The sequence below is a fragment of the Benincasa hispida genome, chromosome 3, assembly GCF_027475165.1.
Source record: "Benincasa hispida cultivar pf3 chromosome 3, pf3_genome.v1.1, whole genome shotgun sequence".
NCBI classification, from domain to species: Eukaryota; Viridiplantae; Streptophyta; class Magnoliopsida; order Cucurbitales; family Cucurbitaceae; genus Benincasa; species Benincasa hispida.
Window position 1 is genome coordinate 1,076,796 of NC_143480.1, and position 144,179 is coordinate 1,220,974.

General features: G+C 37.1%; 6 protein-coding genes and 1 pseudogene across 16 annotated transcripts; 4 read left to right on the plus strand and 3 right to left on the minus strand.

The window, feature by feature from the left end:
- The first annotated feature begins 486 nt into the window (after nucleotides 1-486).
- On the plus strand, nucleotides 487-22,353 carry HAG1 (histone acetyltransferase of the GNAT family 1). Of its 4 annotated transcripts, none has more exons than XM_039025931.2 (13): nucleotides 487-1,234; nucleotides 3,432-3,496; nucleotides 3,705-3,785; nucleotides 3,980-4,051; nucleotides 4,758-4,926; nucleotides 5,249-5,292; nucleotides 7,525-7,624; nucleotides 7,784-7,852; nucleotides 8,288-8,342; nucleotides 19,882-19,997; nucleotides 20,917-21,010; nucleotides 21,767-21,908; nucleotides 22,002-22,353. In XM_039025931.2, exons 1-13 carry the CDS (start codon nucleotides 623-625, stop codon nucleotides 22,066-22,068), a joined length of 1,686 nt encoding a protein of 561 aa, XP_038881859.1. In that variant the 5' UTR covers nucleotides 487-622; the 3' UTR covers nucleotides 22,069-22,353. The 4 variants fall into 4 exon arrangements, with proteins under 4 accessions (XP_038881859.1, XP_038881860.1, XP_090167696.1 ...); XM_039025932.2 differs by having other exon boundaries at nucleotides 549-1,234; nucleotides 8,264-8,342; nucleotides 21,836-21,908; XM_090311570.1 differs by having other exon boundaries at nucleotides 557-1,234; nucleotides 21,836-21,908.
- A 1,509-nt stretch (nucleotides 22,354-23,862) lies between these two features.
- Nucleotides 23,863-28,031, minus strand: LOC120074398 (ferredoxin--NADP reductase, root isozyme, chloroplastic-like). Its single transcript, XM_039027512.2, has 5 exons — nucleotides 27,800-28,031; nucleotides 27,485-27,541; nucleotides 26,534-26,866; nucleotides 25,954-26,173; nucleotides 23,863-24,638 (listed from the first exon to the last, which is right to left on the minus strand). The coding sequence occupies exons 1-5, from the start codon at nucleotides 27,821-27,823 to the stop codon at nucleotides 24,139-24,141; spliced, it is 1,134 nt and encodes a 377-aa protein (XP_038883440.1). The 5' UTR covers nucleotides 27,824-28,031; the 3' UTR covers nucleotides 23,863-24,138.
- Nucleotides 28,032-39,266: 11,235 nt separating this feature from the next.
- On the minus strand, nucleotides 39,267-43,097 carry LOC150036937 (uncharacterized). Its single transcript, XM_090311680.1, has 7 exons — nucleotides 42,858-43,097; nucleotides 42,550-42,743; nucleotides 42,399-42,486; nucleotides 41,841-42,092; nucleotides 41,644-41,727; nucleotides 39,923-40,018; nucleotides 39,267-39,851 (listed from the first exon to the last, which is right to left on the minus strand). The coding sequence occupies exons 1-7, from the start codon at nucleotides 43,095-43,097 to the stop codon at nucleotides 39,267-39,269; spliced, it is 1,539 nt and encodes a 512-aa protein (XP_090167806.1).
- A 28,940-nt stretch (nucleotides 43,098-72,037) lies between these two features.
- LOC150036938 (uncharacterized) lies at nucleotides 72,038-73,496 on the minus strand. The gene is made up of 4 exons (XM_090311681.1): nucleotides 73,290-73,496; nucleotides 72,673-72,768; nucleotides 72,553-72,601; nucleotides 72,038-72,441 (listed from the first exon to the last, which is right to left on the minus strand). The coding sequence occupies exons 1-4, from the start codon at nucleotides 73,494-73,496 to the stop codon at nucleotides 72,038-72,040; spliced, it is 756 nt and encodes a 251-aa protein (XP_090167807.1).
- Nucleotides 73,497-73,585: 89 nt separating this feature from the next.
- Nucleotides 73,586-103,433, plus strand: VPS54. Of its 3 annotated transcripts, XM_090311773.1 has the most exons (20): nucleotides 73,590-74,590; nucleotides 75,546-75,608; nucleotides 76,130-76,209; nucleotides 80,209-80,323; nucleotides 81,161-81,235; nucleotides 81,718-81,874; nucleotides 82,315-82,403; nucleotides 89,905-90,161; nucleotides 91,096-91,267; nucleotides 91,364-91,447; nucleotides 91,546-91,964; nucleotides 92,300-92,453; nucleotides 92,791-92,872; nucleotides 93,771-93,864; nucleotides 100,121-100,200; nucleotides 100,881-101,042; nucleotides 101,367-101,434; nucleotides 101,966-102,046; nucleotides 102,159-102,430; nucleotides 103,080-103,433. In XM_090311773.1, exons 1-14 carry the CDS (start codon nucleotides 73,781-73,783, stop codon nucleotides 93,851-93,853), a joined length of 2,640 nt encoding a protein of 879 aa, XP_090167899.1. In that variant the 5' UTR covers nucleotides 73,590-73,780; the 3' UTR covers nucleotides 93,854-93,864; nucleotides 100,121-100,200; nucleotides 100,881-101,042; nucleotides 101,367-101,434; nucleotides 101,966-102,046; nucleotides 102,159-102,430; nucleotides 103,080-103,433. The 3 variants fall into 3 exon arrangements, with proteins under 3 accessions (XP_038882115.1, XP_090167899.1, XP_090167900.1); XM_039026187.2 differs by lacking the exon at nucleotides 93,771-93,864 and having other exon boundaries at nucleotides 73,586-74,590; XM_090311774.1 differs by lacking the exons at nucleotides 93,771-93,864; nucleotides 100,121-100,200.
- Nucleotides 77,892-77,976, plus strand: LOC120074851 (U6 spliceosomal RNA; annotated as a pseudogene).
- A 1,576-nt stretch (nucleotides 103,434-105,009) lies between the features above and the next one.
- Nucleotides 105,010-107,572, plus strand: TT16 (K-box region and MADS-box transcription factor family protein). Of its 6 annotated transcripts, none has more exons than XM_039027356.2 (7): nucleotides 105,010-105,667; nucleotides 105,774-106,011; nucleotides 106,121-106,162; nucleotides 106,252-106,293; nucleotides 106,382-106,534; nucleotides 106,619-106,784; nucleotides 107,299-107,572. In XM_039027356.2, the coding sequence occupies exons 1-7, from the start codon at nucleotides 105,480-105,482 to the stop codon at nucleotides 107,301-107,303; spliced, it is 834 nt and encodes a 277-aa protein (XP_038883284.1). In that variant the 5' UTR covers nucleotides 105,010-105,479; the 3' UTR covers nucleotides 107,304-107,572. The 6 variants fall into 6 exon arrangements, with proteins under 6 accessions (XP_038883284.1, XP_090167708.1, XP_090167709.1 ...); XM_090311582.1 differs by having other exon boundaries at nucleotides 105,017-105,254; nucleotides 105,351-105,667; nucleotides 106,382-106,784; XM_090311583.1 differs by having other exon boundaries at nucleotides 105,017-105,200; nucleotides 105,351-105,667; nucleotides 106,382-106,784.
- Nucleotides 107,573-144,179: the final 36,607 nt, after the last annotated feature.

Sequence of the window (144,179 nt, forward strand, 5' to 3'; positions counted from 1 at the left end):
TTGTTAATGAACATGTTTTAGATATGTTAAAAGTAATAAACAAAGATGTCATAAATGAGGAAGCTAAGAAAACACAACAAATTAAATATGATTTATTGGTTGTTGAAACATGTTTACAGAAAAATGACAAATTAACCTGGATATTGGATTCAGGTGCCGCTGATCATATTAGTGCTTTTGCTCGGGAAACTAGTTCCTGGAGGCAGCTTACAGAAGACGAAACACCTTTCAAGGTTGGAATCGGGGAGGTTGTCTTAGCTAAAATATGAAGTTGTTTGTTGAAAATAGATTCATTTTGCTTGAAAATATATTTTATGTTTCTGCTATAATTTTTTTTTTAATATTTATCTAATATTTGATAGAACAAAAGTATAAAATTTCTTTTGAAGTTAACGAAGTGTTCATTACTTTAAAAGGAATTAAAATGTGTTCTACAAAACTACAAAACAACTTAAAACCAACGGGGCATTTATGTCCATTTACATTTTGCGACAGCACAGCACAGCAGTCACCGCCGTTACCGAAGGAGGATCGCAGCCGTTGTCAACCAGTATAAAGCCCCACCCAGCTTCGTCAAGCTTCTGTCTCACACTGAGTCGCTTCTTCCACGCAATTTTCTCTAATGGATACGCACTCCGCTCACCTCACTGGTACGAATCGTTCCCGTAGTTCTCAATCCCCTTCCCCCTCCCACTCCGCTTCCGCCTCTGCCACCTCCTCCATCCACAAACGCAAATTGGCCTCCGAGGATCACGTCCCTCCTTTCCCTCCATCCTTTTCCGCCGAAACACGCGACGGGGCTCTAACATCCAATGACGACCTTGAAAGCATCTCAGCTCGCGGTGGCGGCGCTGACTCCGACTCCGATGACGACTCCGACGATGCCGTGGTCGAGGACGACGAGGATGAATTCGATAATGATTCTTCCATGCGTAACTTCACTGCTGCTCGACTTGAGAACAGCGGTGCTGGAGGTTCTGCTTCGGCCTCTGCCTCGGCCTCTGCTGCGCGTACTACCAAGATCAAGCCGAATGCAACGGTGAAGATCGAGAATGCGGATATCAACAAGGACGGAGGCACGGGCGGTGGAACCAATGCGGCGGGTTCAGCAGCGGGGACAACTGGAAACTCTGTGTCGGGGATTGCCGTGAAGGAAGATGCTTCAAAAATTTTTGCCGACAGTGTACAGACTAGTGGTGCCTATATTTCCAGAGAAGAGAACCTGAAGAGAGAGGTGTGTCTCCTGTGCAAAACTGTGATCATATTTTTTTTTTGGTCAAGTTCCTGTTGTACGCTGTTTAGAACATGTAATTTCTCTATCTGGGGTCGGGGAGGACGGGTGCGAATTTGAACCTACCACAACCTTGACCAATTAAGTGCCGGATTATCGAAGTGGCATCTAAAACGCTTCTCAACTCATTTGATGAGAGGTTTAGGGGAGGTAGAGTTGAAGTAGTGGAAAGAGGGAGAGTAGTGGCTTTAATCTCCATCATACTGGGTTATGAACTTCTAAGTTGGGTTGTGCATACAGAGCCTTCCAGAAAGCCGTAGAAACAACAGATTCTTTAGGGAACCGAGATATGTTTATCCTCCTCCCTTTGTGCTTCTGGTCGAGAGTGTTTGATGTTTGTTAGATTTGGAGGAGAGATGGCAAAGTTCAGCCAGAGTAGGAGCTTCTGAGTTCTCCATTGTGGGAGATGGGTAAAGTTCGGTGGCATGCAAATTCTCTGCAGTTTTGCAGGACATTTGGATTGAGATGAATAATATAACTTTTAAATAGGCGGAGAGATCGGGTTACTTGTGAGGTGGCTAGATTTAACGCCTCCTTATGTGCATCAGTTACTAGGCCATTTTGTGATGATGAACTTTTGATCTTGTTCTTTTGGATTAGGTCCTTTTTAATAGTTAGGGTTGGACTCCCTCTTTGGTTGGTATTTTTGTATGCCCTTATATATTATTTCATTTCTCACAATAAGTGCAGTTTCGTGAAAAAAAAGGAGAAAAGATGATTACATGTTATGGATGGAGAAATCCTTTAACTAGATGGGTGTTAGAAATTTGTTTGATAAATCCCACAGAAGGAAAGTTGAGTATCTTTATTGGAGGCAACTTAAAACGGTGGCTTCATTTTATGCTGTCTTCTTTAGAACTTCCCAAGAATACCACCCCTAATCAAACAGAAAGAGAGGCTAGAAATCTCAAGGGGCAGTGACTTGCAGTCCCCTGCCAGTGTTAGTAAACGAAAAGATGAGGAAGAAAGAAAATAAGGCGTATGACTTTAGAGATTGGGGGATGGTTTCAAATTTAATGAAATTAGGTTGGTGGAGGTGGGGACTATTTGAATCCATCTCGCTGCTCTCTTTGTTTGGTAGCAAGTGAAGGGAGGAACCACCTTTTATTCCGCTGCCCCTTTAGCAAAAAGGTTGGGAGTTCTCTAGATTCTTTAGCTCGTGCAATTTCCCTACTGTTTTTAAAATAATATACTTCAATTGCTATGTGGCCATCCATTCAAGAGTAAAGCATGGAAGCTTTGGGTTAATGCAATCAAATTGATATTTAAAGTATTTGGCTGAAAAAAAATATTCGCTAGCTCAATGAAAAGGAAAAAGATTGGATAAATGTATATGACTTGGCAAAATTTTATGTCTCTCTGTTCTTTTTTATTATTTTTAAAATTTAGTACAACAAGTTGGAGCAGGGAGGATTTGAACCTCCGAGTACATGCAACATGCCAACTACTTCTTATTGACCTTTTGTAATACCATCAATGAAATTATACTGACTGTTTCTCATAAAAAAAACTGTTTCTGAGCTGTGCTATGAAAATTTTGGGGTTGTTTGGGAGGTTGGAATGTAATTAGAATTGTTGGGAATCAGAGGAGTGTTGGAATGAGTGTGGAATTGAGGGCGGGATGGGGAAAAGATGGTTTTGGGTTGAAAATTGTAGGAACAGAATGAGTTTGGTATTACAAATTGGGCTCAAAATGCTCAATCCAAACATGGATTTTGAATTACATTACATTACAAACCCATTCCTTACAGGTCCCCAAACAGCCCTTATATGTCTCAATAATGATTTTAGTAACTACACTACCTTTGTAATTAATACTAACTGGAGTTGTTTTTATGAGCTCCGGTGTGTAGTTTGACTTTGTAACATGTGGTCTATCGGACCTTACTTGTAACTTTTTACCAACTGATGATTTTTTTAAAATTTTTTAATTTAATTTTTAAAATCTTTTAGGCATCACATGACCAATGACAAACAGATAAATATGGGTGCCAGCTGCATTATGTCCATTTGGCTGAAGTTAATTAAGGATCTGAGCTTGTTTTAAGCTATTTATTCTATGCATTACAAGAGAATATTTTAAGGGGGACTTCGACTTACTCTGTATTACTGATGGTTTCCTCAATTCATAATGTTTTAGGAGGAAGCTGCGTTACTCAAATTTGTATGCCTTTCAAACGACGGTGTTGATGAGCATATGGTTTGGTATTTTTTTTTTCTTTGCCTAAGTTTTCTGCTGCATGTAATTTCTTTATATTTTTTTGTAACATTCTTGCCGTGTTTTTCACGCCTCTGATGTTATTGTGTTATGTTCACCTCTAGTATAGCCTACACAATGGGCTGTATGTTTTCCAATAAATTTTACGTAATAGTGGCTTTGATGCAATATTGCATTTTACATGGAACTTTTCAGGTTAATTGGATTGAAGAATATTTTCGCCCGACAACTACCTAACATGCCCAAGGAATACATTGTCCGTCTTGTTATGGACAGGTACTTTCACTTACAACATGATATCTTCTTGGGAAGTGAGAAAATGAGGCCTGAAACGAACATTTCAGTTTTAATTTGGAGGCTTTTTATTTGACCTCTCCTTTTAGGCATAGGACACTTGTCACTAAGGTCGTTTGTCTTTTTCCTTTTGTTTTGGATTGATGCATATTGTTACTCTAAATTTTAACTTGCAGAAACCACAAGTCCGTGATGGTTATAAGACGAAATCAAGTTGTTGGTGGCATCACATATCGCCCATATGTCAGGTGCTTTTTATTATGTTGAATGCATATTTGTCAATTACTGGGTTGAAAAAATAAAAAAGAAAACACACACAAATAGCCTCTCGCTATCCATCGTGAGGCTACTTATTTCAAATTGTCCGTTTACTTTGAAAACATGGTTCAGTTTACATCCCTATTACAATTATTTCCCTCATTTTATTTATATTTGAAAATTTGAATCTTTATGTTGTTTATGGTCACTTGTATTGGATTACTTGTTCCTTTGTTATTGATATATTTCTTATCCAAAAAGAAGGGAAAAAAAAAAAATTAAAGAACAATAATGGGATTATGGTTGTGTTATTTGTTTCTATGCAATGGCATCGCTTCTTCCTACAATGTAAACCAGCCCCAAGGAAAAATTGAAGTCTTGGATGTATGGCATGCTATGTGTAAAATAAATTTGCTTCTCTTGTTTTTTATGTTTTGTTTTTCTTAATGAATAGAAAAAGAAAGGTTCTCCATTTCTAATTATTGATATTGAAGTTAAAAATATTTTAACAATGAACAATCAACTAGAATCTCTATCATTTTAGATATATTTTATATGTTGGAACCCTCAGAATATTAAAGCCAACACTGGTTTTTGTTGGGGTGCTTGGATCTTATTAAGTTGGGAGCCAATCTTGACTTCTTTTGCTTTTTCCCCCCTCCTCTCTTCCTTCCTTTCTGGTGACCTCTGTTGCAGTCAAAAATTTGGCGAGATAGCCTTTTGTGCCATTACAGCTGATGAGCAAGTAAAAGGATACGGTACCAGATTGATGAATCACTTAAAACAGCATGCACGTGATGTTGATGGCCTAACTCATTTTCTCACATATGCAGACAATAATGCTGTTGGCTACTTTACCAAGCAGGTCTAGCGGTGTATTTTTGAAATATTTTTCTTGATGGTTCTTAGCTTATTTCTTATTCTCGTATTAACTCACGTATTTCTATATTGTTTCTCCATCCATTCACATAATCCTGTTTTGTTTTCTGACCGAAAGCTAATTCTGTTTCTATTGAAAAGGACACAATGCAGTAAATTCATGGTTGATTTGCTTTCATGGTCTTTTAGAAAATTGCACTTAGATATTATCCAATTTTGTTCAAATATATTTTTCACTGATTTGTAATATTCTTCTTGAATGTCGGATGTTGATGAATAATTGATTGACCTGGGCTTGAAACATGTAGGGATTCACAAAAGAAATACACCTCGAGAAGGACCGGTGGCAGGGGTATGTCACAGATATCCACATTGTTTTGAAGATTGCCAAAATTTTCTATTCATATCTTTTGGAGACAAATAATGACCAGATACTTCTCCTTATTCATTCTCGCATTTTGCTAGTATTCAGAATTAATTTCTCTTTACACAATATTTTAAAATGCTAAAGGTGGCCACATGACCTTTTTCTTTGTCTTGACTTGCATGAAAAAAATTAAAAAGTCCAGAACTCTGTATTACTAAATAGTATAGTTATATGGCAGTTTCAAATATACTAAAGAGTCAAGGCTAACAATAAAAATCAATAATAATAATAATAGAAAGAATTTTGGTCATACCGGCTTAGAGGTCCCAACAAGTTCAAACCTTGGTTGAGCATAATATAAAATATTTGATGTCTTCCGGATCCAAGGCTTGTGGCAGGCAGAGTTATCCCCCCAAGAACGTGATCACCTCTTAAACTTACTGTTGTCTGCTAATCGTTGTTCTACCTTTATTTAATCTTTTTGATGTTCTTTTTTGTGTGTTTCTCAAGCAATAGTGGTAAAACTTACTTTCGTTTTAATTTTTCTCATTTCACTTTTTTCTAAGAGTTTGTTTCTTTTGAGCATTAGTTGCTTTCATCTCTTATTGTTCCCAAAAAAAACCCTTAGGAGTGGTAATAGGTTAAATAAAACATTCATGTTGTATTAGAAGAATTATACAAAACCAGTTAACGTTTATTTATTTTATATTCATTGATTGATTAGATGATATGTACAAAAGAAAATTAGAAGCAGGAAGAAGGTTACAAGCAGGCCTCCAGCTCATCGAAAGATTGCTTAGACTATAACAAGAAAAAGATGGAAAATAAGTATATCAGCTTAGAGCCATAACCAAAACACCCTCAAGAGAATAAGGTTGATATTTGGCCTTGAAGATCCTGTTGGTCTTCTCCTTCCTAAACTCCCAAAGGAAAGCCTTAATAACACATGTCAATAGAATCTCTTTACCCCTACCAGAAAGACCAAATAGAGTGTCTTGGTGGATATCCTTACACAAGGATTTCTTTTGTAATCAGAGTCTCTTGATGATTATTAGTGATTGGAAAGTTCTAATTGTATAGATTTGCTTAGGGGTTCCCTCTATTTCTTCTCTGTTGGAACATTTCTTTTGATTGTCTCTTATTAAAAATATATATTACGGCAAAAAGCTAAAGGTTAACAATGTCTCTCTCCCAAAGCAGTTTCTTCTCAACTAGATGCCTTCATGTCCATTTTGATTGGAGGGCTTTGTTTCTTGCCCTAATATTTGCAATCCTGAGGCCTCGTCTGGGTAATAGAAGTTGGACTTCTTGTCCATTAACGTTTATGCTGTCTAGAATGATCTGTTGGGCAATTATCCCTACTATGTGTGTTGTGCCTTTAGGACTTGATGTTTCTGGTGGAGGCATGTGCTGCTTAGGAATCAAAGATTGTGCAAACCTCTGGAATCTGGGCTGATATATTTCATTCTTTTGGTTGGCAAATTGTTGCTCAATTGGACACTATTGCGTGGATCAGAATGTTGTTCATTGATCACCCTTTAGTTAGTGGCAACAAGAGGCATTTTTTGGAAGATAGTGGAAGGATTTTTCAAGGAAAATAAAGATCATCTGGAGATGTTCTTGAATCATCTATTTTCAATGCTCTTTTTGGGTGTAAAATATACAACCTCTGAATAGTTACAACTTAAATTTCTTTGTATCTAATTGGAAGAATCTTTAGTAATTCCATTTATGGGTCCTTTTGTACACTTTGAATATTCCATTCATCAATGGAAAGGTTTCTTATAAAAATAAATAAAAAAAAATTGTGACTTGTTTTCCTTAAGATGGACGCATTCACTATCTTTGCTTTGACGTGGCTTGGTGAATTTCCATTGTTTTCCAAGTCATTGTTTGCATGGAAAAGCAGCTAAAAAGTAATATCCTGTTAGATGCTATTTCTTGTATCTGTAAATGCATATGTATTGTATTCTACGCTTTACACTTCTTTTTGTTACTCCTTGTTCTTTTGGATTGGAGCTTTCTTGTACGTTAGATTCTGGTTTATCTCATTTTATTAAGCTGCCATGTTTTTGTTATTCGTCTTTGTTGAGCTTTCACATTTCTAAATTTTCTCTATCAAATGTCAGTGATTAAATAATAATAATAATAAGAATGAATTTTCTCTACCAAAGGTCAGCAATTAAATAATAATGATAAAAATGTAGTTCTTTCCAGGTACATAAAAGACTACGATGGAGGAATCCTTATGGAATGCATAATCGATCCAAAACTTCCATACACTGATCTGTCTTCTATGATTCGCCGTCAGAGGCAGGCAAGATGCCTTTTGCTTGATCATCTTGGATTCAAATATGTAGTTTGAATAGAAATTTATGTTCATGCAACTATTGATGATTGAAGTCTAAGAGATGAATGAAGCTTTAATTCTTTTAGTGGGATTTATCTCATAATTAATTCGTTCTGTTTACTGTAGGCAATTGATGAGAAAATAAGAGAGCTTTCAAACTGCCACATTGTTTATCCTGGCCTGGATCTTCAAAAGGTATGACTTCATGCCTAAAATCATGACGTTTTATTTTTGTCAATGTCATTTTCTTTTACCCCTTTCCTTTTAATATTACCTTTTTTAAGATTACAACCTCTCAAAGACCACAGTACAGATTTTCTTATTGCAAATTGGACTGATCTTTTGCATTCCCTTTGATAGGGATCTTTTGTACTTCCTTTGAATTATTTTATACGTCAATGAAATTGTTTCTTATAGAAAAAAATATTTCTTTTAAATCACTATATAGTAGTGTTTTTCTGCAAAAGAGGTAGTTTTGGTATGGCTGCACCTACAACTTGTGAATTTGTTATTCTACATAACATAATAACACTTGGCTGTTCAGAACTTTTAATCTTTACTTTTTTCTAATTGTAATGAGTGATGAATTGCTATTTTCACATGGAGTCTAATCAAGACTTGGCTGTTCAGAAGGAGGCAGGAGTTCCGAAAAGACCCATCAAAGTTGAGGAGATCCCGGGTTTGAGTAAGATTCTCAGTCTACCTTTGGTCTTTGGTTTTGATTGTGATTATCATTCACTTCTTTGGTTTGGTTTTCCTGCAGCAAAAATACTTGTGAAACATTTTAGAATTAGACAATTGTTTTTGTAATTCTCAAAGTTACTTTTTGACATGGTACCAATGAAATTATTCTTAAGGTCAAGATAGTGCCAGTGGATACATGACTTTGTTTCCATCCCTTACATTTATCTGATGATTAAGGAAGCAAAGGATAAAATACAAGATCTTGCTGGGAGACTATCACCAAAACCAATCAACACTGTTTTCTGCATTTGTTTTCGAAACATTTTTTTTAATAACTATTTTCAGGGAATTAATAAAGAAGGTTTCTTTATATGTTCCTCGAAAATAAACCATCTGATGAAAAACAGAGTAGAGAAAGAAAGATAGCACACCGAGATTTTACGTGGAAAACCCTAATCAGGGAGAAAAACTACGGGATAAAAGGATTCTTATTAGAAGACTGATACACAAAATACACAGTGACTGCTAGTTTAAATAGAAAAAAGGAAAATCCTAGGTACACGTATAAAGACAAAAATGCCCCTAGAGTAAAAAAACCCTAATTTCAACACTCCCCCTCAAGTTGGGGCGTAGATGTCAATAAGACCCAACTTGCTCACACATGCGTCAAACAATTGCCTGGGCAGTCCCTTTGTTAGGACATCTGCAATCTGTTGATTGGAAGTATAAGGAACACAAATGTTGCCACTATCAAGTCTTTCCTTGATGAAATGTCGATCAATCTCCACATGTTTTGTTCTGTCATGTTGAACTAGGTTATTTGCTATGCTTATTGCAACTTTGTTATCACAATAGAGTTTTATTGGACCAGTATGATCTTGATCAAGGTCTCTTAAAACTTTTTAAAGCCAAATTTCTTCACAGATTCCCAGACTCATGGCCCTGTACTCAGCTTCGGCACTACTTCTGGCAACAACACCTTGCTTTTTGCTTCTCCATGTAACAAGGTTACCCCACACAAAGGTACAATACCCTGATGTCGATTTTCTGTCTACTACAGATCTTGTTCAATCAGCATCGGTGTAAGCTTCGATGCATTGCCTTTCAGTTTTCCTGAACATCAAGTCTTTCCCTGGAGAGGTTTTCAGATATCTCAAAATGCACTCCACTACCTTCATATGTTCTTCGTATGGAGATTGCATAAACTGACTTACCATACTCACTGCATATGAGATGTCGGGCCTAGTATGAGAGAGATATATTAATTTTCCAACAAGTCGCTGATATCTTTCTTTGCTAACTGGAACATCTTCACTCATATTACTTAACTTTGCATTTGCTTCTATAGGAGTGTCAACTGGTTTGCAATCTGTCATACCTGTTTCCTTAAGCAAGTCCAGAGTATATTTCCGTTGGGAAACTGAAATTCCTTCTTTCGATCGAGCTACTTCCATTCCAAGGAAGTATTTTAGTTTTCCAAGGTCCTTGATTTCGAATTCCTCAACCATCTTTGCCTTCAATCGGTCATTCTCTGAGGTATCATCGCTTGAAATAACAATGTCATCAACATAAACAATCAAAACTGCAATTTTCCCGGATACTGACCTTTTAGTGAAAAGAGTATGATTAGAGTGACCCTGTTTATACCCTTGTGACTTTACAAACATAGCAAACCTGCCAAACCATGCCCTTGGGGACTGTTTTAACCCATATAAGGACTTCCATAATCTGCAAACTTGGTGATTAAACTGTTTCTCGAATCCTAAAGGAGGACTTATGTAGACTTCTTCCTCCAACTCGCCGTTGAGAAAGGCATTCTTCACGTCAAACTGGTGAAGTGGCCTTATTAACTGCAATAGAAAGGAGGACCTGAAATGTATTTAGCTTTGCGATCGGCGAAAAAGTCTCAGAATAATCAACCCCGAAAGTCTGAGTAAATCCCTTGGCAACTAATTTGGCTTTGTATCTATCAACTGTTCCATCGGGCCTATACTTTATTGTGAACACCCATTTACATCCGACTGCTTTATGACCACTCGGAAGAGTGACTTGGTCCCACGTATGATTTTTCTTGAGAGCCCCCATTTCTTCCATGATTGCGGCTTTCCATTTAAGGCTTTCCAATGTTGTGTGTATACTGTTTGGTATCACCACTGTGTCTAGATTTGTAGCGAGGGCCTTAAACTCGGGAGACAGATTGCTATAGGACAAGTAACTCTGCAGCAGATATTTCGTACATGATCTGATATCTTTCCTTAGGGCAATTGGAAGATCAAGAGATTCATATCTGTCTTTACTTCCTTCTGGCATACTGCACTTACCTTCCTGTTCTGTCATTTTCTCACTTTCAACGATTTTTTCAGCGAGAGTAAGAGACGCTTCTTTTCCAGGTTCAACAATGTTCTCAAGTGTCTCACAATCATCTGTCTCGACACAATCATCGACCTTGATTTCATCTTTGCTGTCGTTATCTTCCCTGCTTTTGCTCTCAACATTTTCAACACAAGCATCAGTTTTATCACATTTATTATCATGATCAGGGATAGGACTATTAGTCTCTGGAACTGATCTCTGTTCTGACTCATGGACTGGAGTCGGAGAGATAACATGCGACACCATTTCCTTTTTGAGATTCTTCCTATAGTATGTGATCCAAGGGACTTGTTTGGTCGCGAGAATAAGTTCATTGATACTGACACTGATGTCAAGGATGGGTTCAGGCAACAAATAGACTCGGACCCCAATTGGTTTCTTCACTAGTATGCTCCCCTGAAGAGAACCATTGGGAAAGAATGGATGATCTTCAAAGAATGTCACATCCATAGAGACAGTATTTTCTGGAAGAGGGATGATAACACTTGTACCCACGCTGATGTAGTGGGTACCCCACAATTTGAGCCCGAGGGGTAGACTTGGTACGGTTAGGGCCATGAGTATGGACAAACACCACATAGTCAAAGACACGAAGGGGTACATTAGAAAGAAGTCTGGTATTTGGGTAGGACTCTTTGAAGAAATCTAAGGGGGTTTTGAACTTTAGAACCCAGGATGACATGCGATTTATTAAATGGGCTGCTGTCAAGATTTCATCACCCCACAAATAAGAAGGAAGGGAAGTTGATAACGAGTAACTTCGACTAGGTGATGGTTTTTAAGTTCGGCCACTTCATTTTGTTGAGTGGTGTACGCACAGGAACTATGATGGACAATTTCTTTTGAGTTTAGGAATTCTCGTAAGGAGTTATTAAGGTATTCTCGACCATTATCACTCTGGAGAATAACGATTTTGGCATTGAATTGAGTTTCTATAGAATTGTAGAATTATTGGAAGACCGAAGTAACTTCGGATTTGTCTGTTAGAAGAAAAACCCAAGTTAGTCTAGTATGATCGTCAATAAAGGTTACAAACCAACGCTTTCCAGTTATGGTAGTAACAGGTGACGGACCCTAGACATCACTATGGAACAGGGTGAATGGTTTAGAGGGCTTATAAGGCTGAGACGTGAAAGAAACACGAGGCTGTTTGGCTTGGACACACGCATCGCATTTTAACTTAGAAATATTAATATTTTGAAAAAGATGAGGAAACAAATAATTCATATACTGGAAATTAGGATGGCCTAGGTGATAGTGCCATAACATATTGTTGAAATTAGGGTTTTGTACTCTAGGGGCATTTTTGTCTTTTTCATTGTACCCTAGGGTTTCCCTTTTCTCTATTTAAGCTGGTGGCCTGTTGTATTTCTTTGTATCAGTTTTTTAATAAGAATTCCTTTATCCCGTGGTTTTTCTCCCTAATTAGGGTTTTCCACGTAAAATCTTGGTGTGCTATTTTTCTTTCCCTACTCTATTTTTCATCATGGTATCAGAGCATGGAAACGAAACCTTGGCCACCATTGAGGAAAATCAATATGAGAATCCCAAACCAATAATCCAGATATAACCAGTATTATCCAAAAAGCCATTGACAGGTACTTCCAATCTCATCTTCCCCACTTTCGTGAAGACCAACCGTCGCCGCCCTACCAACCGTCGGCCGACTCCTTTGCAGACGGAACGACTAGTCGCCAAACCCAACAATCGGCGACCAGCGACCCAGCAGCTACCCATGTGGTTCGGTCGCGCTCAGACGAAGACGACCAACGACCGGCAAATAGAGGTGTTCAAAAAACCCGGTAACCCGACCAACCCGGACTACCCAACCCAAACCGCAAGGGCTGAGTTGGGTTGGGTTAAAAATGTTAAAAAATATTAAATTCGGGTTGGGTCTCGGGTTGCCCCATTTCAGGGTCGGATCGACCCGACCCGACCCGAATATATATATAAAAATAAAAGGAAAAAAAAAAAAAACAGTCAAATTAAAAAAAAAAAAAAAACCAGTGACCCAACCCGGAAATTTTGGGTTGGGTTGGGTTGACCCTCCAAAAAAGAACTAATAGAGTTCATTATTAGCCAACCCAAATTTTTGGGTTAGTCCACAAAAATCTTCCAACCCGGCCCAACCCGGACTATGTACACCCCTACCGGCCAAACGAAGCTGAGATCTGTCCGGTCACTCTCAAACACAGCCGAACGACGCCAACCAATCCAGATCTGCGATGCCCAGCGCCGACCGGTCCAGATCAACCGTGCCCAGCAGTTGCCGTTGCTGCCGGTTTTCTCCTCTCAGATCGGCGTCTCATCTCAGCCATTGCCGCACCAAAAGACAGATTGAAGAAGTGTGGGTGTTTTCCAGCCGAGTATGAGCAACCGAATGGGGCAGTTTTCGCCGATCATGGATGAGTTCGGAGGGGGAGATTCTTTATCATACCACTAGGACCAAGGAAATATATTCCAAGATCAAGTTATCCAGTTGCAGTTGCAGATTAAACGACAGAACGAGATGTTTCAGCAGCAGCTAGCTGCTATTGGGGAAGCCCTGGGATCGACATCCAAGATCCAACCACATCTAAACCCATATCCTGAAAACTCGGTAACTTCGTTCCCTACTTACCCCTCAAATTTATGTTCTGGAGCTATAGGCAATTCTTCTAGCTTTATTATAGGAGAAAAGTTGAATGGTGATAATTACTTTTCTTGGTCCCAATCTATTAAAATGACCCTTGAAGGCCGTCACAAATTTGGATACCTGGCAGGTGAAATACCAAAACCAAGGATCGGTGATCCCCAAGAGCGAATGTGGAAAGGAGAGAATTCTTTGTTGAGATCGATTTTGATTGGAAGTATGGAACCTCAGGTTGGAAAACCTTTATTGTATGCAGCTATAGCCCGTGATATTTGGGAGGCAACCCAAAAACTCTACTCCATGAGACAGAATGCCTCTCGTTTATATACCCTACGTAAGCAGGTCCATGAATGCAAACAGGGAACAATGGACGTTACTGCTTACTTTAACAAGCTGTCTCTCTTGTGGCAAGAGATGGATTTGTGCCGTGAAATGATTTGGAACTGTCCTTGTGGAGGAGTGTTACATTATCAGTCTGAAGAAACGGATCCCGTGTATGACTTTCTTGCAGGACTCAACTCTAAATTTGATACAGTGCGAAGTCGTATATTGGGGACCAGACCTATACCATCCTAATTTCCAGTATATGAATTATTTGTTTTCTCATCTTTTTCGCAACGTTAATATTTCTAAATTGAAATGTGATGTATGTGTCCAGGCCAAACAACCTCGTGTTTCTTTCTCTTCTCAGCCCGATAAGCCCTCTAAACCGTTTACTCTGTTCTATAGCGATGTCTGGGGTCCGTCACCAGCCACTACCATAACTGGGAAGCGTTGGTTCGTAACCTTTATTGACGATCATACTCGACTAACCTGGGTTTTCCTTCTAACAGATAAATCAGAAGTTACTTCAGTTTTCCAACAATTTAACAATTCTATAGAAACCCAGTTCAACGCCAAAATCGCTATTCTCCGGAGTGATAATGGTCAAGAGTACCTTAGTAACGCCTCACACGAATTCCTAGTCTCCAAAGGTGTTGTCCATCAGAGTTCCTGTGCGTACACTCCTCAACAAAATGGAGTGGCCGAACGGAAAAACCGTCACCTTGTTGAAGTTGCCCGATCACTTATGTTGTCAACTTCCCTTCCTTCTTATTTGTGGGGTGATGCTATCTTGACAGCAGCCCATCTAATAAACTGCATGCCATCCCGGGTCCTAAAATTCCAAACCCCCATAGATTTCTTCAAAGAGTCTTACCTAAACTCCAGACTTCTTTCTGATGTACCCCTTTGTGTCTTTGGCTGTGTGGTGTTCGTCCATACACACGGACCTAACCGTACCAAGTTTACCCCTCGGGCACAAAAATGCGTTTTTGTAGGGTACCCTCTTCATCAGCGTGGGTACAAGTGTTATCATCCCTCTTCCAGAAAATACTTTGTCTCTATGGATGTGATATTCTTTGAAGATCATCCATTCTTTCCCAATGGTTCTCTTCAGGGGGAGCATTCTAGTGAAGAAACCAATTGGAGTCCCAGCCTTTCTGCCTTACCTGAACCTGAATCCATCCTTGATGTCAGTATGAGTACCAATGCACCTATCCTCCCAACCAAACAAGTCCCTTGGATCACATACTATAGGAAGAATCTCAGGAAGGAAATAGCGCCGCCTGTTATCTCTCCGGCTCCAGTTCATGAGTCTGAACAGAGATCAGTTCCAAGTACTAGTAGTCCTATCCCTGATCATGATAATAAATGTGATAAAACTGATGTTTGTGTTGAAAATGTTGAGAGCAAAAGCAGCGAAGATTATGACAGCAAAGATGTGATTGAGGTTGATGATGGTGCAGAGACAGATGATTGTGTGATTCTTGAGAATATGGTGGAACTAGAACCTGGAAAAGAAGTCTCTTATTCCCGCTGAAAAAATTGTTGAGAGTGGGAAAGTAACAGAACTGGAGGGTGAGTGCAGTATGTCAAAAGAAAGTAAAGACAGATGAATCCCTTGATCTTCCGATTGCCCTAAGGAAAGGTACTTGATCATGTACTAAATATCCGTTGCAGAGTTACTTGTCTCCTGAGTTCAAGGCCCTCACTACAAACCTAGATACAGTGGTGATACCAAACAGTATACACACAGCGTTAGAAAGTCTTAAGTGAAAAGCCGCAATTATGGAAGAAATGAGAGCTCTCGAGAAAAACCATACGTGGGATCAAGTCAATCTTCCAAGTGGTCATAAAACAGTCGGATGTAAATGGGTGTTCACAATAAAGTATAGGCCCGATGGAACTGTTGACAAATACAAAGTCAGATTAGTTGCCAGGGGTTTTACTCAGACTTTTGGGGTTGATTATTCTGAGACTTTTTCGCCGGTTGCAAAGCTAAACACAGTTCGGGTCCTCCTTTCTGTTGCAGTTAATAAGGATTGGCCCCTTCACCAGCTTGATGTGAAGAATGTCTTTCTTAACAGAGAGTTGGAGGAAGAAGTCTATATGAGTCCTCCCTCAGGATTCGAGAAACAGTTTAATCACCGAGTTTGCAGATTAAGAAAGTCCTTATATGGGCTAAAATAGACACCAAGGGCTTGGTTTGACAGGTTTACTATGTTTGTAAGGTTGCAAGCATATAAACAGGGTCATTCTGATCATGCTCTGTTTGCTAAAAGGTCAGTATTCGGGAAAATTGCAGTTTTGATTGTTTATGTTGATGACATTGTTATTTCAGGCGATGATTCCTCAGAGATTGACCGATTGAAGGCAAAGATGGCTGAGGAATTCGAAATCAAGGACCTTGGAAAACTAAGATACTTCCTTGGAATGGAAGTAGCTTGATCGAAAGAAGGAATTTTAGTTTCCCAACGAAAGTATACTCTGGACTTGCTTAAGGAAACAGGTATGACGGGGTTGCAAATCAGTTGGTGCCCCTATAGAAGTAAATGCAAAGTTAAGTAACATGAGTAAAGGCGTTCCAGTGAGGAAAGAAAGATATCAGCGACTTGTTGGGAAATTAATATACCTCTCTCATACTAGACCCGACATCTCTTATGCAGTAAGTATGGTAAGTCAGTTCATGTAGTCTCCATACGAAGAACACATAAGGGTAGTAGAGCGCATTTTGAGATATCTGAAAACCTCTTCAGGGAAAGGCTTGATGTTCAGGAAAACTGAAAGGCGATGCATCGAAGCTTACACCGATGCTGATTGGGCAGGATCTGTAGTAGACAGAAAATCAACATCAGGGTATTGTACCTTTGTGTGGGGCTACCTTGTTACACAGAGAAGCAAAAAACAAGGTGTCGTTGCCAGAAGTAGTGTCGAGACAGAATACAGGGCCATGAGTCTGGGAATCTGTGAAGAAATTTAGCTTGAAAAAGTTGTGAAAGACTTTGATCAAGAGCATACCGGTCCAATGAAACTCTACTGTGATAATAAAGCAACCATAAACATAGCAAATAACCCAGTTCAACATGACAGAACAAAGCATGTGGAGATTGATCGGCATTTTATAAGGAAAGACTTGATAGTGGCAACATTTGTGTTCCTTATATTCCTTCCAATCAACAGATTACAGATGTCCTAACAAAGGGACTACCCAGACAGCTGTTTGACGCATGTGTGAGCAAGTTAGGTCTTATTGATATCTACGCCCCAACTTGAGGGGGAGTGTTGAAATTAGGGTTTTGCACTCTAGGGGTTTTTTTGTCTTTTTCATTGTACTCTAGGGTTTCCCTTTTTTCTATTTAAGCTGGTGATCTGTTGTATTTCTTTGTATCAGTTTTCTAATAAGAATTTCTTTATCCCGTGGTTTTTCTCCCTAATTAGGGTTTTCCCCGTAAAATTTTGGTGTGCTATTTTTCTTTTCCTACTCTATTTTTCATCACATATAATCAGTTTCAGCAATAGAAAAATGAGAAGAAAACAAACTAGCCCTATCACATATCCTAAAGGAGGCTTCTTCAGTGAGGAAATAGAGTCCCCTATCATGTCGGGTAGTGCCAATCGTCATTCCCGATTTCAGATCCTGAAAAACAACAGCATCAGATGAGAAGATAACATGACATTTCAAATCCCTTGTAATTTTACTAATAGATAATAGATTGTAAGAAACTTTTGGCACATGCAACATATCTTGGAGGATTAAGCCTGCAAAGGGCGACACCCGTCCTTTTCCAGCAACGGGGGCAAAGGACCCATCTGCAATCCTGATCCTTTCATTTCCAGCACCAGGTTGATAAGACAAAAATTGATCAGAGGAACCAGTTAAGTGGTCTGTGGCTCCTGAATCTAATATCCATGGTTTAGTACCAGTTATACTCACAAGGCCAAAGGAGTGAAAAGTACCTGATTGGGCGATTGCACTTACTCCAACTGTAGTAGTAGTGCTCTGAGTGGTTTCCTGATTCTGAGGCTAAGTATCTCCAGTAATAGATTCACCTACAAGAGCCCGACTTGGTTGCCATTTCTTACCATTCGGCGGTCAGCCGTGAAACTTCCAGCACTGAACTTTCGTGTGCCAAGGTTTCTTGCAATGTTCACACATTGGGGGCGGCTTAGTGTTCTGTTTATCTTGGACAAGGCCTGATGTTTTGAAAGTAGCGGAATCTGTTGGTGTTACAGGTATATTGTTCATGGCCCTCGATCTATCTTCCTCCAGGCGAACTTCAAAACAGATTTCCATTAGGGATGGTATAGGTTTGTTCCCCAATATACGACTTCGCACAGTATCAAATTTAGAGTTGAGTCCGGCAAGAAAGTGATACACGCTGTCAGTTTCCTTAGACTGATAATGTAAAACTTCTCCACATGGACAGTTCCAAATCATTTCACGGCACAAATCCATATCTTGCCATAAGAGAGACAGTTTGTTAAAGTAAGCTGTAACGTCCATTGTCCCCTATTTACGCTCATAGACCTGCTTACGTAGGGTATATAAACGAGAGGCATTTTGTCTCCTAGAGTGGAGTTTTTGGGCTGCCTCCCAAATATCACGGGCTGTGGCTGCATATAATAAGGGTTTTCCAACCTGAGGTTCCATACTTCTAATTAGAATCGATCTCAACAAAGAATCTTCTCCTTTCCAAATTCGCTATTGAGGATCACCTGTCCTTGGTTTTGGTATTTCACCTGTCAGATATCCAAATTTGTGACGACCCTCAAGGGCCATTTTAATGGATTGGGACCAAGAGAAGTAATTATCACCATTCAACTTTTCTCCTATAATAAAGCTAGAAGAGTTACCTATAGCTCCAGAACATAAATTTGAGTAAGTGGGGAACGAAGTTACCGAATTTTCAGGATATTAGTTTAGATCTGGTTGGACATTGGATGTCGATCCTAGGGCTTCCCCAATAGCAGCTATCTGCTGCTGGAACATCTTGTTCTGTTGTTTAATTTGCAGCTGCAACTGAGTAACTTGATCTTGGATTATACTCCCTTGGTCCTGGTGGTATGATAAGAATCTCCTCCTCCAAACTCACCCATGACCGGCGAAAACTTGCCCCAACCTATTGCTCATATTCGGCTGAGAGAAACCCACAGATCTTCTGTCGGTTTTCTGGTTCGGCTGAGAGATAAACTGGGCATGGTTCGGCTGTGGCTGAGGAGTGAAGGCCGACTGCGACTGCGACAGGCGCAATGAAGTGTGCAACGCCGATCGTGAGTCTGATTGCAACTGGCGGCTGTGCAACGCCGATCGCGATTGGCGGCTGGATTTGGTCGTCGATCGGTAGGTCACGTCGGCTGGTCGTCCCTTCTTCGAACGAACCAGTTGGCAGGTCGATGGGCTGTGGCGGTTGGTCTGCTGGCTGGTCGGAATGGGTTGGGTAATCGTCACGCTTAAAATGGGGAAGAAGAGACTGAAAATATCTGTCAATGGCTTTTTGGATAATACTGGTTATATCTAGGTTATTGGCTTGAGATTCTCCTATTGGTTTTCCTCAATGGTGGCCAGGGTTTTCGTCTCCATGCTCTGATACCATGATGAAAAACAGAGTAGAGAAAGAAAGATAGCACACCAAGATTTTACGTGGAAAATCCTAATTAGGGAGAAAAATCACGAGATAAAAGGATTCTTATTAGAAGACTGATATGCTGTATGTATAAAGACAAAAATGCTCTAGTGTAAAAAATCCTAATTTCAACACCATCAATGAAATTCTTTGTACTCTTTGGATATTTCATTTGTCGATGAAATTCTTTCTTATTCAAAAAAGAACTATTTTCAGGGAATTCATAATGAAGGTTTCTGGCTACTTGGAATTATTTGCTTATATATATGCCTATGCTTTTTATTGAAGAACAACTTAAATAGTTTTGAAATGTCAATCATCCGTATACTTAAACGAAAAGGAAAGAGAGGATTTTCAAGATATATAATCTTTTTTTTTACTGATTTTTTATTTTGCACAACAAACAATTGTTTTCTGCAGATCATTCTTCAAATATCATTTTATAGCCTTTTCATTCACACCAAAAAACCACTTACTATATCCTCAAGATCCCCTTTCTCTGCGCCCTTGAATGGAGATTTTTTACTCCCCTCACTACCAAAAAAGTGTCACTTGGCAATAATTTTGATGGCAACCACTTTTGATAATAGAGGAGGCTGGATGGACACCTGATCAATGGGGCTTCTCACGTTACAGAGCCTTAAACTCTGCTGACGGGATCTCAAATCAGAAACATTTGATTGCATTCATGCGCTCACTTCTCAAGGTAAGTTTCTTGTTTAAGTTCGCTTCTTTTTTTTCTGATTAGAAACATATACCTATATGAAAGTAGGTGAAGGAATAACCTAGAGGCCAGGGGTATTTCACCCTTTTTTGGGTGGATATTTATTGTGATTTTAGTTTAATTTTAACTAGATTAAGTATGGACACACGATATACTATATAGTATACTAGCTATATCATGCCCTTGCAGGGCACCCTATATCATGATCCTGAGACTCTTCTTTCCTATGTCCTTGGAGGGCATCCTTTCCAAAAGGAAAAGAAGCTTCTTTGGGAAAATTTTATTAGAGCATTCTGCTAGAACATTGACAAGGAATAGAAGGATCTTTCAATAAAAATAAATAACCCTCTTATTATAGATTTTTTTGTGCTAGTTAACTTGGTCGTGACATGGTGCAAGTGTTCTTCCTTATTCCACTAGGACCACCTCTATAGCTTTTCAACTCTCCCTTTCCAATTGGAAAGGCCTTTTGTAATCTCTCTTTTGGGGCTTCTTTTGTAATTTCACACCATCAATGAAGTCGTTTATTAAAAAAGAAGAAGAAAGAAAGAAAGGAAGGAAGAAGAAAGGAAGAAAAAGGAAAAAAGATCTGCTGGAAATGCCCGTGTTTTAAGTTCCATTTTAAAAAGAGGAGAGTGAGAGACTGGTGCTGCCTGCCACGCTTAATTTACTCAAGTATCATAGTTTGACCCGAACATTATTATGAAAAAGGTAGGCTGGCGGTGCTTCCGTCCTTGATCTACTCTCAATTGTGCCCTGGCCAAAACCTTTTGAACATTTTAGAATTTTTCTGTGTTTACTTGCATATTTGTACTGTAACTTCTATTTGCACTTAAGTTTGGCAGCTATGTTGATCTTGTCTCAATTAATTGTTCTTACTGCTATTTTTCCATGCTAGCAGTCAATGCATGACCATGTTGATGCGTGGCCATTCAAGGAACCGGTTGATTCTCGTGATGTGCCCGATTATTATGAAATTATTAAGGATCCAGTGGGTAAGAACTCTCAAGTTAACAAATTAGTCTCATGGATCTTTGCTGCATTCATAGGATATTAGTATGATAGAATTGCTTTTGCATTTTGTTGAAGCTCTGTTCATTGACAATACTTAAAATAGGGCAGTTATGTTATTTGGAGCAGTTCCTTGGCTTTGAATGGTTGATAGTTTTTCTTTTTCCCTTCTCATGTATTTTTTTTTTCTACTTATCAATGAAATTTCCCCTTTGGGAAAAAATTAATCATGACGGATGATGAGAAATTGTAGGTTAGAATCTAGAATATGATGTATCATATTAGTTATAACTCTCTCATGGGTCACATCTCGTGTACAAGTTTGTTTGAATCGTAAAGCAGTTTTGTTTTGCATGGACAGTCCATGGATATTAGATAGATGTTAGATGGCCTTCGATGGTTTGTCTTGTGTATTTCAACAACCCCCTTCCCTGCGGCCTTCATTCCTTCAGTTAGAACCATACATATATAAATTTGTCACTCTGGTGTTTTCAGCATTAGAATTTTTGTACGCATTCTATTTTTTAATCATTTTTAGTTTTCAACTTAGCATGGTTTCGAACTACAGTATCTTTTAGAAGAGTACCTGCACCCAAGTGGAGTTCCAATTGTTTCTTGTCACACGATGAAACTCCTTATGTTGATTAATGATTAGTGCATCCCTGTTATATGATAGATCGATTCATAATGACTGATGATATGTAACAAAATATCACTCATTGTTTGACAATATTCTGTAGATTTAAAGACAATGTCCAAAAGGGTGGAGTCAGAACAATATTACGTTACTTTTGAGATGTTTGTTGCAGATGTGAGAAGAATGTTTGTTAATGCACGCACCTATAATGCTCCCGAGACTATTTATTATAAGTGTGCAACAAGGTACAATGCGATGGATGTTGTAGTGCATCATAATAATCATCCTGTTATTTTCAGTCCCCCCCCTTTATGTTGGGTTACCCATGTTCTTTGCAGGCTGGAAGCACATTTTCAAAGTAGGCTTCAATCAGTTCTACAATCTGCTAACAAAATTCAACCATGACCTCTGCAATGAAGATGCCAGCTTAGTTGTACAGAATTTTTCTTTCACAAGTAACTTTATTATATTCGGTTATATCATTTCCCTCTATCCCTGATTCTTAACTCCTCCAATCTCCACCTTATATAAATCAAGTGATTGAATAATATATTTATTAGTATAATTTATTTGTGAGATAGTGTAGTGCACATCTTAGATTCTAGATTTGTTTGATGTAAGGATTCACTTTGTTGTCAGATCACCCCCATCATAAAACAGACTTCAATCTTTGTATTTCCAAGACAAAAAGGTTGAGATCTCCCTGTTAATTTCTTCCTAATCATTCAAAATAAATATAATTTTTTATTTTATACTTTTAAACATACATGTTTCACATATGAAAAAATTGTGATTTTAATCCTTTTGAAATTACTTTTAACAAGTCCACAAGTCCTAAGCTAAGTCTATGACAGGTTTCATATTTATTGTCATTATATTTCAACCTTTTGTGTTAGCTAAGTTCAATTAGCAAGTTAATTGTCCGGTCACTTTTAGATAAGCTTATGGATAACTTCCTTAACAAATTTTTAATTAAGGAGCTAAATGAAAATTTTGAAAACATAGAAGTTTAAGGAATAAGAACTTATTGAGAATATATCAAAAGACATAGTGTATTTAGGATGTGTTTGGGAGTGATACTTGGAGTTGATTTTAGAAAAAGAGATTTTGGTATAATTGATTTTGTAAAATTGATTTTTAAAGAATTAAATTTATGTTTGGTTCTAAAGTTTGTTAAGTGATTTTGAATTATTAAGTTTGGTTCTAAAAATGATTTTAGAATTACCAAATTACTAAAAAAAAACATATTTTATATTTGGACATCTATTTTGAAAAATAATTATATAAATATCTAATTTTATTAATTTATGTTTTCATTTGTGTTTGTTAAATTATTGTATGCATGGTTGATGTGTGACAAGAAATTTATATAATGTAACAATGATAGACTTTCATGCTTCTCTTACATCTCCCTTTCAAGACAAGAAATTTCACTTTCATTAGTAATACTCAAGTCGTTTTGGATATTACTTGAGGGGGGTAAATCTTCATCATCATAAAACTTGGACTTAAAGTCAGTTGTAGAATGAATTCTTATAAAGTTATGAAGGGTTATTGATGCAACAATGATTTCACTTGTTTTTCGAAAGAAAAACAATGCATATAACATAACATTCGCCTATCTATTTTTTCAAATATCAAATGTTCTCTCAATTGTACACTTTAATGATAAATATCTATGATTAAATATTTTTTTCTTACCTCTTGATTGACTCCCATGACGAGAATCAACTAGATGATATCTTTTGCGTTCGACTTTTAAATCCACAAAAAAAAAAAAAAAAAACAATTCAAAATAAAACAAGACACTTTTTTTTAAAAAAAAAATAATTAAAAAAACAAAACAAAAGAATTGACGGAATTAAAATCCCAAAGTAAAATTAAGCCAAGATTCGATGCACCTAACTTCAGACATCTTACAAATAAAAGTCAATATATTAAAAGAACATCAAAGAAGAATATCTGTTTGAGAAACAAATTTTACCATTTTTAAACTAAGAAATTCGATAAATTGATTTGATTTTCAATATTCTCAAGAACTGAACTATCTAACCGATTCCAATTGAAAGGTAAATTGCCAAAAGTTCCTGAATTTCTAAGAACCTGCAAAGGCTAGTACTTGACAAGAATATACTACGTATGAAGATCAATGATTAAAGATAAAAGGCATAGATTAAAGTTGGAAGGCTTGCTCTAACGTTTGGATTCTAAAGTGAAGTTTATTCCATTTCCAAGCATCATACTCACAGATTAAGGTGCTGATCCTTGATCTATTAATCAAGAGAAAAAAAATCTCAGTGCATTCCTGTAGTTCAATAAAGATGAGTCGAATATTAATGGCGGTAACCACTTAATTCGTCATCTTAACCTATGAAATTGAAAGATGAGCAATGCCAAGAGTAACACAGAAGATGAGATGTGCTGCTACATCTTTTGACACAGACATCAATGCAGACATTTCTATGCAACTTCACTTCAATAAACTTCAACATGCCACTGTTTGTTCTTTTTAAGCTGCGAAAGTTTCTCTTCCCATTTCTCACCTCTTTGCTCTGCAACCTTTTTCAGCGTGTCCTGAATTCCAGGCATCATCCCTTTCAGTCCGCAAAAGTATATGTGAGCCCCGCCATCCAAGAGTTTAAAGATTTCATCGCTGTACTCTTCAATCTTGTCCTGGACATACATTTTCCCTCCACTCTTGTTCTTTTGCTCCCTGCTAAGAGCTCGATCATAGCGGAAGTTATCTGGATAGTCCTTCAGATATTTGCTGAATTCATCATCATATAAAAGACTATCGGTGTTTGCCACTCCCAGAAACAGCCAAGCAAGGCCACCGAATTTGAATGTTGGTACGGACTCCATGAACATTCGACGGAGATAACCTCTAAATGGAGCAACACCAGTACCAGTAGCAATCATTATGTGGGTGGCATTTGGATCGTCTTCAGGAAGAAGCATTATCTTGCCAGATGGGCCTGGAAAAATAGATGCTATTCTTTTAGTAAACGGCAAAAAAACATTATTTCATTTTAATCAACCTAAAGAAAGAGAACAAAATGGATCGATATCATAGTTTATAACTAAATCAACAAACTTCCAGACAAAAGCAAAGAAATGAACAATCTGCACATCTGAGGAACATGAATGCAGGTCCATTAGCATGGTCTCTTTGATTCTTCTTGTTTTTCTTTTAGGTTATATTACAAGTTCAGCCCCTAAGGCTACGTAGGACAACAATTTTGTTTTTAGTTTTCTGTATTTGAAATTTATGCTTGTTTCCTCCTAAGTACCATATCACGATCTTCTTAAGAAACACTTGAATTCTTAATCAAATTCAAAAAAAAAAAAAAAAAAAAAAAAACAAAAAAAAAAAAAAAAAAAAAAAACAGAAAACAGAAATAACAAACAAAAAAACATAGATAGAAAGTAGATAATAAAACAAAGAAACTTATGGGCAAATAAGTTGATTTCCAAAACCCAAAAAGCTAAAAACCAAATGATTATAAAACGGAACCTAAACTTACCTAAAATAAGTCCCTGAAATTTAAAAAATATCTAAAAGTTCCTAAACTTTTGACTGTGTCAAACAAGTCCCTAAAATTTTAAAAGTAACTCCTTTCATTTGGGCTCTGCCTTGCATTGCTAAATTTCATGCATCAATGAAATTTGTTTCTTATCCAAAAAAGAAAAAAAAATACCTTTAAGCTTTCAATTGTGTCTTATGGTCCTTCACCTATTTGATATTTGTTTTAATTCACAAAATGAAAGTTCAATTAAACAAACTTAACCTTTCTTTTATTTCCCTAGACACAATCATCCAAAAAGAAGGGAAAAGACAGCAAACTTTTACTAGATAGCCACGATTCTCCTCTTACTCACTTGTTTGTTATACCCCTGGCTTTCCTTCATACTCTCTGTCAGTAAACTATCAATACATATAAAGACGTTAAATAAAAGAAGATTTGGCCAGTTGTTGTAAACCACTGGTTCATTGACAAGAAAAATTCCGATCAATTACCATTGACAACCTGCTAGCACCAGACAACGTAGACTGATGTACTATGCTGAATGATCAAAACTTCAATGTATATTCCTAAAGAAAAGACGAATCATGATATGAATATTTATCTATTATGTTGATCCAAACAATTCCTCCTGATCTTAAAGCCTTAATAGCACAAAATCAATTACTAAACATACAGATGTACTAGTTTGTCTTGGTCCTGGGGCCGGGAATTACAAAGAGCTCACAATTAGATCTTATTTTCTGGACAATATGCAATGAGTTACCTGTGATCTGAACTTTATCTCCGGGCTTTGAGTTGCATAAAAAATTGCTGCATACTCCGTTCTTTGAAGGATCCTCCTTTCCAGTTTCAGGGTCATAATAAACAGCACGGCGGACACATAAACTAGCAGTCTTGCCATCAAAAGAATCTCCAAACCTAGTTGATGCAATTGAGTAGAGGCGAACATTGTGTGGACTCCCAGGTTTCTTTGGATTTTCACCCTTCGATACAGATGAAAAATTATTAGATTCTAGCCGAAGCTTATCATTGATCAAAAAGAAGTCCACAAACAAAGATATGTCTGAGGTCACAGAGGAAGGTAAAGATATCTTATTAATTTTAGCAATCTAAAAAGACGATACGAAAAAGTGTGGTTAAATTCATAAAAGCTAAAACCCAAACATATTGCATTACAAATAGAAATCCATTATAAAAATAAATATAATTGAAATAAAACTTACATCTCAAAATACCAATATGGAAATCTTATAAAATGCACAAACACCAAACATCTTAGCATGACCAACAATATCAAAACTCAATGCAGTAACAGGGGAGTGACCAGGGCATGAGTGACTTACCGGAGGAATAACACCATAGCTCTGACCTTCCCAATAGGGAACATTGCCGCCGTGATCAATTACAATATGACAAGTCTCTCCCGGTGCTTTTGGACCAACAAGTCTTTCAACCGAAACAATAGTTGCGGTGTAAGGTTCTTTTGGTTTGTATAAATTCAATGGAGGCTCTTTGGCATCCTCAAGGTCTAAAGGTGCAATGGATACCTTTGGTGCACTTGCTTGTTGCACTGACATGCATACTGTTTGCCAACCTATTGCTCGATTGCCCCTTAGCTTCAAGTTCAGGGCTGTGACAGGTGACCATGATTTATCATGGAAGTTTAGGCTGTTTATCTGTCACAATGTCACGGGAAATTGTAATGAGATTTATAACACATTAAACAGAGTGTAAAATGCGGGCAAGATAATTTAACCATCCCATGTGTGCTTTTAGAACCAGCAGAACCAATAGTAAATATAGACCGTTGATTTATGATGTGGCTCAAGCATATCCAGTTTTTCATTTAGTTGGCCTGTTTCTCCACTCTCTTCTATTTTGATTTAGTTTATGGAATGTTTACCTATGTGTAAAAGACTGATTTTGGTTTACTGTAAAACAGTGAATTTTGTGATATTTTTCACAATATAGACAATCCCACAATACCTCATATTAAGTAAAAATTCCACAAAACTCGTATGATTCACTGTTTTGAACGTCTGTACTTTATGAGAGTTGATCTATGCTCACTTCGACGAAACTGATATGATTGTGATCTTGCAGTTTTGTGTAGGTTACTCTAATTTGTTTATTGCTATCATTATCAGAAGTTATATCTACAAGCATAAAAGCTAATAATTGTAAGTCCTGAAATGCCAGAGATCATTGGTGTTCCTTTCCTAAGTACTCGCATGTATAATAGGGACTAGGGAGATTGGGGGAAAAAAAAGGAAAAAGCATTCAGAATTTAGAACCTTGAATACTGATCTCTTCAAAGACAAATCACTTCCAACTGGAACAGCAACAGCAACCTGCGAGAATTACACAACGGCGGGTGAGGGTTTTACATATAAAACGACGAAATCAAAAGGAACCCTAAAACCCCACGAAACTTATTCACCGGACAACGACCCCACTGAGCTCTGGGGAGGGGAGATTTGAAAACTTAATCCAATACCCATAAAAGAAAAACAAAAACAGAAGAGAACCCATAAAAATATAACAGCACCATTTCCCACAATTTAAACGCAAGGAAGAAGAAGAGTGAAGAAGAGATTCTGTAAATCAACCTGAGAAAAGGTAGACTGGGCCATTTCTGAATTGCACAGGCCGTTTATGAGTAAGAAAGCGATTGTATAATGGTCGAAGATGGGAGCTTCTTATAGGAAATGGCGGATCATACCCAGAAGAAAAGCAAGTCAGCAAAGGAAGGTAATTAGATCGAATTCGCGTCTTGTTGTGACCCTTTGGACACTGCCAAGGGACGTATGGCCGCATTTGGGAAAATTACCCCGAGTTTTTAAACGGATTGTAGATTTGAAAACTTATTAAAAAAAATATTGTTGTTTTAAAACTAATTAGGGAGAAATATAGTTGTTTTATCTGTTCGACAAGCTGAGTCGTCCCATCTTTATCGTTGTCAACCTGTACTGTTGATCGAATCTGGGCAGTTTTAATAAGTCTACCGTGTTATCAGTACTGCCGTACCTCCTTCCCAACCACCGCTTTTAATTTCAACTCCCGATCATTCTCATATCACAGTCTTTGCCTTTACTCATTTTCGAAATCCTCTTCCTTCTTCTTCTACTAAATCCCTCTCCTCCCATTTTTCTCACTACTTTCCATTTCCATTTCTCTTATTCTATTAATCTCTCTTCACATTTTTTAACTCACCGTTTTCAATTTCCATTTCTCTTCTATTTGTTTGATACAAATTGTTCCCACACTTCTCCTTTTATCACAAATTATACTGGTTCGTTACTCTACTAAATTTTTATTTTTTAAGAATAATTATAAATTTTACTTTTGTTCTTATATTATTATTTTTTTTATAGATTCTTTTTTTAGTTGTTGCCATATAACAAATAACAAGAAAAATGGTGAACATTGTCACTTTGAAGGAAAAAAAAGAACTACCGTCGAATTTGTGAGTTGAACTTTAACTTTTATTTATTAGTAGTTTTTTTGTTTTTAATATTTGTTTATGCTAAATATATCATTTTTATTCCATATATTGATGTCTACCATGATAGTGTTAATTTTTTAATATTATTTTTTAATTGAAGATCAATAAGTAATTTAATTTATTTGTCATTTTTTTTAATGATATTCTATATTTTAGTATTGTTTTTTAGTTAACAAGTTAGTATAGTTTAAAAGGTTTAGTTTATATTTCTTTATTATTAACTTTGATGTTTATAGTGTTAAAATGTTTAGTTTATTGTTATGTTTAAAAAGTTGATATTTATAGTTTAAACGCTTTAGTATTTTTAGTTTAATATAAAATTATTGTGATTTTTTTAATATATTTCTTATGATATTTGATTTTTCTAGTATTAATTTTGAAAATATAGTTTAAAATAGTTTGAAGAAGTTTAATTTAATTTAATTTTTTATTTTGTATTAAATTTGAAAAAATAGTTTAAAAAAAATTACCTCATTGTAATTTGAAATGTTTAATTTGTTGTTATGTTTAAAAATAGTTATAAAAGGTTTAATTTATTGTTATGTTTAAAAAGTTGATGTTCATAAAACTTAAAAAGTTGATGTTTATAAATTAAAAAGTTTAATATTTTTAGTTTAATACAAAATTATTGTGATTTTTGAATATATGGAATAAATAAGGGATACATTGGAGCGTTAAGATAAATACACTCGGTAATATTATATATATATATATATTATTAACAATTTATTTCAAGCATATTTTACAATACTAATTGGAGTAAAAATCCAGGTACGCATACGAGAAAATAAATAAATGGGTTGCAAGATCTAGTAAACATGAAGTACAATCATACTATCGGTATGAAGGTGTGTTTCATGTGAAGACCGGATGTCATAGTCTCAATGTCAAAGGAGGAAACGTTCAAATATTGAGGTTAAACAGGTCCAATCGGTACTGTTCATGTAACAAGTGACAAGCATTCGACATTCCATGCTCGCATTTTATGGTCGTTTGTGCACATTTTAACATGAACTACGAAGACTTTCTTGAGGACTACTATAAATTGTCAATATATGCTGAATGTTACTCTCCTCAATTTCAATTTGTACCGCATGAAGATTACTGAATCACGCACCCTAATATGCCCGTTTTACATCCCGATCCATCGTTGTTGAGAAAACCGGGTAGACCGAAAAGTTCACGTTATCACAACGAGATGGATTGGATAGAACCAACCACTCAACAATGATGTGGATTTTGTAATCAGTTAGGCCATAATCGAAGGAAGTGTCATTTGTTACTAAGACGGGCTTCATATAGTTAGGGATTGAAAAATAAATATATTTTTTATTATATATTCATTTTATTGTATATTCAATTTTTGTATTATAATTTATTGTATATTCAATGTTTTTATAATAATTTACTGTATATTCAATTTTTTTTATTGTAATCTATAAAGTTATACAGTATTCTTTTAATTAATAAATAAATATTTCTTTTTTTCATGTATATTTAATTAAGTGTAGATGTTTTTATTGTATATTCAATTTTTTTATTATAATTTATAAAGTTGTAGATTATTCTTTTAATTAAGTTGTACATTATTTAATTAAGTTAATTAAGTTGTACATTATTCTTCTAATTGAGAAATAAATATTTTTTTAATTGAGAAATAAATATTTTTTTCTTTCAAATCATGGCTTTAAACCCAGGACCGGTTGATCCCGGTGTTTTGTACGACCAGTTCATTCATCGATCATCTGTTGTATGGCGAGATCGTACTACTGGAGAAATATCTTGCAGGCGTCGAGAGGCAGTTCTCCAGCGCACTATCCCACTCCACCCTCGAATACTACCGCTACTGCGCACATCTGAATTCTATGGGTTGCCAGATTGGGATTTATTCAGTTGGACTAGCATCTGATCACAGTCTTGGTCAAAATATGGAGGTCTGAGACGCATACATTTCATATGTCTATTGGAGAGTGCACTATCACTCTACAAGGCATAGGAGTGTTGTTGAGTTACCTATTAACGGTGAATCTATCACCGGAGTGATGTACGATGACTGGTCACAAGTTTGTCAACTGTATCTCAGTGTGACCCCCACCTACAGACAAAATTAAAGGATCGAGGTTAAGTTTGATATGGTTAAGAACACAATTCCGTGAGCTCACAGATGATACAGACGAGGAAACCGTCATAAGATATGTGCGAGTATATATACTACAAATGATGGGTGGAAGTCTGTTTTTCGACAAATCAAGTCATTTTGTTTACTTGATGTTCCTGCCACTATTAGCTAACCTATATGATGCGGAACGGTATTCGTGGAGTGCAACATGTTTGGCATGGTTGTATAGACAACTATGCAAAGCAACAAGACCTGAGTTGGGCCTCTCATACTTTTGCAACTATGGGCTTGAGAGCGATTTCTAACAATGGCTCCACAGCTACATGTTAATGACGCTCAGTTAGCTGGACAAGCCTATGGTTCTCAGTATGTTGTTTTAATTCAATTTAATTTTTATATTACTGATCTAGTTAATTTAGATTCTAAATTATCAATTTAAAAATTTAGGTGGAGAGACAAATTTTGTGTGACTAGGACAGCCACACATGTAGTCAGCCAGTACAGATACATGTTTGATCTGCTTCAACCTGATCAGGTACATTACACTGAACCTAATTGATTGTTTTATACACATTTTTATTGTATTTGTCTTTAATGTTCTCCAATATAATATTTTGTGATTCAGGTTATTTGGGAGCCGTACAAAATTATTATGCATACTTTGCCCATTTTTGTATGAATGGTCAAAACATATGGCGGACAATGAGTCCTTTCATATGTTTTCACATTGATGAGTGGCATCTTTCTGACAGAGTGATGAGACAATTCGGTTTTCAGCAGGATGTCCCATCGCCTTATAATATTGAACCCCTACTGCATAATATTGACTCAAGGACTGAAGATTGGTCCGAAAAAGTTGCACATTTGGTAGTGTGATGGCACTATCGTGCAAGGTTTATTGCAGTGGGGGTTTCTATTGAACAGTTTGACAGGGATGTCACTCAAGAATATATTCATTGGTATAATAATATCACAAGGTGCTACATCACTCGTCCGGGAGCAGCTGTGGGTCATCTGGCAAATGAATGAATATTATCTAATTATTTTAAATTTAAATTTATTTTAAATATTATCTAATTGTTGATACATTACATGTAAGATATACCTATTGTTCCTCCACCAGCTCCTAGACGTATAGGACCTATTCGGGAAGAGGATGAGTTTGTGAGGTTGCCCATAATGTGGAAGAGTTGCCCTCTGTGATGCAGACGCAGAGTCAAACTGATTATGTTAGTCCGATGATGATGATGCCAGCATTTGGTTCAGGACATTATGACTCAGAGGCTGGTCCTTCGTCTTCACACGTGCATGGACATGGTCAGGGTCGTGGAAAACATAATGAATATTTATATTATGAAGCGCCTGCAGAGGTACCAAAGCAACATCAAGAAGAACCCAAGCAACCTCAAGTTCGAAGTCGACGACGACAACCAGCTCGAAATCGATGTCGTTCGCCTTGTGGGACACATTGATTTTTGTAATTATTTTTTATATAAATGAGATATTTTTGTCACCCCCGCACCAGATTACCCTCTTAACCTAGATGGAATGGTGACTGCAGCAGTTACCAACCTTTTTGCTGGGTTTACTGCCTATCTTACCTGTTAAATTTTGCTCAAACCCTGAATACATACATATTAACTCATAACTTAACACATTTACATTACAAGGTTTCGCAGCATTATTTATACATGGATATTACAACTTAGTGAGCCCCATCAAGAATACTAGTCTCTAGACAGACACATGTGTACTAACTAATACAGGTCTTCAAATACGTTTCTTTCAACCTATTCCTTTGAGTGGTAGAGCAGAAGCAGAAAAGTATTTTGGGAACTGACCGCTACCTGAAAGGAAAACATTTGAAAACATGAGCTAGAAGCCCACTGAGTGACTTAATAAAACATAAATCTCATGCTTAAACTGAAAGCTCGAAAACATAATACTGGAACTAAAATATACCAAGCAAATGTGTACATAAAACCTTTAAAACAATTGTATCTGAAACCTGAATCTTAGCTGAGAATGAACATTCATCGCTTTAATTCCCAGTGCCAAGCTATGACCAGATGAGACCTCTACTTCGATCTCTTCATACTGAATTATGGCTAGGAGAGATCCCTATGTCGATTTCTTTAAATATATCGATGGGCATCTCAAGCAACTTTATCTAAACATTAACATTGATAACTATTCTTAAACACCATTAAACATCATTATTCCCTAATTGAGAACGAGCATACATCGCTCTAGCTCCCAACGTCTGTTATCGGCCATGAGACCCATGATTCGGCCTCTCTTTGCTGGTTTATGGCCTAGGAGACCCATACTTTAGCCTCTCCTTTAGAACTACCTACGTGCACGTGGAGGTTTCTATGTATCGTCAACACCTTAGGTACATTTATTCAAATACCTTTCTTACCTTCAGTATTCCTTTTCATTATGTTTAGGAATACCAACGAATGTACTTTGGTAATCTTAGGTATTTAAACATAGTACATCAAGCTTCATTCAACCTCAGTTTTAACCCTAACGCATGCTTCATACTTTGTAAAATAAGTTAGCTTAAATCGTGTTGAACTAGCTTGTAAAAACCATTAGCATGCGTTAGACATGGAATACATACTTGGAAAACTCACAATTAGTAACATCATGCGTTGATCATGATTTCAATCATAGAAATAAGTTGCTTGGAATCACATAAAATTTAGCATGAGAATAACCTTGCTCAATCCCTCGACATCGTATTACTTACATGCACGTGCTCATAACTGAGTATCATCATACCTTAGGTACTTATCTAGGATACTTTCTCATTGTCCTTCAGTATCCTTAGGATACCTTCTCATTTCCTTCAGTATCCGTTGTATAACTAGTTATAAGTATTTAGCTGAAAACTAAGGCTTGGTGCTCAAATCATCATACTAGTTCATCCATCATACTAGTTCTTCAGAAAAATTGAGTTACTAAAACATGCTAAAAGTATTTGGACAGGATAACATATTTAAATCATGTCAATTTCCATGGAAATCATGCTTTACTTAGCATGAGAAATAACTTCAAACATATGTTGCTTGGCACTTCATTTAAACACTTAGTATGAGAAATAACTTCAAAGAAAACATAGTTTCTAAATCATTAAAACATTAAATCATCAAATAGTCACTCACAGCTCGTCGGGGCTCTTAACGGGATATACGTATCTTCTAACTTTTCTTGGCTTGAAAGGACATAATTCCCGGTTAAATTCCTTAGAATTCTTAGCAGAATACCTCAAATAGTTCATTTACTAATGAACTTTCCTCAACAAAACCACATTGCTAGCGAGACAACCATTATGAGTGAATTCATCTTCATGAGCGAGATCAAGCATGTCTTTAACAAACTTCAACCTAGCAATACTCACCATACCAACGAGATTCAGCCCAAATTTCTAGCGAGATTTCCTTCTTGAGCGAGATCCTCATCACAAAATTAGTGAGATTATCATCCTGAACGAGATCCTCATCCTTCTCATCTCGCTCTCGCTCTTCACATTGAGTTGTTTGCTCGTTCTTCCCAAGCAGCTATCTGCTTCTACACAGATTATCTATTTCAACTTAAAAAATTCATAACTCAAAATCTTGTACTCTTTTCAAGAAACTTCCTTCTACAAACGTGTTTAAAATTGAGTAACTTTCTTATCTCAAAATTTCAGCTGAAAATTTCTTATGGTTTGGCCTAGAGCTTCCAATCTTCTCCTCGGGCCCTGATTAATCCGAGATTCTGCCTCTTCTGCAAAATTCCTCACTTTTCGTTCTTCTTCTCCTGCAATCTTTCTCTGGCAAGACAACCTCGAAAACTAGATTCTCCCAGCTTTCAAATGACATCAATTTCACTAAATTTGCTCATGTAGATTGTCGAAACCAAGCTTTCGAAGTTCCACTTCCTTTTAATCTTCCTGCCGCCTCACGAGTTTAATGATTAACTGCCACGTCACCCCATATTTAGTGCCTTCAGCCAAACCAATAAGTGAGCTTCCCTATTTAATATGTTTTTATTTTCTTTTCTCCACAACTTCTATAAATAACATGGATTTTCACTTATTAGATATTTAATATATCATTCCTTTGGCTAAACATACTTGTCTAGGAAATTTAGAATTCAAGGTTTACATTCACCTCCCCCGTAAAAGAAATTTCGTCCTCAAAATTTGCTCGGACTTATTTATAACTAGAGTTTCATAATATTCTTTGGTCGTAAACTTTACAACCTTCTTCTTTTCTTTCTTCTTTTCTCCTTTTTTTTACTACGCTTTCGCTGCGCCACTCTGATATTAACTTTGTTCATGGTAAATAATACTAGTACGTATGAACAACTTGGTCATCATAGTTCACTGTATTTGTCACATCCTCTGGTGATTCTTCCATTTTCACTGAGTCATAATACTCATTTATTACTAGGGTGGTCCTTTTCCATTTCCCAGCAATACCACTGGAGCATTCTTTTCCAGTTGTCACTCCTTTGAATTAATTGCTAGTTGTGAAATCAATATTTATGTAAACTAGACTTCTCGACCTAACCGAGGGTACTCTCCTTAGAATCCTTTCTATGCATACTTGGGAGAAAACATTCTTTCTACTATAACATTTCCCAACTATGGCTTACCATATTGTATATATAAGGTTTTCTTAACTGTACTAGTCCCTAGCTCAGTCACAATTCAAACTTCGAGCTATTACTTGGAACATCAGCAGATCTGGGCCTTTTCTTTTTTGTCTTCTGCTGACCATTTTGTTCCTTATTTTTATACTCAACATACCCTGGTACATTTCAATCTCACTTTTTCTCATCTTTTCCCTCCTCTTAGGATTAATCTTACTGGAACTTCCTCTAGATTACACTATTTCCTCTAAATTCACTAGAATAGACTTCACGTTTGCCACTAACCTCTAAGCAAACCTGCTATACATTCTATTTCTAGTGAAAAGTCTATGTTTACCTGCGTGGCTCTCGACTTCCAATCAGGTACCAGTAGTGGATTGAGTAATCCTGTCGGCCTCTGCCCTTCAGGTTTCACTTGTTGACAAATCAAACATCACATAGTACTTTTCTTATTTTGCTAGACTATGCCTTAGTCTATTAGTCTAGAGTGGTCATTTTGCTCACTCCTTATCATTCTTTACTGCATTACTACTTAACCAGGAAGGAACCCTTTTGTTCACTTCCTAAAACATAATTTGCATCCTTAGTTGAGAGAGAACCTTTACTCAATTCCTCAACATCAATCCATAGTTAGTGTGGAGTGATCTCAACACTACCAATAACAACTTTTCTTTCATCATGTGATTCTATTTTAAGTACCGTCATACCTTAGGTACTATCTTCAGATACCTTCCTTGTGTACTTTAGTATCAAGCTGCTCGGATACCTTCTCCATGTCCTTCATTATCGAGCTATTCAATTTCTAAAACTGAGCTTCAGTACCTTCTCCGCGTACTTCAGTACTGAGCCACTTATACTCAACTTGCATATTCTCATCTCTCAACGACTTAGTTGCCCAAAAGCATTCTATACTAATGCATCCTCGTGGCCATTGAAAAGCATAGCATAAATATAACATTAATGTGAGATGCGTTGCTTGGTAACTATTTGAAAATAGTTGTCATAAATAGCTTTCAGTAAACATGCATTGTTAAACATTCATAAACTTTAGCAATTTACTTAAAAACATTTAAAGCATCTAGAGTCACTCACTCCTACTGCTGGAACCATATAACCAGGAACTACAACCTGGTCTAACCAGAAATTACATTTGCTGAATGTGGCATACAACTGCTTCTCTCGCAGCGTCTGCAAAACTATCCTCAAATGGTTCCCGTGATCTTCCCTACTGCTTGAATACACCAATATGTCATCGATGAAGATTATCATGAACTAATCCGAGTAGGGATGAAATATCCTATTCATAAGATCCATGAATACCGTAGGGGCATTTGTCAGTCCGAATGGCATTACTAGAAATTCATAGTGTCCATATCTTGTTCTAAATGCGGTTTTAGGAATGTCAACTCCCTTCACCTTCAGTTGATGATACCCCGATCTCAGGTCTATTTTTTAAAACACCGTAGCTCCTCTTAGCTGATCAAACAAATCATCAATGCGTGGTAACAAATATTTATTCTTAATCGTTACCTTATTCAGCTGCCTATAGTCGATACACAATCTAAGTGTACCGTCTTTCTTCCTTACAAATAGCACCGGAGCTCCCTAAGGCGATACACTAGGTCGAATGTATCCCTTGTCAATTAACTTCTGCAGCTGAACTTTTAATTCTTTTAACTCAGTTGACACCATTCTATACGGTACTTGCGATATAGAAGTTGTTCCTAGAATTAAATCAATAGTGAACTCCACCTCTCTGTCGGGTGGCAATCTCGATAATTCCTGAGGAAATACATCCTGAAACTCATTTACCACGGGGACATCTTATGGGTTCAGCTCTTTCCCTTGAGCAACCACTACGTGAGCCAGATAGGCTTTACATCCCTTGCTCAGCAACTTCCTAGTTTTTACTGCTGATATCATATTCCTCGCAGTTAACCTTTTAATTCATGCTAATATTGCATCCTGGCCATTTGATTTTTTGAGCACTACCTTCTTCTTGTAACAGTCCACCGAAGCAAGATACTTACTTAGAAAATCCATCCCTATTTAATATGTTTTTCTTTTCCTTTCTCCACAACTCCTATAAATAACATGGATTTTCACTTATTAGATATTTAATATATAATTCCTTTGGCTAAACATACTTGTCTAGGAAATTTAGAATTCGGGGTTTAGAATTTTAATTTATACTTTTTTATTTTTATGAGATATTATTTTTTTAATTTATTCTTTTTAGAGTTTAAATAAAATAATAAAATAATAAACTAGTTTTTATAAAATGGAAAATTTAAAAAAAAAAAAAAAAAAAAAGAAAGAAGAAGGTCGAACGTCTAAATTATTAAAAAGAAAAAAAAATCTAAAGGTCAAGGGTTTAAAATTCGACCTACCTAAGTCGAAGTTTGAACCCTTGAGCTATTAAAAAAAATAATAATATTTTTCTAAATAGTTTAAACAGTACAATATTTTTCGAAATAATTTTTATAACTACCAATATTTTTAATTTTCCCGTTTTTAAACTCCTCAAACCCTAAATATCAAAATTACCCCCAATTTTTAACTCCTCAAACCCTAAATTCCAAAATTACCCCCAGTTTCTAAAACTCCTCAAACCGCACCACATTTCTTCGATATTCTACGATTTCGTCCAAGATCGCTTTCATAATAAGTGTCGTTTAGCATTAAATGAACGATCGAATAGTAATACTAACACAATCGTTCATAACAACATAAACAATCGTTCATAAATTACTATGATCGTTCATTAAAATATAGGCGATCGTTCATAAATTACAATACGATCGTATAGTATGGTAAAAACGATCATATAGTGAGTTATGCACGATGGTTTAGTAAATTATAAACGATCGTGTAGTAATTTATCAACAATCGTATAATAATTTATAAACGCTCGTGTGAACATTTATAAACGATTGCTTAGCTAATTATTCGCGATCGTTTAGATAGTATAAACGATCGTATAGAAAACCTAAGCGATCATTTAGAATATTCTAAACGATCGTTTAGAAAATCTATACGATCATTTACATGTTCTTTACTTAGTTAGTGAATTAGTTATTTTTGTACGATTAGTTAGTTATTTGTACGCGATCGCTTAGTAATTTGTGCGCAATCGCTCAGTTGATTATGTACAATAGCTTAGCTACTTATGCGCGATCATAGTATTAAACCATCGTATAGAGTTTCTAAACAATCGGCCAGAATTTTCTAAACAATCGTTCGATTTTCTAGATAGTCCTTTATATATTCTATACTTAGTCAGTGAATTAGTTATTTTTGTACGATCACTTAGTTATTTGTACGCGATAGCTTAGTTAAATATGTAAGATCGCTTAGCTAATTATGCACGATCGTTTAAATAGTGTAAAACGATCGTATAGAAAATCTAAACGATTGTTTAGAAAATGTAGAGTTTTCTAAACGATCGTTTACTCAGTCAGAGAATTAGTTATTTCCTTATGATCGTCTAGTAATTTGTACGCTACCGCTTAGTTATTTTTGCGACATCTAAACGATCTTAGAAAATCTAAATGATCGTTTAGCCAAGATCGTTTAGAAGAATTCTATACGATCGTTTAGCCAATCTATACGATCGTTTAGAGAATTTATATGATCGTTTAGATAGTCAATACGATCGTTTAGAAAATCAATATGATCATTTACTTGCACGTAATCTTAAATGTTTTTTACTTAGTTTTGGGCGATTGCTTAGTTATTTATTTTCTTAGTTAAATGTACAACACCAATTATATTATACAAATTTAGCACAAATTTATCACAAAAAATATTACCATAAATATTTATTTGCCCACAACTGGGCAACATATTGTTTCCTATACAATCCAATATTCACATGTGTTAACTCAGCCCAATAAGCCCCAGTTACAAAATATTCTATAAATTTAGCACAAAATATTCCACAATCCAGAGACTTGCCCTCTTGGAGGGTCGCATTAGATCTCCTAACTTCCCATTCCCCGTACTTGAACTTCTTATGTTGTTTGTCGAATCTGACAGAAATCAACATGGACAATATTGCACTGGCCACAAACATCAAATGACCCTTAACTATGTCGCCACCGATGTAGTTCAACATGGAGTCGAATACAAAGATTGCACACCCCTGTAGATCGATGGCAAGCATAAGCCAGTGTTGTTTGATGTTGATTGGCCCAAATACGAAGTCAACGTCTTTCCATGTTGGCTCGTATTCTTTGTACTGTCCAAGCACGTAGTCAAGGAAGAAGCGAGAGTCCACCCAAAACCTCATGATTGATTCTTCATCCAACCAGCATGCCACTTTTCCATCATCAATTTCAATACCGTCTGGTCGGATCTTAGAAGCAACACCCTCTGGCTCGATCAAAGCATCCTAGGAAAGGCAAGATGTAAATACTTGCTTGAGTTAACAGTAGTTTCAACAGATATGTGAAATTTCCATACCGTGAAGCTCAAATCAATGACCGTGAATCGAGTCGTATAGAGGTCAGGTTTTGAGTGCAACTTCTGATGCACGTGCATCAAAAAGAGATCTATAGTCTGGTACAACGAAGAATAGTATAACTTGAGCTTAAAAATTACTAAAAAAAATTTAAAATAATCATTTAGAAATTTCTAAGTGATCGTTTAGAAATTCTAATCTATCATTTATTAGAAATCTAATTGTAATCGATCGTTTGGAAAATTCTAAGCGATTGTTTCGAGAATTCTAAGCGATCGTTACGAGAATTCTAAACGATCGTTAGGAGATTTCTAAGCGATCCTTTGGACACTTTAAGCGATCCTTTGGAAATCTCTAAGGGATCGTTTGTAAAACTCTAAGCAATCGTTTGGAAAACTCTAAGCAATCGTTTAGAAAATTCTAAGCAATCGTTTATTAGAATTCTAATTCTAAGCGATCGCTTTTTGTGATTGATCGTGTAGAATTTTTTGAACGATCAATCTTGGTTAATGAATTAACAGAAATACTCATGTCTCCATACACCCATGTGTCTTCTCAAGCGTTCTGAAGAAATCCTTGGTCCTAAATGTATATACTACCATCCACTCCTCGTTTTTTTATTTTAGGATTTCTTTTTCATTTATTGTATGCATTCCAAAAAACATCAGGGACTGGGAAGCATGGGTCATAGTAACGAACGGTCCTTATGGGGAAATCAGGTACAGGGACCAAGGGGTTGAGATTGATAACACTAGTGGCCGACTTCATTGCCACTATAGGTGGTTCAGCTTCTTCAGATTAGAGCTGAGGAGATCTTGGAAGTGATTGAGGTTGAATTGTTTCTGAATGTGGCTGAGAATGGGGTTGAGAATCTTGGGGCCGAGTTTTAAACTTTTTCCCCCTTTTGAAACACTTAGGTGTGAACTTGGCTAGTTTTTTCCTTTTCCGACGCTCTCGACCATTTATTTCCTATATTTAAATTATAAATCAGTGGCAGTACAATTTTAAGAATTAAATTCCTGCAATAGTCGTACCTCGACTTCAATGGCATCCTTTGGATCCTGATCCTTGACAGTTTTGGACTACTCACTGATCGTCCCAGTTGTTTATTCACTGTGGGTTTCTTGGTGGGTCTGAGGGGGATCTTGTGCGTCGGTCTGTGCGGGATCATCATCGTTATAAGGTTCCTGATTATTGCTACCATCACTATTATTATCATATCGAGGTCCTCATCATGATGAGTCCTTGTATTATTACTATCCTGAACAAATCAAATGATTATGTCAAGGGAGGTAATCGATCGTCTAAGAATATGTAAACGATTGTTTAGAAACTCTATATGATCGTCTTTGAAATCCAAATAATCGCATAGAAAATCTAAACGATCGTCTAGAAAAAGTAAACGATCTTCTAGACAATATGAATGATCGTCTAGAAAAAGTAAACGATCTTCTAGACAATATGAATGATCGTCTAGGAAATATAATCGATTGTTTAGACAATCTATGCGATCATATATACGATCGTATAGAAATTCTAAACGATTGGTTAGAATTCCTAAACGATCGTCCTTTTGAGAATGTCTAAATGACTGTCGTTCAAGAAGATATAATCAATCGTTTAGACAACCTACATGATTGTTTAGATAATCTATACGATCGTATAAAAAATCTAAACGATCGTCCATTTGAAAATATCTAAACAACTATACAGAAATACATACCTCACACAGACGATGAACCATCATCTTTATCTCGTTCAGTTGTTGGTCCATCAGATGATGTTGGACAGTAAATGTATCTCCCATCTGATGGACCATGGTAGTCAAGTTCGCCAAATCTTTGCGAACTTCTTTTATTTCCTCCCTCAGAATCTTGTATGATCTGTAATGACTATGTCTGCAGGACTTTTTTTGCTTACGTGATTCCGCTCTGTTTGGTTAGTCTGAACCGGCATACATGGTTCTGGCTCTATACATTGCACATTTACAGAGCTTTCTACATGGGGTTCATGCTCTTCGTGCCCCCCAGAGGACTCGCGAGTGTTGATGGAGTGTTCAACCCCTTGAATCCTCCTTTCTCCAACAACAGGAACCACATTAAGTCCTTCAAGTCGGTCCTCCTTATACCTTAACTCCTCTGTGCTAGGTACAAGTCTCGACCCAACAATAGTCTGTACATAAACAAATGAGCAAGTCAGAATGCATGAAACTATAAACAAATGAGCAAGTCATTAAGTGATCGGTTACTTACCATTTTTGGCTGGAAAACTTTATTGCTCAATGATTTAGAAGATGGAGCACGAGAACAAGTCCATCTAAGAATTCTAGGGATTGCAACCTTGTTGACTTTGGTGGCTATGAACTTACTCGAGGTGGATAAAATTTTGTAAGCCCAAACCTACGATATGTAAACTTCTTAGACCAACATAACACACGTTCAATGTATATTAAAGTGGATCAGAAATAAAAGTACATACCTGGAATGCAAGTACGAATCCCTTTATACAGTAATGTGAGGTGTGGTGATCACCTTCTTCTTTCTTGGAATCATATGCCTCATTCTTCCTGCACATGATAGTCTTTAAGCTATTCAATGTACGTCCATAGAAGAGGGAAGATCAGTCATACTGTACGAAGACGTCGTGGTCATCGACAATCCCAAATATATTGCTATCGAATTGGGTTTTCTTGTCTTTTCCAATCATCACTGTTTCAATGAACAGTGCCAATGCAACCTTGACAGCATCTTTTTCGTTAGTAAAATTGAAATTTTCGAAGGCGATCTCCACATCCTTGCAAGAACTGTCATTTCCATTTGGGTCCTTGGGTCCAAGAATGAGTTATCGCAGCCTTTCACCATTTGTTTCTCTTTCCACAGTTTCCTTGGTCGGCCACAACCCAGTTATCAAGTTAAAATCCTCTTAGGAGAATGTTACCTTCTTCCCTAGAATGTTGAATAAAATAACGTCTGGGTTCGCATCTGCTACCTCCCTTAACAGAAAGTGGTGCAAAAGTTGTCCATTGAAAACAAAATCTATATCCAATAGAGGACCAAAGGCTGTTTGCCTATACAGTCTCATATGTTCTTCTATCAATTTTTTCTTAATGACAAGGGCAATTTTGTGGACTTGGCAAGTGACTGTAGCAAGAAAATATTTCTCAGCAGGGACGACCATCTTACCAATCTGACAATTGTGTACATTACAAGAATTAGTAAGCAATCACATAACAGAAACTAAGCAATCGCATAACAAAAACTAAATAATCGCATAACAAAACCTAAACGATCATATAACAAAAATTAAACGATCGCATAACATAAACTAAATGATCGCATAACAAAAACTAAACAATCAAATAACAAAAACCGACTCACTTATCAGTTAGCTAAACGATCGCATGATATAAACCTAAACGAACTGATTGCTTAGTATTCTCTATATGATCGATTAGTAATCTCTATCCGATCACTTAGAAATATCTAAATGCTCGCTTAGTATTTTCTAACCGATCGGTAAGTATTCTCTCAATGATCGATTACGAACGAACACACGATTAAACCCTAAAACATAGTCAAACCTCAAATATTAACATGCATTCTTTAAGAAAAAGAGTCCTATACCTTTCAAATCACGACGACTGTGGCAAGTGCGTAGAGACGAACGACGAGAAACCTGCGAGGAGTGCTCGGCTTCGGAGAGAAATCGGGAGAAAAGTCGAGAGAAAACGGTTCGAAAAGAAATGCTTTGAGTAGGAAATGAACAAAATGGAGGGAGACCCTATCGTTGTAAAGTATTTGTAGAGACTCGCGATTCACCTAACGGTCAGAAGGTTTTATTTTATTTTATTTTATTTTTTAATTTGGGAATAATTTTGGAATTGCGATTAGATTAGAATTCTAATAAACGATCGATTAGAATTTTCTAAACGATCGCTTAGGGAATTCTAAACGATCGATTATAATTTTTTAAACGATCGCTTAGGGAATTCTAAACGATCGTTTAGGTATTTCTAAGCGATCGTTTAGAAAATTCTAATCGATCGAATTCTACTAAACGATCGATTGGAATTTTATAAACGATCGCTTAGAAAATTCCAAATGATCTTAATCAATTGAGATCGTTTAGAAGTTTCTAAGCGAACGTTTAAAAATTCTAATCAATCAAATTCTACTAAACGATCGCTAAGACAATTCTAAACGATCTTTAAGATGTATCTAAGCGATCGTTTAGAAAATTCTAATCGATTTATATCGTTTTGAAGTTTCTAAGAGATCGTTCAGTAAATTCGATCGATTATAATTTTCTAAACGATCGCATAGACAATTCTAAACGATCTTTTAGATGTTTCTAAGCGATCGTTTAGAAAATTCTAATCGATCGATATCATTTAGAAGTCTCTAAGCGATCGTTTACAAAGTTTTCCTCGATCGATTATATTTTTTTAAACGATTGCTTAGAAACATCTAAACGGTTGTTTAGAAGACTCTAACGATTGATTAGAAGTTTCCAACCGATCGTTTTATAATTTTCTTTTAGTAACTTTTAAGCTCAACTTACACTTTTCTTTGTTGTACCAGACTATGGATCTCCTTTTGATGCACGTGCATAAGAAGTTGAACTCGAAACTTTACCTCTGTACGATTCGATTCAAATTCGAGCTTCACGGTATGGAAATTTCACATATATGTTGAAACTACTGTTAACTCGAACATGTATTTACATTTTGCCTTTCCCAAGATTCTTTGATGGAGCCAGAGGGTGTTGCTTCTAAGATCTGGCCAGATGGCATTGAAATAAAGGATGGCAAAGTGGCAGGCTAGTTGGATCAAGAAGCACACATGAGGTTTTTGGGCGGACTCTTACTTCTTCCTTGACTACGTGCTTAGAGAATACAAAGAATAGAAGCCAGCATGGACGGTTGTTGACTTCTTATTTGGGCCAATCAACATCAAACAACACTGGCTTATGCCATCGATCTACCGGGGTGCACAATCTTTGTATTTGACTCCATGCTGAACTACATCGGTGGCAACATAGTTGAGGATCATCTGATGCTCGTGGCCAGAGCAATACCATCCATGTCAATTTATGTCAAAAAACGTAAGAAGTTCAAGTGCAGGCAATGGGAAGTTAGGAAATAGAATGCGACCCTCCAAGAGGGCAAGTCTCTTGATTGTGGAATATTTTGTGCTAAATATATAGAATATTGTGTAACTGGAGCTGATAGGGCTGATTTGTCACTATTGAATATGGGATTGCATAGGAAATGGTTGGGAATGTCCTAGAACTTATAGTTCGTAAAATTCGTGTTAAACAATCTATTTATAAATAAAATATTATTGAGTATTTTATTTGATAAAGTTGTTGATATTGAATTCAATTTTTAAAATCCAATAAACATATCCATGACTATAGTATGAATACTTTAACTATATGTAGTGACATAAGTAGGATCAAGTTAATAGTATAAAGCCTAAATGGTCTATAAGTATATGGATGAAGTTAGGTACCCTATGCAATGAGTTTGCATAAAGACTGGACCACGAAATAGTCACTTTTCTTTATAACAACCATTTACTGTTAAAACTAACTCTTTCATACTAAAGTAATTCATGATAACTCAATCTTAATCCTGAGCTAGCTATGAACTGTTTATTTGGGATTGTTCTTTGATCTGCACGGGTGAGAGTAGTCCAACAACACTGCTCAATAAGCCTTCCATTTTAGGGATAAGACCGGATAGATATTTAGGGACATAACCCTGCGAGATAGAATTCACTCCTACCCATTTTAGGGTTAGCAGATAGGTTGTTCTCTTACGTGCTGATTCCAAGTCTTGAACAATCGGGGCCCCACCTTTTCATGATAGAGAGGGGCATGATTCATAAGCGGTATTATGAATCGGTTTTTCATTAGAGGGTCAGTGGGAGCTTAAGGAACAAGATGTATTTACAGGAGTAAAATGGTAATTTTGACACAGCTGTAAATACGAACGACTTGTGAAGGATCAACTTATGATTATGGTTTACATGGACAGAAATACATCTACAGCAAGGAGATTGCAACTATCGAGCTATAGTGGTATGTTTGATGGTTAACGAAAAGTAATTAATTCAGTTTAAAGAGTTTAACCAATTGATTACAAATTGTTGGAGCTCATGATTTGTAGGTCCATTAGGTCCCTCTATTAGCTCATAAATTGGAATAATAAATATAGTAATTGATTGGATGGATTTTGAATTTAGGGTTATGAATTTGAAATGTTCAAATTCAATTTTAGCAATTTTCAATTGCTTATATATGATGAAATTAAAACGTCTAATTTAATCGAAATTAAAATGAGATTGGATAATCAATTAATATTTAAATTATGATTTAAATATTGATTATATGAATTTGATTCACATTGTTGGAATTGATGTTTTATTAATTTAATATTGAGATATTAAGTTAGTTTAATTAGTTTTATTTAAATTAATTATATAAAACTAAATTTTAAATTAAATAGTTTTATGCATCTGCCTACCACCCTATATTGTGATAATAGTGGTGCAGTTGCAAATTCAAAAGAACCAAGAAGCCACAAGTGCGACAAGCATATTGAGTGCAAATACCATCTGATCCGGGAGATTGTACATCATGGAGACGTTGTAGTGACCCAGATATGTTATGAGCAAAACATTGTTCATCCTTTTACAAAAACCTTAACGGCTAAAGTGTTTGAAGGTCACCTACAGAGTCTAGGTCTACGAAGTTTGTAAACTAGGACAAGTGGGAGAACTTTTGGGTATATGCCCTAGTTTATTGTATTCATATGTTTATTGTACTCATATGTTTCTCACTTAAATTCAACATTGTGATACTCCACTAGGAGTTTTAGTCCAAGTGGAGTTTGTTGGATTTTATGTCCTAAAACTTGTAGTTTGTAAATTAAAAACATATTTTGTTTTGTTTTTCGATAAAATTGTTATTGAAATTGTAATCTTGAATCCAATAAACTAAGGTCCTGAGTCTATTTAATGTAGTTTGAACTTTATATAGTGACATAAAGGTGGATCAAGTTCAAATATATAGCCAAAATGGGGACATTATTCAAATATGGTATATGAATAAGTTCAAATATAGTTTATGAATAAGGTTGGGCGCCTTATTATGGGGACACTATGGATGCAGCCCACTTTGTAGTTAGTATAAACGATGTGATCCTGAATCATTCATATAGAGATATGAAAATGGGGGCATCCTATGTAAAGAGTTTACATAAGACTGAACCATGAAATAGTCACTTTTTACGTTCTAAATACCGTTTTATGTATAAAACTGACTATTTCGTTAATTGATTACCTAGGTAACTTAATCTTAACCCTGAGCTAACTATGAACTCTTGTTCACTCGAAATTATCCTTAGATCTACATAGGTGAGGGCAACTCATTATCGTTGGCCCAATAAGCCTCCCATTTCAGAGGTAAGATCAGGTGGATAGCTGGGAACATAGGGTGCAAGATGGAATTCACTCCTTCCCGTTATAGGGATAGTAGATAGGTTATTTCCTTTAGTACTAAAACGAGGTATTGAACAAGGGGCCCTATCTTCTTCTTGGTCCGAGAGGGGTTCGGTTTATAGGTTGGACCTTAAACCAATTATTCATTAGAAGATCAGTCAAACTTAAGGAACAAGATGTAGTCTTGGGGGGTAAAACGGTTTTTATGACCCAGCCGAGATTACGAACAACTTGTGAAGGATTAGCTTACTAATTATGGTTATATTAGATGGACAGAAATATATCTACAGTGAGGGGAGTGCAACTACGGGACTTTAGTGGAATGACTCGTTAGTTACAAATATTGATTAATTAGGTCAAAGAATTTTACCGGTTAATCTGGATTGTTGGAGCCCATGATCTATAGGTCCATTAGGTTCCTCTACTAGCTCATATGGAATAAACTTATAACAGTATGATAGAATGATTCGAATTGTTCGAATTAGGTGAAGAGAGAGAAACCGACAAGTATATGTGATATAGTGGTCGGTTTTCAGATTAGAGATACAACTTTAATGATTAAATGTGATTTAAATATAAAAAACATGAATACGTTCATATTCGGAAGCTCAGAAATAATGAAAATCGTCAAAGATGTAAAAAGTCAAAGAGTTGACTTTTGACTTTGAAAAGTCAAACTTTGACCGACCTTATATTTCAAATGTGATTTGAATTTTGAGAAAATGAATGCGGATTCATGCTCGGGAGGTTAAAGTTAGTCAACATTGGAAAAATCACAAAAAGTCAAAATGTTGACTTTTAGGTCAAAGTTTGACTTTGGCAAAATGACTATTTTGCCCTTTGACTAAAGTTAGTGGGAAAATCCAAACTTTTGTTGGATAATTCCACTAACAAAATAGTGGGCTAAGTGTTGGCTTATAGTGGAGACATTAAGCTTACTTAGATAGTGGATTCTAGCTGTTGTGTTTTTATGAATTTGTTTCATGCAAATTTACATGGCATTTTTCTATAAATATGGGCTTTTTAATTTGGATTAAAAACTGTTGTCACTTTTGCCAAAATAGTTTTCAAAATTGGGTTGTAAAATAAAAACTAAAACCCAACCCAAAATTTATCTTCTAATTCCATCTCTTTCTCTCTCTCGGGTTCTTCATCCATCATGTCCCACAACCCGGTTCTGAGTCCAGAGGATAGTAGGTCAGCTCTAGTAGTGGTAAAAAAGAGTTCGGGTTGAGATTCGGCGAGGAAAATCATTTCGGGAGCTACAAAAGTTGTATTACATCCCTTTTAATTTACTATTTTCCCTACCTTTTGCATGCTTTTTTTCCTTTAAATTAAAAGCAATTAGAGTGTAATTAGATCCTTATTCCGCTGCGTATGTCTCTGTTCCGACAGTTGATGAATAGAAAGTGAGAACAAATAAGGAAAGCGTGTCAATGTCTTAACACGGTCCCGATCGGAGACGATTTGTTTGTCGGCGTGTAGGAGGAATGTGGTGGAAAACTTCCTTTTTAGGCTAGTTTTCTAGGTAGAAGTGATCTTTGGATAGAGCTTCCCTTCGGGCTTATGGATGAATTTGTGGCTCCCAGACTTTCCTTTCGGTCTTGTCTCGTCTTTCTCCCATATTTTCTCTAAGCGTCTATTCAGACCAACCTACTTTCTTTGGAATTGATATAGCCATTGATAGACCTTAGAACCTCCTTCATCAGTCGTCCCGCTCTGAAAAGCTGCTTTCTCTACAATGGCTTGGTGGAAACGTCTGCTCTGTTCCACATTCAATTTGTCAGATCGTACAACGGAAAAGCTGTACAATTTTAGAAATCCCCGCGAATGCGTCGCTCTTTTCATCTACGATCGATCGTCGCATGCGGTGAAATGTGTTGATCTTTTTCTCCATGATCGATCGCCGCATGCGGTACAAATGCATTGCTCTTTCTTTGTCCTCGAGCAGTTGTCGCATGCGGTGACCTGTTTCCTGGAAAACAAAGACTTGGACATCCCTTTTTGCCATCGCAATGGGGTTAGCGGGTGTGTTCCAACACTTTACAAAAGCCAATTTCTATATGTACGACGCGAGTTTTTCCTTCTTTTTGCCGCATAATCTAAATATAATGGTATAAATAACTTGTATTTCTACAAGTTATCAAGGCCCCTCCTAAAGTCTTGCATCGAGTACTTGAGCAACATCTTGTCAATGTACGATGCCTGAGACAGTGCTAGCACTTTGTTCTTACGATCCTGAAATATTTGTATACCTAGAACAAACTAATCCTCTCCTAAATCTTTCATTTAGAATTGGGTCGCTAGCCAGTTCTTAACTGCAAGAAGTAGACCTACATCATTCCCAATGATTAGGATATCGTCTGCATACAACATCATTCCCCACGACTTGATCGCAGTATCAAATCGTATGTTCCAAAATCGAGACGCCTGTTTCAGTCCATAAATGGATCGATTCAGTTTGCAAGCCTTTTGCTCTTGACCTTGTGCTATGAATTCCTCAGGTTACACCATATAAATGGTCTCCTCAAGATTGCCATTCAAAAAGGTCGTCTTGACGTCCATTTACCAAATCTCATAATTTTAATAAGCTGCAATGGACAGGAGGATGCAGATTGACTTTAACATGGCAACAGGCGAAAAAGTCTCCTCATAGTCGACTCCCTCTACCTGGGTATAATCCTTTGTCATAAGTCGAGCCTTAAAGGTCTGTACCTTCCCATCAGCACCCCGTTTGCGCTTGTAGATCCATTTACAACCTTTAGGGTGAACCCCATCAGGCTGATCTACAAGATCCCATACTGAGTTGAAGTACACCGATTCCATATCTAGATCCATGGCCTTGACCCATTCATCCCGGTTAATATCCTTCATTGCCTTTTTATAAAACAACGGATCCTTAACATCGTCATCTGCTACCATAGCAAGGATTTCCGTGAAACCCAGATAGCGAACGGGTGAGTTCATATCCCTCCCACTACGTCGAGGTCCCCTCAACTCTTGAGGTGGAACTGACCTACTGGATGAACTCCCATCAACAATTCTTGTTGATGTAGCAGGCTCTTCAACAACTCTTGTTGAAGTTTCAGTAGTTTCATTAAAAAACTCACGTAACACGACTTTGCTTCGTAGACTGTGCTCCCTTATATGATCCTCCTCCAGGAAAGTTGCATTTGTTGAAACAAACACCCTATTTTCCGTCGGATCATAAAAATAACTCCCTCGTGTACCTTTGGGGTAGCCTACAAAGAGGCATAACCTCGACCGTGGTTCCAACTTCTTAGGATAGCTTCAAGCACATGTGCAAGGCAACCCCAAATGCATAAGTGACGTAAACTAGCTTTACGCCCATTCCATAACTCCAGAGGTGTTCTTGCAACACTCTTGGAGGGAACACAGTTGAGTATGTATACCGCAGTCTCCACTGCGAAACCCTAAAACGAGTCACGTAAGGAAGCGTAACTCATCATCAAGCGAACCATGTCTAACAAGGTCCCATTTCTCCTCTCCGCTACACAATTATGCTAAGGTGTACCCGATGCTGATAGTTGGGAAACAATTCCATGTTCTATCAAATAGTCTTGGAATGCCGAGTCCAAAAACTCTCTGCCTTGATCCGACCGAAGTGTTTTAATCCGTCTATCTAATGCGTTTTCAACTTCAACCTTGAACTCTTTGAAATTTTCAAAGGATTCAAACTTTCGTTGCATAAGATAAACATACCCGTACCTTGAGTAATCATCAGTGAAACTGATAAAATACTCATAGCCACCTCAGACTCGCACATTCATACGACCACAAAGGTCAGAATGTACTAACTCAAAAGGCTCCTTGGCTCTATAACCTTTTCCAGTAAAAGGTCGTTTAGTCATCTTACCCTCAAGGCAAGATTCGCACACAGGTAAAGAATTTTCTTTTAACTCACTAAGAAGTCCATTTTTCACCAATCTCTCAATCCTATCAAGATTGATGTGCCCTAAACGTAGATGCCAAAGTTGGGCATTTTCTTTTGGAGAAATTCGTCGACGTTTTGATTGAGTTACGACAGTTCTGAACATTTCAGTATTATGGAGGGAATTTATGGCTAACGACCTTAGCACATATAAATTCAATTCCAGATTTGCTGTGCAAATAAAAACACCATCTTTATTAATAAATGTTTTATTCACATTAAAAGAGACAGTATATTTACATTGCAATAAACACTTTTCAGAAATAAGGTTCCTTTTTAGTTTAGGAACAATATATAAATCATTTAAACGAGAAACCTATTCTGTAAAGCTAACTGTAGTCCTCCCACTGCCACAACTAAGACGACGTGCCCGGTGCCTACTCGCATCGTCATCTCACCAGCCTCCAGTTGTCGCGAAGATCTAATCCCCTGAAAAGAAGAACAAACATGGTTAGTGGTGCCTGAATTAATTATCCAGGCAGAATCCTCATTCTCCACTAAACAAGTTTCAAGCACAAGTAAATCACATTTACCTTTATCCGCCTTGGCCTTAGCCTTGGCTGATTTTTTCTCTTTCAGATACCGAGAACAGTTCCTTTTCCAGTGTCCATCTTAGTTGCAGTGGAAACACTTTCCCTTAGCAACTTGTGGACGCCTCCTTAGTGCGACAGGCGGTGGTTCAGCAAGTGCCTTCCCTTTACCCTCACCACCCTTCTACTTCTTCCCCTTTGCAGAGTTAGAAGTAGAAGGTACAAACTTTGTTCCTGAGATTAAACCTCTATGGAACGTCCAGGAGGATGAAGCAACATTTGCCTCACCCTTTTGCCTCTCCTTACTTTTAAGTAAAGATTGGTATGTCTGCAACTCATTGAGGAGAGTTGTAAGGTCATACTTCACTTTGTTAAGAATCACATTATTAACAAAGTGCAGGAAGCTCTCCAGCAAAGAATGCAGGATTATGCTAACCTGATTGCCCTCATCGATGGTAAACCCATTCAACTCTGCCACATTAAAGTGGACCATCATGTTTAGCACATGTTCACGAACAGAGGTGCCTTTTTGCATTTTGGAGTTGAATATGTTTTTAAAAGCCTCATGCATAAGCTGTTCAGACGGTTTTCTAAACATCCCCCGCAGGGACTCCATGATTTCACGCGCTTAGACCATAGGCTCATGTTTCTTGACCAAGGCTTCAGAAAGACTTGCTAAGATGTAGGCTCGGGCCTTTTCATTCACCCTTGTCCATCGCTCGTATGCCTCCCAAACATTTCGAGCGGCATTCAGAGTTGAAATAGGAGGACAAGTCTCCGTGAGAGCGAACATGAGATGCTCGATGATCAAGATCGTTGTGATTATATGTTTCCATGTTGCGAAATTATCGCCGGTAAGTTTTTCGGCACTTAGCAATGCTAACGTGGCTCTCGGCAATTCATCCGGTGACTTCACGGTCGCCAAAGAAGCCCCAAAAAAGTTGCTGAAAATACGAATAAAACTTTATTAGATTTTGCTAAACCACTTTTTATCCAATCAGTTTTTCAAAACAGTTTCAAGTACCCTAAGTTATAGACTTCGATTTTGCAATGATGCTCAGTGAGACAGGACAAATGCCACTGGTAGGGTGATCAATTACCCCTTCGCTGGGATGAGACATTCTCAAGCATTAGGCAGAACCAACTCATGGAACTGAACCTAACAGCCACCATTTTTCGGTCTAGAATCATTAACGTTTAACTATTCTGCATAAATGTAACACCTCATTTCGCTGTCAGAGTCTCGCCCTAATAAGCTCACCGTAGGGAAGAAGTAGATTAGAACGAGAGACTAAGTTACCTTATTCTCTTACAGGAGATCGAATAAAGAAACGCGCAAAACTGCCATTCTTTAGGGGGATACTCCCAGGGTACCTCGAGGCGATGCGCAGTAACTTTATTCAACCTAACGAGGGAGACCGAGGGATATGTTGTCACACTTCCCACTCCCACTTACTATAAACACTCTTTCCATCCATCTTGATATTGACCTACCCAAACACCATCCGTTAGGGGGACACACCAAAGGTGGCACGAGGCCCAGATAGATCTCACGGTGTGGACTATTTAGGAGAAATGTGAAGGTTTAAGTGAAGCATCTTATGCCCAAGTATCTCCCACTGAATGTTCTACCTAGGGGTTCATTAACCTAGACAATCCGGCTACTGATTTTTGTCTAAGTCATCTTTTTTAACTCTACTCATAAACAACGTTTGTCTATGAAATCTGAACAAGTTCAAGTAGTCACATTTAAACACTTTAATGGACTGTCATTAACTTGCATGCATGCATTAAGTCTATTAATTCACCTTTCCAGGTAAGTTCCCAAGTAGGGGTGTTACGTTTTTGTCAACTTAAATACCCAACCTAGACAGAACCCACCTTAAACAAAAGGTCCCTTACAGATAGATTTGCTACACTTTAACCTTTTATTGGCCAGTTTAATCCCATTAAACTAATTAAAATATTAAAGCCTTAGGTTGCTAATCGTATTAGAACCGTGATCTTAGGTCTATGTGATCCAAGTTTTAAACACTTTAAAACCATGAATTAAACTTAAGTGAGCATGAATGTCTTTCTTATTTCTTTTAGTTCTAATTTCTCTCTAACTTTTAAAAAGAAACAACTAAAACCATTGCGTACAACGAGGCGTTTATAACATTTATAAAATAACCTATGTGTCATGTTTCATGCAATGTCCGGTCATTACTATATATAAATTTTGTATAACGCATAACAACCAAGCAAACATGCTATTATTCACCCCTATACTATAACAATTATAATATAAAGATGATGCATGTCAATGTCTTTTATGCATTTCTAAATATAACTCTTATATTATATGATGCATAAGCATGCTCTTACATAATTAAAATCATGCTTCTCTAAATTATAACAATTACAATAAAGAGATGATGCATGACCATTGCATAACCTAAGATGCGATTTACTATATGTGCATACCATATGACATATAAAAAACATACATTGCTTGTAATAAACAAAGGATTAATGGACCGGGATGAGCCTTTACAAAAACCGGAATGAAATAACCCTATCTATTAAATTTTTCATCGAGCAAACCGGTTCACAGGTGAACCAGGTCTTGAACCATCAGGAGGTCTTCATCGTATAGCAAACTCCAGTAGGTAGATGATCGTTTAGCACGCACTAGAAGATAGGAGCAAAGGTAAACGATCGCGTAGACGACGACGAGGCTGCGAAGCCTGATCGTGTAGCGCGATGACAGAGAAATGATTTACCTTGTGTTACTAAACGATCATTTAGTCAATTACTAAGCCATGAAGCTTGCTGACGTAAACGATCGTTTAGCGCGCACGCTCTAAACGATACGCGAGCGTCTCATCGTATAAACGATGCGTGCAACCAGGTAAATGATTTACCCGATACTAAGTGATCGTTTAGTCAGTTACTAAGCGATGAAGCTTGCTGACCTAAACGATCGTCTAACACGCTTATGCATTAAGCGATCTGCAAGCATCTCATCGTCTACAAGACACGGTACTCAGCGATCCCGTACTCGATCGTCAACCCGATGCGACCAACTATTGATCGCTGATAACTTGTATAAATAAAAGTTATTTATACCGTTTTATTTAGATTATGTGGTAAAAAGAAGTAAAAGTTGCATCGACCGTTTAGAAATTGACTTAGAAACGCGAAAATTGTAAAATGTCACAAGCACACCCGCTAACCCCATTGCGATGGCAAAATGGAATGTCCAAGTCCTTTTTTTTTTGTAGGAAACAGGTCATCGCATGCAATAATCGCTCGAGGACAAAAATGAACAACGCATCCACATTGCACGTGACAATCGATCAACAACGAAAAAGAATAATGCAAATGCAACGCATGTGACAATCGATCATAGACTCAAATGATCAACACATTTCCACCACATGCGGCAATCGATAAAAGATCAAAACAATTACACCACATGCGGCGATCGATCAAAGATGTAAAGAGCAATGCATTAGTAAGGACTTCTAACATCGTACAGCTTTTCTGTTGTACGATTCTGACAAATTGAACGTGGAGTAGAACAGATGTTTCCCCTATGCCATGGCAGGAATTAACAGTTTTTCAGAGCGGGACCACTAATACAGAAGAAAACCAAGGTCTATAAATAACTTCGTCAAATTTGAAGAGAGGAGGCTGGTCTGAAGAGACAATTCATAGAAATCCAGGGAGAAAGACGAGACAAGACCGAGAGGTAAGTCTCTAGAGCAAGCAATTATTTCCATTCCCAAAGAAGAAGCTCTATGCAAAAGGTCATTTCTACCTGGAAATCAAGCCTGAAAGGGAAGCTTTCCACTCCATTTCTACCACACGCTGGCAAACAAATCGTCTCCGATAGGGATCCACATTGACACTCTTTCTGTATTTGTTCTTATTTTCTATTCATCTACTGTGTTCATCTTTAATCTTTCATTCACTATCCGTAACAATCACTTATCCTTAGATTTTAATATCATATCGTAATCATTGTCATTTCTCTATTCTTCTCCACACATTCATCATCCATTTTGTTCATCATGTGTAACTAATCCCTAGGGTAAGGGGAAGGATTAAGTAAGTAAATTAATATTTGTTGAAGAAATCGGCTGAGTTTAGCTAAAGCATGCTCAACGACATCTTCACTTGTAAGAGCAGAAGTGAAGATGTTATTCTGCCTTTTGAAAAAAGGTTGGAATAATGTGTTAACTAAAGCGAGAAGTATTTCCAGAGATGGAAATAACCTTGCGTTCATCACGTTCATCCCCGTTTCATCATAGACATATGGGAACGCGGTCGATCACTAAAAGGTGTAAGCCATGGGAAAGCAGAACCTTAGTTGCATTCTCAACAAGATTGACGAACTTGCGATGTCCTTTCCCTCAACCCATTCTCTTTTTGACTCCTTTCACAAGACTTGCCACCGCATTCATTAGACACTTTTGCACATCTTCACAGCCCATCCTCAACTTGTATATTTAATTGTTTATTCATTTACTTTATCACCGCAATTTATTTTACTGCAATTCATTTATCATCGTTTTACTTTTATTATCGCAATTTACTCTTTGCCGCAATTTACATTCAAAACCAATTCATTATTCTTTATGTTTAACCGGTCGCATATACCACATTAGTATCACATTAATCACAACAATCCCCGTGTTTGACCTCAGCTCACTCTGAGAAACTTGCGTTGGAATTATACTTGGTTCCCGCGTAAGAAAACTTGTGACACGTACTACACGAACGCATACTACGAAAGCTTCTAAGCATCACCGAACAATTTAGAACGTAGTATCGCATTATCATTATCACAAAACGCCCATACATATACATATACGTACGTCATCAGCAACCTAATAAGTTGTTGGCGATACACGATTAAGGATATAAATTTCAGTCATCAATTGCATTCCCCATCGTTTAACCGATGCGTTCGTCATTGATCGCGTACTCTTCATCTTTACGCTGCGATCCACAACGATCGCGTAGAATATCTTTTACACGATGTGATCAACCCTAGATCGCCTCCCTCTTCAAAGAACTGCAATGCTTGCCCAGATCCCGTACCACTTTTATGCAACGCTTACACAGATCTGCTTCATCAACGAACGACTCAAAACTTCAAACAAACTTTGAATACAGACTCGATAACGATTATTAATGCCAAAAAACGCAGAGGCCTTTACAAAAACAGCAAATGTAAAAGGTTCTAAATCAAACCGAGGCTAATCATCCCAAAAACATCCATTGATCCGCACATCCACAGCAAAATTTAACTATTAAGCCAGCGTAGAAATGCACCCACCAGGAATGTATATGTCATTTCGTTGCAACAGATGAAATCAAAGTATCAGAACCTGGCTCTGATACCAATTGAAGGATCTCATATCAATGAGTTCCATGAGCATGTTCGGATCGCTCCGATCTCACCGTGACCGAAATACAATAACATACATTTAATACATACAATTATGCAAACAAACTCTAATTAACGGCATGCTACGAACAACAAAATAACAAAGGGATAGAGTTCCATACCAGTTGAAGATAATCTTCACATTCTGGAACTCCAATGCAGTGGAAACCCTCAATGCGATCTACCTATGCCCAGTGGAAACGTCGACTGTAGCAGTTGTGTCGAAAAATTAGCCGTCAAATATTTGATGACTAAAATTAAGTGAACGCAATATGCGATGCATCTCTTAGGTTATGCGTTGATTATCATGCGTCGGTGGTCATGCGTTGGAATGAACTATGCATTAACGAATGTATGTGATGACAATGCATTCCTGTCACAAGTTTTTTTGCGCTCACGTCAAGTATAACGCGAAGACAAGTTTCTCGGGTGATTCGAGGTCAAACTCAGAAACTTGTAGCTAGATGCTATGCAGTAATGTGTATGCGGCGGTTGAATAAAAGAATGATGGGGGGTTTTAAGCTAACACTACTCCTACTTCTAACTAATAGACAACGCAATGAGAATATGAATGAGAGGTAGAGACACGACAACTATTGGCGCGTAATAAATGGATGGCAAATAAATAAAATGTGAGGATGTCTTCATCGCAACCCTTAAGATTGACCGCAAGGGCAACCTCAGCCAATGCAAGCTATGCAATCATGCCATACACGCCCGCCGCAAATGCACGTGATTTGTATTAGCAAACGAAACTTATTCCTAAGTCTCCATTCTTGCTTATGCAATCTTAATCTAGCTCTCCCGAGTATCGATTCTAACCTAGCTCTCCCTAGTCTTAGGTTCTTTCTTTAGACTCTCTCCCGAGCTCTACAGGTGTGATGGACGCATACGTAAGACAAGGTAACCATAAAAGCCTGGTTGACATAAGATTATTCCTATCTCTAGTGAATATAGCGACCAACCACTTACCCTCTCGGGCAGTTGATTGTTGTTGACTTTACTCATAGAAAAGCATTGCGTCCGTCTATAGACAGGCGTTGCTATAGCTTCACACTAAGAAAATACGGTTTTCTCACACACTCGCACAACGCACACCTTCCGATGGTTTGCTACATGCTTCATATCTCTAATCCGCATGACTAAGTATGCGATACTCTAGCAATCTCACTAAGTGATGCAATGAAAGTTAAGGATGCTAAGCAAAGAAAGATGGAGATGGAATTGAAGGAAATATAGAAATGCATTGAACACACATTGTATTAATTTCTTAATCTAAAATGTGATACAATACAATATAAGAAAAGAAGAGAAAATGAAAGGACCAGCTGGAAGCAATGTCTTGCTTCTAGCAGATGTCTGTCAACGCTGCCGGTGGTGCCATGGATGAGTGGTGGAGCTGACTTTCTCGAGATCTAACTCTGGCGAAGGCTCCGGTCGTCACTCGGAATGGATGAGAGAGATGAAGAACTCTCAAGCTTTCTTCTAGCGCATTTATCTGGATCACATGGATCCGCCCGAAGGCCGAAACTTGAATGATTTGCAATTCTGCTCAACGACCTCTATTTATAGAGTTTGATCGCCGACAACTTTAATGGACTGCTCTGATTCTGGCATTCGCAGCGCCTTAGTCCTTTTCTGAATCTCTGCTGCTAACGACGTGGTAGGTGAAATGTCGACATCATCTTTTGATTTTCACAAGATATGCGTTGATGCGTTCATTCCACTAACCTTGCGGTCATCCCAATATTATGCGTTATCGTGTAGCTGCAATCTTGAAATAACTGCATTCGCTTGATTACCGCAACTTCTACACGATGACCACAATCACTTGACGATCGCAACTCCTATGCGATGGACGCATGCGGTTGATTACCGCAATATCCATGCGTTGATCATATGCGTTCGCATTTGCGATGGAGAATTTCTCTGCATGCGGTCGCGGAAGTCTGACTCCCGCGTCTGCGTCTACTTTCTACATTTGCTACAAAAATAGACAATTGAACGCATAATAACGCATAATAATGGGTTAGCCGAGATTCGCAATGTTGAACGTCGCAAACTCATTTTCTCATGAATTCTCAATATAATTGCCGCATATTCTGATTAACAGCCCTCATAATTCTAAATAAAAGGCCTAAGATGACGTGCATTTCTGCATGTCTTCAAGCAGCATGAACAACACGAACTCACGACCTCAACGGGGACGACACCACCACTAAAGAGACCCAAGTATTCTCGGAGTGAAAACCTAAAGGGTGGGCTTTGGTGAATTTTGTAGAGGAAGGAGGAAACATAAATCGTGTAGGCAATAAGCAAGTGGGAGGGAAAACAATGTTATCGCATAGCATAAGTGCTTATCATTTGGGAGGAGCTACACGATCGTGTAGGATTTACTGAACGATAGTTTAGAAAAAGCTATACGATCGTTTAGTTAAATCGACACACTATACGATCGTTTAGAGAAGTTATCTGATCATGTAGGCGAGAGTGTGCGATCTTTTAGGCGCGCGAAGGACGATCGTTAGTCTCTCGAGCGATCGTTTTCTATCATCAACGTGCGCTTCCGAAAAAACTTTTTGGGCGAATGACGGATCATGCAAAAATGAAAACAATTTTCATTTTAACTCATTGCTTACAATAACCGACGCTGCCCACTAACCCACGTTCGAATGTGAAATTTGGCATAATTATCTTATAATTAACCAATTAATTAATTAATTAATATAATCATATTATATTGTTATCCTATAGTTTGATATCACATATCTACTATAATATTTTCCCCTTTACTTGATATAAATCATATTTATATCTAATTTCCTCCAAGATAATGTATCTTATACATTTGCCAATTATATCATATATAATTAACCAGTCCAATTATATCATATCTAATCGAATTTTCTCTTGTCAATTTGAACATTTCAAATTAACTCAAATACTCGTTCTCGACTTTATCCAAGCTACCCAGGGGACCTAATGGACCTGTGGCTTGAAGCTTCAATGGTACGTGAATAGCTGACTAAACTTTTTAGCCACGAGATCCACCATCCGTCAACTATCAGGTATTCCACTAAAGACCAACAGTTGAACTCTTCTTACCATAGATATATTTCTGTGTCCATCGGATATAACCAATCATGAGTACGATGACCCTTCACAGATGCTTGTAAGTATAGCTGGGCGAAATTACCGTTATGCCCCTGTAGTTACATCTCACTCTTTAAGTACCACTGATTCCTCTAATGAACAATACAACATAGTCCTACTATGTGTGAATACCTCTCGGGCCAAGAGAAGGTGTGTGGCACCACATCGTTCAAGCCCCGGAATCAGCCCTTAAGGGAGCTATCTATCTATTTACCCTGCCTCGGGGAAGGAGTGAATTTCATCTTATGTAGCTGAGTTCCCAATTCCCAAATTAGACGAATCCCCAAAATGGTAGGTTTGAATCGGCGACCTGGCCACTCGCACCCATATAAATCAAAGGACCGCCCTCAATGGCAGGAGTTTCCAACTCACTCAGGATTGAGGTCATGTTACCTATGGTCATCCTAGTGAAGTGAAGTCTCTGTCATGAACGGTGTTATATAACGAGACGTTAACACTTCGTGGTCAGGTCTTATACAAACTCTTTGTATAGAATGCCCCTGCTCGCATGTCCCCAACACGAATGATCAGGATCAGACCATCTTTGACAAGTCACAACACTTGTGACCATTCCACAAAATGGGCTACATCCGTAGCGTTACAAGGATAAAGTTTCCCTCATATATCCATATACTACAGACCATTTTGGTTATCACTCACAACATGATCCATTTGTATGTCACCACATACATGCTTGAGTCACATATAGATAACCAGAGATTTTATGTTTTATTGGTTTGTGGTAAAGAAAATAAAACAAGTAAATGAGCAAAATACAAGATGTGAAGTAAATATCATATATTAACAACACAAGCGTTCGTACAAACTGTTTACAAACCACAGGACACGAGACTTTAGGGCATAAACCTCAACAGATCATGCCTTAAGTGATAATCTAAATAGGTCTGTAGTATAAGGGTTAAGGTGGGATACCTGATCCTGGTGACACTACGGATACGACCCGCTTTGTAGTGGTTTGCAAGTGTTGTAAACTACTACAGACGGTAGATCCTGACCATTCATGTGGAGACATGCGAGTGAAGGTATCCTATACGAAGAGTTTATATAAGACCGGACCACGAGATGACTAGTCTCTGTATATAACATCATTGATACTGGAGACTTACATCTCACCTAAACGACCATAGGTGACATGACCTCAATCCCGAGTGTTTTGAGAACTCCTGCCTTTGAGGGCGGTCCTTTTATTAGTATGGGTGAGAGTGGCCAGATTGCCAACTCAACATGCCTACCTTCTTGAGGACTTGTTTAGTTTGGGAGTTGGAAACTCAGTTATACAAGATGGAATTCACTCCTTCTTTGAGGCAGGGATAAGTAGATAGATTGCTCCCTTGAGGGCTGATTCCAGAGTTGAACATAGTGGCCACAACTTCTCTTTGGAAGAGAGGACTTAGTCATAGTAGGACTTGTTGGGAATGATGCCCTAAACTCTCGTGTCCTGTAGTTTGTAAACAAAGTTTTGAATGAACGCTCGTGATGTATAATATATGACATTTTCTTCACTTATTGTCTTTGAACATTGGATGTTTTATTTGCTTTACACCACAAACCAATAAACTAAAATCTCTAGTTGTCATTATGTAACTTAAGCATGTATGTGGAGACATACAATTGGATCATGTCTTAAGTGATAACCAAAATGGTTTGTAGTATATGGATATATGAGGGAAACCTTATCTTGGTAACGCTACGGATGCGGCCCGCCTTATAGATAGTTATAAGTATTGTAACTTGCTACAGATGGTCTGATTCTAATCATTCATGTGAGGATATACAAGCAGGGGCGTTCTATACAAAGAGTTTGTATAAGACCTAACCACAGAGTGTTAAAGTCTCGTTGTATAACGTCGTTCATGACAGAGATTTCACTTCACTAGGATGACCTAGGTAACATGACCTTAATCCTGAATGAGTTGGGAACTCTGTCTTTGAGGGCGGTCCTTTGATTTGCATGGATGTGAGTGGCCTAATCGCCGACTCAAACCTACCACTTTAGGGATTCGTCTGATCTGGAAGCTGAGAACTCAGCTACACAAGATGGAATTCACTCCTTCCCCGAAGTAGAGGTAAGTAGATAGATTACTCCCTTAAGGGTTGATCCCTGGGCTTGAACGATGTGGCGTCACACACCTTCTCGAGGTAAAACGGTAAATTGACCCAGTTGTACTTATGAGCATCTGTGAAGGGTTATCATACTGTTGATTGGTTATATCTAATGAACATAGAAATATATCTGTGGTAAGAAGAGTTCAGTTGTTGGCCTTTAGTGGAATGCCTAACAGTTAACAGATGGTGGAACTCGTGGCTAAAAAGTTTAGTCAGTTATTCAAGTACTATTGGAGCTTCGAGCCATATGTTCATAAGGTCCTCTTGGTAACTCAGTGGATTAAAGTTGAGAAACAGTTTTTGGGTCAGTTTGAAATGTTCAAATTGACAAGAGGGAGTTCGATTATCTATGATATGACTGAATTGGTTAATTATATATAATATGATTGACTTTATGTCTGAGATACATTAATTGGAGGAAAATGGATATAAATATGATTTATATATAGTGGAGGAGAAAACACTATGGTTTATATGTGATATTAAACTATAGGTTAATGAATATAATATGATTATATTTATTATTTTTAATTGGACAATTATAGGATATTTGTGTCACGTTTTCTCTGTAACCGTGTGTTAGTGAGAGGTTTTGTTCAGTTTTTTTGTAACTGAAGAATAAAATGAAAATCGTTTTCATTTTGCAAAGAGATCGGTCATTCGCTCATAGCTAACCGAGAGACTATATGATAACTCAAAGTTGCTTCATGATCGTATACATGTGCGTCGCTTTTTAAATGATCACTTAAGTTTTCTAAACGATCATCTAGCGCTCGAGAAATTACTAAACGATCGTCTATACGATCGTAGCCTATTTACTACACGATCGTGTACTTCCTTCTAGACGATCAAGCATTATCTACATGACAGACACTGTCTTCTCCCACTTGCTTGGTCGTTGTATACGATCTTTCTCTCCTCCTACCCTCTACCAAATTCCAACAGAGCCCATTCTTTGGATTCTTACATCGAGAATACCGAGGGTTCTAAGTGGTGGTGTCGTCCCCATTATTTCTATTTGTGTGGAAGCCGTTCATGAGTAGGCAACCAAATTTTTGGTGAATGATTGCTTGGACGTTCCAACAAGAGCGAGAGAAGCAGTCCCTTTGGAGAAAGCGAGTTTTCAGTGAAAAAAGGCTCTTCAACTGGTACGTATCTCTTGTTCTCTTGTTTTAGTTTGAAAGCATGTCGGTACTTTGTAGTATATTGCATATCTTGTCTGTTAGATTGTAAATGTGAAAATTCTGTCACAATGTATTTGGAACGATCTGCTTCCACTCAGAGGTACTCTTGTATAAAAGGTTCTTCAATTGGTATGACTTATGTTCATTAGAGGGATCAATGGTACTTAAGGAGATAGATGTAACTACAAAAGCATAACGGTTATTGGCCGAGTTGTACTTACGAGCGATCTGTGAAGGGTTATCGCACTGTTGATTGGTTAAGATGGACATAATATATTTTTGGTAAGAAGAGTTCAACTGTCGGTCTTTAGTGGAGTGTCTGGCAATTAACGGATGGTGGATCCCATGACTAAAAAGTTTAGTCAGTTATTCACGTATCGTTGGAGCTTCGAGCTACAAGTCCATAAGGTCCCCTAGGTAGCTCAATGGGTTCAAGATGAAGATCAGTTCTTGGTGTTGATTTGAAATGTTCAAATTGACAAGAGGTAATTCGATTATTATAATATGATCGGTATGGTGTATGAGATATATCAAGTGGAAGGTTAATGTATGTGAAACCCGGATTTCCATTTTTCCTACTTAAGCAGGTGGTTAAGGAAATTAACTAAGTGAAAGTTAAACCCTATGTTGAAGTAAAGGAAATTTCTAAGTATTGAATAGATTTTCCTTAAGTAGCTTTGAGTTAAGCTTTAACTGGTGAAAATTGACTAAGTGTTGGACTAGGCATTGCTATGCATTGGCCATAAGGTCTTGGAAAGATTACTTGGGCAAAAGGGGAATTTGAAGTAGAAGTCACGCATGCCTTGGAGGTTAGACCAACGCATTAGACTCAAGAGATGCATTGGAAGAGTTGTGATGGATGCGTTGGTGGTGGTATGCGTTGGTGACAGAAGAAAATTGAAGGGATGCGTTGGAGGGTGGTATGTGGTTGAAGGGAGGCAACCTAGAGTGATGCATTGGGATGGCATGCGGGCATGCAAGGATGCACGGGGTAGGCGAAGACACGGGCAAGGCATGCGGCATGCGTCGAGCGCCCATGCACAGCGCACAGCTCATGCGTTGAGCATTGTCGAGCGCCGCCGAATGTTGCCAAGCGCTGCCGAGCGGCCATGAATTGAGCACCTCAGCCATGCGTTGACCAGGCCAAGCACTGTCATGCCAAGCGATGCGTCGAGCAGCCTCGGCGAAATGCCCAGCCATGCGTCGAAGAAGGCTAAGCTGTCGTGCCAAGCGATGCATCTAGCGGCCGAGCGAATGATGCATTGATGGCAGCGCCCATGCGTCGAGCGGACGATAAAACTCTGCCGAACGATGGTCGATGCCAAGCTGCCGGCCAAGCGCCCATGCCATGCGTTGATGCTAAGCCAATACATTGAAGCCGTGCGACCTTGTGATGCATTGAAGGTTGGTTATGGCTTGCATGAGGGATGTGTTGGACATAGGCCATGCGATAGACTAGATTGGACGCATGGTGTTGGCTCTTGCGATGGTTAAGGGTTGCGATGGTGCTATGTTGGAAATTAAGGGAAACTAAGGGTTGCTATGCATTGGAATCATACTATACATTGAGGACCTACTATGAGTTCTGAGTACATTATGCGTTGATACCTTAGGCTAGTTGTATGCATTGAGAATCACCCTAGTGAACGCATATTGAAGGGAATGAATGCTTCAGAAGGTTGAGCTCATAAGGAAGACGTCATCCTAACATGTGGCTTGTTGAGAAGAAACCTTCGAACTTAAGGATTTGAGGTGGAGGCTTGAGGAGACATGCAAATTTGGTCTCATGCATTGGCAATGTAAAAGAAATACATCCAACACTTGCATGGATCAAACCTTGCATTGGTAGACATCTCAAGCAAGAGGTGGAAGGGGCTGAAGGTTGGCAATTTTTAAGAGTAACACATGGAGGAAGAGGTATCGACCTTGGAGAGCCTTTGAACGCCTATAAATAAGGCTAGGGACTTTAGATGAGAACTCAATTCTTTTCAAAGGACATAAAGAAGAGTGTTTTGGGAAGAGGCTATGCATTGATGGTAAGACCATGCGTTGGTCAAGAGATTCCAAGAGGGGAGATGCTGTCGGACAGAAAGGTCAGAAAGTAGCATCAAATTGGGACGAGGAGTTCTCCTAGAATACTTATGCGTTTAATGTGATTCTAAAGACATCCAAAAGCTAAAAGAGTATAATTTTCATGGTGGGGCTGCCGGAGAAGAAGCTCCAAGGAATCGGGCTGGAGACTGAGGAAAATATAGAAGGGTCGAGCTGTCGGGTAAGCTGGGCCAGTCTTGATGTTTTGATGTTTTCGGCCAAACCATGGAAATTTATGAGCTATGATTTTTAGGTAAGCTTTTTGCGACATTTTAAAGAATATTTGTAGAAGGAAGCAACTCGAGATAAAGCCTAGAACTATGAGTAGTTTGAGCTTTAATTTGAATATGGAATTTAGGGTTCAAAAGAGGAGCCCGAGAAGACTAAGGAACTTCTAGAGAGAAAAGTTCCTAAACGACCAAGGTGAGTGGTACTTTACTTTAAGTCTTAAAGCATATCTTTTAGAGTAATTTGTATATGCTTAGGTTATTAATGAGTATCTATTGTGAGAATGAGATTATGTGATCGAGATAGTCAGAGGGTCAATGGACCTAGTGCCTGAGCCTGTAAGCAAAACCTCACAGGATGGTCAAGGGACACGAGAAGTCTAGTTCCTGAGCTTGTGGGAGGATCCTCGTATGGGATAGTCAGAGGGTCGACGGGCCTAGCTTCTGAGCCTATGAGCAAGGAGTTATGTGCACATAGGAGACAGAGGGAACGTAAAAGTAAGCGTTGTAGCTAGTAACAATTATCTATCTACCGTGTGTGTAGGTAGACAACATACTCATTCTAGTTAGTTATCAGTTTGGCTATCTACCGTGCGCGTAGATAAAGTTGTGGTTAGACTCACTCAAGGCGGAGGTTTGAATGTAACCTCGTATTCGTGATATGCTTGTTAATTACGAGTTGAAATAGACTCTAAAAGTTGCTTACCACTCACTGAGCTTTGTAAAAACTCATTATGTTATTTCATGTTTTTCTTCCCAGGTAGCGGAAGGTGAAGAGTTCCAGGGTTCTGCTAAGGTCAAGGTCTGCCACATGCCACAGTTACACTTTCGGAGGGTTTTACAGTTGTTGTAAATTTTGTAGATAAGTCTTGAAGTTGTATAAACGTTATATCGTTGTAATATAAGATGGGCCTACTTAATCCGTTGTAGTTTTCCTCCTTGACTTAATCAGTTGGTTGTTGAATTTGTTCATTGGTATCAGAGTTATTTCCGCAAGAGTTATTAGGCAGTAAGTGTCAACCAAAGGGTTGATAACTGTTGTCAGTCACGCCCTTTCCTAGGCTCAGAAGGTAGTCAGGGGTGAGCTGTGACAATGTAAATGAGATTGACATTAAGTGTCATGGAATAGAAAAAAAGCTATGGTTTATATGTTTCATAAGATGAAATATTAAAATTCTAGGTTATAAATATAGTATGGTATGTTGATTATCATTTTTATTTCTAATAATATTAATTATTGGATAATTATCTCTTGTTCTCTAATAACCAGTTGAGTGGGAGGTTATTGGTGGTTTCATGGTAACCGTGAGATAAAAAGAAAAGATGTTTTCCCTAATTTTAGAGATATTGATTTGAGATTTTCAATCTCGGAAAGTTCTCACAGAAAAGTTGTTAAGTAAATAAGATTTACTAAACGACAGCTTGGAGAGACTAGACGATCGTGGAGTGTTTCTATACGATAGACACTTAGCTGGCCGATGAGCTAAACAATTGCATAACTTTAGCTAGACGATCACATAGCTTTTGTTAAACGATCGAGCATCATCCTATACGACAGGCTTTGACATCTCCTACTTGCTCAATCGTTTACACGATTGTTCTTCTCCGGTCTCTACCTCTAACCAAGTCCATACAGAACCCACATTATGGATTCTTATACTGAGAATACCAAGATAACCCTTTAGTGGTATCATACTCAACTTGACATAGTCGAGGTTATGTGGAGGCCGTTCATGGTGTTTGGGGTGTTCGTGACTTGGAGATCACGGTGTTCGAGTCCTTTGTTGATCGTGTTGTGTAGCGATCGTGGTGGACGAGCATTCGCGTGTTGCAGTGTTGCTGTGAATGAGTGTTCATGATCAAGGGAGTTGAAGATGAGTCTTCAAAGATATGTGAATTCTTCCCTTAATCGTCTAGTAAAGTATGTTGTAATTTATATTTATGCATCGCCCGTTGTTTCCGTTTGTGATTGTAATTGTAATGTTCATATACGATTGAAATTTGGAACGATTCTTCCGCTGCTCGTGGAAAACCTCACGTCCGATTTTCTTCATAAAACTAAAATTAAATGTAGTTTAAGTTCTTATTGATTTTGAATTCTTCCACTGCATGTTACATTACTCCTTCAGAAACAATATGTTGTCTAGTTGTGGGCAAATAAATATTTATGGTACTATTTTTTGTGATAAATTTGTACTAAATTTGTAGAATATAATTGGTGTTGTACATTTAACTAAGCAAATAAATAACCAAGCAATCACCCAAAACTAAGTAAAAGATCATTTAAGATTATGTGCAAGTAAACGATTCAACTTGATCAGAGTGTTTCCACCATACATTCCTTGAGCATAGTTGAGAATATCTTGTTGGTGGTCTATCTGAAGAATCCAACTCAAACTCGTGGAGATTCTGCTGAAATCATGAAGAGAAATACAAAGGTATTTTCATGTTCAAACCCTCTTTTGAAAACTTCATGAGTAGCATGTTTAAAACTCAAATTAAATGTAGTTTAAGTGCTTATTAATTATGAGTTCTTCCGTTGTATGTTATATTACTCCTTCAAAAATAATATGTTGCCCAGTTGTGGGCAAATAAATATTTATGGTACTGATTTTTTGTGACAAATTCGTGCTAAATTTGTAGAATGTAACTGGTGTTGTACATTTAACTAAGCAGATAAATTACAAGCAATCGCATTGGGCAACTAAGTAAAGGTCAATTAAGATTATGTGCAAGATCGTTTAAGAATATATAAACGATCGTTTAGAAAATCTATACGATCATTTAATATTATCTAAACGATCGCGCATAATTAGCTAAACGATCGTACATAATTAATTAAGCAATCGGGCACAAATATCTAAGAGAACACGTACAACTAACTAAGCGATCGTATAGAAATAACTAAGCGATCGCTCAAAAAAATTACATATCGTTTAGTCTAGATGGGCCAGTACCAGGTGTAATCAATGTTCTCTGCACGTTTTCTTGTTATGTCCTCTCTGACCACATCGTGTACACCTATGTATTTGTCGTGGCTCTCCAATTGAAGGTATCCTGACGGTTTAACGTCAACCTACACTTAATACCTTTTGCAGTGGTAGAATTGGTTTAAAATCTTCAAAATCTGTATTCGTTAGCCAACATAGTTCCTGTCCCGAAAAAGGACGACAGACGCCATTTTTGTCTGTGTCCAACTGGGAAGATTGGTTCGGCGTAAGCAGCAAGCAAACACTCAACTGTAAATCATTTTGCACATAATGTTTGAACATTAATATTTCTCAGGGTCATTGCAGATATTGCATGGGAGCACCGAATCTCGATGCAATTAAACTCCATACAAGTACATGTCTGTGAACGAAGATCAAGCCCCCTCCATATCCATTGTCCACATAAATTATATGCATATCCACCGGGGAAACACGATATGTTCTAGACATCAATTCCGATTCCTTATGAATACTCATTGCATAATTAGTTACAATGTTTGTGCATGCCATTGCATGTGTACATCGGATATAGAACCAACCTTGTAGCCACTATGGATATACTCTAATAGCTTCGTGATTGGTAGTTCTCGTGCATCTTTCAACACTCCATCGAGGCATTCTACTATATTTGTCGTCATCTTGTCATAACTACAATAGACTTGATCAACCCTTGCCCACCGTTGTAATCCAACCTTCTCAAGATAGGCCGTTACATCAGGATATTGATGGAGCTTAGCCTAATACATCTGAAAATCATACATTCTATAAGCTTTCGCCGTTAGGTAGAAGTGTGGGATTATGTCTTTGTTCTTGAATTTGTCATCCAAATTGTTCCGAATATGGTATATACATAGGGCATGAAATGTATTAGGGAATATACTTGCAACAACCTTTGTAATTAAGATGTGACGATATGATATAATCACTAAATTGGGAACGTCTCCTATCAAATCCTTCAAATGAGTCATAAACCAAGTCCATGATGTATCGTTCTCACCATCTACAATACCGAAGGTGATAGGATATATATTATTATTTCCATCGATACATGTTGCTATTAACAACACACCTTTGTATTTCTCGTGCAAATGAGTCCCATCAATAGCGATTACTGGGCAGATGCAGTTCAGAAAACCCCTGATACATGGACCAAGTGTCATGAAGACGTATTTAAAGTATTGTGCGTCCTCTACTTCAACCTCAAATATCGTACTTGGATTTGCAAACTTAAGTGCCTTGCCATATGCCCTAACAATAGCATATGATCCTTCTGGCGACCCTCGTGCGAACACCAATCCGTACTCTCTAGCGCGATAAGCCCGCTCGTAACTTATGTTCACTTCATTATCTCATCGGATGTCCTCAATTATATCCCTTGGGCGGTATGTTCGACCAACTTATTCGTATTTGGACTTTATTAAGTGTCCAATAACCCAACTGTTTGCTTGTCAATGATTACCAATTCTCATTTCAGGAGAACATGTATGTTTGCTTGGATATTTCATCACTTTGAAGGAATCACTTTTTTTTTTTTTGCATGGACCCTCCACTTGCATTCCTCCATCGAACACCAGATAGTTAACAAGCTCTTTGTTGACTTTTTTATACAGTAGTCAAAGTTCTATCTTATTGCAAGCATCGATAATTTAACTAACAGACCTTATTTCGAAAAGAAAATTTGACCGACTTTTATATCTTCGTCATTCAAACAGTCATTAGGTATTGTGATGAGGTCGTCATACAATGGGTCCTCTGGTGGTCTGGGTATACCAACAAATGGTTCAGTAGGAACGATGGAATGCATTAGAACCGAAGGCATCACAACTGGTGGGATGGGAGCAAGTGGGGTTGAAACATGGATGTTAGGTGTTGGAGAAGCTTGTGGTCCTGAAGATTGTCCATATCCATGTTCAGTATCGAATTATGAAGTACATCTGGGTTCACTGTTGTGACCGAACCAAGCTTCACTTCGATCATCCCCCAAGTTACATGGCTCAATATGATCATCAAGTGAAGACATGGTATGAATATTTGCGTGTCAGAATGGTTGCAGACTCATAATTTTGACTGGTTGAAATGGGTTGATTGATTGGATTGCAATGCTGGAACATATTGTCTGTGTGTAGTTATTTATGTACGATCGTTGATTGCAATGCTGGAACATATTGTATGCGTGTAGTTATTTATGTATGATCGCTTAGTTATTTATACTTGATCGCTTAGTAATTTGTGCATGATCGCTCAGTTCATTATGTACGATCGCTTAGCCAATTGTGCGCATTAGTTTAGATAGTATTAAACGATAGTCTAGAAAATCTATACGATCATTTACAAATTCTTTACTTAGTTAGTGAATTAATTACTTCTGTACGATCACTTAGTTATTTGTACGCGATCGCTTAGTTATTTATGGGCGATCACTCAGTTAAATGTGTACGATCGCTTAGCTAATTATGCGCGATCCTTTAGATATGATCGTATAGAACATTTAAACAATCGTTTAGAAAACTCTAGCCGATCATTTAGAAAATCTGTATGATCGTTTACATATTCTTTACTTAGTCAGAGAACTAATTATTTATGTACGATCGCTTAGTAATTTGCACGCCATCGTTTAGTTATTTGTGGGCGATCGTTTAGATAGTATTAAGTGATCGTATAGAAAATCTAAACGATCGTTTAGAAAAATTAGAAAAATTCTATACAATAGCCAATTTAACGATCGTTTAGACAATCTATACAATCGTTTAGAAAATCTATGCCATCGTTTACTTGCACATAATCTTAAATGATCTTTTACTTAGTTTTGGACGATTGCTTAGCTATTTATTTGCTTAGTTAAATGTACAACACCAATTATATTCTACAATTTTAGCACAAATTTATCACAAAAAATATTAACATAAATATTTATTTGCTCACAATTGGGCAACATATTGTTTCCTATACAATCCCATATTCACCTGTGTTAACTCAGCCCAATCAGTCCCAGTTACAAAATATTCTATAAATTTAGTACAAATTATTCCACAATCCAGAGACTTGCCCCCTTGGAGGGTCGCATTCAATCTCCTAACTTCCCATTCCCCATACTCGAACTTCTTATGTTGTTTGTCGAATCTGACAGAAATCAATATGGACGATATTGCTCTGGCCACATTCATCAGATGACCCTCAACTATGTCGCCACCGATGTAGTTTGGCATGGAGACGAATACAAAGATTGTGCACTCTTGTAGATCGATGGCAAGCATAAGCCAGTGTTGTTTGATGTTGATTGGCCCAAATACGAAGTCAACGTCTTTCCATGCTGGCTCGTATTCTTTGTAATGTCCAAGCACGTAGTCAAGGAAGAAGCGAGAGTCCACCCAAAACCTCACGTGTGCTTCATCATCCAATCAGCCTGGCACTTTGCCATCCTCTATTTCAATACCGTTTGACCGGATCTTAAAAGCAACACCCTCTGGCTTGATCAAAGCATCCTGGGAAAGGCAAGATGTAAATACTTGCTTGAGTTAATAGTAGTTTCAACAGATATGTGAAATTTCCATACCATGAAGCTCGAATCAATGACCGTGAATCGAGTCGTACAGAGATCAGGTTTTGAATGCAACTTCTGATGTACGTGCATTAAAAGGAGATCCATAGTCTGGTATAACAAAGAAAAGTATAAGTTGAGCTTAAAAGATACTAAAGAAAATTATAAACAATCGTTTAGAAATACTAAGCGATCGCTTATAACTTTCAATGCGATTGTTTATTAGAATTCTAATTCTAATCGATCATTTAGAAACTTCTAATTGATCGCTTAGAATTTTGTAGTTTAGAAAATTCTAATAGATCATTTATTAGAATTATAATTCTAATCGATCGTTTGGAAAATTCTAAGCAATCGTTCGAGAACTCTAAGCGATCGTTTCAAAAACTCTAAGCGATCGTTTGGACAACTCTAAGCGATCGTTTGGAAAACTCTAAGCGATCGTTTGGAAAACTCTACGAGATCGTTTAGAAAATTCTAAGCGATCGTTTATTAGAATTCTAATTGTAAGCGATTGCTTTTTGTGAACGATCGTGTGGAATTTTCTGAACGATCGATTGGAATTTTCTGAACAATCGTGTAGAATTTTCTGAATGATCGATCTTAGTTAATGAATTAACAGAAATACTCACGTCTCCATACACCCATGTATTATTCTCAAGCGTTCTGAAGAAATCCTTGGTCCTGAATGTATATACTACCGTCCGCTCCTTGTTTTTTGTATTAGGACTTCTTTTCCATTTATTGTATGCATTCCACATAACATCAGGGACTGGGAAGCATGGGTCATAGGAACGAACGGTCCTTATGGGGAACTCAGGTATAGGATCAAGGGGCATAATCCTTCTACTATCGACCTCAAAGACAAGAAAAAAGAAATGTGGTGCTTGAGGAGTTTTAAAAACTAGAAATAATTTTGGTATTTCGCATGAAAAAATAGAAAAAATTTTAAATGAGGTAATTGGTTGAAAAGTTTTTGGGTATTGGGCCCTTTGGTGAAATTTTCCGCTGAGATCTGTCTGAAACACTTCATCTCGATCTCTATCTCGTTTTGCTTTCGATTTCGACTACTGAATGTGATCTTTACAGTCCGCCATTAGTTCATGATTCTAAGATCTTGAGCATGGAGTCCCAGCCTTCCCAATCGGGAAGGTCCCCGACTGACTATTCCACCCTCGTTAGTAGACAAACGAGTCTTGGTCGAACTACTTCCTCCTCCTCCGCTAAATCCAACTCCGATGCCAGCAGCCAGAGCTTGTCTTCGATTCTCAACAACCCGCACGCTGGAAAATCCGATGCGTCCTGGGTTGGCTGGTGGTCGTCTTCGTCCACCATCAGCCCACCTGAGTTCATGCCCCTGGCTTCCACCATAGCCACATCCGAAGTTACTCGATTCGATTTTAACAACTACACGGCCCTGATCTCGGATTCTTTTAATCGATTCGAGGACATACGGAACCATTCCAGCAAGGAGAACGGTGGCTTGGATAGCATTGGTGGCCAGGGAGAGGCCCTTGTGGCTTGTTTGAGAGAGGTTCCCGCGCTTTACTTCAAAGAAGATTTCGCATTGGAGGACGGGGCGACATTCCGTGCAGCGTGCCCCTTCTTGAACGTATCGCAGAATTTGGTGCTGCAAGAGAAGCTTTCGCATTATTTAGATGTGGTGGAATTGCATTTAGTCAAGGAAATTTCACTGCGTTCCAATTCTTTCTTCGAGGCTCAGGGGCAGCTACAAGACTTAAATGTCAAGATAGTGGAGGGGTGTAGCCGGATACGGCAATTAAAGGAGACCATACGGCTCTTGGATGCTGATTTGGTGGATTCTGCCAGGGAAATTCAGGAGCAGAATGCGACCAGGAACAATTTGTTGGCTCTTCAGCAGAAATTGAAGCTTATTTTATATGTTAATCAGGCCATTTCCGCTCTTAAATTGGTACTTTAATTAGTTCATTTCATCATACGTATGGCACAATTTACTTGCTATGTTTTTCTTTTCTTTTGCTTCTCGGATGTGCCTTTCGTTCCTAAGTTCTTACCTCGTGTACTTGGTTGTTTTCGGTGCACTAAGTCGTAGCAAATCGCAATTGTTGTCAGAGTGCTTGCTTTTACGTTTCAATCCGAAGGCTTGAAAGCTTATAATTGAATCTTTTAGCCCATGATCCTATGACCATGTTCAATCTCGAAGCTGTTACTAATTCATAAAGAATGAAATTTGCAAGTACTTCTACATTTGGGAAGCTAACGTATTCAGGACTTGTGCAGTAGTTTTTAGATTAAAGGTCTTGAGATCACCAAGGCAATCCAGATACATCGTTATCCTATGAAAATAAAGCTTGTATGGTTCTTCTGTTAAGAGGTCTTAACATCCAAGATAAAGTTCAAATGAAAAATTTGTGCTCGTCTTTCTCCAAGTTGGTGTGTCAGGTGAACAGATTTAGAATAGCCGGATCACCTTGTCGTTTAGTCCCTTTTTAGCATGAGATTATGGACAAACCGTGTTGAATTCCTGCCGAGAGAGACTGTACACATTATTCTGCTTTCTGCTTTTGTCATGACTTCTAAAAGAAAGCCAAAATTTTGTGGCTCAATGCCATTAGAGATATTTTGTGGGAGGTTTGGTTAGAAAGAAATATGAGTCTTTCCTGAAGAATAACGCTGATGGCTTCATAATGAATCATAAGTTTTTGCTTCCTTCAATTGTAATATTTACCCCCCTTTCTCTTTTTCTTTTGAAGATTAATATAATTTTTATTTAACAAACTGTGAACCAGACTTGTGAGTGCGAAAGAGGAAGCATATAATGTGTAACTTCTCTTTCCTCTTTATAAAGGTATGATATTGGCCATGGATTCATATCTAGTAGTGATGGTCGATCTTTTGTCATACAGCTAGTAGCATCAGCAGATTGTGCTGGAGCTTTGGATGTGACTGATGATTTACTACATCTTCTGGTATTTTCTCATCCTATGAATTAGATAGTTTTATTTTTTAGATCTATAATGTTAATCTGTCCTGTACAAGTTGAGTTCCATTCATATTTTTGGGTGATGATAGTGTAGTGCTGATATGCTCTATACTGTCTCGACTTTTGAAGTAAGAAATACCTAAAATTTAATGACAATGGAGGAATAAATACATGAATCTAGGAGGATATCAGCCTTGTAAGAAAGCAAAAATGAGATGATCGGGATGCCAAATTATTCACATTATGGTTAAGAAATTTAATTAGTAATTCCTGTTCCTATTAGTACTGATTCCATACAAATCTAAGTAATCTGTTAATGGTACTCATCAAGATATGGTTTCTAACTCTGCCCTGAAACAACAAACTTGGTTTACGTTTTTGTTTGATAAATTTATTTCCATTCCAAAAAGGTACTATATTGGTTCAGACTTCAGATCACTCAAATTTTTCTTGGTTGATCTGAAAACTGAGTAAATCCTTCTTAGTTCAGTTTCTTATGTGCTTTAGGAGGGTGATGAACTTGCTGGTCTACATTGCTTTCGCCACTTACGTGATCATGTAGCAGCATCAATTGAATCCATAACCAGGTAATATTTCTAACTTATTGTTGTACAAGTGAGAAACAATTAGGAAAGAAGAATTAGACGTTTATAAACATCCAATTACTTTTTTTTTCCTTCAATCGGGAACAAGACTTTTTCATCGGAATAATGAAATGAGTCCAAAATACAAAATACAAGATACAAAAATAGAAAATACAAGATCAAAACCAAAACAATACAATGAGAGAACTGAAAGACTACTCCATCTAAAATAAAAGAGGCTTTGCTAATCAAAGAAACCACAATTAATAAAATATGCAACTGAGACGACATCTAGCAGAGTATTGAACTTGAATCTTCAAATGAAACTTTGGGAATTAAAAGGTGTTGAGTGTGAATTCGAAACATGAACACGAAGTATGAAAAGCTGGCCTGCGACGCTTACTTCAGCCTTACTAGAAGCCAAAACTGCAGAGGAAAAAAGATCTTCTGAATTAACAAACCCAAAACTTCAAAAATCTGTTGAGAAGACTCGCATATTCCAAAACAAAGGCCATACGTGGAATTAAAGCAGCAAAATGGTTGTAAAAATAGATACTAAAACTTCAAGCTGAGCGAAGAACATCCAGTTACTTCTTTAGTACAGAATTGGGGGAATTCCATCTGTCACTATAGCTATCAGCTTTCCATTTTGAACCATGCCATATACAGAGAGCATTAACCGTCAGCATGTTAAACTTAGTCCCATGCCTGTACCAAATGACGTAAATCATGAGCCGTAGGTTGGTAGAAATGGCTGTCCATTTCATTTCCTTCTTTTTTTCTGTTTTATTGATGGAAAAAGCTCTATTATTTTGTTATGTTTCTAGGATGTCAACAGGTTCTAATGCATACGTATAATTTTGCTTCACTCATTGAACAATTAGTATTCATTTCTTGATTCTTGAAGCCATTTTGTTTTTTAAGCTAAATCTTAAGATTTATCACAATTTATTTATTTTTATATAAAATAAACTAAGTCCTAGATAATTAGTTCGAATCTGAGACATTTTTAAATAAGAAAATGAGCTTTCATTGAGAAATATGAAAGAATATACAAGGACAAGAAAAGAACCCGCACAAAAGGAGACCAAACCTACTGAAAGGGCCAATCCAAAAGGGTAACGTCTAACTGATAATCCAAAGAACACCCCACAAATCCTCCACCTCTCTGAAAATCATATTACTTTTTAAAGCCAAATTCATACACCATAAAACTGCAAAAAGCAAGCCTACCAAAAAAAACTCTCCCTTTATTCTTAGGAGGGTACAACACAACCTCCTCCATCATGGACGTAGAGTTTCTATTACGCTCAAAAGAAACCCAAACGACCGTAAATCTAGCAACCCAAGAACAAATGATCAATATCTTCCAACTCTATTTTGCATAAAATGCACCATTGAGGACCAAACACAAAGAAGAATGCCTCTGAATATGAACCAAAGTGTTGACTTTGCTATACAAAACTTGTGAGGTGAAAACTTTAACCTTCTTAGGAATTTCAACATTTCAAAGAGAGGAGAACACAGAGGCTTCTGAGGAAGGATGGAAAGTACCCAAAGACTAAGCCCTTCGAAGGATTTGAGAGCCAAAACCGAGAATCCCTTCTTCCTTGGCTGATCTGAGTATCATTTTTCTTTTTAATAAAAAACTTATTTTCATTATCAAAAGGAAGATACAAAAGAGGGGAAGAAATGGAACCATACAAAGACAATTAGCATGGCCCATGTGCAAGGATGACATGCACAAATCGAGAAATGGTCTATAGTTTGATGTGAATATCCTTAATCAACTCTAGAAGGGATATGGCCTCTTGTGTTTTAAACTAGTATGATACACAAGTTGTATCGTACAAGTGAAATTTCCAATAATGCCCTGCGGCGCTCCCCCCCCCACCCAAAAAAAAAAAAAAAAAAAAAAAATCAATCGTGAACTTGAATAGTCCAGTTCAATATATGAATTGTGAGGAATGAAACAAAATGGACTATCCCAATTCTAAGAAACGTAGAGAAAATAAGATTCAATTAAATATTTTATTAAACATCCCTTTAATACTCTTTTAAACTCATTGAAAGAAAACTGGAAACTTCAAAGAAATTGAAAAAAAATAGCCCGTCACAAAAGTAAAGCAGAGCGTGTAACAAGCATAGGTATAGGGTTTTTGGAAGAAGAGTAGCATAGGCATGTAGTGGGACAAGGCTAAATGGGAAGGAAGAAAGTTGGGATTTTTTAAGTTGAAATGTTGAATAAATGGTTGGAGTCTTTGGGTGATTGGGGTTTGCAACCTAAAGTTAGAGTGTTAATGATCAAATTCAACAAAGGCTATTCAGTGTCTTATTTAGAAGGAAAGAATAGCTAGAATTTTCTCAGATAAGTACAATTCTTTTGATTATTTTTGTGTACAGTTCAAGGCTTCCAATTAGGCTGCCAAATTCTAGATGTTATTCTTGTCGCTTCTGAAGCTATGGATGAGTGGCACTGTTGTGAGAAGAAAGGTGCTCTCTTAAAACTAGACCTGGAAAAGGCTTATGACAAAGTGGACTGGGCTTTTCTCGATGCTATTCTTAAACTTAAAGGTTTTGGTAAGAGATGGAGAAAATGGATTTGGGGCTGTCTGTCCTCGACCAACTTCTCTATTATTGTTAATGGTAGACCAAGGGGTAAGATCCTTGCTAAAGGGGGTTTAAGACAAGAGACCCCCTCGCTCATTTTCTCTTCACGATCGTGGGGGATGTCCTGAGTTGTCTGGTGCATTTTTGCAATGAAAGGAAGGTCATTAGAGGCTTCTCTTTTGGTAACTTGTTCTCTGAGTTAACCATCTCCAATATGCTGATGATACTCTTCTGTTATGCTCTTGGGAGGAGGGTAACTTAATGGCTTGGTGGACCATTGTCAATCTCTCTCTTGGGCTCGGGATTGTCTCTATACACATCTAAAACCTCTATTATGAGTTTTCTGGTGCATTTATTCAACATACGGCCTCTTGGTGGTGCACTAACTATACCAATTTATTTTGTAATTATAGTCTTTTGATGATCTCTAACAATTGGAAAGCTCTTTTGTATTAGCTTGTTGGGGAGGCATCTTCTCAACCCCTTGCCCTTAGGCTGTTCCATTGTTTTTTTTATGGAATGTACATGTGTGTTTCTTATATAAAAAAAAAATACAGTCCATGGCTTCCAATTGGAGTGGCCAACGCAAGTTCTTTTGTAACTCCACCTTCCTCATTAATTTTGGTTGGAAGGTTTTTTTAAAGGTTGTAAAAAAATCTTTAGGTTCTTCTTGGTTCTCTGGAATGAAAGGTTTTTCGTTTCTTATCCAAAAAAAAAAAAAAGTGTTGAATATATAGAAAGGAAAAAAAAAGAAAAGAAAAGAAAAGAAAAGAAAAGAAAAAAGTAGCGCATAGATGGAAGGAGGAAGGAAAAGTCTGGGAGGCCACAAGAAATGAAACGTTCAGTCTAGAAAGTTCATTTTAGTGGAAGTGCAGGGCTCGGGCTTTATTATGACATATTTAGCTATATTTTAATTTCTGATTCGCAAGTTAACCATATTGATTACCTCCATAATTGTGTGAGATAATTGACCACTAGGCCAAACTGAGGTGACGAGTCTATCCCCAAAAATCATAGACAAAATGAGATTTCGTATTTATGATCTCTTGGAGAATTGAGCTATTTGGTTTCTGTCCCACTCATAGTTTGAAATGTTCAGTTAAATGTAGAACTGTAACCCTGTTGATTCTGCTGTAGACTGCCTGTAATAGAAACAAGAGCATTCCACTCAATGACATGCTAAGACAATGCCAGGTTAAATATATTAAAAAATTATACTTTTACAGAATAGCATACAGTTATTGTTTCTGTATGACATGTAAGATGTTGATTTTGCATCTTATTGTTTTTGTAACTTTAAAAATGAGTGGCTAGCATCTATTATACATTATTATTATTTATATTTTTTTAATTCCCTCCAGAAACTGTTAACATATTAGTTTTGTGGTGTAGCATTCTTTCAGCAGAATTTATGCGTGCCTCAATTCATGATGCTGGAGATGTAGATATCGGAATTATAACTGAAACAAAAGCGTGGGCTTCAAATTTAATGAATGGAAAGGATGAAGTAAGTAAAATATTGGTATAGAAGGCCTTGAAAATATTTATTCTTTTGGTTTTCTGGTTTATCTTTTACTAGTTAGCTGAACTGAAGGATAGCTAATATGATATAACCTAAATCGAACTAGAATAGTATTGAAATCTAAAAGGTAAGGGGTACAAGATAACCCAAATATTTGGGTACTTGGAACCTCCTTTCTCTAGAGCTAACTCAAGCCTTAACCATTTAAACTTCGTCTTGGATCTTCTCGTTTACTAGCTTCTTCTTGGAGTTCCCAATCGAAGCTTTTTTCGGATTACTCTATTTAAGACATTTGTCTTAATTGGATCACTTTTGTCTTTTCTATGTAATCATGTACTCTTTAGTTTTATCAAGTGGACTTCTTTTTTATAAGGATATGATGAGGGTGCTAAGGTTGTGTCAACCTAGTTGAGATAGTCGGGTGCACCTGCCTATATCTCCTTGGTTAGTTGTATATTTGCTCTTTTATTTCTTGTACTTTGAGCATTAGACTATTTTCATTATATGCTAAGTTTTTTTTTTTTTTTTTTTTTTTTTTTTTTTTTTTTTTTTTTTTTTTTTTTTTTAAGGGAAAAAACAATTCTTTGCCTCCCTCCTTCCTCACCCTCTCTATTTATTTATAACCAAATAGCATTACTAACTCCCTAGCTAATTACTTATATACCTTTAATAGCGATGAAAAAAATATATATTCCTATGCCCTTAATAGCATTCCTATCAAATTAGCTACTTACTTTGCATCTTATTTCTTTTATCGTTATTACTTGAGGACTAGTTTTATAATTTTGTTCCATGTAACATGTGTACTTCAAACTGTGGCAGGTCAAGTTGGACGAGGAAGAAACCTCCAACTTCCGCGATCGTCTTCTTCCTATTATTATTGGATTGCTCAGGACTGTGAGTTCTCATTATCCTACTACATTGTTTTGGTTGAAGAATAATTTCTTGTTCCTTCCTCTCTGTTGGACGTTGGATCCTTCATTTGTACATGAACATCCATAACTATCAACTACCTTGTCATTTTATCTTGATAATTGTAACAGTCCAGACAGTAACTGATCACCCAAAATCTCACATTAACAATTCTTACTTCCTCCCATCACCAAGGTTTATGCAATGGGTTTGTTGTGATAATCTGTCTTGTGGACAGTTTAAAGATGTTGATATGTACACTTATTCTCTAGATGTGGTTTTGATATGGCTTGATTATGAGCATTAGAGTTATTTAACTGTTGGTTTTGAAGCTTGTTCTTATTATCCTTTATTGTAACCTTTGTAATCTTGTTAAAAACTTTGTTTCTTGTTTAAGAAAAGATATGCATGTGCTTAATTTTCAATTCTGAACCTAATTTATTGCATATATATGATGAATTCTCCAGGCCAAGCTTCCTTCTGTCTTGAGGTTATATCGTGATGCAGTTACGGCTGATATGAAAACTGCTATTAAGAATGCAGTGGCAGAATTACTTCCTGTTCTTCTAATCAGGCCTCTTGACTCAGATTTTGCACCTGGGGAGAGAACGATGGATGCAGATGGTGAGATGTTGCTGAATCTTGATAGTCATCTGTCTGTACAACACCAATGCTTGATTAGACTTTTTTAATATGTAACAAGATAATTTCCTCCATATTTCTTACATGATATTAGTAATTTTATTGAAGATGATGAAATACAAAAGATTAAATTGAAAAGTCCAACTGAAACCAATAGCCTGAATGAAATCATAAGGTGATAGGCTAGTTAAGCTTTGAATTGTCACGACAAATCTAGTGTCCTTTAGCCTCTGTTGGATTTATTTCCCTTTTCATTGTAAAATATTCTTTTACACATACACATGTATGTATATTTTTCTTATTAAAATATCTTTTAGCATGATGTTGTGTGTCATCCAGTCAGCAATTTTAAAGTTTCGTTGATGCTTCTTTAATTTCTTGATGTTCTCTAAGTGAATGATATTATGATTAATTTATGACAGGTGGAGGTGTGTCACTTGCAAGCAAGCTGAGGGGCCTGTCATCTGAAGGCTTTGTTCAACTTTTAAGTGCCATTTTCAAGATTGTACAGGTAATTTTACTTGCTTAAATGCTCTCCATAATACACTTATTTGTCCTTAATTGCTTCTAATTACTTATATTATTTTTTTGAAAAAGGAAACAAACCTCTTCATTAAGATAATGAAAGATGTTACAATATAATTGAGAGGACACAAGAACAAGATAAAAGGATTAGTAAGTGCACCCGGACATCTCAACTAGGTTGACACCTCCTTAGCACTCTCATCATATCCTAAATAGAAAAGTAAAGATGACAAAACAATGACTCGAAAGCCGTGCCTAGTACAATGAGCTTACACAAACGTAAATAGCCTGAACAAAATACATTCAACAGAAGAACTAGAGTCATTCAAGGGTTATTAAGAAGTAGGAAATATGAAGACGTTCCAGTTGAGGCTGATGTCTTGAATGGAGAAATCTTCAAAATCTTTGGATAGAGAGCACCAAGAAGAGGCATTAATACGGGCTGTCTCGAATCTGTACGTCCAAGGAGAAGCTTTGTCATGAAAAACTCTTTGGTTCCTTTCGAACCATAATTCTGATAACAAGGCCTTGACTGCATTGATCCAAAGTAATCTAGACTTCTTTTTCAGTTTAGGACCAATCAGAATTTGAAGGACATTAGCCTTGAAGTCATTACCGAAAACCCAACTAGTATTAAAACAATTAAGCAAATAGAGCCAACAGTTTTCTGCATACACACATCTGAAGAATAAGTGTAGCAGATTTTCAGAGTCTGCCAAACAGAGAGAACAAGCCTGTGGTGAGATATAGTGAGTGGGGAGTTTCCGTTGCAAAATATCTGCACAATTTAGCAGTCCATGCAACATTATCCAAATCGTAATGTTTATTCTCCTTGGACTTTTAGATTTCCACAATGCCAATTCTAGGTGTTTTCCAATTGGAGATGCCAAGGATAGATGTTTGACAAGGGCTTTTATTGAAAAAGACCCATTCGATTCTAAGGTCCACCATCTTTTATCTGGAACCAAATTTAGTGTAGAAGTGGAAAGCTATCCAATAAGGAGTTGGAAATCTTCTAACTCATCATCCTTCAGTAGTCTTCAGAAGTGAATGGACCATGATTCAAGTGCATCATCCCAAAAATCATGGACAGCTCCATCAGGCTTAGTAGAAATGGTGTAAAGTCTTGGGAAGGAGGTTTTTAGAGGAACAAAGTCCAACCAAGGGTTGTTCTAAAAAGCAGCCCTTCTACCGTTGCCTATTTTAAAAGCAACCCTTCCAAAAAGCCTTCAAAATCGAAGTCCAATGAGAAGCATGAAAACGAATAAATGACCATATTTCTCTAACATCTCTCTCAACCTCTCAAACACCCATGCTATTCCTCTCACCCCACAAAACCCAAATAATAGCACAAGCACAAGCACACCAGAGAAAACAACCTCTCTCTCCAAACGGTAGATTGAGGAGGATCTCCTCGATCATATCTCTAACATCTTTGTGGTGAGCACACATCATGCCAAACGTCTGGAAAAAAGAATCCCAGACATACTCGCAAAATCACAATGTCAAAGAATATGATCCAGTCTTCCTCTACCCTCTCACAAAGAATACAGAAGAAAGACCCAACCATCAACGGATCTTCCTCACAAGCTTGTCCAACATAACAATACGGTAGGTTGCTGGTTCTCTTTAAATAAGCTTTCTGATTCTGGTTCTTTATCTCAATAAGTTCTTCTGATTCTAGATGGACATTACAGGTTCAGTAATTGTTGTTTTTGGCTTTGTCAGGTTGAGTAGTGGGTTCAACTGTTTTAGGAATGGCTTTCTTTGGCTCTAAGATTGCGGTTTGAGGTTTAATGGCGTGCGCCTCTGTTGGAAGAACTGGGGGGAGAGGAAGAATTTGTTCCAACTAATTATCTTCTTTATCAATTTCTTCTTGAAAAGGGTTAAGAAAGAAACACTTTTATTAATGTTGAAAATAAAAGAAAGAAAGAAACACAAGATTTACGTGGAAAACCCTAGATCAGGGAGAAAAAACCACGATAGAGACTGATTTTTATTATTAATTCTGATACACAAAGTACAAGAGAATAGGCCAAATAAATAGACTAGTGGGAAGCCCTAGGGTACAAGCAATTACTAAAATGCCTCTAGGGTTACAAGCTGTTTTTCGACACTCCCCCTCAAGTTGGAGCATAAATATTAATAAGGCCCAACTTGCTGACACAGTAATCAAAGCTTTGTCTCATTAACCCTTTTGTGAGCACTTCTGCAATTTGCTGGTTTGAGGGAACATAAGGAATGCATATACTTCCGTTGTCAAGTCTTTCCTTGATGAAGTGCCGGTTGATCTCAACGTGTTTTGTTCTGTCATGCTGAACAGGATTATTTGCAATACTAATTGGTGCCTTATTATCACAGAACAGTTTCATTGGGAGCTCATTGTCTTGATGAAGATCTGACAACACTTTCTTCAACCAGATTTCTTCACATATCCCTAAACTCATGGCTCGATGCTCAGCTTTCGCACTACTTCTGACCATAACTCCTTGTTTCTTGCTCCTCCAGGTCACCAAATTACCCTAAACAAATGTGCAATATCTAGAGGTTGATTTTCTATCAGCAACAGACCCTGCCTAATCAGAATCAGTATAGGCTTCAATGCAACGTTTATCAGACTTCTTGAACATCAACCCCTTACCTGGTGTATTTTGCAGATATCGTAGGATGCGGTCAATTGCTGTCATGTGTTCCTCACAAGGAGCCTGCATAAACTGATTGACAACACTAACTGCGTATGAAATATCAGGTCTTGTATGAGATAAGTATATCAATTTCCCAACTAACCGCTGATACCTTTCTTTATTGACCGGGACATTGTTACTAGTATTTCTAAGCTTTGAATTATATTTAATCGGGGTGTCAGCAAGTTTGCACCCAGTCATTCCTGTTTCCGTTAGGAGATCAACCGTGTATTTCCATTGAGACACTGAGATTCCATCCCTTGACCGGGCTACTTCCATTCCGAGAAAGTATCTTAACTTCCTAAGGTCTTTAATTTCAAATTCTTTGGTCATCCTTGCTTTGAGTTTTACAATTTCATCATCATCATTACCGGAGTGCACAATATCGTCAACGTACACAATGAGAACTGCAACCTTCTCTGAAGTTGACTTCTTTGTAAACAGTGTGTGATCTGAGTGCCCTTGGGTATACCCTTGTCCTTTGACGAAGGTGGCAAATCTGTCAAACTAGGCTCTCAAAGACTGTTTCAACCCATATAACGACTTTCTCAGTCGGCAGACTCACTAGGAGGATTCATGTAGACTTCCTCCTCAAGTTCTCTATCGAGAAAGGAATTCTTTACATCCAGTTGATGCAGAGGCCAATCTCTATTAACTGCAACTGATAGCAATACTCGGATAGTATTGAGTTTTGCTACGGGAGAGAATGTCTCGGAGTAATCTACCTCAAAGGTTTGAGTAAACCCTTTGGCAACTAACCTGGCCTTGTATCGATCAACAGTCCCATATGACTTGTACTTTATAGTGAAAACCCGTTTGCATCCAACTGTCTTGTGTCCTTTGGGTAGGATCACCTGGTCCCACGTTCCATTTTTCTCCAGAGCCCTCATCTCCTCTATAACAGTAGCCTTCCAAACTTCAGTTCCCATTGCTTCTTGTATGTTACTCGGTATCACCCTTGTATCTAAGCTAGTGGTAAAAGCCTTAAATTCAGATGATAGGTTACCCTATGTCATGTAACTATGCATAGGGTACCTTGTACATGATCAAATACCTTTCCTTAGGGCTATTGGAAGATCAAGAGAAGCATCATACTCCTTCATACTGTCAGAATTTCCACTGTGATCACTAGTCTCCTCTGCCTGGGTTTCATCTTTAGAAATCACCACCTTTTCACCATTATCTCTCATATCACTCACATTTTCTAGAGCTGTGTCTGAATTGTCATTCACTGTCGTCTTCCCATCTGCTATAGTGGTGCTGTCAGCACCTTTTCCTCCTTTTTCCTCTCTGCACTCGTTAGTCTCAGTACAAGTATCAATCTCATTAATTTCAAGAATACATGTACCTAATGTCGGGTTTGACTCATGGACCGGAGCTGGAGATGCAATAGGTGACGCTGCTTCCTTCCTGAGATTCTTCCTATAGTATGTTATCCGTGGGATTTGATAAGTAAGGAGGATAGGACCGACATGTTCGGGAATAGGAGATGACTCCAAGGGAACTGTATATGTGGACCAGTTAGTCTCTTCACTAGATGTCTCCCCCTGAAGATGGCTAATAGGGAAGAAGGGCTGATCATCAAGGAAGGTGATATCTATGGAAACAAAATATTTGCGAGAGGATGGGTGGTAACATTTATACCCACGCTGATGGAGTGGATACCCAACAAAGATGCATTTTTGAGCACGGGGGTAAATTTCGTGCGGTTTGGACCATGGGAGTGAACAAAGGCAACACAACCAAAAACTCGAAGTGGTACATCGGAGACTAAACGAGTAGTAGGATAGAACTCTTTCAAACAGTCTAATGGGTTTTGAAAGTTGAGGACTCGGGAAGACATTCGGTTGATTAAGTGAGTAGCAGTAAGGATGGCATCACCCCATAGGTAAGAATGATTTTTACAATTCTGGGATTATTAATGTGAAAATGAATGAGACTTATATCTGTTTGATACCCAAGAAAGTTGACTCGAGATCTGTTTCTGATTACAGACCTATTAGTCTCATTCCCCATGCTTATAAAATTATTGCCCGTGTTTTGTCAAATTGCTTGAAAAAGCTTCTTCCTTCTACCATTTTGCCCAATCAGCTTGCTTTTGTAGTTAATAGATAGATTCTTGATGCTTCCCTGATGGCAAATGAGCTCATTGATGATTGGACCTCTCGGAAAAAATCAGGGGTTGTCTTAAAACTGGATCTTGAGAAAGCTTTTGACATAGTTGATTGGGACTTCCTTGATTATATACTCCAAGTTTAAGGTTTTGGTTACCGCTGGCGTAACTAGATCAGAGGATGCATTTCTAGTGCGAATTACTCGATCATCATTAATGGCCGCCCTCGTGGCAAGATTCTTCCCTCACGAGGCATAAGACAAGGAGATCCTCTCTCTTCATTCTTATTTATCTTAGTGGCTGATTGTCTGAGTTGTCTTATTGATCATAGCTCTGCATTGGGTCATATTAGTGCACATCCTATTGGCCATTCTGATTTTACTTTGACTCATTTACAGTTTGCTGATGACACTTTGTTGTTCTCTACTGCTGAAAGAACTGCCATACGGAACTTGTTTGACATTGTCCATATTTTTTAGTGTGCTTCTGGCCTTAAAATCAATCTTGCTAAGAGTGAGCTTCTTGGGATTCATGTCTCTGACTCTGATTTTGACTGGTGGTTGCGTTTTTGGCTGTCAAAGGGGCTTTTGGCCAGCTTCTTATTTAGGGCTTCCTTTGGGTGGTAGTTCAAAATCTGGTTTGTTTTGGCAGCCTGTGATTGAGAGGTTTCAGCATAAACTCCATAATTGGAAGTATTCTTATATTTCGAAAGGAGGTCGTCACACGCTTATTCAAGATACTCTTTCTAGCCTCCCTACATATTATTTGTCTCTGTTTAAGGCTCCTTCCTTTGTTATTAATAGCCTGGATAGATTGGATCGGGATTTCTTTTGGGAAGGTTCTCGTGGTGATGGTGGTGTTCATAATGTGAATTGGATGGTTTCTCAGCGTCCAAAATTATTGGGAGATCTTGGCATTGGCAATTTTAAGCATCGGAATTTGGCTGTTCTTGCGAAATGGACTTGGTGGTTTTTAACTGAACATGATGCTTTATGGAGGAAGCTTATTGTTGGCAAGTATTATTCTACTGATTGTGTTTGGCTCTCCCCTGTCAATGGAGCTTCTTCCAAATCACCATGGAGGTATATTTGTCTGTCTTCTAAGTTGATTGCTAATCGGGTTAGTCGCCGCATTGGGGATGGTTCATCTACGTCCTTCTGGAATGACTCTTGGCTTAGTTGTGGAGTCCTTTCTACCACCTATCCGCGGCTTTTTCGTCTTGTACAACATCCTGAGGTTACAGTTGCTAGTGTTTGGAACTCTTGAATGGCTCCATGGAATTTGGACTTACGTCGTAATCTTACCGAGTTAGAGATTGTTGAGTGGGCCTCATTATCCCTTCACTTGACACCAATCCGATTGCCTGCTGCCCCTGATACTTGGTTGTGGCCTCTTGATCCATCTTTGGGCTTTAATATTAAGTCTCTTATGGCTGATTTGGAGGGTGATCTGGATCCAAACTTGACTGATCTTTATTCGGTGATTTGGAAGGATAGATATCCTAAGAAGATTAAAATCTTTCTTTGGGAACTCAGCTAGGGTGCTATTAATACTGCTAATCGTTTGTAGCGTCGTATGCCTTACATGTTTTTTTCTCCATCTTGGTGTCATATGTGCCATGAACATGCTGAATCGTCAGTTCATCTATTTTTTCACTGATCTTTTGCTACTGGCATTTGGAACCTTCTCTAGCCTCATTTTAGTTGGCATTTCACTTGCCCTCATGATATTTATGATGCTTTGGCCTCGGTGCTAGTGGGACATCTTTTTGGGGTGGAACCAAGAAGGTCATTTGATTGGCTTTTATCCGTGCTTTCCTTTGGTGCTTATGGGGTGAAAGGAACATACGACTTTTTCATGATACATGTTCTTCTTATGTTTGGTTTTTTGAGTTAGTTTTATCTATTGCTTTTTCTTGGTGTAAATTACAGCATCCTTTCACTCATTTCAGTTTATCTTTCTTAGTTAATAATTGGCAATCTCTATTGTAATTCTTCGGGGTCTTCTCCTTATTCATATTAATAAAGTTTCTTTTACCAAAAAAAGATCATAATAAGGTTATAACTACAAAAGAATTTGGTGGAATTTGTGCACCACCAAGAGGTTGTATGATGAACAAAAGTCCAAAAAGAATCAAAAGAAAGAAACTCATCTTCAAACATTGTGCTATTTCTTTCTTTCAAAAGATGCCACAAAAGAGCACGGTTAGCACATCTCCAAAGATTTTTCCCCGCCCACAAAAGCTATTACCCTCCAACCCCACGATCATCCAATCATCAATCTTCTTAGGAAGACATCCAACCACGCCAAAGCGTTTTTTTTTTCTTTATTTGTGAGTGTCTTGGGCCAGCTTGTGCATGTCTCGACTAATCTCATGGGACAACCTTCCTGAACATTTAGATGTCAAGGAAACCCATAGGATGTTAAATCTTAGGTAGATGACCACCATTGATTGAAACCATGACCTCTTAGCCCTTTATCAAAGTCATGCTATTTATTTACCACTAGGACAACCCAGGATGGTTACCACTTCAAAGATATTGAAAAGCGAAGACCACTTTTGAACAGAATAAATGAAATTGTAATATTTGATATTTCTAGAAATCTTACTCTAAGGTTACTCTCTAAGTTTTCACCTTTCTGGAATTTTATCGGATGCATTATGATCTCTTTTCATTTAGTGAATGCAGGTACATTTGGTGCGCGCTGCAGAAGTGAAAAAGTCTATCGAATGGATTATGTGCAACCTTGATGGGCATTATGCAGCAGATTCAGTTGCTGCTGCAATTGCTACTGGTGCTGCAGCTGCTGGTACAGCTCAGGATACTGATAATCAAGGTGGTTTGCTTCTTCCACATTTACCTCAGCGAGTAGCTGCAAAGGTTACTTCCTTACAAGGAAAAGCAAACGATGCAGCAAATCCTTCAAATATGTCTAGAAATTTCAGGTTAAGTGTCGCTTCGTAATGGTAGTTTTAGGTTAATTAATTAGAGATGTTATACTTGATGTAAGACTCTCTCTCACTCTCTTCCTCTCACTGTTATATTTTGATTGATAAGGAAATATAATTTAGACCTTGAATAACGTGTTCTCAGTTCAACTTACAAATAGTGGTTTTTAGCCTAGGGCATTGACCTTCCTCAAAAGCAATCAGACTATAACAAGGACAACTTGTACTTAGGAAGACAGAGTGAGTGACAATCGGGAGTTCCTCTTCCATCCGCCTTTCAGAGATAAAGGTCGTGAGTTGTGGTTTGCAGGGTGTGTTCTTTGTTGTGAGACATTTGGAGGGAGAGGAACAACCACCTACAAAGTATTTAGAGGTGTAGAGAGGGACCATAGTGATATTTGGTCCTTGTGAAGACTTTTTGTAATTATACCGTAAAGATAATATTTTACGTAGCTGGAACTCTTCTATTTAGTGGAGACTTTCGTAGGTTTGGTTTTTTGTATGCTCTTGTATTCTTTCATTCTTTCTCAATGAAAGTAGTTGTTTCTATAAAATAAATGTATATAATTGTCCAGGAAAGCTTGAGAAAGAAAAAAAAATTAAAAATTAGGGACTCTCTTACTACTTACTGCCTTCCTGCAGCACCAAATCATCTTCGTTGTGAGTTGGGATAGTGAAGAAGATGCCTATGATACAGACAATCTCAGGTCTAAAAAGAAAAAAAGAAGAAGTCCAAACTATCAAGTGTGGTGCTATGAAGCATCATTCTGAATGGGCCTTTCATAACTTTATTGTGAATTTTGTTCCTTTTTTTTATTCTGATAAAAAAGTTTGCTGCTCGCTTGCTGAATATTTAATTTGTGATACCTTCTATTTTTTCTTTTTAACTTTGTTATTATCTCGACTGTTGAAGTAATTTGATTGTGAACAGAGCTGATGTACTGCGAGAAAATACGGAAGCTGTTTTTGCAGCTTGTGATGCTGCTCATGGAAGATGGGCTAAACTCCTTGGTGTTCGTATTCTTGTTCATCCAAAGTTGAGATTGCAAGAGTTTTTAAGCATATACAACATTACACAAGATTTTATTACTGCCACTGAAAAGGTACGCAAAGCTTTGTCTGGAATATGAACCTATAAGGATATAAATCCATTGGTAATCATAGTATTCATAATTCTATTATTCTTCTAACTTGAACAGATTGGTGGAAGGTTGGGATATAGCATTCGTGGAACTTTACAGTCCCAGGCCAAAGCTTTTGTTGATTTTCAGCATGAATCTCGTGTAAGTTTCTGATTTTTTTTTGTTTTTTTTGTTTTTTATATATTTAGAGTTATTGTTCTACTTTAGTATTATTCATGGTGCATTTTATGTTATTGTAGATGACAAAAATAAAAGCAGTGCTTGATCAGGAAACATGGGTTGAAGTGGATGTTCCCGATGAATTTCAATCCATAGCTGAATCACTTTGTTCGCAAGAGCTGCTTTCTGAAAAAGTCGATCTTGCTCAGGGTAATATGGACCAAAGCTACAGTGATGTGGCTACTAATAATGATGCTTCACGCATTGTAGGTGGTGGATCACTCAATGCTCAACATTACTCTGAGCAAATCGATTCAAGTGACATGTCTGGCGGCAATACTGAACATGTGAAACCTACTCCTGCCGATACAATTGAAAAGAGTAGAGCTGATGTCACTATTCCTACTATGCAAATTAACAATATTAATGTGAAAGAACGTGGAAAATCAAGTTCTCAGACTTTGCTACACAAAGGCGTTGGTTATCACATGGTAAACTGGTTAGTTTCTTCTTTCTTTTTCACTTCTTTTGGACTAGATATCTATGGCCTACTCCTTCCAACACAAACATTCTTAAATAAACTGGCTGATGCCTAGTTGTTGGCCCTGACTTTGACCTGTATGGTTATTTGTTCTGTCTTTATTTGGGGCCTTTTTATTCCTCGTGACATCACATTATCGGTCACATTGAACCCTATTCTATTTTTTCTTCGTTGGTACGTTGTACTGATTTACACCATCATTCAATAATTTTAATTAGCTTCGTGAACTATACTTCATTGCCTGGGGTCTGAATAAAATATTTTTTTTTTTCTGTAATGGTTTTCTTTCCCAGTGGTTTGATCTTGCTCAAGATGTTGTCGGAGTACATTGACATGAACGATTCTCTTCCAGCACTATCTTCGGAAGTTGTACATCGTGTTGTGGAAATTCTCAAGTTTTTCAATACAAGGACTTGTCAACTTGTACTTGGAGCTGGTGCTATGCAGGTTCTTTATTTAGACACGATATATGTACTTGTGATGTCCATATGCAGTTGACTGTTTTACCATTGCTTCATTGTTTTTCCCCCCACTCCTAGGACTCTGTTTCTTATTGAATATTTTTGTTTCTTTTCATTGATCGAGAAGTTTCTATCTTGTTAAAAGAAAAATCATTGAAAATAATGTGGTTTATTTTATTTTTTTTATACTTAATTTGTAGTTGTTTGAATATTATAAAATCTTCTTCACATAGCGCTTTGTTGATCGTCCATGGAAACTATGATTTTCAAATGCTAGATTGGTCACTCTCTCTCCTAAAAACTGAATTTATTTGCTGTTCCAGGTGTCTGGTTTGAAGTCTATCACATCCAAACACTTGGCCCTGGCCAGTCAAGTTATCAGTTTTACCTTCGCCATTATTCCTGGTACGTTGTAACAAATTTTGAAGGATTCAACTTTAGTTCCCTATTGTTATTATTCTAGCAGCTTATATCTCACGGGCAAAGGTGATGTAGCTTAGGAGGTAAAAGAAGAGATCAGAAGACAATCTCCAATAATAAAATCAAAGTCTTTATTATGAATCAAAAGTTGCCAATACAAGAAGTCAATCTTTCTATTTATAGAGAATTGGAAAGCAAACTAATCCTAATTCTAATTAATCAAAGAAACTAGTTTTGATCCTAATTAGTCAAAGAAACTAATCCTAATCCTAATAAACTAGGGAAACTAATCCTAATTCTAACTAATCATGGAAACTAACCTCAATCATGGAAACTAATCCCAATCCTAATCAATTAAGGATTTGACCATAATACCCTACTTATCCTAATCCTACTACATTATTCTATCCCTCCTAAAAAAAAACTCGTCCTCATGTTTTAAAACAAAAATGAAGATAAAAATGAAAAAGTAAGCCACTCAAATGACACATCTCTAAACACCTGGCACCAATAACAACCAATTTTCACGAGCCATGCCAATATATCAAATATTTGATACTTGAAAGAGAAAATTATTTCCATTAATAAAAAAGATTTTCAATTTTCTTCGAATTAGGTTGCCCATGAGTATCTTTTTCTTCCACACTTTAAGAATTGACATCCTCCCAGTATTTCCTCTGATATAACCTTGATCTTGGTTGTTCTTGAACAATTCTTGATAAATCTTGGACATTTTTTGCATACCATAGGTGTTGTTGATTCTCTTGTTTTCTTTTTTGGTGGTCAAGGCTAATTTCTACTCTATTCTCTTGCGATTGAGGTAATTGTGGTTGGTTGTATGGCTCAGTTAATTGATCTGACCAAATGGACACATTCTTTGCAGTGGCTTCATCTTCTTCAACATCTCCTTCATTGATTTCATCGATTTCATCGATTAATAGTTCCTCATCATCTGGTTCGAATTGATCAACCTCCATGTTAGTCCCATCGATTTTTCTTCTTCCAACGCAAGCTCCTTTTTGATCTTTCTACCTTTCTTATTCACCTAGTCTTCAATTGATTTTTTCTTTTCTTCTACTCCGTTCATTTTTTGTGCAATTTCACAGCCCATTTGGATGAGTTCTTGACCTTCTTGAGTGACTAAATGTGATTTTTGATGGTTTCTTGAAAAATCTTGAAGATTATAATTATGTCTTTCTTGAATTTTTTCCAAAAGAACCCGAATTTCATTCATTCTCTTTCGAAAGTTCTCTTGATAGATGTTTTTATTTGAATATTTTTGTTTTCTTGAAAATGTTTTGACCTCAAAATTTGTATTGGAATGATTCATGGGCGTTCTTTGATGTTGGTGATAATAATTTCTTTCGCACTTTGAATCATTTTCTAAATCATCTAACTCCCAATTCTTACGTCAATTTCTTGAGAAATCGGTTTGATTGGATCGTCGGGCTCTTTGTTAATAATGTTGCCCTGTTATTTTGTTCCAAACTGCATTAGAATCCTCATCGGAATCACTATAATCACTATAATCAAATTTCAAATGTGGATAATGATAGGTTCTTTGAGCAAATTGAGCATGCCCGAAATTATTATGTTGGAATTCTTTTTCTGAATTACTTGAATTAGAATTTCAACACTGCTTTTGGGAGAAAATTTGACTTTCTTGCCTATACCAACTGCTATATTTTTTCTTCACCGTCCTCCTTGATCGGTAATAGTCCATTCTTGCAAAATCTTAAAAAAAAATCTTGATATCTTCTTTCTTTTCTAAAATTTAAAAGGTCCCCCCTATATAGACGTGGATTGTTCAACAACGAGCACAACTCACGAAGCTCTCTCTTGCGATTGGCGTCGCTAAGAGTTTCCCGGTCTTCCACCATCGACGGTCAACATTGGCCCGGACGGCTGCTCTGATACCAATTGATGTAGCCTAGGATAGAAAAGAAGAGAAATCTCCAATAATAAAATCAAAGTCTTTATTATGAATCAAAAGTTGCCAATACAAGAAGACAATCTTTCTATTTATAGAGAATTGGAAAACAAAAAACTTCTCCTTATTCTAATTAATTAAGAAAACTAATTCTAATCCTAATTAGTCAAAGAAACTAATCCTAATCCTAATTAACCAAGGAAACTAATCCTAATTCTAACCAATCATGGAAACTAATCCCAATCCTAATCAATTCAGGATTTGACCATTGTAGAAATTGGAGGAATAGAAATATTAATCTTCTTTTCCTCTTATTAAATATGTGAAGATTAGGACTTCTTATATAGGAGAAAGACCTTTTACAAATATGGAAAGAATAAAGACAAAAAAGGAAAAATAAATATTCATTTACAAATATAGAAATTCCAACACTCCTCCTCAAGTTGGTTTGAAGATATCTTCCATAGCCAGCTTGTCAATCAATCTATCAAATTGTTTCTTTGAAAGGCTTTAGTTAGCACATCAATAATTTGCTCTGATGTAGGAAGATAACGAATACATATTGTTCCTACAATTTTTTCTTTAATAAAATGCTCATCAACCTCAATATGTTTTGTTCTATTGTGTAGAGCTGGATTACGAGCAATAGAAATTGTAGTTTTATTGTCACAATAAATCCGTATAGGCGTAATCAAAGAAATCTTCAACTCTTCAAGTATCTTTTTGATCCATATGTCCTCACAAATTTCATGGCTTTAAATTCTGCTTCAGCACTACTTCTGGGCACCACATTTTGTTTTTTTACTTCTCTAGGTAACCAAATTTCTTCCAACAAAGGAACAATAACCAGAGGTAGATCTTCTATCTATAGTACTTCCAACTTAATCTGCATCAGTGTAGACTTCTATTTGGAAGTGATTATTCCTTTTGAATAGAATGCCTCTTCCAGGAGACCCTTTCAGATATCTCAAAATTCTGTAGGCAGCTTCTAAATGAGTCTGTCCAGGAGCATGCATAAACTGACTAACCATGCTCATAGCAAATGCAATATCAGGATGTGTATGAGACATATAAATCAATCTACCAACAAGTCTTTGATATCGTTTCTTGTCCTTTATTTCTTCTGCTTTTGCTGCTAGAAGCTTTATATTAGGTTCAATAGGAGTTTCTACAACCTTGCAATCAAGCAAGCCTGTTTCTTTTAAGTAAGTCAAGGACAGGAGTTTTTGCAACCTTGCAACCAAGCAAGCCTGTTTCTTTTAAGTAAGTCAAGGACATACTTTCTTTGATTAACAAAGATTCCCTTCTTTGATCTTGCAAATTTCATTCCTAGGAAATATTTCAATGTTCCCAAGTCCTTAATTTGAAATTCACAAGCCAGTTTTTTCTTGAGATCAACTAAGCTTGCATCATCATCACCTATGAGAATAATATCATCTACATGAACAATCAAAATTGAGATTTTATTATTCTCTGAATGTTTATAAAATAATGTATGATCTGCTTGACTTTGAAAAAATCCATAACTAGACACAACTTTTCCAAAACGCTCAAACCAAGCTCTTGGGGACTGTTTAAGATCATAGAGAGATTTTTTTTTTTAATTTACAAATTTTACTACAGCTAAACTCCTTTTCAAAATCTGGTGGTAAGCTCATAAAGACCTCTTCCTCAAGATCACCATGCAAAAAAGCATTTTTCACATCAAGTTGATAAAGTGGCCAATATAAATTAACTGCAAGAGACAAAAGGACTCTAATAGAGTTAATTTTTGCAACATGGGCAAATGTTTCTTGATAATCAATTCCACATCTCTGAGTGAATACTTTTGCTACCAGTTTGGCCTTGTATCTTTCAACACTACCATTAGCATGGCACTTTATGGTAACCACCCATTTACATCACACTGGTTTCTTATTCTTCGGTAATTCCAAGTTCCATTTTGTTTTAGAGCATTCATCTCCTCCATAACTGCTAATTTCCAATTTGGATCATCTAAAGCCTCATGTATATTCTTTGGGACAAACAAGTCATCAATCCTGGGTGTGAAAGATCTATGACTATTTGACAATTTTTGATATGACATAAAGTTTGCAATAGGATATTTGGTGCAACTTCGAATACCTTTTCTAAGGGTAGTAGGAACATTGAGATCAGATACTATTGGAAAAGTACTTTGAGTAGTTGAAGGAGTAGGAATAGAAGAAAAATTACCCGTTTCAGTCGTCGGGGCCTCAGATTGTTTGTGTGAAGGACCAACTATCTTGTCTTGGTTCCCTTGATTGAATTTTCTTTTAGTATAAAACTTAAACTAAGGCACTTGATCAATCTGATCATTTTGTAGTATTTCTCCCATTGATTGAGAAGTTTCTACACTTGGCGTCATAGAACTAGTAACATCTGAACAATTAGAATTGGAAAAAGGAATACAAACATCCCAAAAATTTTCTTCCAAATTTGGTTTCGCCCCCTGAATTGAATTTTGGGGAAAATAGGGTTGACTTTCTAAAATAGATACATCCATACTCACAAACATTTTTTTTGTCAGAGGATCAAAACATTTATAACCTTTTTTATTTGAAGAGTAACCCACATAAATGCCTTTAACAACCCTATGATCAAGTTTATGGAATTGATCAGGTATGTGAACATAAGTAGTACACCCAAAAACTTTGAGGGGTAATTCAGAATATATGCGGGATGTTAGAAGCTCCTTTTTAAGGCAGTCAATGGGAGTCTTAAAATTCAAGATCCTACTCGACATTCTATTTATTAGGTAGGTAGCTGTAAGAATTGCTTCTCTCCTAGATATTTTGGAACTTGCATAGAAAACATTACAACACATGCCATTTCAAGTAAATGCCTATTTTTTCTTTCAGCAATCCCATTTTGTTGGGAAGTATCCCGACATGTAGACTGATGAATGATACCTTTGTCTTTCAAAAATTCGCCAAAAAACTCATTAAAGTACTTAGTTCCATTATCAGAGTGTAAAATGTAGATTTTGGTTTGAAATTGAGCTTCAATCATATTGTAAAGATGTTTTAAAATGTCTTTCACCTCAATTTTTTTTTTTGCATTAAATAAACCCAAGATAAACGAGTATGATCATCAATAAAAGTAACAGACAATCTTTTTCCACTCTGAGTCGTAATTTTAGGACCCCAAACATCGGTATGAATTAAATAAAAAGGTTTTGAAGCCTTGTAAGGTTTTGGAAAATATGTGGACCGATGACTTTTTGCAAAAATGCAACTCTCACAATCAAGAGATGAGCAATCAATTCCCTTAAATAAATTTGGAAATAAATATTTGAGATAAGAAAAACTGGGATGTCCTAGTCTATGATGCCATAGTATAATTTGTTCTTTAACAGAAAGAGAACTAATACTACTTAGATCTTGAGTTATTTTATTGCTAAAAGAACCTTCACCAAAGTAGTAGAGACCATCAAGCACCTTAGAAGTCCCAATCATTCTCCCCGAATCCTGATCCTGAAAAATGCAATGAGATTCAAAGAATGTAACACGACAATTAGAATCTTTGGAAAGTTTAGAAACGGATAAAAGACTACCAGCCAATTTTGGAACATGTAAGACAGACTGGAGAGATTTTTGGTCAATTTAATAGTTCATTTTCTTGCAACAGAAGAAAAACTACCTTTGGCAATTCTAATTTTCTCATTGCAACATAATGGAGAGTACGAATTAAAAGAAGAAGAACTAATCATGTGATCTGAAGCTTCAGAATTAATAATCCACGAAGATGAATTACTACACGAGAATGTCTTGGGACCTGTGTAAGTCAAAGAAACACATGAACTATTAGATGAAAAATTGGTGGTTGGTAGTTGTAGGTTTGGATGAATTTGCTCTTGTAACATGGTAGAAGATTTAACAAATAATAGAAATCCACCCAAAAAGAAAGAGTTTTTAAACCAAATCCAACAGAAGCAACCCAAACTAATTTAAACCAAATCAGGAATGAACCAAACCAGAAAATAAAATTTGAACCAGATTTTAAATAGAACTAGTTGACCAAGCCAGACCAAAAACTGAACCAAATCAGATGCTGAACCAATTGTTGGATTGGACCGAACCAAAACAGGTTGGAAGAGGAATAGGCTGGTGCACAGAATGGAATAGATCTGTGTGAATGAACCCACAAGCAGCACTGGATCGATGACGTGTACAAATCTGAGTATCCATAGCGCAAATTTAGAATTGGTGAAGCGGAAATCTGAGCGAGGAAATTGCAAACGGCCAGCGAAGATGTGAAAAACGATGAGTTAACCGTGGCTCGGCGGCGGTTGGCGATGGGCGTGGCAGCAACTACAATGGCGGAGGTGGCACTCGAATCGGTGGTGAAAGGCAGACTCTGGCGTGTGTGCGGCTTTTGAAATGGAGGGAGTCACCGGCATGAGAGAGGTTGTGAGCGGTAGTGCTGGACGACGTTTGGTGGAAGACCAATCGATTGAATGACCCACAAGGACAAGGCTAGGTTTTTTATTTAGGTTTAAGAAAAATTAGGGTTTTTAGGGTTTCCCTACTCTGATACCATGTAGTAATTGGAGGGATAGAAATATTAATCTCCTTTTCTTCTTATTAAATATGTGCAGATTAGGTCTTCTTATATAGGAGAAAGACTTTTTACAAATATGGAAAGAATAAAAACAATAAAGGAAAACTAAATATTCATATACAAATATAAAAACTCCAACCACCATAATACTCTAACTTATCCCAATCCTACTACATCACAAGGCCAATCAACTATGTCTGGGAAACCATGTTTTGCCTCACCTTTATGTTTTCATCGTCTACTTCAATTAAAAAAGCAGTCTTCTATTCTCTGTGTAATCTTCTCATATAACGAATCTATTTTTCTCATTATTATTATTTTCCATGAGGAAGAAAAAGGCTTGTATTGGAAGAAACTGGGAAGATATATGCAAATAAGGGAGGACATAAATTCTCCCAAGAAGAAGAACCAAAAGGATCTGATCTAATTGGTTTTATCAAAAAGGAACAGGACTACATTTTTTGACATATCTTTCTTTCAAACTACATCTCCCCATAAAAGAGCATGTATTATTGCATTCCAAAGAACCAACAACAACTACCACACAACCTCGGGATATCATTCCCGAGACACTGGAAAAATGCATTTCAAGCATAAGTGCTCCTAGTCTTTCAATTTTTTCATACAGGGAGAACACCTTTGGAGTAATTTGAAGTATTATAGTGTTCAAGATATTTTAAAGTTATTTGACGTTTTCTTCTTCTTTTTGTGTCTTGACCAAGAAATTAGGAGAATCCTTTTTTTCAAAGTACCTGAAGTGCGAAAGACACTGTTGCTCTCAGAGATTGATCGAGTGGCTCAAGTATATTTCTTTCTTTTTCCTTACTTTTCTTCTTCTGTTATATATCGGGAAAGGGTTCAAATAGTTATAATATATGGCCTTGTGAGCCAAAGTTTTTTAAAATGCGAATTACATAAAGTTCAGTCCTGGCTCAAAGTACACATTTGAAGGGGGAAAAAACTTAATAACACGATAAACCGGCCCTAAAAATTGCAGACATTGAAATTTGATTGAGCAGTTGTGTAGTAAAGGGAGGTAAAGTCATCTAATGTGCAAGTAATTCAATCTTTTTGGGTGCATGGGGTGAGATAAATTGAAGAGTCTCGAACAAGTTTAAGGAAAAGTATATATATATATATATTTATAAGCCATCTTGGATCGGGGTGGTAAATTGGTTATTAAAAAATTAATGTAATTTAATTTTAAATTGTTGTTCAAGTTGCATTAAATAGTTCCACCTTTGGCTTCTTCTAGTTTATTGTTTCTGGATAATAAAAATATATAATTATTTATAGGTATAAAAGTTTGGTTTTTCTGGAACTGTTTTTGGATTCTTGTTTAGTTCTTGTATTATTTCTCTTGAATTTTCTGACAGCTTTCGCAGATTATGCATCATTGCCATTTTTGTAATAAAAACTATGATTACAAATTTTTTTTTTGTTATGTATTTGTACCATTTATTGAATTATTTAATAATTTAGGACTTCAAAGTTCACCGAGATGAAATTCATACTAAGCTGGTCCAGATAATGAGGGAAAGGTTATTAGTGCATCTTCGTGGCCTGCCTCAAATTGTTGAAAGTTGGAATAGGCTCGAAGATTCTGACCCACAGCCCAGTCAGTTTGCTCGATCACTTACCAAGGTAACTACATGAATTCATCAAGCAAACTAATTCATTGAAGTAGATCCTTTGTCTCTAGTTACTTTATATGTATGTCCTTTGAACTGTGTTAAATTATGGGACTAGTTTATTCTTTTCATTGCCGATGTCCTTTTTTGCTTATTGCATAATTGAACACTGTGCATGTAAGGATGTTTATGACGAATGAAATCCTACATGGTTGGTGCATAACAGCACAAGTCATCTCACAAGTTTGATTAGAATGTTGTTTGCATTTAATTGTACTTTTTGCGTTGTTTCTCTACATATTTCCAACTGACATGGGTTGAAATCACCTCTATTCAGGAAGTTGGGTACCTGCAGCGTGTCTTATCTCGAACCTTACATGAGGCTGATGTTAAGGCAATATTTAGGTAAGCCATACTATAATGAATGCATTGCTAAATTTTAATCCAGACCTTATCCTCTTAGTATGATGAAAATGTTGAGCTTTTTCGTTTGGTGACAATTTCATTTTTAGCTTTATGCATTTGAAAATTATATCCTTACAATTTCTTTCATTGATTCATATCTTTCTTAAGGAAGCATTTGAATTTCTAGCCAAATTCCAAATTCCAAACTACTTTTTAAAAACTACTTTCAAACTTGTATTGAAATCATAGGTGGAAGCTGACTTTATTAGTTAATTTTCAAAAACCGAAAAGCAAATGGTTTTCAAACATTTCACAGTGATTATATATTTCATGCATGGATAACAAATTAACAACACTCGAAAGTCTCTGTGAACAAGCAGATAAGCAAACTCTTATATTTTAATAGGGCTTTTTCTTTCTTCTTTTGGAAAAAAAAATATATTACTGCTAAACTTATAACCGTCTGTAAATGAAGAATGTTTCCCGTTCGGCTACGTGGAAGTTAACAAATGTCTTTGGTGCGATCTTCAGGGAAGTGGTCAAAATCTTCCATTTACAAATCTCTGAAGCATTTTCTCGATTAGACATAAGCACCCCACAAGCAAAGGATAGGTAATACTCCTTTGTCCTTCAGGAACTGAGGACATAGTCACCTGTTTAACTTACACTGAACCACTATTACATCATGCTCCTTGTTCTGACACCCTTTTCTATTGGACATCAGGCTGCTTCGTGATGTTAAGCACATTCTTGGCTGCATAAGATCTTTGCCTTGTGACGATTTGAGTAAACCTGACATCCCAAACTGGGGGCAACTTGATGAATTCTTGGATCAAAGATTCGGATCTGAAGCTGGATAATGATGTGAATGTGTATTGACCATTGTTTGCTTTTTTTGTTTTTTATGAAGGGTGTCATATTTGAGGAGTAAATAACAGGATACCAGAAGTCAATTTTCAACCTCTGTCATCTCCCTTGTACAACTAAAATATCAAGGTATGATGTAAAAAAGATCTTTATCCTAAAATATTTGTTTGGATCTGAGTAGGTAAATGTTTAAGCACTTTTGAAATAAAATTGAGGTTAGCATACCCATAACATATTTATGAGCACTTTTTAGTTTCCATTTCTTAACTTCTAGCCGGTAGTATTAGAAAAACTGGTATTGCATAATGTTTTAGCACTTTTGTTTTTATTACTCGTACCATATAAGGAGCTGCTTCTTGGTCTTCAAAACTCAATTCATATGCTGCTCGATCTCTTGCATACTACGTAGCAATAAATGTTTAGTTCCTACAAGTAATTTGAACTGCCTAAAGTTCTATAGGGTGTTTTCGTTCCCCTTCTTAATCTGACGTATGCTGTTAAAAACTAGTCATATCTAATTAGATTTTCATACTTGTGTCATAGATCTTTTGTTAAAAACTAGTCATATCTAATTAGATTTTCATACTTGTGTCATAGATCTTTTGGTTATTGGCGTACATTGTCCGCTTTGTACTTTCAATTCTAATTCAGGACTAAATGAACTTTATTTATCAAATGAGATTGGATTATTTGGTTTCACTGCATCTGAATCATGGGATACATCGACTTGATTTTATTTGCAATATCATCTGAATGATTTCTGTTGTGTACTGGACAGGTATAAAGTTTCGGATTCAGATATTTCAACGAAGTTTTCCCCCTTGCCCATTTTGCTGAAACACACAGCATATTGTTTTTACTGGCTAGGCCAACGCTTTTTGCTGCCCTAATTGTAGTTATGTTTAGAGAAAGAACAGATCAATTGGTTTACTTGATGAGAAGCTTCAACCAGAATAGATTTTAGTTCCTTTCTTTTTCTTCCCCCCTCCAATTTCGTGGCTCCCGTACAGTTATGCATATTTGTATTTTGTAGAGCAAAATTTATCTTTATTGCTATAAATAATTTTGTTTACTGCTGGTTATGGCATTTCTTGTCCGATATATGCAAGTCTTAATCAGTTTCAACTTTGCACCCCTTCTCCTGTTATGTATATAATTTCTGAATATTACTCTAAACTTATTATGTTTCATGCCATGAATTGGTATAAAGGCACAACATAACTTTAGATCTTAACTCTCTTACATCACTTTTGACCAATTGGAGAATTGTTTTATAACTCCAATGGTTCAGGATTGGGCCTTTTTATAAATTTTATACATCGATTTAATTTGTTTCTTATCAAAATGAAGAGAGTGATTTTGTTACTATGAAACTTTTGATGCCTTAAGCTGAGGGTGAAAACTCGTAATTCAATCCTGGGTTGCAAAAGCTATGATTGAATATGGTTAGGCACCGATTATGGGAAATAAATTCTCCATGCATTGTTAACATCGTGGAATAAGTTGCACAACAAAAGTTGACATTGACCCGATTTCTAGTCCACACTTCAATTCAGGTTTTATAAAATAATTCAAGTGAATTTCATGCTCTCATATTTGAAAGAGATCTCAACAAATAGACGTTAAAATAATTTATACGCAAACAATACAAAAGACGAGAAAATTAATCTCTAATCACAAGCACGCGTATAATTACTACCATAAGAGATTATCCTGAAAATACATTGATTAAAAAAAAAAACTTATTTCTTTAACAGCTGGTGTAAGGGCACATGGACTAGCTAGGCCATTTAAAATAGAATTGACTTAATTAATTTGTTAAAGAAGTAATTGACTAGTTTTTATTTTTATTTTTTTAAGTTCAACGAGGAGAATTGGATGAATCAAACCTTTGTTGATGACATGTCTTAATCCAGTTAAACTCTCTATTGAGGTTGGAAAAATTAAAGGGTTTAAACGAAAAAAAAAATGATAATAGGAAGAACTAAGAAGAAGCGAAAATAGTGAAAAAGTGAAGGTATAAAAATGATGGAGAGATGAGAATAAGTTTGAATGAGAAGTGGGGTTGATATTTGAAAATGGTAGTACTGTTGAAGTTGTAGGGTGTAATTTAGGAAAGTAAAAAAAAAAAGAAAAAAGAAAGGGGGGCATGTGAATAACTGGGGACGTGAAGAAGGGTGTTGAAGTTGACGTAAAACTGCCTCCATATTAACACGTTTCCATTTTTAGAAACTTTCTATCTCTTTAGTCTTAATATTCTCTCTGTTTGTCTGTTGCCTCTTTGGCTGCCACCTCACCTAATCACACTTTCATGTGCCCCTCCCCCTCTTCTTCTTATACAATTCATTTACTCCAAGTAAAAATATAATTTAATTTACTTACAAAATAACAACAATAATAATAATAATAATAATAATAATAATAATAATAATAATAATATTATGTGTGTGTGAGAGTTAAGGTAGAGGAGGAATTGAAGGGGAAGAGGTGTGGAAACTCAATTGGTTAAAAAGAGGGGTAAGGGGAAATGGGTTAGTAAATGGGAGATTTCCCAATTTGGCAAATTCCATAAAAGCAGAGCAGAGAGTGGTTAACTGTCACAATTCCACTTTCTACTTCTTACTCTCTCTCATCTGATGCCCTCACTCACACAATTGCCTTTTTTCCAATCAATATCCATTCATTAATTAATCTTTTAATCATTCTTATTTTAATTAATAATTCAAACCCCCTCTCTCTCGAGTTTTGATTCCCTCCCTCTTTGCCTCTGGGACCAAATTAATATTGTTGGAAATTAAAGGAAGGGCATTTCTGGAATTTAATAATAGTTCTGGGATATATGAAGAAAGATAAAGCTGCTCATGCTCACGGCATCAACATTTAAAACCAATTAATTAGGGCAGATTTATTCTATTGTTCTTCACAGAAACAAATAAACAAAATTAGAGCATACGTACAGAATTGCTTTCATTTTTTGATGATCATTAATATCTCGATTATATTCTTACTTCTTTCTTGTTCTCTCCCTCTCTCTCTGTTTCTTTCTTAGGTCCCAAGAAACAAAGGAATCAGATGGGTATATAGTGTACCTTAGGAAGGGTATATATATATATATATATATATAAAACAAAACAATTAAGGTCGTAGTAGAGAGAAGAGAATAGGTAAATATAAGGAAATGGGAAGAGGAAAAATCGCAATCAGGAGGATCGAGAATCGGACGACAAGGCAAGTTACGTTCTCGAAGCGGCGAGGTGGACTGTTCAAGAAGACTCATGAACTCTCTGTTCTTTGTGATGCTCAGATCGGCCTCATCGTCTTCTCCAGTAACGGCAAATTGTTCGAATACTGTACCCAAACGACATGGTCCATCTCTCATTTGTCACTTCACTTCACTTCTTTGATTCGTCTTTAATCTCTACTATATTATATTTTATTAATTAATTTTACTATTAATATTATTACGGCGCAGCATGGATCAAATCATCAGGAGGTATCAGATTGCAATCGGCAGCCGAATTCCGGAGCAGAATATGAACGACCCGGAGGAATTGGAGCGTCGAGTTAGGATTATGAGAAAAGACACCGACGATCTTCAGCTCAGTTTGCAACGCTACACCGCCGACGATTTCAGCACTTTTCACCTACGCGATCTCGACGATATCGAGAACCGTCTTCAAAACTCTCTCAACAGAGTTCGTGCCAGAAAGGCATTTTCAATTTTACTTTAATTTCCCTTTTTTTTTCTCCCTCTTCTTTTCACTTCATATATATTAGGGTTTAATTAATTAATTTAGGGTTTTCCTTTTCTTTTTCCAGTCAGAGCTGTTACAGCAGCAAGTCGACAATCTCCGGAGAAAGGTTGCTCCCTCACTCGCTCATATATATGTATTTATTAATTAATTAACGTGGCTGTTTTGCTTTTCCATGACGATCGATGATATAATTAGGAGAAAATGCTGGAGGATGAAAATGAACAGATTTACCATCTGGTAATTAAAATAATTAAGTATTAAATTCATTTCATGATTATGATTCATTCAGTTTTTTCTTTTTAATAAATGAAAATGAATAATTAAGATAAAAGAGCAGCAGATGGCGATGGAGGAGCAGCAGGTGGCGGCGGCGATGATGCAGAAAAGAAGAAGCGAAGAAGAGGAAGAGATGATGCTGAGAAGGAGGCCGCCGCATGATAATAATGATGTTGTGGAAAATCAGACGGCGGGGGTTGAGGTTGTAAATATGGATGGTAATGAGCATGGTTTTGTTCATCATCATGGGTTCGGAAATGGTAACAATAACAATATTCATCCACAGCTTCAGCTTCAACTTCAGCAATACCATCACCACCACCATGAGCCAAGCAGCGTCCTTCAGCTGGCCCCACTTCCCTCTCCGCCGCCTCCTCCGCCCTTCCTTCCCTATCGCCTTCAGCCCTTTCAACCCAATCTTCAGGATATCAACCTTCATTCCTCCGCCTACGGTAACCCTACTATTTTACTACCCATTACCATTTTTTTTTCTCTCTATATTTTTCATTTCTTTTCACAAACCCTCTTTTTGTTTCTTGTTTTTTCTTCCCCTCCTTTTCATAGTAATAAAAATTAAATCACAATGTTGGGTTTAATTTGTTTTTTCCTTTCCTTTTCAGTAATACCTGAGTTATCTAACAAATTACATTTATGTTTCACATATCAACTTTAAAAAAAAAAATAGTTTATAACGTAATAAATTATGTGAAATGCAAAAATAATTTTTTAAAAGTAAATATAAAAGGCTTATGTCTTTTAGATTATTCAGGTTGTTTTAAAAAATTTACACGGTTTCAGAAATGTAATAGTTATTAGTATTCAAAAAAGAAAAAAGGAAAAGAAAAGAAACGAGAGTTAATAAAAAATAAGAAAATTATCAAGGGTCGATAAATTAAAAAAAGTCTATAAATTAAGTTATACTGATTCTAATGATAAATTATATATATATGTTGAATATGCATGCAGAATAGGAGTGGCGATGGGATTAAGGAATATTCGTGGAACAACTTCTTGCTCGTGACTGCTCAGAATATGTCATTTTATCACTACAAATATTAACCTCTAAAAATTACCCAATTTCTATATCATCATATTATATATATTTTTATATTTATATTATACATTTCCTTTCATTTCAGCAAAACCTACTTAATTATATAATATGGAACTCCAACTTGTTTGCTTTTCTGCTGCTATATACTCAATATGACTTTGTTAATTTATTTTTAGGACCATACTATATATAATGTCATCAATTTGCTTGTTCATTGTTTTTTGTTTTTCTTTTTTTGCATACTTAATTAGCTTTTTTATGTTTAATTAGATATATGATTACCTAACAGATTGATTGATAGCCATTTTAATTAAACCAACAAAATCCTGCTTTTATTTATTTAATGTGCTCAATATCAAAATAATTAATTAAATAAAATTCTTCTTGAATATACGAAAGGATAATTCAGCTACTTAATTTGGAGTATGACTTCTTAATAGATTCGTGCAATGAGGCCTTACAATAACCTATATATTTCCTAAATGTTTAATAAAATCTTATATATATATATATATATAAATCCTTGTATGTTTCATAATTGATCATCACTATTACAATTGATTGGCAAATAAAACATCTCAAAGATTAAAGAAGTATAGTAGTCATATTATTTGATTGTTCCTTAATTAGTTAAGCTAAGATTAAATTTGAAATGTGTGCAATATTTTTAAATAGAGTTCTGTCTTTTTAAGGAGGCGGGGTTAACCATTAGAAAATACCAGCTATTTTAGTATTCCTAATTTTTTTGGATTGGAATGCATGTCAGTACCTAAGCTCACTTTTGCTACATAAAATTAAATCTATATCCTTACAAAACATGACTTTATTATTAAGCTGAGTTCCTGAGATATGTAGCTTGTATATGCATGCTCGTGATAGGGTCATTCAACATACTTAGACTTGTGTTTACAAATTTTAAAATTTTTTCCGTCAAAATTAAAAAAAAAAAAAAGGGGGGAAGAAAGAAATAAATAAGGCCGTAGAATCTAACTGTAGAAAAATCATTGATCAATATATCAATATACAAATTGATAGGGGGGGTTGGAGTGTAGTGTAGAGTTGGAAGGGACAAATTAAACAAATATTATATGGAAGAAACAATCAGTAGTGAAAACCTTTGAAGAAGGCATTGTTTATTCAATCATATATACTCAGAAAAAATGAACATTGAAATAATTGTAATACGAAATTAAAAGCAGAGGCATGCAGCAAAATGAAATCCAAAACCTAGAAAAACCGAAGCCATTCAAATTTCAAGCAGTGGAAATTATGAACAAAGGCCAATTTTACATAGCAACTTAAAATCTCGGACTACAGAGAGAAAAGTATTAAAATCATACACCAAAAGGAGAGGAAAGGCAAATCAAACACAACGATGGAGTAGATGAAGACTTCTTCTCTTATCCTCTGTATATTAAATTTACACAACAGCAATAAAGAAGCATTTATACAAGAATGGGAAAAACCCTAGTACACACAAAAGACAAAAATACTCACCCTACTTACACATGGCAGTACACAATTGATAGGGGCAAAATAGTAATAAAAAAACTGTTTTTAATATCCCTTTATTGTTTTTGACGTGGCCAATGTAATTTTATCTTCTGATTGGGAACTCTCCTTCACATTTCCCCTCAAACGAGAGGTTAATTTGGTTAATCCGAGTTTGGATCGAGTGAGGTAGGGGCTTAGTAAGGCTATTAGCCACTTGATAGGGCACATATTTGATTTCAAGAACACCTCAGAAGTCCTTATCACGAACGACATGTACATCAATTTCGATGTATTTTATACGGACATGAAAGACGGGATTAGTAGCTAGAGAACTTGCACTTAGATTATCACATCAGGGAACTGGTTTTGGAAGATGATGAACACCCAATTTAGGTTGGTAAGCCAGATGATTTCAATAGAGGCATGAACAAGGGCCTATATTCTGACTCTGCTTGAATGAGTGACGATAGTTTGTTTCTTGGAGGACCATGAAATAAAAGAATTGCCAAGATATATACAGTAGCAAATATGTCCAATCTTTCCATGGGGCGAGGTGGGGAATGGGGGAGAGAGTGGGAAAAAAATTCTTGTAAGTTAAACGAAGATGGGGACCAGGAATGCATTCCCCATCTCCGCCCCGTCCTATTCCCTGTCCCAATTCTCTATTTATTTATTAAATATAATTATTTAATGTTATGTTATTATTATTATTATATAAATATTACATTTAAATTTCAAGTTTGATTGTTTATTGGTCAAGATAATTAATATATTTAAATTTAGATTATATATTTAAATAATTTGATTTATATTTATTTCTTTCTACTAAAAAAAATTGATTAGTTTCTTTAGGCCAAAATTTGAATAATTTATCTTTAAATTCAAATTGTCATGTAAAACTAATAATAATAAACAATTTAGCAATAGAATTAGTTCTTTAATTAAAATTTTCTAACTTTAGTGATTTAAATTAATTAGTTTTTTCACAAAAAAAAAAAAACTAACAAGAAAAAAATTCCCTCGAATAACCCGATCCTCGCGAGGAATCTTCATTTCGATCCTCGTGAGAAAATTCACAAGGATGAGGAATGAAATGGGGAGCGGGGATGGGGATGGAGAATGACATCCCCGGATTCGCCCCGTCTCGTGGACATCTCTACACAATAGGCCATCACATATTTTCTATCATCTACATTGGGAGCCCAATCGACATCAGAGAAGGTAATGATAGCAAGATCATCAGAAGGCTGAATCAAGAGTCCCATGTCCTTTGTGCCACTAAGATATCGAAGGGCACATTTTAATCCCTGTCAACGAATATCAAAAGATTGCTTGAGAAATTAGTTCAAATGATTAACAATATATGCAATATCAAATCGTGTATTTGTGAGGATTGCAAGGTGCCAATTGTACTCTAGTAGGCAAAGGGATCTGGTAAAGAACATCCATCGATGAGAGAAAAATGTTCTCCAATGACAAATGGTGTAGGGGCCGATTTCAGAGAGGTCAAATTTAACTTGCTGAGGAGATCGTCAATGTATTTTAACCGAGTTAAAAGGAGTCTAGTATCAGTTTGATTAACTTGAATCCCCAAGAAAAAATTTAGAGGACCGAGGTCCTTAATGGAAAAGGTATTATTTAAGGTAGCAACAAACTGATTGATCAGATCGACATGATTTCTAGTTAAGATCACATCATCAACCTAAACTAAAAGTAGAACAATTGAGGTGGCTGGTATGTAGTGAAGGGATTAAATCCCAAGCAGAAGCGCGTGAACGTCGTACAGTTCAATTCCAATGTGAATTAAAACAGAAAATGCATAGAAGATATGAAACAAATTTCATATAATAAACATTCTAAATTATTCATAGCATGCTAAAAGAGGAGAAAAATGAAGAAATTCTACTTACCATTGTAGAATACATAATCTTCACGAATCCTCTCTCGATCTCACGAACAATAACGATCCTGCTCCGGTATTCCTAAGAAAACACAACAATGGAGATGGGCACCACCACAAGGCCTTCCTCGTTATTCTCTAGGTTGAGAATAGTAGTGGAGTTGTGGGTTCACTCTATGATCAATTTTGGGAAAAGAAGAAGAAGATATTTGTGAGAGAAATTCACAGACCACTCCTGTTAAGAGAGGCATAGGAGGAAGAAGGAGATCTCACTCTCTGTCAAAGATGTGGAACAATTTTCACGTATTGAAGTTGAGAGATTAATGGGGGAAGTTATAAAAATAACTTCCTTTCTAACTATTAAAAACAATATTTTGAAGTTTAAATAAAATATATAATAACTAACTTTATTATATATTAATAAAACTATATGTTATATGTAACATATAGCCTATAGTTTATATTATCACATATAATATAACCCGTATTTTATTAATCTCTCATATAACCTATAGAATTAATATGAGTCACATTCATATTAATTTTAATCTATAGTTTTTATATGAATCATATTCATATAATTAATATTTGAATCATATTCAAATATTTCTTTCTCCCATTAAAACTTTATATTATAACGTATCATATACATTATATTAAATTATATCTTATATGAATCATATTTATATAATTGATATTTGAATCATATTCAAATATGTATTTCTCTAACTAAAACTTTATAATGTATATAAAGTCCATGTCGATCGATAGAGCAACGGTTGTTGAAGAGATCGTGAACAAATGGCGGTGTCCGGGGCAAGTTCGGAGCTAAAAATGAGGAGAACAATAGCATTCTACCGCTTAGCATTGGACGCTGCCATTGCAGTGTTGCAACCCTGCAAGGCAGTAGCAACGCATCAAAAGTCGCAGCATTGCAATGGTCCGAGGATTGACAGAGGACAGGCGGCGCTTAGACGTCTCGGCAGCTGCTTTTTTTAACCTAAATTCCTATTTGTATTTGTATTTTATTTATTTATTAATTAAATTAATATAATAGTTAAATTAAATTAATCAATTAATTTTGTTTTAGGGTGTCAAAATCAGTCCACTTTTTACTGTTTAATTTAATTATGCATTGGATGTATGTTTTAAATCATTTTTTGATTTTATATCACATATGGTATGTCATATAGATTAAAAAATACCCACCTTAGGATAAACATGTGCATGCATCATGATCAAATACAAAGAGTTATATTTTATAGATGTATGATTAAATTAGCATGCTCATGCATCATAATATAAAAGTTATGTTAATGATGTATGATTAGCCTAAGCATGTCCATGCATCATACTATATATTAACATTGTTCTAATAAATAGTGGAATGATGTATGTGAATGCTTGATGTGTTTATAATTCTAATAATTCATTAATTTATAAAGAGTTATAGTATTAATGAGATTGATTAAAATCTATAATCTTGATTGCATGCAAACATAGGTCTAAATTATTTTAAATAGTTTAAAATTGACTTATGTTCTTTTTAATGGGATTAGGATTAGGTTAGTCTTTTTAATTTGTTATAATAGAATTAAAATGAATTTCAATAAAAGATTAAAGTAATAAAATAATTTCCCATAAGGGACCTTTGTCAAAGGAAGGTTCTGTCTAGGAGAGGGTATTTAAGCTGGCAAAAATGGAACACCTCCACTAGGAGCGGCCTCCCTTCGGAGGGTGTTTTTATGGGTCAACAAAAAGGTGAATATGGAAAGTATTCATAGTAAGTAGGAGAGGGACGCGTGTCAATGTATCCCACGTTCTTCTCCATTAGGTTGCACCGTGAGATTCCTATGGTTCGTCTGCATGCGGGTTGAGAAGAATGTAGCTAATACGACTAAATAATTGAAGGAGTCATGCGATCAACTTGTTTTATGCATGCTTATATTTGTTGCTTGAATCAATTGAGAAATTGTTCTACGTAAAGTTAATATAAGTTTGAAAGAATTTAGATTAGGACCTCATAAAACAAGAGAAACTGTTCCTTAGAAATAAGTACATTATCTGCATATTACACCTATCGCATGCATTTTAGAGATAAGATAATGTGGCAAAGAACACTGAAAAGTGTTGGTCAAACATTAAGTGTATAGCTTGATCGCATATTCCATCTAGTTGTTTAGAAAGAGAGAGTAAAAATCCTTCTCAACCTTCTTGATGCGTTCTATACATGTGATGAAATAATAAAGCTTATGAGATTTAACGCTCAATTTTCTCTAGTCAAACCCAAGTGCAAATTTGACAAGAGTTCCTGGTGAGTTCAGCGTCGAACGTAAGGATTGCTTGTAAGTGCGTGTTAAAACTAAAAATATGATCTTAGCGGGAGTTAAAATGTTCAAGGGGTTCATTGAATAAGCTAACTTAAACCTAAATATACGATGGAAATTATGTTTAAATGAAGTAGTGAGTTGGATAACAGTTATACGATAAAAGGGTTGAGAAAGATTTTTACTAACTCTTTCTAAACAACTAGATGGAATATGCGATCAAGCTATACACTTAATGTTACGACCAATACTTCTCAGTATTCTTTGTTACATTATTTTATCACTAAGATGCATGTGATAGCTGTAATATGCCAAAAATGTATTTATTTCTAAGGAACATTTTCTCTACTTATTTCTAAGGAACATTTTCTCTTATTTTACGAGGTCCTAATCTAAATTCTTTCAAACTCTTATTAACTTTACTTAGAACAATTTCTCAATTGATTCAAGCAACAAATATAAGCATGCATAAAACAAATTGATCGCATGACTCTTTCAGTTATTTAGTCGTGTTAGCTACAATCTTCTTAACCCATGAGGTGATTTAGCTACGGATGATGTTGGTGAAAAAGACGGACAAGATATATAACAAACATGTATTCATACTGCAAATCTGAATTTTTCATTATAAAAAATACAATACAAATACATAAAACAAAGAAAAAGGGTTAGAGAGTAAAGTCATGGTTCTCAATGTCTTGCTTTCTTCGGCTAATTTTACAGCTGCTTCACTTAGGCGATTAAATAGTATTATCCTCCTCTCTCCCTAGAACCCTAAGCTCTCACTAAGGAATTTCTATGAAAATTTGATAAGGTTTTTAGCATAATCCCTTCTCAGGGTTCTCGTCTCCCACGATGTATATCATGATGTCTATATATATTTTGCATGGAGTTTGCATGGGTATTTATCGGCGTTCGTGAGCACTTCTTTTCTCTAACTCATGATTGCGTTGATGGGGCACATTAAATTCCATATCTTGTAGCGCCATCTACAACATGTCAGGGATTCATTGAATCTTCAAAAAAGTTTTCCTGTCGGCCACCAACGCAAGTTGTGATGTGACACCTACCGCCCATGTCATGTCATGCTCAATGCTTGTAGATTATGCGATCATCTTTCCTTTTGATGATGTAAAATTAGCTGCTGGAAACTTGGTGACTAAAATTATGTGGGAAGCAATATGCGATGCATGTCTTAGGTTATGCGTTGGTTCTCATGCGCCGGTGGTCATGCGTTGGAATGAAAATATGCGTTATTCTTATATGCGATGACTATGTATTCCTGTCACAAGTTTTCTTGCATTCACGCCAAGTATAACGTGAACGCAAGTTTCTCGGGTGATTTGAGGTTGAACTCAGAGACTTGTAGCTAAATATATGCGGTGATGTGTTTGCGGCAGATGAATAAAAGAATGACGGGGGTTGTAAGCTATAAACTACTCCTACTTCTAGCTATTAGATTAAGCGATGAGAATACGAATGAGAGGTAGACACACGACAACTGTTGACGCGTAGTGAAATGCATGGAAAAATAGATAAAATGTGAGAATGTCTTCATCGCAACCTTAAACTTGACCGCAAGAGCAACCCCAGCCAACGCAAACTAATGTGATCATGCCATACACGCCTGACGCAAATGCATGTGATTTGTAATAGCAAACGGAACTTATTCCTAAGTCTCCATTCTTGCTTATGCGATCTTAATCTAGCTTTCCCGAGCCTCGATTCTAACTTAGCTCTCTCAAGTCTTAGGTTCTTTCTTTAGACTCTCTCTCGAGTAGCTCTAAAGGTGTGTTGGACGCATGCATAAGACAAGGTAACCGCAAAAGCTTGGTTACGTAAGATTATTCGTATTCCTAGTGAACACTTGTTTATATTGCTTAATGTGACCAACCACTTACCCTCCCGGGCAATTAGTTGTTGCTGATTTCACTCATAGACAAGCATTCTGTCGGCCTATAGACAAGCGTTGCTACAGCTTCACACTAAGCAAATAAGATTTCTCACAGTACTCACGCAATGCACACCTCCCGATGGGTTGCTACATGCTTCATATTCTTATGCCGCATGATTAAGTATTCGATACTCTAGCAATCTCACTAAGTGGTGCAATGAATGTTAAGGATGCTGAGTAAAGAAAGATGGAGATGGAATCGAAGGAAATATAGAAATGCATTGATCACAAAATGTAATAATTCCTTAAGCCAAAATGTAATACAATACAATATAAGAAAAGAAGAGAAAATGAAAAGACCAGTTGGAAGCAATGTCTTGCTTCCAGCAGATGTGTGTCAAGGTTGCTGGTGGTGCTATGGATGGGCGGTGGAGCAGACTCTCTCGAGCTCTAGCTCCGGCGAAGGCTCCGGTCGTCACTTGAAATTGATGAAGGAGATGAAGAACTCTCAAGCTTTCTTCTCACATGTTCGTCTGGATCACAAGGAAAGCCTCAGGAAAAAAACCTTGGATAAAATATAATTCTGCTCATCGGCTTTTATTTATAGAGCTTGATCACCGACAACATTAATGGACCTGCTCTGATTCTGACATTTATGGCGTGTTGGTCCTTTTCTAAATCTCTGCTGCTAACGGCGTGGTAGGTGAAATGTCAACATTGTCTTTTGATTCTCCCAAGGTATGCGTTCATGTTGCATTCCACCAACCTTGTGTTCATCCCTCTATTATGGTTATCATCATGTAGCCGCAATCTTCTTGCGATGACTGCATTCTTTCGATGGCCGCAACTTTTCAGCGATGACCGCATTCGCTTGACGATCGCAACCTCTATCCGATGGACGCATGCGGTTGATGACCGCAACATCCATGCATCGAACGTATGCGTTCGCCTTGCGATGGAGAAATTCTCTGCATGCGGTCGTCTTTGCGATAGCCCGACTTTTGCATATGCATCCGCTTTTTGCGTTAGCTACAAAGATAGACAATTAAACACATAATAATGCATAATAGTGGGTTAGCTGAGATTCTTAATGCCGATGGGCAAAAACTCATTTTCTCATGAATTCCTAACATAATCGCCGCATATTCTGCTTAACAGCCCTCATAATTCTAAATAAAAGGCCTAAGATCACGTGCATTTTTGCCCATCATCACACCCCCAAACTTATTATCATGCTTGTTCTTAAGCATGCGTTATACTCAAGAAATTCTAACTCACCTGCTGGCTTTTCTTTGCGATGACTAGCCTTTCAGAATATAATTTACTCATACCTCTGACCATGGCCGCAACGCTCTCCTCCATTTCGGCTGCTTCTTCAAAAAGGTCTTTTCTAAGTTTAAATCTGGCAAGCCTTTGCTAAAAAACTTTTTCTTCATTCCCCACAACTCTGCGTTTAGCTTTTGAGAATTCGTTCGTTCAAAACAATTCAGCTTTGTAATTACTTATTAAAATGCGGCGTTGAACCTGGTTACGCTCTTCGTTTCGGCTTGCCCCCACGTATGTCATGCGGCTATCCAACTTCGGTTGCATTCCATATTTAACTTAACTCTTGTCTGGCTTGATTTCGCTTGCACCCGACAGAGGAGTTGTGCTTATGCGTTGATCCTGGCAACTTACCTTCGTTTTGGCTTGCTCCCATGTGTGTCATGCGGACATCCAACTACAGGCAAGTGCCTTTCACAACTTAACTCTTATCAACATGGGTTTCCCCATTGCGTTGACAGTGGAGTTGTTATTCTCAAAATATATATTGATTTTTAAATGATCGCAATGTAATGAACGCAATTCTCCGGGATCGCTGCCACCCCCAAACTTAGAGGTTGGCAGCGTTCTCACCGCAAAGCTAAAAACAAACTCAATAGGAATGCGATAACAAATGTTTGAGTGAAGATTTGCACAAAATAAAACTTAAGACTTTCAAATTTTGAAAAAGCTATTAAAAGTAAGGAGAGCCTTGTGATGTTTAGTTAGCGGATGTAGTGAATTATACGTACCATCATAGATGCATCACAAAGGATTGCAATCCGATAAAGAGAATTTCAAAAGTATAATGCATAAAAGATAACAAGAAAAGAACCTTAAGTGGAATAACGCATGCGACCATGCTTTGGAATCCATGCGATTGAAGCCATGCGTTGAAAGATGGAGGGAATTCTTCCGTTGTAACTGCGCACTGAGGAGAATTATTGTCGCACCTATAAGGAGCAAACGCACCACAACAAAATAAGAAGCCACATATCCAAAATAACAATAAAAATAAACTAAACTAAACTATGAGAGCAAGGTAAAGATAGAGTAGAAGACGTCCCTGGAGCGATTAGAGTGTTGTCACCGCAAGGAGTCTCCCATGCAGGAGATTGCTCTCAACTTCTTAGGTCAAGAAGCTTGCCCTGACCATTGGAACTTCCGATAATTGATGGGCGCATGTGCTTAGAACTACCTTCAACTCATGCGACTAATTGCCCTTCTACCTTAGGGTCAATACTGGCTTTTAGCACAACGGCTACACTTCAATATTGTTTGTCACTTGTACACACAAGCTACAATACTCCCAAGGTAAAAAGGTTGCCTGCAAAAACACAAAACTCAACAAACTATTACCTGCCAAGTCCCTGGCAACGGTGCCAAAAACTTGATAACGTAAAATTAGCTGCCAGAAACTTGGTGACTAAAATTATGTGGGACGCAATATGCGATGCATGTCTTAGGTTATGCGTTGGCTCTCATGCATCGGTGGTCATGCGTTGGAATGAAAATATGTGTTACTCTTATATGCGATGACCATGCGTTCTTGTCACAAGTTTTCTTGCGTTCACGCCAAGTATAACGGAATGCAAGTTTCTCAGGTGATCCGAGGTCGAACTCAGGGACTTGTAGCTAAATATATGTGGTGATGTGTTTGCGGCAGATGAATAAAAGAATGATGGGTGTTGTAAGCTATAAACTACTCCTACTCCTATTTCTAGTTATCAGATTAAGCGATGAGAATATGAATGAGAGGTAAAGACACGACAACTGTTGACGTGTAGTAAAATGCATGGAAAAATAGATAAAATATGAGGATGTCTTCCTCGCAACCCTAAGCTTGACCGCAAGGGCAACCCCAGCCAATGCAAACTAATGCGATCATGCCATACATGCCCGACGCAACTGCACGTGATTTGTAATGGCAAACGGAACTTATTCCTAAGTCTCCATTCTTACTTATGCGATCTTAATCTAGCTCTCCCGAGCCTCGATTCTAACCTAGCTCTCTCAAGTCTTAGGTTTTTTCTTTAAACTCTCTCTCGAGTAGCTCTAAAGGTGTGTTGGATGCATGCGTAAGACAAGGTAACCACAAAAGCCTAGTTGACGTAAGATTATTCCTATTCCTAGTGAACACTTGCTTACATTGCTTAATGCGACCAACCACTTACCCTCTTGGGCAGTTACTTGTTGCTGATTTGACTCATAGACAAGCGTTGCTACAGCTTCACACTAAGCAAATAAGGTTTCTCACAGTACTCACGCAACGCACACCTCCCAATGGGTTACTACATGCTTTATATTCCTATGCCACATGATTAAGTATGTGATACTCTAGCAATCTCACTAAGTGGTGCAATGAATGTTAAGGATGCTGAGTAAAGGAAGATGAAGATGGAATCGAAGGAAATATTGAAACGCAATGATCACAAAATGTATTAATTCCTTAAGCCAAAATGTAATACAATACAATATAAGAAAAGAAGAGAAAATGAAAGGACCAGCTGGAAGCAATGTCTTTCTTCTAGCAGATATGTATCAAGGCTGCTGGTGGTGCCATGGATGGGCGGTGGAGCAGACTTTCTCGAGCTCCAACTCTTGCGAAGGCTCCGGTCGTCACTCGGAATGGATGAAGGAGATGAAGAACTCTCAAGTTTTCTTCTCACGCATTCGTCTAGATCACAAGAATCCGCCCTAAAGCGAGCCTCACGCAAAAAACCTTGGATAAAATGAAATTCTGCACATTGGCTTCTATTTATAGAGCTTGGCCGTTAATGGACCTACTTTTATTTTGACATTCGCGGCTTGTTGGTCCTTTTCTGAATCTCTGCTGCATCGGCTTCTATTTATAGATCTTGATTCTCCCGAGGTATGCGTTCATGTTGCATTCCACCAACCTTGCATTCATCCCTCTATTATGGTTATCATCATGTAGCTGCAATCTTCTTGCGATGACCGCATTCGTTCGATGGCCGCAACTTCTTAGCGATGATCGCATTCGCTTGACGATCACAACTTCTATGCGATGGACGCATGTAGTTGATGGCCGCAACATCCATGCGTCGAACATATGCGTTCGCCTTTGCGATAGAGAAATTCTCCAAATTGGATCATCTTTGCGATAGCCCGACTTTTGCATATGCGTCCACTTTCTGCGTTAGCTACAAAGATAGACAATTAAATGCATAATAACGCATAATAGTGGGATAGCTGAGATTCTTAATGCCGATGGACGAAAACTCATTTTCTCATGAATTCCTAACATAATCGCAGCATATATGATAACTTGTAGAAATATATGTTATTTACGCTGCCTTATTCAGATATTGTGGCCAAAAAAGAGTAAATATGCGTCGATTGTATGAAAATTAGCTCAGAAATATAATAAATATAAATTATCGTAATTACACCCACTAACATCATTAAGATGGTAGAAGAGGAGATTTCTACTCTGTTTTGCCGGAAATCAAGTCACCGCTTACGATCAGGGCTCAATGAGAAACTGAACAACACATCTCTGTCACATTGTGCTCGTCAATCAAAAATGAAGAGATGATTAACGCAATGATGACGCAATGCAACAGTCGATCCCGAGCTGAATGTCAACCGCATGCGGTAATAAAAATAACACCGCATGCGAGCAACCGGTCGAAAGATGTAGCTGAGAAAATACTGAGGATTACAACACATGTACAACTAACTGTTGTGCAGATTTGACGGTCTGATTGCATAATAGAAGGAATATTTATTCCTCCATCTTTGGAATTTCCATAACAATAAGTGGGGTCCACAAGCCAAGAGTCAAAGCTTTTCACCTATAAATACCCCCATAGAATTCAGAGAGGGTATACTTGATACGAGGGCTAATTAATGCTAGATTATTGAGAGAGAGGTTGAGCTAAGTACTGATCGGAAGAAATCCGAGAAGAGAATAGACAAGGCCGAGAGGTGAGTCTTAGTGCAATTCTGCCAAATCCCCGCCATGAAGCTCTGTGCTTAGATCCCTGCTACCGGTTGAGCAAGCCTGAGAGGGAAGCTCATCCTTCCACACGATCCATCCACGCCGGCAAGAAAATCTCCATCTAGATCGGCGCTAAGACGTTAGCGTTTATTTGTATTTGTTCTAACTCTATTTCATCAATTGTATTTCATTCTCTTAATCCTTTCATTCACAAATCATGTATCAGACGCTAAATAGTTTTATTAAATGTCTCGATCATTTACGTTTCCACTTCTTTGTCTATTTCCATTCCTCCATTAATCGTTTTCTCCATGAAGTTTTCTTAATCTCTTGGTAATTAATATGCATTAAATGAGTAACTTAATTTGTGATAAAGAGATAAATGCGTTTACCTAAGGCTTGCTAGACGACATCTTCACCTGTGAGAGCAGAAGTGAAGATGTCATTCTGATATATCGAGAGAAGGTTAGAAGAATGTGTTAACTGAAGCGAGTAGCACTTCCAGAGATGGAAGCAACCTTGCATTCATTACGTTCGTCCTTGTTTCACTATAGAGATGTGGGAATGTGGTTGATCACCGAGAGGTGTACGCCAAGGGAAAAGCGGAACCGTACCTATATCTTTAATGCAATTAAGGAACTTGTGCTGTTTGTATTAATTATCTTTTTCTCTTTTTGATTCACACATAAGACTTGCCACCGTATAACATGATCTTTGTAGATTCTTCACAGTCAGCCTCAACCTCAGTATCTTGTATCATGAAACCTGTATCTTGTATCAACTTAGCTTAGATTTACTTTATCGAAATTTATTTTATTATCGCATTTTTACCGCTTTACTTTACTTTATCGCATGTTTAATTACTTGTACACAAAACTCTTTTATAAATTGAAAAACCTCTGGTCGCATGTATCACAAACATAATGCAATAACCTCAAACAATCCCTATGTTCGACCTCGGATCACATCGAGAAACTTGCGGTGGAATTATACTTGGTTCCAACGCAAGGAAACTTGTGATAACGTACAACATACTATAAGAACATTCATTATTAACGCATATCTAGAAGTAGTATCGCTTGGACTTGTGTCTTGCTTGTAGTTTATATAGCATAAAAATTTGACAAGTTTATGGTGCCGTTGCCAGGGAACTGGTAACGGGGACATGGACTTGTTCATTCATTCATATCCATATTCGTATCAGCGCATTGTTTAAGACTAAAATTTGTGTAACAATATTCTGCTTAACAACACTCATAATTCTAAATAAAAGGCCTAAGATGACGTGCATTTTTGCCCGTCATCACCTTTTCTTCTCTGGAAATTCTTGTTTGATCGTATTAGTAGGTATGCAACATACGATCACACGTTCATCAGACTGCTGAAGGATTTTTGCATAGAAGTAGCGAAATTAGTTTGAAATTTAAATATGTTATGCGTTAAAAGTATGTGATCGCATGCTTTGCTTTTTGTATAGTTTTATTGGTAAAAATTATCTAAATTTTATGTCTTTGTCGTATTATTTTAAATGAAAGAGATACAATAATTTGTATTTCTATAAGTTATCACACTCTCAAATTTAAAATAATGCTTGTGCTCAAGCATATACTTAAGACTTCTTATGATTTCGATTGCCTTCAGGAATTTTCTAGACCTCTCAGAGTGCCTCACCCAGTTTGCTAGACTAGATTTTTTTTTTTTTAGTTTTATTTCTTCTTCCTATAAATTTACTTCTAGCCTTGAGAAGCCGTAAGCTTATTCTTCAAAAATCCTTTACTCATTTCTAAGACTATCTCATATTTCTGAAAAATGGAGATTTGGAATGAGATAAAAAGATTTTCTCCTTGCTACTTCTTATTGTGATTTTACACTGATCCAAACGTTTAACCTTCATTTTGGCTTGTCCCCATGGGTGTCATGCGGACATCCAATTACGAGTGAATTTCTTTTTTCAGACTAAACTCGTGCCGTCTTTTTGAGGTAATGGAGTTGCAATCACTTATTCTTTGCATTGATCACGATTCTTGCATTTGTTTTGGCTTGCCCCCATAAGTGTCATGCGGACATCCAACTATCAGCAAGTTTCGATCTCAACAGCTTTTTTTTTCTTATAGAACATAGTACTTAAAGAGATTAAATATTTTTGAAAAGCGTTCAAGTTTTCACACCTTTTCCACCCCCAAATTTAGAAGGTATCAAGGTTCCTAGAAAGAAATATGCGATGGTGTTAGAAAGTTATTGCAAAAGACGTTTGTTGAAAAGCTTGCATGCTTACTGAATCTTAGAAGTAACTTTAAAGGAAAAATAATCTTAAAACTTAATACTAATCAGTCTAGGCATTAATGTTAAGGCATAATTTCATCATTGGGGTCATCAATGGCAAACAGGGCAACAGAAGAAAGTAAGCAATCAAAAGTATGCACATGATATAAATAGAAAGGAAAGGCACAAAAGATAGACAAAATTTTCAATAAATTTATATTTCATAATGCGGCAAACTGATATAGAAACAACATTAAGCTTAAAACAAAAAGGAGATAAGGAAGGACACCGTCCTGAATTAAAGTTTCTTCTGCATCACTGTTGTGATCCTGAGGTGGATTCTCGTTGAGAAAATGCAGTAGATCTTGAAGATACGAGGGAGTTAATGTCACCACCACTAGGCGAGTAACGACGTTCTGAAATAAGTCAACCATATAATGGAACTGATCGTGCTGCCTTTGTATCATTTGCGTATGAAGTTCCGCGTTGTGTTTTGTTGATTTTGAACAAATTCTCTCAATTCGATTTGCTAACGCATCAACTCATTCATTTGCAGTTGGAGTGATTATTGGTGCCGCGTCAAGTCATTGAGACCTCCTAAATAGGTTCACGGAGGTCATCATGGAGGAATTTAACCATTCGGCCTTAGGCTTCAGAGTCATTTGTTTGCTCTTGCTGCCAGGTTAATGCTCACTTTCCTCGCCAATGCCAGATCCAATGCTTGTTTCAATCTTAGGCACCAAAAGGCTTGAGGAATCGGAAGTGAAACGTGGAGGGCTTTTAGAGGGCAGTGGTGGGCTTGGTAGTCTTGATGTGAGGGAGAGGATAGGAAGGTGTTCATTTCCAAGAGCTAGTGGTGCTGGTTTTTTAAGCGTTGGAGGAAAAAGGTTGAGGTCAACACTAACCTTGACAGATTCATGGTTTTGCTGAGGTGGAAAATTTTCTAATTGAGGAGAGGGGATCATTTGATCTTCAACTTTTGGGGCGATAGATACTTTTTGTTTCTTGCACTGTGAGGTCTCTGGGGTAGTCTAAGTCTGCGGTTACCACTTTGCCCGTTACTTAGGTTTGGATGTCTGATGCAGGTGATAACTTGTAGAAATACAAGTTATTTATGCTGCCTTATCTAGATATTGCGATCAGAAGAGAAGGAATATGCGTTGATTGTATGAAAATTAGCTCAGAAATACAATAATTATGAATTAACGTAATTACACCCACTAACATCGTCAAGATGGTAGAAGAGGATATTTTTACTCTGTTTTGTCGGAAACCAAGTCATCGCTTGTGATCAAGGCTCAACGAGAAACTGAACAAGGCATCTCTGTTACATTACGCCCGTCAATCAACAATGAAGAGATGATTAACGCAATGACGGTGCAATGCGACAGTTGATCCCAAGCTGAATTTCAACCGCATGCGGTATGAAATACAACATCGCATGCGAGCAACCGATCGAAAGATGCAGCTGAGGAACGCAAAGGCGGAGGATTGTGACACGTGTACAACTAACCGTTGTACAGATTTGACGGTCTGATTGAATAACAGAAAGAATATTTATTCCTCTATCTTCGAAATTTCCATAACAAGAAGTAGGGTCTACAAGCTAAGAGTAAAATCTTTTCACCTATAAATCCCCCCATAGAATTCAGAAAAGATATACTTGATATGGGTATAATTGATATGAGGGCTAATTGCTGCTGAATTATTGAGAGAAAGGCTGAGTTGAGTACTGATCGGAAGAAATCTGGGAAAAGAAGAGACACGGGCGAGAGGTGAGTCTTAGTGTGATTCTGCCAGATCCACGCCGTGAAACTCTGTGCTTAGATCCCTGCTATCGGTTGAGCAAGCCTAAGAGGGAAGCTCATCCTTTCGCACGATCCATCCACATCGGCAAGCAAATCTCCATCCAGATCGGTGCTAAGATGTTGACGCTAATTTGTATTTGTTTCTAACTCTATTTCATCAAGTGTATTCCATCTTCTTAATCTCTTCATTCACAAATCTGTATCATATGCTAAATAGTTTTATTAAATTTCTCGATCGTTTCCATTTCCACTTCTCTATCTATTTCCGCTCCTCCATTTATCGATTTCTCCATGAAGTTTTCTTAAAACCTTGGAAATTAATATGGATTAAATGAGTAACTTAATCTGTGATAAAGAGATAAATGCGTTTAGCTAAAGCATGCTAGACGACATCTTCACCTGCGAGAGCAGAAGTGAAGATGTCATTCTGATATGTCGAGAGAAGGTTAGAAGAATGCATTAACTAAAGCGAGTAGTACTTCCAGAGATGGAAGCAACCTTGCGTTCATTACGTTCGCCTCTATTTCACCACAGAGATGTGGGAACGTGGCCGATCACCGAGAGGTGTACGCCAAGGGAAAAGCGGAACCGTACTTATATCTTGAACGCAATTAAGAAAATTACGATGTTTGTATTAATTATCTTTTCTGTTTCTGCTTCGTACATAAGACTTGTCACCGCATTACACGATCTTTGCATAATCTTCACAGCCAGCCTTGACCTCAGTATCTTGTATCATGAACCCTGTATCTTGTATCATCTTAGCTTAGATTTACTTTAATGCAATTTATGTATTATCGCATTTTTACCGCTTTCTTTACTTCATCACATGTTTAATCACTTGTACACAAATTCTTTTATTGAAAAACCCCTGGTCGCATTTATCACTAACACAACACATAACCTAAAACAGTCTTTGTGTTCGACCTCGGATTGCACCGAGAAACTTGCGGAGAAATTATACTTGGTTTCAATGCAAGAAAACTTATGACAACGCACAACATACTACAAGAACATTCGTTAATAACATATATCTAGAAGTAGTATCACATATTATCGCATAAAATCTATGTCACAACAAGTTTATTGCGCAGTTGCCGGGGAACTGGTAACAGGGACATGGACTTGTTCATTCATTCATATCCATATTTGTATCGGCGCATTGTTTTAGACTAGAATTTGCGTGTCAACAAGCAACCTCATTAGGCGGCTAAGAGAGTTGTTTGCCAATGTGTTCTTCTCCGCCACATCTTCCTCTTCTTCAAACCATCCATGAGCCATGCATAGCTTAGTAATGAGCAAAGGGATGAACAGTTGCTTCCATGAGTGAAATCTGTCTTGTGTAACTGGGTTCCTAACTCCCCAATCAGACAAATCCCCAAAAAGGTAGGCTTGTTAAGTTGGCAATCTGGCCACTCTCACCCATACTAATCAAAGGACTGCCCTCATAGGCAGGAGTTTCCAAAACACTCAGGATTGAGGCCATGTAACATATGGTCGTTTAAGTGAGATGTAAGTCTCAAGTATCAACAACGTTATATAAAGAAACGAATCATCTCGTGGTCCAATCTTATACAAATTCTTTGTATAGGACACCTCCACTCGCACGTCTCCACATGAATAATCAGGATCAGATCATCTTTAGTAGTTTACAATACTTGTAAACCTCCACAAAGTGGGTTGTATCTGTAGTTTCACCAGGAGAAGGTATCCCACCTTTTGTTGGGATTGATGCCCTAAAGACTCGTGTCCTGTAGTTTGTAAACTGTTTGTACGAAATTTTGTGTTGTATAATATGATATTTACTTCACATCTTGTTTTATGCTCAGTTGCATGTTTTATTTGCTTTACTACAAACCAATAAACATAAAATCTCTAGTTATTAGTATGTAACTGAAGCATGTATGTGGTGACATACAAGTGGATCATGTCTTGAGTGATAACCAAAATGGTCTGTACTATATGGATATAGGAGGGAAACCTTATCCTGGTAACGCTACGGATGCGGTCCGCTTTGTGGAATGGTCACAAGTGTTGTGACTTGTCACAAATGGTTTGATCCTGATCATTCGTGTAGGGGACATGTGAGCGGGGGCATCCTGTACAAAGAGTTTTTATAAGACTTGACCACAAAGTGTTAACGTCTCGTCATATAACACCGTTTATGACAGAGACTTCACTTCACTAGGATGACCATAGGTAACATAACCTCAATCCTGAGTGAGTTGGGAACTCCTGCCATTGAGGGTGGTCCTTTAATTTGTATGGATACAAGTGGCTAGGTCGCCGATTCAAACCTACCATTTTGGGGATTAGTCTGATTTGGGAGTTGAGAACTCAGCTACACAAGATGGAATTCACTCTTTCTTCGAAGCAGGGATAAGTAGATAGATAGCTCCCTTAAGGACTGATTCCAAAGCTTGAACGATGTGGCGCCACACACCTTCTCTTGGCGCGAGAGGTGTTCACACATAGTTGGACTATGTTGTATTGTTCATTAGAGGAATCAGTGGTACTTAAGTAGTGAGATGTAACTATAGGGGCAAAACGGTAAATTGGCCCAGTTATACTTAGAGCATATGTGAAGGGTCATCGTACTCATGATTGGTTATATCCAATGGACACAGAAATATATCTGTGGTTCAACTTTTGGTCTTTAGTGGAATGCCTGACAGTTAACGGATGGTGGATCTCGTGGCTAGAGAGTTTAGTTAGCTATTCACAGATCGTTGGAGCTTCGAGCCACAGGTCCATTAGGTCCCCTGGGTAGTTTAGATAAAGTCGAGAATCAGTATTTGGGTCAGTTTGAAATGTTCAAATTGACAAGAGGGAATTCGATTATATATGATATAATTGAACTAGTTAATTATACGTATTATAATTGACTAAATGTATGAGATACATTATTTTGGAAAAAATTGGATATAAATATGATTTATATCAAGTAGATGAGAAATTACTATTGTAGATATGTGATATCAAACTGTGGAGTAAGAATATAATATAATTATATTCATTAATTATTAAATTGGTTAATTATATGATAATTGGCTTAAATTTCTTTCGGACGTGCGTTAGTGGGAGCAGCCGAAGTCGGTTATTGTAACCGAAGAATAAAATGAAAATTTTTTCATTTTGCAAAGGTTCGGAAAAATTGACATCGGTGTGAAAACGTAACAATTGCATAGTTTGAGAGCCTATACAATAGTCGCTCATCGCCTAAACGATTGCTTGTCAGCGCCTAAACGATTGCATAGTGTGCCGCATTTTCTAAACGATCGTCTACCATTTACTAAATGATCGCTTAGTAAAACGTACACGATCGTGTAGCTTCTTCTAAATGATAAGCACATAGCTATATAATAGCTCATTTTCTCTCCCACTTGTTTATCGTCTACACGATTAGTTCTTTCTCCAACCTATACCAAATTCACCAAAGACCACACTTTGGATTCTCACTCCAAGAATACCAAAGGCTCCATTTTGGTGGTGTCGTCCCCATTACATTCACTTGTTCATGACTGTTCGTGTTGCTGCCGTTCGTGTAGACGATCGTGTTGCTGCAGCCAATGCGTTTGTTAGGCGATAGAGTACGGGTAGAGGTTCTTCCGCTACATCTGAGTTCTAAAGTTTGAAGAGGGTCTTCAACTGGTATGAAAACTCTTTCCTTTATTTTTTATTGTTTGAAGCATGCCTTTAATTAGTGTGAATTTGCATAACATAACTACATGTTAGAACGTATGTGTTGTATTTTAGTTATAATGAAATTGGAAAGATCCAAACACGCTCATGGAAAGAGTTCCTTCACCTTTATCCTTATACAATAAACATTTTAGGTTATTACTTAAGGCATGATCCACTTGTATATCCAATATACATGCTTAAGTTTATATACAATAACCACGGATCTTTGTTTATTGGATATGAGTAAATGCAAATTTTTTTTAAAAAAAGTCTAATTTTATTCATAACAATGTGTACAATGTTTACAAACTACGATACACCGGGAGAATAGAGCATACTCTATACCCTAGTACAAACCCCTCTCGGGCCAGAAGAGGGTGTGGTGCCACATTGTTCAAGCCCTGGAATCAGCCCTTAAAGGAGCAATTTATCTACTTACCTGACATTAGAGAAGAAGTGAATTCTGTATTGTGTAGATGTATTCCTAGAGCCCCAATCAAACGAATCCCCAAAATAGTAGGTGGTGCGTTATTTTATGAAGTGGAAATATGGATGATATGCGTTGATGGAATTGCGTTGTGCACTCAAGTTTCCCTAGCGGAATTCAAGTGTAAATTCCTCTGAGTTCCTTGGTAAGTCCAGGGTCGAACATAGGGACTTGTGAAAATAGATTGCGTTGGTAATTTTGATGAAAACTTTGTGGTAACGGGGAAAATAAATAAAGTGTTTGGTTTGTCGATTGCGTTGATTAAAAATAAATAACAAATGCGGCAGAGTTTGAAAAGAGTTGGTAAACGGGAAATGCAATAAATATGCGATGAACGGGTTAAGAAAGGTTTCGGCTAACACTCCCTAGAATGCGTTCATGCTTACGATCATGCAATATGCATACAACAGTAAACCACCTCTTGGTGCGAATACCACAGCTTCTAAGTCTAGAACGCGTGCGATATATATGCGATAAGTCTACAGGGTTTACATATAAACCTCTATTACTATTTATGCAAGAAAAATGTCATCCAAACAAATATGCGACCACATAATATCATTCCTATTCCTAGGATGGATGCGATGCAAGTTGACAAACAGAGCTTATCTCTAAGTCCGTATCTCTTGTTTATGCAAGCCTAATTTTGCTCTTTCGAGTCCATATTCTAACCTAGCTCTCTTGAGACATTAGGTTCTTTCTTTACACTTTCTCTCGAGTAACTCTAAAGGGTAATTTGCATAGCATAAAACAAGAAAATCGCAAGCTATGTACTTCCTAGGTCATGTTAGCGTAGTTCTTCTCAACCCATTCAACTAGTTTAGCTACTCATGCGTATTAAGAGAGTGAGCAGATGTAGAAATAGAACTTATATTGAATAGATATGAAGATGAAGTACAAAATAACAATGCAAGTATAGTAAACAGCCTGGTAGCAATTTCTTGCTGCCAGGCGTTTACACTATTTCTACTCATGCTCTAAAGATATTCTCGCTCTCGCGAGAGTCGGCCCGCTCTCTGCTCTTACGCTCCGAGGTTCTCTCTCGAGTTGCTCTGGGCGATCTCCGACGCCACCACTCTTCTCTTGCTCCGCCTTAAAATGGAAAGGAAAATTATGAATAAAAGCAACTGGTTTTCTCGTCAACCGGTTATATATCATGAACCCCTTTTCTGAAGAATGCACTTAGTATTTATAGGGCATCCATGGCGAAAGGCGGCTTCTCCCGGTTGTACAGATGGGACAACTTTAATTCCTGATCGACGCGCCGAATGATTGTTACCGATAAAGCTGAATGTACTTTGTGATCGTTATCGGCTGTCAACTTAATTTGGATTCGACTGTCATTAGCTTTCTGTCCCATCGCTCTTAGTTGGCCTTTCACCCAGATGCGCCCACCATGTTGCACTGACCAAGTTGCAGCGATCCTTCTTGGGCGAATGTTTGCGAGCATGATCAACGCATAGTCTTGTGGTGAAGTTGCGCTCGACCAATAAATTCCTATGATCGCAATCTTTGCATTGCATTAATGCATATTCTGCACAAAAATACAAAAATCAATAGTTCTAATGCGCTAAACGCATGCGACCGCAATATTATAGAATTTATACTTAATGGACGTAATTTAACATATTTCATCAACGCAATCCAACATTGTTTAAGAACCTAGCACTATGATAACGTGCATTTCTGCACGTTATCACACCCCTAAATTTAAACAATGCTTGTTCTCAAGCATAAGCTAAAGATTCCTTTAACAAGTCCACCGCAAAGTTCTTTTCCTAGATTTCTCAAGGATACTTCATTCAAATCTTATATACCAGAATTTCCTTAAAATATTTCTAAGACCTAGGGACTGTAAGCTTAACTTTCAAAAGAACTTTACTAAATTCCGGAACATCGCATGATTTATTTCAAAAAGAAATTTTTCTACCGGGGTGTCAAATGATTTTATCCTTGCACAAAAATTTCTTCGTTGCTTATTTTTTTTCTGACCTTGTGTTGATCCAAGTGCCTTGCCTTCGTTTTGGCTTGCCCCCACGTGTGTCATGCAGATATCCAACTACGAGCAATGCACTCTTTCTCAGACTAAACTCATACCGATTCGGCAGTGGAGTTACGGTCATATATTTATGTGTTGATCCAGGTAACTTACTTTCATTTTGGCTTGCCCCCACGTATGTCATGTAGACATCTAACTACGGGTAAGTGCCTTTCACAACTTAACTCTTATCAACATGGGTTTCCCATTGCGTTGACAGTGGAGTTGTTATTCTCAATTTTTTTTTTATGTAATAGCAAGGTCGAAAACAAATACCCCACCCTAAAATTTAAAATGCGGCAATGTCCTCATTGCCAAAAGATTAAAATAAATCATGTGAGTTCTAGAATGCGTTGTAAATAGATTTTGAAAGAAGTCTAGCAAACCCCTAACTTCTAGAAATATTTTATGAGGTGACTATCTTAAGATTAAGTTGATTTTAGTATATACGAAAGAAATAGAAGCATATTTTTCATCATTGAAATCATACTTGGCAAAGAAACAGAATGTGGTAACTCACTAAATTTATCTATGTCAAATGATTGCGGTGATTAAAGAAGATGCGGTGATAAAACTTGAAAACTAACATGCGATGTGATAGCGCAAAATTGGAAATAAAGATAAGGAAGAGTACACCCCAAATTTTGCGCTATCACTCGCATTGTATTGACGCATCCATCTTTGCGGCGATCACTCTTCTTTGGGATGCAGTGATGGAATAAGATAAGTGCTTCTTTGTGTAACATCTCCGCAATCTAGCACATCGATCGTTGCAAGAAAAATAAAGAGAGGGTCTAATTATTTTAAACAAAATAAAAATTTGTATCGCATTTGGTTTTTTTTCTTTTTTTGTAGTAAAGATAGTGACAGTAAAATAAGGATAGATCAGGATTTGAGAAGATAATAAAAATTATGAGTAATGGAGAAGAGTTGAAGAATTTATGTTTCCCAAAACTTGCGTCCCTGATATGTTGCGATCATTTGATAATGCAGGGACCACTTATTTCCGACTGGTTTGCTCACGTCCATGGTGGCTTTTGTCTCTTTTCTTTGTCTTCTAGGGTCTTTACTGCCTTAATCCGGAGTTTTTCCCCATGAATAGTCATTACAATTTCCCCTTTACGCATATCAATTTGAGCGCGACCGGTTGAAAGGAATGGTCGTCCCAATATGATGGGTGCATCTTCGTCCGATTTATAATCCAAAATGAGGAAGTCTGCCGGCAGGATGAATTTATCGATTGAAATTGCGGCATTTTTCAACTCTCCTTCAGGATGTATTCGAGATCTGTCCGCGAGCAGGAGAGTTTCCTTTGTGGGTGTAAGTGTGTTGGCATTCCATTGTTTGAATATTGATAACGACATTATGTTTATACTTGCCCCAAGGTCGCATAGTGCCTGGCCACTGAAGGTCCCTCCAATAGAGCATGGGATTGTGAAAATTCCTGGGTCGCCCATTTTAGGTGGGATTATAACATTTTGCGCTGCAGCCATTATTGCGATATTTTCATCCTCAATTTGTTCCTCTTTCAATCTTTGTGAAGTTACTGGTGGTTGGACTTCTTCTATCTCAAGATCCAGAGGCTTAATGGTGGATGCAACTTCATGGTCTGTTTTCTCGGGCTTCTCCAAACTATAGGTCAGCGGGTCTTCAGTTATCACCGCAATCAAGTTGGTCACAATGCACATTTTCCTTACTTCTGTGGTCATGTTGTCGCTTAGCAAGGAAACTGCTAAACATTTTTCCTTCCTGTTACCCCCAGCATTGCGAGGGAGCTCAGTTGAGCTCGATGACGCTCCTTGCAGTCTATTTTCAAGCTCACTCGTAATCTGGCCCATCTGTAATTCAAGATTGCGAATGGACGTGGCCTGACTTTGAAGCACCGTCTCGTTTTTCTCTATATATTGCTTCAATAGGCTCTCCAAAGAAGAGGATTGTGGTGGTTGTTAAGAGCTACTTGCTTGATTGCTCGGTGAACCGTTGTTGCGTTGAAAGAATCCTGGTGGCCCTTCTTTTTACGCCACAGGTTGAAAATTTTGTTGTTGATTCTTCCAAGCAAAATTTGGATGGTTTTGCTACCCGGGGTTATATGTATTAAAATAGGGGTTATCTCTCATGAAGCATACCAACTGCGGGTTTGTTGGGCATTCTTCCATCGGGTGAGCATCACCGCAAATGACACAACTTGCGGCCATTTGAGTGATTGCGCTGACCTGCCCTTTCTTCACTCCCATATTATTAATTGCAATGCCTTGTATTAAACTCATCATCGTAGTCATTTGATTTTGCAGGGATGCGATGGCCCTATTGTTTGCGTCATTTTCTTTGATTCTTGATTTCTGATCGCTTTCCCTCCAATCCTCATGATTTTTGGAAATGCGTTCAAGTATACTCTTAGCCTCCTAATATGTTTTGTCGAGCAGACCACCAGCGGCTGCCGCATTGGCAGCGGTCTGTGAAGAGGGATTCAGTCCTTGGTAGAAAATCTCCATTTGCAAGGCAATCTGGTAAGTCATTGTATGGACAGTCTCTTACCAGCCACTTGAACCTTGCTCAAGCATCATTGGGTGATTCGTCATCTTCTTGTTCAAAATTTGTTATTGATTTTCTTCTCCTAGCGTTCTCAGTTGGTGGAAAATACTTCTTCATAAACTTTTCCACCACCTGTTCTCACGAAGTTATATATCCTGGTTCGAGAGAATATGCCTGATTCCTCGCCTGATCACACAAAGAAAAGGGAAACAGAGTTAGTCGAACTTCCTTGGTTTAGATATTTGGGAACACAAAACTTCATCGCCACGCCTTCCTCCAAACTGTCTAACAGCCTGGATCATCTGCAACATTACTGGCTTCATTTCAAATCTCGATCCATCTAACGCTGGTCTCATGATTCCTGGAGAGAAATCGTAGAGGTTAGGTGACGCATAGTCCCGGATGGGCCTATTACGGTCATTCGCCAGAAGGTTTGGGTTGGCCATTATATTATTCGTGTTAGCGGCCCTTGCGTCTAATTGCTCCGCCATTCTTGGTGTTTCTTCTTATTGTTGTTGACGATCTCTTAGTCTTCTTCTAAAAGTCCTCTCAATCTCCGGGTCATAATTCGCCACAGATTGAGAGTTTTGCAAAGAAATCAAAAAATTACCGTTAACAAACTATTTTGTCGAAGTCCCCGGCAACGGTGCCAAAAACTTGATGTGAAACTTTATTGAGTGGAAATATGGATGATATGCGTTGATGGAATTGCATTGTGCACTCAAGTTTTCCCAGCGAAATTCAAGTGTAAATTCCTCTGAGTTTCCTGGTAAGTCCATTGTTGAAGGGACTTTTGAAAATAGATTGCGTTGGTAATTTTGACGAAAACTTTGTGGTAACGGGGAAAATAAATAAAGTGTTTTGTTTGTTGATTGCATTGATTAAAAATAAATAACAAATGCGGCGGAGTTTAAAAAGAGTTGGTAAACGAAAAATGCGGTGAACGAGTTGAGAAAGGTTTCGGCTAACACTCCCTTGAATGCGTTCATGCTTGCGATCATGCAACATGCATACAATAGTAAACCACCTCTCGGTGAGAATACCATGGCTTCTAAGGCTACGATATATATGCGATAAGTCTATAGGGTTTACACATAAACCTCTATTCCTATTTATGCGATGACAAAATGACATCCACACAAATATGCGACCATATAATATCATTCGTATTCCTAGGATGCATGCGATGCAAGTTAACAAATAAAGCTTATCTCTAAGTCCGTATCTCTTATTTATGCAAGTCTAATCTTGCTCTTTCGAGTCTAGATTCTAACCTAGCTCTCTTGAGACATTAGGTTCTTTCTTTAGACTCTCTCTCTCGAGTAACTCTAAAGGGTAATTTGTATAGCATAAAAGAAGATAATCGCAAGCAATGAACTTCCTAGGTCAAGTTAGCTTAGTTCTTCTCAACCCATTCAACTAGTTTAGCTACTCATGCGTATTAAGAGAGTGAGCAGATGTAGAAATAGAACTTCCATTGAATAGATATGAAGATGAAGTACAAAATAACAATGCAAGTATAGTAAGAAGTCTACTAGCAATTTCTTGCTGCCAGGTGTTTACACTGTTTCTACTCGTACTCTAAAGATATTCTTACTCTCGTAAGAGTCGGCCCGCTCTCTACTTTTACACCTCAAGGTTCTTTCTCGAGTTGCCTTGGGCGATCTCCGTTGCCATCACTCTTCTCTTGCTTCACCTTAAAATGGAAAGGAAAATTATGAACAAAAGCAACTAATTTTCTCGTCAACCGGTTATATATAGTGAACCCCTTTTCTCAAGAATGCACTTGGTATTTATAGGGCATCCATGGTGAAAGGCGGCTTCTCTCTCCCGGTTGTACAGATGGGACATCTTTAATTCCTGATTGACGCGTCGAATGATTGTTACCGATAAAACTGAATGTACTTTGTGACCGTTATCGGCTATCAACTTAATTTGTATTCAACTATCATCAGCTTTCTATCCCATCGCTCTTAATTAGCCTTTCACCCAGATGGGCCCACCATGTTGCGCTGACCAAGTTGCGGCGATCCTTCTCGGGCGAATGTTTGCGAGCATGTTCAACGCAAAGTCTTGCGGTGAAGTTGCGGTCAACCAATGAATTCCTATTATCGCAATCTTTGCATTGCGTTAACGCATATTCTGCACAAAAATACAAAAATCAATAGTTCTAATCCGCTGAACGCTCGTGACCACAATATTATAGAATTTATGCTTAATGGACGCAATTTAACATATTTCATCAACGCAATCCAACATTGTTTAAGAACTTAGCACTATGATAACGTGTATTTCTGCCCATTATCAGTAGACTTATTGAGTTAGCGATTTGGCCATTCTCATCCATATAAATCAAAGGACCATCTTTATAAGCAGAAGTTCACAACTCACTCAGGATTCAGGTCATGTCACCTATGGTCATCCTAGTAAAATGTAAGTCTCTATAATTAACGGTGTTATATAATGGGACTAATCATTTCGTGGTCCAATCTTATACAAACTCTTTTGTATAGAACACCTTCGCTCAAATGTCTCTATATGAATGATCAAGATCAGATCATTTGTAGTAGTTTACAACAATTGTAACATGAACAAAGTGGTTCGTATTCGTAGTGTCTCAAGGATAAGGTACCCAGCCTTATCCGTCTACTACAGACCATTTAGGTTATCACTTAAACATGATCTACCTGTATGTCTCTACATACATGTTTAAGCTACAGAGTTGGTTTTATGGGTTAATGCTACTACATTTCAAATAAAATATCTCATATTTTATTAAATAAATAAAATCTTTGTACATTAAAATTACAAACTACATAACCCACGAGATTTAGGACATCAACTCTGACATTAATGGCAAATTCTAAGAAGTTGGAACCTCATTCAAGATTGTGCCAATTTGTTTGTTACCCTACAGAGACGAGAGACGGTATGTTCTATGACCCTCAAGAAAATAAAGTGTTTGTATCGACAAATACTACATTTGTTGGGATTGATGTCCTAATTCTCCCGGAGTCTCGTAGTTTGTAAACTGTACACAATGTTATGAACAAAATACTAGTTATTTTATTTTGCATTTATTCCTATCCAATAAACAAAGCTCCATGGTTATTGTCTGTAAACTTAAGCATGTATATGAGATATACAAGTGGATCATGCCTTAAGTGATAACCTAAAAAGGTATGTAGTATAAGGATTAAGGAGTGATACCTGATCTTGGTGACACTACAGATACGGCCGGCTTTGTGGAGGTTTGCAACTATTGTGAACTACTACAGATGGTTGATCCTGACCATTCATGTGGAGACATGTGAGCGGGGGTGTCCTATACAAATAGTTTATATAAGACTGACCTACGAGATGATTTGTTTCTTTATATAACATCGTTGATACTTGAGACTTACATCTCACCTAAACAACCATAGGTGTCATGACCTTAATCCTGAGTGTTTTTGGAACTTCTACCTTTAAGGACGATCCTTTGATTAGTATGGGTGAGAGTGGCCAGATTACTAACTCAAAAAGCCTACCTTTTTGGGTATTTGTCTAAATTGGGAGCTAAGAACTCAGTTACACAAGATGGAATTCACTCCTTTCCCGAAGCAGGGGTAAGTAGATAGATTGCTCCCTTAAGAGCTGATTCCGGGTCTTGAACATAGTGGCCGTAACCTCTCTTTAAGAGAGGGGACTCAGTTATATTAGGACTATGACTTATGTTCAATAGAGGGACCAATGGTACTTAAAGAGTTAGATGTAACTACAGGACTAAAACGGTAAATTGGCCCAGGAGTACATACGAGAGATCTATTAAGGGTTATCGCACTGTTGATTGGTTGATATGGACATAAAATATATTTATAGTAAGGAGAGTGCAATTGTCGATCTTTAGTGGAGTGCCTGATAGTTAACGGGTGGTGAATCCCGTGATTAAAGAATTTAGTCAGTTATTCATGTATTGTTGGAGCTTCAAGCTACAGGTCCATAAGGTCTCCTTGATAGCTTAATGGATACAAGTTGAGAATCAGTTTTTGGGGTTGATTTGAAATGGTTAAATTGACAAGAAAAAATTCAATTATATATGATATAATTGGTGTAATGTATGAGATACATCAAGTGGAGGATTAATGTAAATAGGATTGACATTAAGTACCATAAAATAAAATAAAAATAAAAAACTATGGTTTATATGTTTCATGAGAAGAAATATTAAAACTATAGGTTATAAATATAATATGGTAAGTTGGTTATCATATATATTTATAATAATATTAATTATTTGATAATTATCTATTTTTCTCTAATAACCAATTGAGTGGAAGGTTATTGGTGGTTTTATGGTAACCGTGATATAAAAGGAAAAGTGTTTTCCTAATTTTAAAAAGTTACTCAATTCGGAAATAGACTCATAGAGATGCTATCAAGTGAAAATGTTTCACTAAGCGATAGCTAGTAGAGAAACTAAACAATCATGGAGTTTCACTATACAATAATTCACTCAGCTGGTCGTAGCTAAACGATTAAGGGGCATTGTCTATACGATAGGTTTCCATCTTCTACACGATTGAATACATCGTCTATACGATAGACTGTGACATCTTCCACTTGCTCAATCGTCTACACGATTGTTGTTCCTCCAATCTCTTCCTCTAACAAAGATCAAATAGAGCCCACAACTTCTGGATTTTCACACTAAGAATACCAAGGTAACCATTATGGTGGTGTCCTTACTCAACTCAACTAAATTCGAGGTTTTGGAGGCCGTTCGTGTTGTTCGTGTGTTGTTTGTTGTGGATCGTTATGTATTACAGTTGTTGTGTTTGAGCGTTCTATATTGTTGTCCTGCAGACTGATCAAGCGTTCGTGATCTAGGGAGTTTGAAGAATGAGTCTTCAAAGGTATGTATATTCTATCCATTGATCTCATCTTAAAGCATGTTGTAATTTCGTATTATGCATGACCTATTAGTTTCAGTTTTATGTCTGTACTTGTTTATGTTCGAATGGAATTTGAAATGATCCTTCCGCTGCTCATGGAAATCCTCATATATGATTTCCTTCAATATTTTTAGAGGAAGACCACATGAGAGATCATAAACTATGTAGCAAAGTAGTATTAAATGAAGCCACTGAAGAATTAACAAGAGTTGTTGATGAAGCTAGTCCTTCATCAAGAGCTAATAAAGAAGCCAACACTTCAAGCCAATCCCGTGCTTTTCAATCATTAAGAGAGCCTCAACGCAATAGGAGGGTTGTGATACAACCTGACAATTACTTGGGTTTAACAGAAACTAAGGATTCATACCAAATGATGGATTTAAGGATCCATTTTCCTATACATACGCAATGAATGACGTAGACAAGGACTAATGGGTCAAAGCCATGGACTTTGAAATGGAGTCCATGTACTCCAATTCAGTATGGGAGCTTGTAGATTTACCTAAAGGGGTCAAACCCATAAGGTGTAAATAGATCTACAAAGAAATAGAGATGTATCTAGAAAGGTATAAACCTTCAAAGTTGACTTGTAGGAAAGGGTTATATCCAAAAGGAAGGAGTTGACTATGGGAAAACTTTTTAGTTGACTATGGGAAAACTTTTTTCCCTGTTGCTATGCTTAAGTCTATAAGAATTCTCTTGTTCATAGCTGTTGGGGTTGATGTCCTAAATCTCGTAGGGTCCTGTAGTTTTTTAACACATGTGTGAACAAACATTTGTGATGTAATAATATAAGCTATTTTCTTCATTATTGTCAATGAAATATGGAATATTTTAATTGCATTAACCATAAACTAATAAACTAAGATCCCTGGTTATTTTTGTAACTTAAGCATGTATATGGAGACATACAAGTGGATCATGCCTCAAGTGATAACCAAAATGGTTTGTAGTATATGGATAAAAGAGGGAAACCTTATCCTAGTGACCCTACAGATACGGCCCGTTTTATAGATGTTACAAGTGTTGTAAAGTGCTACAGATGGTATGATCCTAACCATTCATATGGAGACATGCGAGCGAGGACATCCTATACAAAGGAGTTTGCATAAGAACAGACCATGAAATGTTTAGTCTCGTTATATAACGTCGTTCATGACAGAGACTTTCATTTCACTAGGATATAGGTAACATGACCTTAATTTTGAGTGAGTTGGAAACTCCTGCCTATGAGAGTGGTCCTTTGATTTGCATGGGTGCAAGTGGCCAGATTGCCAACTCAAACCTACCACTTTGGGGATTCATCTGATAGGGAGCTAGGAACTCAGCTACACAAGATCGAATTCACTTCTTTCCCGAAACAGAGGTAAGTAGATAGATTGCTCCCTTAAGGGTTGATTTCGAGGCTTAAATAATGTGGTGCCACACACTTTCTCATGGCCCGAGAAGTGATCACTCATTGCAGGACTATGATGTATTGTTCATTAGAGGAATCAGTGGTACTTAAGGAGTTAAATGTAACTACAGAGGAAAAATGGTAAATTGACCTAGCTGTACTTACGAGCGATCTATTAAGGGTTATCATACTATTGATTGGTTATATCCATTGGACACAGAAATATATCTGTAGTGTGAAGAGTGCGACTGTTGGTTTTTAGTGGAGTGCCCGAGAGTTAATGGATAGTGGATATCGTGATTAAAGAGTTTAACCAATCATTCACGTACCATTAGACCTTCAAGCTGTAGGTTCATAAAGTCTCCTTGGTAGCTCAATGGATTCAAGTTGAGAATCAGTTTTTGGGTTAGTTTGAAGTATTCAAATTAATAAGAGGGAGTTTGATTATATATGATATAATTAAATTGGTTCAATTATTGTGATATAGTTGATTTGATGTATTAGATACAATAATTGGAGGAATTGATATGAATATGATTTATAATAAATAAATGAGAAAAGAACTATGGTTTAAATATTACATATGATGTGATATTAAACCTATAAGTTATAAATATAATATGATAAGTTAGTTATTATATTTATTTATAATAAAAAAAATTATGAGATAATTGTTTCTTGATTATTTCTTTTCTCCATTAACCATACAAGAGGGAGGTTAATTTCATTTTTAATAACTGAAGAATAAAATGAAAAGAGTTTTCATTTTATGGTCGATCGCTTCATTATTGCATTATCTAATCGATCACTCACGAGAGACTAAACGATAGCCCTTTCGGGAGACTAAACGATTGAGCGAGAGATTACTAGCCGATTGCTCACGAGAGCGAGAGATTGCTAGACGATTGCTCACAAGAGCATGAGATTACCAGACGATCGAGTACCCACTGTCTATACAATAGACTATACCTTTCTCCCACTTACTCGATCATATAGCTTGATCGTGTACATCCTCCTTCCCTCTACCAAATTCACACAGAGCCCACACCTCCTGGATTCTCACCCTAAGAATACCAAGGTTACCGAGTGGTAGTGTCGAGGGTTGCCATTCGAGGACAGACTATTCGTGATTGCAACGAGAGGATAGGATAGTTCGTGATTGCAACGAGAGCGAGAGTTTTCTAGAGGATTACTCCTCATTTCTTTGTGTTTGTGATCGTTTTAGTAAGAGTTTTCTAGAGTTCTTCAAAGGTATGTCTCTTGATTCCATTTGTTTTAGTAAGAAAGCATGTTGTATTTTTCTCTATAATGCATAACTGTTTTTGTATGTTTGTGAATGCGTTTATTTTTTCACAATGGAACTGGAAAGATCTTGCTTCCGCTCACTGGTTCTCTTGAATAAGAGATCCTTCAATAGCCACATATTATGACTATGAGATAAGGCAAATGGATGTCAAGACTGCTTTTCTAGATGGCAATCTTGAGGAGAATATCTTTATGTCTCAGCCTGAGGGGTTCGTAGCCAAAGGTCAGTAGCAAAAAGTTTGCAAGCCGAGTTGATCCATTTATAGGTTGAAACAGGCATCTAGATCTTGGAACATTATCTACAAGAAAAACATCAAGGATAAAGTGGCTTTTCTAATACTTTATATGGATAATATCCTACTCATTGGGAATGAGGTAGGGTACCTTACTTGTCTAAGGAACAGTGTTTTAAGATACCTCAAAAAGTTAAGGATATAAGACGTATTCCCTATGCCTCAGTTGTGGGCAGCTTAATGTATGTTATGCTCTGCACTAGCCACACATTTATTATCCAGTGGGAGTTGTCAGTAGGTACCAGTCCAATCCAGGGTAGACCACTGGACAACGGTTAGAACATTCTCAAGTATCTTAGAAGAACGAGGGACTACAAGCTAGTGTATGAAGCTAAGTATTTGATCCTTACATGATACACAAATTCTAATTTCCAAATTGACAAGGATTCTAGGAAATCCACATTAGGATCAGTGTTTATCCTGAACGAGGGAGCTGTAGTCTGATGTAGTATCAAGCAAGGATGCATTGCAGATTCCACTATGGAAGTTGAGTATGTAGCTGCTTGTGAAGCAGATAAGGAAACAGTCTGGCTAAGGAAGTTCCAAAGTGATTTGGAAGTGGTTCCAAATATGGACTTGCCCGTCCCCTTAAACTACGACAACAGTGGGGCAGTAACCATTGCTGATTTATTTACAAAGACTCTCACAACTAAAGTGTATGAGGGTCATCTAGACAGTCTGGGTCTACGAGAAATGTACACTATATAATGTAGAACAAGTGGGAGATGTGTAATGGGTATATAGATGCCTTAGTTTATTGTATTTATTTACAATAATTCTACCTTTTGGACTGTATATAACCCACTGACTAGAGTTTTAATTCAAGTACGAGTTTGTTGGGTTTTATGCCCTAAACTCATAGATAAAGAGTTATTAATTGTTATTAATTGACCGTCATCAATAAAGAGTTATGGATGTTAAATCAATAAATGTTATTGTTTGAATTGTTGTCTATTTTATCTTAATAACCCTAAATCTAATAAACTAACATCCAAGGTTGTCTTATGAGTCTGGAGCTGTATGTGGAGACATATAGGGATCTGTTGGGATTGGTGTCCTAATTCTCCCGGAGTCTCGTTGTTTGTAATATACACATTGTTTAAAATAAAATAAGTGTTATTTCATTCTAGCATTTACTCATATCCAATAAACAAAGCTCCATGGTTATCGTATGTAAACTTAAGCATGTATATGAGATATACAAGTGGATCATACCTTAAGTGATAACCTAAATAGGTCTGTAGTATAAGAACTAAGAAGGGATTCCTGCACTACGGATAGGACCCGCTTTGTAGAGGTTTGCACGTGTTGTGAACTACTACAGATGGTAGATCTTGACCATTCATGTGGAGACATGCGAGCGGGGGTGTCCTATACAAAGACTTCGTATAAGATCGGACCATGGGATGATTCGTCTCTGTATATAACACCGTTGATACTGGAGACTTACATCTCACCTAAACGACCATAGGTGACATGACCTTAATCTTGAGTGTTTTTAGAACTCCTGCCCTTGAAAGCAGTCCTTTGATTAGTATAGGTGAGAGTAGCCAAATTTCCAACTCAATATGCCTACCTTTTTAGGGACTTGTCTGATTTGGGAGTTGGGAACTCAGTTCCACAAGATGGAATTCACTCCTTCCCCGAAGCAGGGGTAAGTAGATAGATTGCTCCCTTAAGGGTTGATTCTAGGGCTTGAACATAGTGACCACAACTTCTCTTTGAAAGAGAGGACTCAGTCATAGTAGGACTATGACTTATGTTCATTGGAGGGATCGATGGTACTTAAGGAGTTAGATGTAACTACAGGGGCATAACAGTTATTGGCCGAGCTGTACTTACGAGCGATTTGTGAAGGGTTATCGCACTGTTGATTGGTTAAGATGGACACATAATATATCTGTAATAAGGAGAGTTCAACTGTAGATCTTTAGTGGAGTGCTTGGCAATTAATGGATGATGGACCCCCTGACTAAAGAGTTTAGTCAGTTATTCACGTACTGTTGGAGTTTCGAGCTACAAGTCCATAAGGTCCTTTTGAGGATTGATTGAGGATTAATTCTTGGTGTTGATTTGAAATGTTCAAATTGACAAGAGATAATTCGATTATATATGATATGATCGGTGTGGTGTATGAGATACATCAAATGGAAGGTTAATTTAAATGAGATTTACATTAATTTTCATGAAATATAAAAAGAGTTATGGTTTGTATGTTTCATGAGATGAAATATTAAAACTATAGGTTATAAATATAGTATGAGAAGTTGGTTATCATTTATATCTATAATAATATTGATTATTGGATAATTATCTTTTTTTTTCTCTAATAACTAATTGAGTGGGAGGTTACTGGTAGTTTCATAGTAACATGAGATAAAAGGAAAAATATTTTCTTAATTTTAGTAATGTTGAATTGAGAATTCCATTCTAAAAAATTACTCATGGAAAGGTTGTCAAGTAAATACGATTTACTAAATGACAACTTGGAAAGACTAGACGATCGTGGTGTTAGTTTTATGTCCTAAAACTCGTAGTTTGTAAATTAATAAACATATTCTGTTTTGTTTTTCTATAAAGTTGTTATTGAAATTGTAATCTTGAATCCAATAAACTAAGGTCCTGAGGCTATTTAATGTAGTTTGAACTTTATGTAGTGAAATAAAGGTGGATCAAGTTCAAATATATAACCAAAATGGTCTATAGTATATGAATAAGATTGGGCACCTTGTTCTAGGGACACTATGGATGCGGCCCACTTTGTAGTTGTACAAATGGTGTTATCCTGAATCGTTCATACAGAGATATATGAGTGGGGGCATCCTATGCAATGAGTTTGCATAATACTGAACCATGAAATAGTCACTTTTTATGTTCTAAATGTCTTTTTATGTATAAAACTGACTATTTCATTAATTGATGACCTAGGTAACTTAATCTTAATCCTGAGCTAACTATGAACTCCTGTTCACTCAAAATTATCCTTAGATCTACAAAGGTGAGGGCAGCTCATCGTCATTGGCCCAATAAGCCTCCCATTTCAGGGGTAAGATCAGATGGATAGTTGGGAATATAGGGTGCAAGACGGAATTCACTCCTACCCGTTATAGGGATAATAGATAGGTTGTTCCCTTTAGTACTGAATTCAGGTCTTGAACAAGGGGCCTCACCCT

Coding starts and splice junctions, on each gene's coding strand:
- HAG1 (XM_039025930.2), top strand. CDS start 623: ATGGATACGCACTCCGCTCACCTCACTGGTACGAATCGTTCCCGTAGT. Junction 4,927..5,248: donor TTGGCTACTTTACCAAGCAG/GTCTAGCGGTGT, acceptor TGAAACATGTAG/GGATTCACAAAAGAAATACA. Junction 5,293..7,524: donor GAGAAGGACCGGTGGCAGGG/GTATGTCACAGA, acceptor AGTTCTTTCCAG/GTACATAAAAGACTACGATG.
- LOC120074398 (XM_039027512.2), bottom strand. CDS start 27,823: ATGGCCCAGTCTACCTTTTCTCAG. Junction 27,542..27,799: donor CCCAGTCTACCTTTTCTCAG/GTTGATTTACAG, acceptor TAATTCTCGCAG/GTTGCTGTTGCTGTTCCAGT. Junction 24,639..25,953: donor AGATAAAGTTCAGATCACAG/GTAACTCATTGC, acceptor CTATTTTTCCAG/GCCCATCTGGCAAGATAATG.
- LOC150036937 (XM_090311680.1), bottom strand. CDS start 43,097: ATGGTCGTCCCTGCTGAGAAATATTTTCTTGCTACAGTCACTTGCCAA. Junction 42,744..42,857: donor TCAACATTCTAGGGAAGAAG/GTAACATTCTCC, acceptor CTTGGACCCAAG/GACCCAAATGGAAATGACAG. Junction 39,852..39,922: donor TCATTGATTTGAGCTTCACG/GTATGGAAATTT, acceptor TGCCTTTCCTAG/GATGCTTTGATCGAGCCAGA.
- LOC150036938 (XM_090311681.1), bottom strand. CDS start 73,496: ATGCCCCTTGATCCTATACCTGAGTTCCCCATAAGGACCGTTCGTTCC. Junction 72,769..73,289: donor ATACATGGGTGTATGGAGAC/GTGAGTATTTCT, acceptor TTGTTATACCAG/ACTATGGATCTCCTTTTAAT. Junction 72,602..72,672: donor TCATTGATTCGAGCTTCATG/GTATGGAAATTT, acceptor TGCCTTTCCCAG/GATGCTTTGATCAAGCCAGA.
- VPS54 (XM_039026187.2), top strand. CDS start 73,781: ATGGAGTCCCAGCCTTCCCAATCGGGAAGGTCCCCGACTGACTATTCC. Junction 81,236..81,717: donor TTATTGGATTGCTCAGGACT/GTGAGTTCTCAT, acceptor TGAATTCTCCAG/GCCAAGCTTCCTTCTGTCTT. Junction 101,435..101,965: donor GATGTTAAGGCAATATTTAG/GTAAGCCATACT, acceptor TGCGATCTTCAG/GGAAGTGGTCAAAATCTTCC.
- TT16 (XM_039027352.2), top strand. CDS start 105,480: ATGGGAAGAGGAAAAATCGCAATCAGGAGGATCGAGAATCGGACGACA. Junction 106,012..106,120: donor ACAGAGTTCGTGCCAGAAAG/GCATTTTCAATT, acceptor TTCTTTTTCCAG/TCAGAGCTGTTACAGCAGCA. Junction 106,294..106,381: donor ATGAACAGATTTACCATCTG/GTAATTAAAATA, acceptor TGAATAATTAAG/ATAAAAGAGCAGCAGATGGC.